The 118,238-nt window shown below is 34.5% G+C and overlaps 8 protein-coding genes across 20 annotated transcripts; 4 read left to right on the top strand and 4 right to left on the bottom strand.

Annotated features, from left to right (window-relative positions):
• Positions 1 to 9,370: 9,370 nt before the first annotated feature.
• On the bottom strand, positions 9,371 to 28,253 carry Coq6 (ubiquinone biosynthesis protein COQ6, mitochondrial). Its single transcript, XM_076126578.1, has 9 exons — positions 27,866 to 28,253; positions 27,345 to 27,535; positions 26,748 to 27,002; positions 15,237 to 15,344; positions 14,620 to 14,790; positions 13,982 to 14,184; positions 12,830 to 12,945; positions 11,946 to 12,112; positions 9,371 to 9,571 (listed from the first exon to the last, which is right to left on the bottom strand). Exons 1-9 carry the CDS (start codon positions 28,065 to 28,067, stop codon positions 9,542 to 9,544), a joined length of 1,443 nt encoding a protein of 480 aa, XP_075982693.1. The 5' UTR covers positions 28,068 to 28,253; the 3' UTR covers positions 9,371 to 9,541.
• pyx (transient receptor potential channel pyrexia) lies at positions 15,975 to 26,363 on the top strand. Of its 3 annotated transcripts, none has more exons than XM_076126576.1 (14): positions 15,975 to 15,995; positions 21,073 to 21,241; positions 21,490 to 21,706; positions 21,781 to 21,937; positions 22,009 to 22,143; positions 22,242 to 22,470; positions 22,614 to 22,859; positions 23,486 to 23,715; positions 23,791 to 23,929; positions 24,009 to 24,202; positions 24,290 to 24,443; positions 24,725 to 25,020; positions 25,312 to 25,509; positions 25,758 to 26,250. In XM_076126576.1, exons 1-14 carry the CDS (start codon positions 15,990 to 15,992, stop codon positions 26,154 to 26,156), a joined length of 2,769 nt encoding a protein of 922 aa, XP_075982691.1. In that variant the 5' UTR covers positions 15,975 to 15,989; the 3' UTR covers positions 26,157 to 26,250. The 3 variants fall into 3 exon arrangements, with proteins under 3 accessions (XP_075982691.1, XP_075982692.1, XP_075982690.1); XM_076126577.1 differs by lacking the exon at positions 15,975 to 15,995 and adding an exon at positions 17,286 to 17,390 and having other exon boundaries at positions 25,758 to 26,363; XM_076126575.1 differs by lacking the exon at positions 15,975 to 15,995 and adding an exon at positions 20,817 to 20,899 and having other exon boundaries at positions 25,758 to 26,363.
• Positions 28,254 to 28,655: 402 nt separating the features above from the next.
• On the top strand, positions 28,656 to 32,467 carry LOC142981108 (uncharacterized). Its single transcript, XM_076126792.1, has 6 exons — positions 28,656 to 29,602; positions 29,832 to 29,996; positions 30,639 to 30,860; positions 30,959 to 31,241; positions 31,351 to 31,634; positions 31,857 to 32,467. The coding sequence occupies exons 1-6, from the start codon at positions 28,701 to 28,703 to the stop codon at positions 32,242 to 32,244; spliced, it is 2,244 nt and encodes a 747-aa protein (XP_075982907.1). The 5' UTR covers positions 28,656 to 28,700; the 3' UTR covers positions 32,245 to 32,467.
• A 65-nt stretch (positions 32,468 to 32,532) lies between these two features.
• LOC142981298 (phenoloxidase-activating factor 1-like) lies at positions 32,533 to 43,895 on the bottom strand. 5 transcript variants are annotated; one of them, XM_076127099.1, is made up of 7 exons: positions 43,318 to 43,895; positions 37,037 to 37,192; positions 34,838 to 34,940; positions 34,253 to 34,434; positions 33,558 to 33,697; positions 33,210 to 33,341; positions 32,533 to 32,829 (listed from the first exon to the last, which is right to left on the bottom strand). In XM_076127099.1, the coding sequence occupies exons 1-7, from the start codon at positions 43,574 to 43,576 to the stop codon at positions 32,689 to 32,691; spliced, it is 1,113 nt and encodes a 370-aa protein (XP_075983214.1). In that variant the 5' UTR covers positions 43,577 to 43,895; the 3' UTR covers positions 32,533 to 32,688. The 5 variants fall into 5 exon arrangements, with proteins under 5 accessions (XP_075983214.1, XP_075983219.1, XP_075983216.1 ...); XM_076127104.1 differs by lacking the exon at positions 43,318 to 43,895 and adding an exon at positions 38,315 to 38,505 and having other exon boundaries at positions 37,109 to 37,192; XM_076127101.1 differs by lacking the exon at positions 43,318 to 43,895 and adding an exon at positions 38,315 to 38,503.
• Positions 38,493 to 50,736, top strand: LOC142981295 (serine protease ea-like). Of its 3 annotated transcripts, none has more exons than XM_076127095.1 (8): positions 38,493 to 38,621; positions 44,265 to 44,434; positions 46,612 to 46,927; positions 47,169 to 47,359; positions 47,678 to 47,783; positions 48,096 to 48,273; positions 48,597 to 49,751; positions 50,452 to 50,736. In XM_076127095.1, the coding sequence occupies exons 2-7, from the start codon at positions 44,369 to 44,371 to the stop codon at positions 48,835 to 48,837; spliced, it is 1,098 nt and encodes a 365-aa protein (XP_075983210.1). In that variant the 5' UTR covers positions 38,493 to 38,621; positions 44,265 to 44,368; the 3' UTR covers positions 48,838 to 49,751; positions 50,452 to 50,736. The 3 variants fall into 3 exon arrangements, with proteins under 3 accessions (XP_075983210.1, XP_075983209.1, XP_075983211.1); XM_076127094.1 differs by lacking the exon at positions 38,493 to 38,621 and adding an exon at positions 41,783 to 42,699; XM_076127096.1 differs by lacking the exon at positions 38,493 to 38,621 and adding an exon at positions 43,971 to 44,191.
• A 3,767-nt stretch (positions 50,737 to 54,503) lies between these two features.
• Positions 54,504 to 61,811, top strand: LOC142981296 (CLIP domain-containing serine protease HP8-like). Of its 2 annotated transcripts, XM_076127097.1 has the most exons (8): positions 54,504 to 54,697; positions 57,272 to 57,414; positions 57,925 to 58,186; positions 58,413 to 58,518; positions 59,738 to 59,925; positions 60,358 to 60,459; positions 60,578 to 60,625; positions 61,395 to 61,811. In XM_076127097.1, the coding sequence occupies exons 1-8, from the start codon at positions 54,622 to 54,624 to the stop codon at positions 61,703 to 61,705; spliced, it is 1,236 nt and encodes a 411-aa protein (XP_075983212.1). In that variant the 5' UTR covers positions 54,504 to 54,621; the 3' UTR covers positions 61,706 to 61,811. The 2 variants fall into 2 exon arrangements, with proteins under 2 accessions (XP_075983212.1, XP_075983213.1); XM_076127098.1 differs by lacking the exon at positions 60,578 to 60,625 and having other exon boundaries at positions 54,508 to 54,697.
• Positions 61,812 to 62,040: 229 nt separating this feature from the next.
• On the bottom strand, positions 62,041 to 65,513 carry LOC142981299 (uncharacterized protein C14orf119). 4 transcript variants are annotated; one of them, XM_076127108.1, is made up of 3 exons: positions 65,376 to 65,513; positions 63,839 to 64,059; positions 62,041 to 63,484 (listed from the first exon to the last, which is right to left on the bottom strand). In XM_076127108.1, exons 2-3 carry the CDS (start codon positions 64,031 to 64,033, stop codon positions 63,140 to 63,142), a joined length of 540 nt encoding a protein of 179 aa, XP_075983223.1. In that variant the 5' UTR covers positions 64,034 to 64,059; positions 65,376 to 65,513; the 3' UTR covers positions 62,041 to 63,139. The 4 variants fall into 4 exon arrangements, with proteins under 4 accessions (XP_075983223.1, XP_075983222.1, XP_075983221.1 ...); XM_076127107.1 differs by having other exon boundaries at positions 65,243 to 65,382; XM_076127106.1 differs by lacking the exon at positions 65,376 to 65,513 and adding an exon at positions 64,555 to 64,733.
• Positions 65,514 to 66,170: 657 nt separating this feature from the next.
• Positions 66,171 to 105,979, bottom strand: LOC142981330 (zinc transporter ZIP1-like). Its single transcript, XM_076127172.1, has 5 exons — positions 105,515 to 105,979; positions 68,726 to 68,967; positions 68,385 to 68,563; positions 67,809 to 68,143; positions 66,171 to 67,573 (listed from the first exon to the last, which is right to left on the bottom strand). Exons 1-5 carry the CDS (start codon positions 105,804 to 105,806, stop codon positions 67,515 to 67,517), a joined length of 1,107 nt encoding a protein of 368 aa, XP_075983287.1. The 5' UTR covers positions 105,807 to 105,979; the 3' UTR covers positions 66,171 to 67,514.
• Positions 105,980 to 118,238: the final 12,259 nt, after the last annotated feature.

The raw sequence follows: 118,238 nt of genomic DNA, 5'->3' as shown, positions 1-118,238 counted from the left end.
ACTTTATATTGCTAGTTTTTCCAGACGAGGGCAGGTATTAAGCCGAATAATTACATGATGAGGAGCGAAGTTTACTTAATTATGAAGAAATTAGTTTGAAACATGTACAAGCCATTTCACTTACTGTGTTGGTTGTAGATGTAATTATTATTGCTTCTATGCCATGTTTTCAATTCGTAGACATGTTGGCCATATTTGAAATCAATTTTGCACATTACAAATGCATAATATATTGAGGTTCATATGGGTCGGTCCCATGTAGCATTTGAAATGCAAGTTGGCCGCTGTATTTTATCTATTAAGGCCATTTCAAGATTTAATTTTATTTATATCTGTGATCAGTAGCGAAGTTTTCAGGATTTTCTAAATATCCATTTTGATACGATGGCCTATTTATACGTATATATATTATATTAGGGTTATATTGCTTTATCCATGATCAGCATTGCGAAACCTGCTTTTAAAACAAATAAGAAACATGCATGATTATGGCTGTACAAACAGCCAAAGCTACCAAATTACTTAGACATCGATATCAAATGACATCAATTAATCAGGCATAAAAATTATCTACTATAAAAAAGACTACTGATTCATACTTACACCAAAGTTTATAGCCATTTGAGAAAATGCAGAAAGGAAAGTATGCTTCAAACTAGAATCTTACTTGTAAATTTTATTCCATTCTATATAATCCAACAAGATATTTTGATCAAGATTTTATATATTTAACTTTGCAGCCTCCTTTGTATAGGTATTAGAAATTTGAGTCGTATTAATTGGTTGTTCCAAAGTGTTAAGTACATAGATACTTTCCGATATATTCCGATACATGTGCTTTATTCATCATCATTTCGATCTCAAAATTGCTTTTCGAAGACTTGATTAAGATCATTAAATGAAATATTATGATTATGATCAATTTAACATACCTTTATGTGAGAATTCAGAATATGTAAACTTTGAAGAAGTATAGAAGTATTCATTTCGTCCTTGCAGCTTTTGTAACATTTATTATATTCCATCAGGCTAACTTCATTTTGGGAAATGTTCTCATCAACGGTGTTTTAATTCCTGGGACCCTGGTTGAAAAGCAATACCAACAGAGCCACATACCTTGTTGGAAGTGAATGGACATCATAAATGGATATCGTTTTAAATAATGCCGATAATTTCAGTTTCCGCTCCGTATTACTGAAGTTGGTTAATCTTAGCCACTATGTATATAATGGACTTTACTATTACAAACATGTTCTGGAGTAACGCGAACCATCTCGTCGAGTCTCGTGATTGTTAGATAGTTTGTTGTTATGTAGGTATGTAGGAATTTTCGTTCCAACAGAAGTGTATGTCGTATAGACCCGAACAACAACCTGTCAATCAGATGATCAAGACACATCGTTTCCGTGAAGGGAGAATGATGTAATAATTACGAAAATATATGTCCCAGAAAATATTATGTAGTCTTCATGAATGACCTGCTGTAGCAGTTGAGTAGAGCGTTCTAAAGATATACATCGTTAACATAGATTGTGTGTTTGTTCACTAATAATAAATTTGTTGTATGTAGGTACGTATTCCTTCGAGTAATAAATTCAACGTTTCGGCATGTCACCCGCCGGGTGGTTATTTATACGTTTTTTTATTACTCGGCCTTGATCTGAAATCATAAGTCATCAAGTGTGTTATAGGGCCCTACCAGTCTTGCTTTCAGAACCAATTTAACCACTACTTTTATTTGAATAAGGATTTGGATCAGTACTTAATAATTTACTCTTGACTTACCTAACTTTAACTCAAGTCGACTCCTCTGCTTTACAGTTATGATTCACTATACTTAATTTATCGTATGATATTCCTAGACGGCTATAGTATTTGCACTACATGACAGTAGGTATGACTGGTATGACTTATCTGTGGATAGGATGTGTCGGTCCACTCGCTAATATCAACTGGAGCCGGGTTAGCCTTCTTGACGAAGAAGGACTTCACCTTGCTTGTTGTATGAATGTCATAGAATGAGTGTGACTCGCTCACGTCAGCCTTTCCCCAGTCCAGTTGTTAGCTGTGAAGTTTGCATATTATAAGTAAACACATTCAGAACACCTACAAGACATTAGAATAACCAAGATTTCAGATAGATGAAGTCAGCAGTGCTCTGACAACTCACCAGTAAATCTATCCATCCACGTCTCTTGCCTTTCCATAATTCAGATTATACGTAAATAATTTCGATTTAAGATTCTGTTAAAAACTTCTTGTCCCTGATAGTCATCAGCCCACGATTTCATTCGTGACATCAATATTTCACAATACTTTAATTCTATTATAACAATATATATTATTATGCCGATACGAACTTAAAATAGAGGTCCTGGAAATTCTCTGTAGTAGATTTCGATTGAGATATTAAAAGCATGCGTTTTTCACTCATAGCTAAAATAACAATTAGTCATTACCTACTTAGAGTCGCAGCGGCGCAGCGGTAGCTGGAGCCGACATTTGTTGAAGTCATTACGTAGGTATTTTAGATGATACGGAGTTGCTTCAAAGCCTTGCCCACCGTGCTAAGACCCGAAGCAGTCATTGATTGACGGATGATCTTGTAGAGGTCATCAACTCATCAGACAGCAGCCGTTAGCCACGACTAGCTTGGATAATAATATCTTCCTCCAGAAGATCTTGTACGAGTTCCAACCTAAACGCTTATATCACTCCTGTTCATAGGTTAATGTACACGTAACCTACTTTATTATTTGATGGTTATAGAAAATCAATCATGACTGTACCAACGGACAATGACCATCATTGTTTTTGAAAACAAACGACTCACCAATGTTTTCAACTTCCACGCAAGCAATGTATAGTCCTTAGTAGAAATGCTGAGGCTTAGCACGTTATCGTGCTTCCTCTACAGCACACGGTAGTAAGTTCGAAGCCGAGTCGAAGCATTTTGCTCATCGCTCGTGGCAGCTGCTCGCCACGATGGACAGGGCTCTGAGATCTAAAGACAACGTTATACGCAAGCCCGCGTACGGGCAAATAACAACAAATAGGTACTGTCTAAATGTTGAAACCTTTACGCCATCAACCTAACCGTTACCTAGTGGGCTGATAACCGGGACCGATTCGTGTGTGCGTCGTATAGTAGACTGGTAGCACGTTGTGCATAGTGAGCACGATACGCAGCAAACTGAGCAGCGCAGCAGACTGGTGACTCAATATCTCGAACACGCCAACGCGAACTCGCCAACGCTCACGCAACATTGCCTTGTTCTCCTCGCAGAGACGATGATGACTCATGGAATAATACATTGTTTGTGTGGTGAAATTGTAGTTAAAGCAAAATGAGAATCATTAATACAACACTTTCTTTTAAAAAATATTTATTTCCATACTTAAACATATGTACAATTATATTTTAGTATTCAATATGAATAAACTCAAAATTCCAATTTAATTATTACGAAATAGAATAAATTGAAACATTTACAGTTAAACTAAATAAAATTAAATGCATGATACCGTTACAAACCCATTTGTAGTTCAGCGACCACGCCCCAGCGGCAACCAAGATGGCGGCCGACGGATGCAGGCCCACGCGAAACGCAATGGGACTGTAATTTAGAAAAATATCCTACTTATATCACAGATACAAATACATTTTACGTTACCTATATTGTTCTAGTTTATGGATGGCTTGACATTGTCTAATTCTTTAAAAAAACTATCTAAGCCGCTGAGATCATTCTTCCACAAATTATCAATTTTCTCCTGCTGTAGCTTGGCGACCTCTTCTTCTTTATTGCACAATCCGAGATCAACTTGCATCTGGGCCCACCTCCTTGCACGTTCTCTTTGTTTCGTAACGAGTTCACTCTCCGCTCGTGATAGAGAGTTACTCAAAATGGCGATTATCCTCAAATCACGCTTTCTCTTTGTTTTGGCATTAAGAGATTTGCTTTTAACTTGGCGAACCCAATTTGATAGGGATTCATTTTTACTTTCACAAAAATCAACAACAGATTTTTCATTGGTACTGTAGCCCATTATAAGTTTAGGCTTATAAGTACTGCGTTGAGACAATACTACACACCTGTATCCAACCAGGCACAGATATCACTTCTAGATTCTTCCAGCACTACACACCACGAGGTCACGTCCGCACAACACCACGACGAAATGAGAATGTGGGCGCATGACGTCATGGCCGCCTTTTATACCTGACGTTAAGCGGGGGCCCGCGGGGGGAACCTCACTGCGCAGTTGGCCACAAAATGGCGTCACTGAATACCAAAGTCAGTCAGCTATTCGGAAATTTTGTACCGTTATCTAAGTAGGTTTATTTAGTAAATATGAATAGATATTATTTTGTAAATAGGAATAGATATTTAAATTATTTCGCAATATAATAAGTAAGTATTAAGTGTGATTACCAATGAATGATTTTGTAAGCGTACCTACAGAACTTTTGTTTTCTTGATCACGTGGTATATTTTGCTTCTGGGTATCATACATCTGTGCTAAAAAATCCAGATTAATGGTGACAAACTTTGATTAATAAACATCGCTAGTAAGTTACTGATACAGAACAGACTGAAGATCAATTTCATTCATGCGTAACGTAGCTAGATGAGTACAAAAAATATAAATAGGTTATACCTATACATTAAAAAAATTATTTAAATGTCTAGCCCCACGGCTTCTGCAGACACAGAGAAAAAAGGGAGTGCGTGAATGGTAGAACATCGCTTCTTCTTCCCACTGATCCTAAATTTTGACCACTGCCAATGGCAGTAAATTATTTGACGTTCTTGACATTCCATTCACTCAGCTATTCTGAACTACATAATAGTATGTAATATGTAAGAATATTATTAATTTCATATCAAGAAATAAAAACAATGGCAGCTGTTATATATAATAATATTAAATCTTAAGCATTTCTTTAATTATCCAAAATTATTATACCAACTAGAAAGAAATCAACAACATTCTCTAATCATTGCCTGTCATATTTTGGAATATACGCGCATGCGCTGTGAAAGAGACGCAATGCGTCAGTCAGACAAGGATATTGATCCGAGAATGTCCGAGGGGCTCAATTAGGGGCAAGCCCCAGATATTTCCTATTACGTAGAAAATGTATAAAAATATTCTGATTTAGCACAGGCAGGCAAGGCATCAAAATCTCTAAACATTATGTAGGTAGGTACCTAGGTACCTACCTACATTAATACGGTTAGTCTATCTGCCTGCCTATCTAGAGATTTTTACCTACCTACCTACCATGAAATATTTTTACCTACAGTTTCCTGTTATTACTTCGGTATCTTTATAGTTAAACATAGTCTACCTACTTAATTATGTAGGTACCTACCTACCTACCAAGGAAGTTGCATTAGTAGGCAATAATGAAGCAAAACTAAGTTGTCCAAATTCTTATAAAATAGGTAGGAAGGTAGGTATAGGTACCTACCTACCAGACTACCTATCTAGTATCTACCTGCTAAATCCTCTCAATGAGAAATTTAACATGACAAAGGTTTGTATCTACCTGAGGCAGAATAAGTGGCATACGGGTCCCTTACTGTAAAAAAATCTAAAACCACTGTGATTCAAAGCTTTTTTCTTGTATAGGTAGGTACAAGTCGGTACAACTGCAAAAGTGACTAAGTACCTACTTATGTACCAAGTAGGTACCAAGATAGTTAAGTTACCTACAGCTACATGGTAGAGTAGGTAGGTATCTGGTGAGAATTAGGAATCTCGGTTTTGTTCAGATACTTGACATCCATTTACTCTCTTTATTATTGTTTCAGTAATCCGGAATCCAATTAGATAAGTGAGTAGGTAGGTAGGTACCTACCAGCTTTAATTGTATTTTCAATCTATTATTTTTATAGTATTCATTCAGCTATTGTTCCGAGTACTAGTGAATCATATTATTTATCACGTAGTCATGTGAGTCATGAGATATTTGATTTTGCTGAATTTACTCTTTTGTCTGAATGAATAAGGTCGATTTTTCTTTACATAACCTTCAATTTCATGTAGAAACAGGCCCTGGATGTCGGCCATCTTGTAACGTCACCCCTCCGGTCTCACGCAAACTCCGCGGTCGATAAAGCGGACTGTCTGGCAGCTGTTTGTAACGAACTTTGCTATCGACCTTGTTTGCAACCGACTCCTTATTATTTCTTTAAAACGACAAAGAAATTAACATTCATGTAACTGTCGTTTCTTAATGATACAGCAGAATCAATTTTAACTGATCTAGAATCGAAAGCACGAGTTTAGAAGTAGGTAGGTAGGTATAATAAACTATCTACCTACCTACCTACGTACTTAATTATTATCATTTTAACTAGTAAGATAATTATCCTAAAATCCAAACTTTTAATACGTGCTGAATACTTACTGACTTCTATGATAACGTTCATTACAGTATCCGACACCAATATCACCCAATATCTCCATGGCCTGCATGTTTTTATGCGGCTGCATCTTGAATATTGGCACATTTTCGGGGTTTTATACAAATAGTATTTTTCCAAACAAATATTAAGTGAGGTATTTTCTTTGCTAAGCACCTACCTACCTAAGTAGGTACATCTAATTAAGATTCTACTCGTGTTACCTTTTTGAGAGCAATTAGTGAATTATTGTAACAACTGAATCATACAGAATATTTAAGTGAACGTGCCTTTGTGTTATACACTTAAATTATCTGACTACCTACTTACTAAATAGCTACCTCTTATTTTGTCAGTAGTTAGGTAACGACCTTAAAGTTAATGTTTGCAGAGCTATATGGTCACGGTCGTCAAAAATAACGACGGCGGGCGCTTGCTAGCTATTGACCCATTCATTGTTAATCATTTCCAAATATCCATTAGTTATTTCTTACTTACGTTTGAAAAAAACATAGGTACGGTTTACAAAATAATCTGGGGCTTATTATTTATTACCACGTGACTATAAGAGCAAAAATACGTTAGCTGTAGGAATAGCGCGGACCTTTTTAATGTTTGAGACCCTTTTTACTTCATTCTTACAATGTCAGTTAAGACACCAGCTGTTACCGATGTGTAGTTACTGTTGAATACCTACTCGTGCCCCTAAAATATGGTAGATTCTCATTTCATTTAATGTTTCTCACCGCTAATTGTACCTCAGAATCCGGGGGTAAGTTGTTAATTATGAAATAATTTGTAGAATAAATAGGTACATCTGTAAATAACTCTGCCAAAGTGTAGTAATGTCTGCAATACACCAACATACAGTCCGTTACATGTGTTCCTGTACAAACTACAGTCTTCGTTGTACACTTCCTGAATAAAAGTTTTTCCTCATGCTTGTTACAATAGGTAGTTAAAAGCCGTCGTCTAGTCGAGCAGGTCGGTATAAATAAAGTTATCTGAAACGTTCGTTAGTTTATGTCATTCATTAGCTATAACAAATAGGTACCTACCAACCTACTATTCATTTATTTGTTTATGTAAAGAATCATTGAATTCATAATAATTAGGTACTAACGTCATCTATTTATGAAGTACCACTCTCCCACAGAGTGCGTCATGTTTCAATTCAAAGAAAAGACAATGGACTTACGTATGCCATTTTACTCGTATGACTTTTATTATTGAGATTAAAGGGCCATTTTTATAGTAGGTTGGTATATAAATAAGTTTAGGATAACATCTGCTAGATAAAATGACAGCAAATGTGTGAAAACAACTGTTAAATTCCACTTGGTAAATTATCTGACAATTATTTACGAGTGGTATAACCACGGGACTAAATAATTTTTATTTTGATTGTCGAAGCCACGTGCTTTAAGCGAAATAAAATACTGCTCATTGAACCGGGGCACAGATTTAACATTAATATAAAAATTCACTTCGTATCTTAGGTAGAGTTATCAGTAGGTAGGTATATCACAAACACGCAGTGAGTAGGTACGCCAATACGCTACGTACGTATTGCGTGTTGGATATTGTTGACAGATAACAAATTGTTTATGTATTTGTTTTATTACGCATTTCACAACGTTTGCGTATGTTTGCTTACTTATTTGCATCGCAGTAATTTCACGATGTGACTCAAAGATAATTAAACAAGCCATATAAACGCGAACGCAACTATCGCTTATCTAACTGTATCGCGATTCTTTGCTAGGGTCAAGTTCTGTCAACATCAAGGAAGCTGCTTTAACTTCCTTGTACCTTTATCTAGGTGTATTTTATATAGGTACAAGGATAATGTAGCATTGTGCATTTAAATAAATAAGTATTTGTTGTCTTTAAGTAGATAGGTACATTGGAAGAGAAAGTGTCAACAATTTTAATATACCAACGTAGATTTTTGCACGGATCTTTCTTCACCGCGATTTATTTATTTCATTGCCTACAGATTCAATGTCATAAGTCGCTAACAAACTCGACCTTAAGTTTTCAAGAGTTATCGATTGTGATTAGACGTAGGTAGCCTTGCTGCCTTGCTGGGGTGGTCTACGCAGACTCAGTAATCAGATCACCCTAATGTCGAGGGTATCGACCCGTCGACGCTATTTTAGTGCAATGTCAACTAAATGACAAACATGTTGAAGCGACTCTGTACCGTTAAATATCGTTATACAGCGAACTCGACAATAACTTCTCAATATTAACATTTCTACGTACCTACCTATTATTATTTTTAGTTACTTACGTACCTATATTTCAAGAAAGCCTTCGCTCAATTTGATGTCTATGATAGCCTTAAAGATAATATAAAAAATATGACCTTTGCCTCCTACACTAAACTATACCTAAGTACTCACGCAGTTATAGTTAAGTTTAGTCACACATAAAATGCCTACTTATGTGTTCAATTAAAGTCAAGTTCCAATCGAAGATATTTGCGTGTTGTTACATTAATGATAAATATTTTGAGGAAACCTGCATTCCTGCATTGTCACGTAAACGTGCAGTCTATATCGACTATATCATAACAACTGTGCTATTTGTCGTGATCGAATTGACAATTCACAATCGTTTAGGTACTGTTTTATGGGTTTTCCTTCCAACCATTTAACCTTAGGTCAAAGTCGTTCAAGTCAGCTGAAGGTCATTAACACAGCGATGGGTTCAACGACGGGGATTCACTTATTACATATACCTAATTGGAAGCACTATTAGTCAGTTCAAATAAATAGCTTTCCATCTCTACGATTTCGGCCAGACTCCATACATCGGCCTGTAATTCTTTGGTTTTCTCAAGTGCCATTGAGGGATGATGAGTTGCTTTTCGACTCTTAGTGCCTACAGAAATTAAAGGGATTTGAGTAATCTAAGTAGCACAAAGGTTAGAAATAATACAAAATGAATTATAATATAAATTAACATTTATTGCACTAATTTATCAATACACCAAACTGCTTCACCCATGGGTCGGCAGATAACTTGAGATAACCTCAACCAATAATTTAATCTTCGATCATTTTGACGAAGTTCAACGTTTGTACATAGTGACTAGTTGTAAAACGTGGTTTCTTAAATTACGTGGTCGCCTGCGACATGATCAGTTTCTGAAACAAAATGAAACGTATAAAGCAGCTTAATGAATAAAAAGAAAACTTAGTTTGTAACAGTACCTACTCAGATAGATTTACAGATTAATTTACTTTTAATAGTAAAGCCTACCTATTAAAAGAATACCCTTTAATGCGTTTACCTAAGTATCTATTTATACCTACTTCACGACCTTTATGGCTAATTATTTTTAGTTCTCATAAAGGTCGTGGTCTTTAAAATTCATTGGACGTTAGAAACTTCAGGCATGAGTATTTTAAGAACATAAGATATGAATCATTAAACAAATAAGTTTAACTTATTTTTATTAAATTAGGAATAGACAATTCGTATTGTTATATAATCTATCTCGATTTTGTATCACATATAGGTACCTAAACAAGTTATTACATTACAGGAATATAGTGCGTAAGCCGTGTTATGAAACTGTACCGACTGGTGAAGCAAGATTTATTTCATAAGGAAACCGTATTATTTCATCGATTACTTTCTACACACATGCAATCTACATAACTCGGCACACAATGTTTTTGCTTATCCAGTACAAACACGTTATTCCCAAGAATAATACGTATAGTGTGGAATTTCGTTACGAATATGAATATAATGATAACAAAATAAATACCATTACCTAATAATTTTCCTTATAATTCATCATCGTTTCTAAGGAACTCTTCGGGGCAAAATATATTTGCTGACGCAATTTTTCATAAGGAATAGGTACTTATTAACATTAGAGTTGGCCTAAACCTTTAGACACGAATCTATTAAATTATACCAACTACATTTTGCGTCTTAATTCTGTTCCCCTACGTTAAGCCAGGAAATTTTACCCGTCCCCTTTCCGTTAAAACTCGTTCAGACAAGAATGGAATGGGACTTAATAATAGCGAGCGCTTTGAGCGGCGCACAGTTGTTCGGCAACCCCTCCGTTTTTTGTTGTCGTTGAACAGGGCCCCTTTTTATGCATGCATGGGAATCGAGACGGCTTCACCGTCGCACGTCCCTGGTGTAAACGGACGAACAAAAATTTTGCATGTATTAACCAAAGATAATAATAAAAAACCTGACTTTCTTGCACTTAAAAAGGGTACAAAAAAAGTTACAGACGAATCTTTTAGTTTTATTTTGGTATGAAGGCAACCAAAATGAAATTCGACAATGGTCTTAAAAAGTTACACGTGATAGTTTCATGGAAATATAATGAATGACCGACATAAGTGCATCAGGCAAGTTGTGAATCACAATCGCAAATATTTTGGTTCATGTGGGAATCTATCGATATAATGTACAATTCACATCCTTTACAATGGCAGTGACTAACGTATGTGGCATAAACACTGCGAACTATAACTTATATTAATATCCATTCATGAAGTAAGTTACTGATGTGACATATTTTATACATGGTCATGCTTCCTATGTATTTCTGTGATTTTGTCGTAGGTACAGATTAACCAAATCTAGACCTTCTTAGTTCTAGAGATAAAACTAGTGCAAAATTTTCTTGTACAGTCTGAAATATTTACGTACACGTACGTTGCACGTGTATGTAATTTACACATATGAGCCTTGCAATCCCTACAAATACTTTTTTTTGAGTTGTTCACAAAACGTATATAACAAGGCAACAATTTCGTGAAATCTTACACATAATAAATTAAATATGTGAAACATACAACTATCTAATTTCTGATTTACATTTCTATATAGTAGCCCAGAGTATAGTAACATGCCCGTTAGATGGCAATACCATACTTGCAACGCAATAATGTCTACCATAATTGATGGCGAAACGTGGGTATATTTCATACACCTGCACCTTCGAGTATAACCATGTATGGTAATAGGTGAGGTATTCTGTATGAATAAACATTTTCCCGTGTAGAATCCATTATACACATACGGAATAGCGATCATCTTATCTTGCCTGGTCTATTTTTTTTTAAAAGATATCTCCTGCACTAAGATTTGCTCTTGTGTCGCGGGGACTTTTACAAACATACAAACAACGGACACAAAGTAGAACCAGAGAGCCGAAACATTTATTTGTGGATCGCACAAATAATTATCCCGTGTGGGAATCGAACCCACGATCTCCCAACGCAATGGTAGCGGCGTAGTGACCTTAACCACTGCACCACGGAGGCAGTCAAAGTATCTGAGTCAACTGTAACTCAATTCTCTATTACTATGGACTACCGACAACCGAACTGTCATCGAGAAATTTTGTATGAAAATCGGATCAGCGCGTCTGACGGGCGTCGTAGAAACTTTTTTGGCAGTACATCCTAATGTCAAAATTTCGATAGCTAGCCGGTTGTCGGTAGTCGATAGTGGTAGAGAATCGAGGTACTGGTGATAGTTTACCTTTAAAGGTTGTAGCGCGTTAGTGAGCTGTAGCCCGAGACTGCGCGCGAGCACGACGGGCATCATGTCCGTGGTGTACAGTCGGTGCAGCACCTCCGTCATCAGCTGCGTCGGCACGTTGTGGCGCTGCCGTCCGCTCTCGTACTTCTCCATCCATTCACGGTTCGCTATACAGCAAATATAAATAATGGATTATGCACATCAGTAGCTTGATTCTCTAGGGCTATCGACTTCGAACAACCGGCTATCTATCGAGGAATTTTACACGAAAATCTGTTTAGCGCCTCTACCGGGCTCCTTAAGAAGTATTTTGGCAGTACATTTTTAATGTCAAACTCTCGATACTCGACAGTACATACCACACAGAATTGCGTTATAGCTTGGTAGTCTTAGTACTTGTAGGTATGAGAAAAAAGTAAAAGTAAAGTAAAGCATAGTTCCACAGATTACAGATTAGTAGATCGACCGTTATTTTAAAAAAATCTATATACTAGATATTCTCCATAAGTTATTTGAATTTATGTGTTTGTGATTCTTATAGAAAAAACTACTGAATGAATTGATGAGCATGATACACAGTAAGTTTTATCTCTTGGATAAACATAGGATACCTTAATACCCCGACAAATCTTTTTACGTCGACGAAACTGTATTGAAGCTAGCCTGTACCATTGGACTTGTACATAAGTATTCCATTAGATATTTCTAAGTATTGCTATACTTATTTCGATAGTGAAATAATGTTCTGTTCTATTGAAGGAAATCAATATTTACAACCGACAGATAAAGCGGGAAAACGCTAACGCGAAAATTACGCGAAAATTTATGTCGCTGCTTAATTCAGTAGCTTTCGTTTCAAAATGAATAGTTTCTTCTTTACTCACTTATTTCAAAGCCAGAATACAAAGTTTCGGCGAGAAGTTCTGTGAGATCTTTAACATCACCAAACCCTAGATTGACTCCTTGACCAGCCAGAGGGTGAACACGATGGGCTGCGTCACTACGACAAAAAACAATTATAAAGAAATATGTAAACAAATGACTAATATAGTAAAACAAAAAAGCGTTGTTATCGAGTGGTCCCTATTGTTCTATGAAGCATGAAGTCCAAGATTTTATAAAAAGGCAAGACTAACAATGAATTTGTATAACGGGAGTCAGACATCTTTAGAATATAACCAAATATTAGGTAAGTCGTATTAAGCAATTCATCGGAAAAATAATTATATTCTAATCAGTAATATTATAATCCTAAAAAACAATAGAACAGACCTTAAAGACCCACTAATACCAAGACCCATTTAGAACAATGAACTAATGAAACCTTTTGTTTTGTGTTTATTCTTAGAAGGCCAAAAGGGTACAATTCGGTGTAAAAGAAAGCGTAGATCTAGAATGTACTATTTTGAGTAATGTGTTTTTTGCGATGTTGTAAACAATCAACTACTTTTTATTATTGTTTTAGCACTTGGATAATGCAGGTACCCAGTATGCCTATTAACGTAAGTATTACGTAAAGCTAAGTACATTGTTATTTATCTGCAAAACTACAAATGGTTACTTTTTTTTTAGGTTATCGATAGGTTTAACAATAATAATTAATTAGTAGTTTGACAGATGTCTTCCTAAATGACCTGCCAAGAACTTTGATTTGATTTGTAAAAAAATTAAACAAATAAAATTCGAGAGAGATGATAGAAAAAGTGGCATTGTTTTTTTATACATTATTTTCTTCCGGAAGATCAGGCGTAAGAGAGTAAAATTTGTTGGTTGTTTTAAATAAGAAGAAAATAAGTTTGTTATAATTTCGATTCAAACGATTCTTCATATGTTTAACTGCTACTTACGTCCGTATAAAATAACTGTATTTAAATAAACTTTTGTTTTCAATAGTTAACTTCCTGACAACTAAATACCGGCCTAAAGTTATATAGAGCCTGCATCATGTTCTGTAACGTACGCACTTCCAGTCGTTTTGGCCGTTGCTTTGACCCATATAACCCATATCATACCATATATTAAAATAGATAGCTTACCCGACTAGCACAACCCCGGGAGCGATATATCGTGTGCTATGTCCGAAGCCGAGCGGGAAGGCGGCGCGGGAGCCGGCCACGATGCTGCTCACAGAGGGCGGCAGTTGCCTGGCCGTGCCGTCGGGCAGCCCCGCGCGCTGCAGCGCCGCCGACACCCACGACGTGGCCGCCGACACGCTGCTGCTGCGAGGGTACTGCTTCCACTGCAATATTGACGGCAAGTTGATTAGTAAGTTTCAAGGCTTTTGTAATATAAAATGCCTGGTTTCAACACTACTAGATAAGAATCCCTTGGCAATAAAATATTTTTCATATATTTACTATCAACTAATGTATAGGATAGTTATTCGACATTTATCCATTAGTTTTAAAACTGGCCTTAAGTGAATTGATCGAGTGATAGGTAAGAGTTAGAACCTTTATATATTGCGTCAATAAACAATTCTAATTCGATTAAGTATCATCAATCCGACTTAAGCTCTGGTGGTAGACATAAGTCTTTATGATGATTTAAAGACATCTGTACAAAGTGTCTCTGCGCACTTTTGCCGTCAGTTTTCGATATCTTCTATTCCCTATCAAGATTTCGGTCAACTCTTCCACAAAAATATTAAAATCCGCAAATTATTTTTTCTTACCAGTGCATCGTTCAGGGTATCAACGAACTGGTCTTCAGGCAGCTGGAGCAGTTCCTTGGCGTGGTCCTGCCACGTGGACCACACCAGCGAGCTTCTGTTACTGCTCAACGGTAACAGCGCTACAGGGCCGGTCGGCAGCCAGCGTTGCCACGCCGTCGTGTTGTTGCACTCCTGGAATTAAACAGTAAAGCTTGTTAGTGAATAATATAGTACTATTTCAATTAAACTTAGCTGAAAGAAATACATCTTTAACAATAGAGCCTGGTTCAAATGGCATCGTTATTAACATACGGTTATGTATGATTTTCTTGGTTTATGCGCATAAATCATTTTCTTGACGCACGTTTTGCAAATAGGTTTAATCAACTTTAATCTTTATTTAGAACCAGTACCAATATTTTTTTACGTTTTCTAACAGACACTCATTTAACATTGGTAGAAGTGATATGCTGAAACGTCGTATGGCAATTGAAGAGTTCGATGACAACTTTACAAACATAATAATAAGTCTTTTGGAATATTTTTTAGCAAAGAATTCCAAAACAATGATGATGGTTGCAAAATTAAGTTCTCTATTCGTGTTTATGTCCTCTTAATTGTTGTAACCGTATATGTACCTCTGATAACTCTAATGTCGCCACGACTCCCATTTGATTGTAACTCCATGATAAGTACTGCACACCCATCGCCTTGCGGACCGCTGAGTTAGCGCCATCGGCACCAATCTGAAAAATAAAGATACAAGAAAATTAGCCATTACGAATATTAGTGATACTCTCTACATTTGTACAGCAACCCCTAACAGTCTAAAATAGTGATATTTGTGCTAATTCCACTTTTATTAGCGTGATTAGTTAAACAAAACGAAAAGCTTATTGCCATTTTAATGACCATGAAGATGTATTACTCCAACAATTTCACAACACTACAAAGTATGTGTGTATTAAGAATAGCAAAGTTTTCTATTAAAATTTCAAAGTAAACATATGTTAGCGATGTAATCATTAGTTGTTCGTTGGTTTATTTGTGTACAGTTTGCCAGGCCGGCGGTGCAAGCCCACTTGCCCAGTGGTGTAACGGTGCTCAAAGAAATACGTGCCATACGTGCTCGTTACGTTCTATTATCGCCCCATATATCACGTGCACGGGAAACGGGAAAAACTTTTCGAATATACAAAAGTGTGAAGGTTTACTGAGGTGGAAAAGAATGCCTCAATTTTAAAAGAAAATTGATTCTACCTAACCTAACTAGTTTTTGGTAGTCTATGTTGATTGTAGTGATCATCGTTATACGATATATGAGGAACAACGTGTTTAACACCAGGAGTCCGAGCGGATGCTGGTTCCACGGCAGTTGAAATTAACTGGACATGGAGGTATGTAGTAATGCCTAAACGAACTCTTACTGCACGATACCTAAGTTTGATTACTACGACAAATAATCGACGGAAAAGATAGCCTGAAGAAAACAGTCAAATTTGTCCATTTTTGTGATTTGCCTTTGAGAAGCTGGACCAGTCTTTGACAGAGATAATTATTGAGGAATTGAAGCTTGCGATTAGTTAAGGTAATGTTAGGTACCATTATAGCAGCTGAGGCTGGCAGACTACACCCAACTTCTGTGTATTACGAAGTAAAGTCTAGATAATCGTTGTTCCTCCTAAATATAGGTAACAACTTTACAAAGCTAAATAGTAACCAAAATCTCGAAGAGTCTCCATTAAATTTTATTCACTCAAGGAAAAACCCAGCTACTGGAAAATATTCTTCATTTGCATAAGGTTATTTTGTACTTGTATGCAAGATAGAACATTACAGTCTACAGATACTAATCGTCCGAAGGTATTTGACATGGCTCAATGGCTATTATCATAATTAACTATAACCTTGAACCGATTTCAATCGGGGAAGAGCAGGTTTAAGGCAAAAAGACTACTTGTTGCATTAAACCATTATACTTAAATTGATTAATCAATACTGGCATGCAATATTTGCATTAAAAATCTCATAAAACATCGAGAGTTAAATTCATCAGGTTTCGCTACAAAATTGTTCAGATTGCATGTAGATAATTTCATAATGATGCATATCTAAAGCAATCATGTAGGGATGGAGAAGTTAAGGTAGCTTGGCCCACTGACCATTTATCGACAGGCAAATGCGACAGATTATGGTCTTGCAGACCCTTGGAATGGAACTGGTCCCACAAAACAGTGGGACTGTTATTGGCCCACCACCCACGTAAAAGTACTAATCAGTGTTTCCTTCCGCGGTTTACCACAATTCGACCACCGTATTATCATGAACACGAAAGGATGCACGTGAGATAGTAGCATACAGTGTTTGACGACATTCGCTACTTGACAACATATAAAACACACACAAAATTTCGTATAGTAAATAAAAAGAATCGTACACTGTATTGTTCAATCTATAGTTAGAAATATGGAGTGATGCGCGACTGTTAAAGTTTCAAAAATATATAGCAATTAATGTAAAGCTCAACTATATTAACGTGACTCAGCTGTTATTTTGAAGAAGGACCCGAGGACCCACAGGTTTGTACCTCTGCTGGGTACATGGTGTTACTTTATGTACCAGTGGCCCTGCACCACGCACCGGTTCATGGGGTCCATGTGGGAATTCCCCTTGGTTTCGTAAAACTTTCAAATTTGACAAAACATCATAATATATTTAAATCAAAACACGTTCTCTATAAAAGAGCGAGATATTCGATACAGCTGTAAAGTATTGCCCGAGCAAGGAAACAGGTATGTCGATACATCTTAATAATAATATTATACTTAAATATTACTACTATCATAATTCATATGCACCTAACAGGAACTAACTTGTATCTAGAGTAACGTGACATTTTTTGTCTTATTTTTTTGTATTCATTAGTAGTTTTCTTTTGAATTAGTGATAACTAATTTCAATGGATTACCTTTCTATCCTAAACTGTGTTACATAAAAAAACAGGTTTTCTTGAATACAAGTTGATAGAGTCGCGAAATCTCATAATCATAAATAGCAAACTATCCAAATTATGATTTATTAATTTTTTACTACGTTTCCGATAATTTTGTTAAACCCTATGGAGTTTGCTTTGCGGCACTTAAGGTTTTCTGTCAGAATAAGTACATCCGAGCTTAGAGCCTACAGCACTATATGCCACTAATTAACTGTACCTTCAAATCAAAAAGCATTGTTTACTAATAAGGAATGTGCCTAACTATCATTATCTGCCACATACATAGTAAATAAAATACTTATATTAGTACCTACCTGAGATCAAGATTCTGCAGTATCTAGCCAATTAAAGGTGCTATATTTTTCCTTCCTCGTATCTTATATTACATAGATATTGCTTCATACTTATTATTATAAATGGAGTAGACAACCTATATATTTTACTATTTAGTTAAGATATTGCAAGGCTCTATTTAATGCTACAGGGGAATTATGAGAGGGTTAATCTATTGTATTTTCGAATCGTAAATATAGATTTTACCATAGAATAAAATGTACCTTTTACAATGTTCTTGCGGAAATACGTTTAAGGAATCGGTATTTTGAAATAACAATGTCTCATGTCAAAAAGATTATTTAAGAAATATATATTGTGATAATATTCAGCAGTATTCATTAAATACAAATAGTTGATCGATGGTATTTTATTAGTGCTGGCAATTTTCGACTTTATGTGTTTACTGAAATAAGGTTTTTTAACGCTATTCATTAAAATGTGCTATTAACTATCGTTTTAGACTTCTTACCACTTTCTGGAAATTGTTTGTTTTGTACGACATAGTGACTTACATTGCATTATATTAGTTGATATTCAATTGTTTTGATTTCGTAATTAGTAGAGAAAGTTAACTTGTGTTAACTTTCCGTTGGCATCACTCCACTAGACCAAATCCAGTATCAAAACAATCGCGAAAATGCGCGCGTCCAAAAGCAGTAGCAACGTAGCAACGTCGTGTCGCTACTTATTTCGGCCGTTTAATCATCTATGTTAAAACTGCCACAAAAGCCCTGTGGTAGCTAAATGACTGATCGTCGGTGCTAGAAGTAGCATGTCTGCACTGTCCCTAACACACTTGGTATTAGTAATGGTTGAGCGGTGCAGGTGCAGCAAGAGGATAACGCTAAAGATACAACTAAAAAGTTTCAAGTTAATACCAAATTTTAATATGTAACGGAACAAAATAACCGGTATCGTACTAGATCTAAAAGTTACGTAAAAACATTGTTTTACTAGAATAATGATATTCATATCGTTAATCATTCATAACGATACATATTTAATACCAAGTTTAGTAACAAATTTTAGAACGTTATGAGTTAACATTTCGTATAACGGAACTAAATACATTTCGTTTGCAAGTCCCTCGTTACATCAAACAGATGTTTATTACTGACGAGTTTAAATTGAACTCAATTTCAAGGAAAAAATACCAACTTCTTAAACACCAATAATATCCGGCGTTTTTCACCGAAAATAGGACGCGGTGAGATACTAATTGGGCCAGTTGAATCAATATAGAATTAAAAAAACTTTCTATATGGGATACTCATGTGGGAAAATAATTATGAAAACGGGGACGAGCAAAATTTGTTTAGTTGCAAGAGAGCTCGATCCTGAGAAAAGCGATTTATGACGACCACGATTCAAAAATATTCTGAAAAATGTTCAAGATATTTTCATTTAATGGATCATTAAGTTTTCAACCGTTAAAAGTTTTGGAGAGGAAAGTGAAAATAAATAAAGGTGCGTGATAAATGAAGCTGTCAATAAACATTGTCATTAATTCTTGAGACGATACACAAGTCATAAACAAAAAATTACAGAGCTATACAATTCAATAAACAAATGTTTGTCTGTATTTATAAAATAAAAGTTAGAGAACATTATGATTATGCTGAAGACGAATTACGCGATACCCATCATTCGGACGTGTGTCTAAACAAAAGCTAAAATAGACTGAAAACTTCTTGTGAACCGAATAAAAGCTTGCCGTGGTTTTTGCTAATCTCATAACCACTTCGGCGACTTTCAATTTTAATTATTGCAAACGTTCATTACATCTAAAAACATTCCTAGAATTCCGTCATTCAACGCAAGAGAAAAAATCAAATAACACGAAATTAATTTTCAAACCTTGAAAATGGGTACGGTTATTAATTGTCGGTTTTATTTGAACTGCCACAATAGAATTTTCTTATGAATGTTAACTGTCGTGTTTCAGTTTGTTAAAAAAAAGTATTTTCCTTATTTCTTAACACAACTTCATGGATTGAATGGGGAGATAAAAGGGGATTTCACTGAGTGAACAAGCACTGCAAGGCTAAAGCAGCCCGGGTACCGCAACTATGTGTGCGTGGTTATGAAACGCTAATATTGGACGTTTGATTTCATTGTTTGCGTGCTTTACTCACATACCGGCTGGTTTCAGTCACTTTATGACAAGGTGAATTTAGCAATAGCTTCTGAGTCTGACTAAAGTTCGAGATGTGAAGGATTTGTACGATGTAACTTCTTGTATATAAACAAATATTAGCGGAACAAAACTTTTCTTACAGTAACTGCTACGACCGGCCCAATCCGTCTTATGATATTTTAACCGTAATTTTGAAGCCTAGGGCTCGATTTTGAACCACTTGCGTGGAAAATGCATTAGTTTTCAAAATAAATATCCAGCATTACATAAAGAATTTGTGATCCTCGACTATTTAAAAAAAAAACAGAATAATTGATCATCTTAAAACTTATGCGTATGTTTTGGGTTAATAATAATTAGTACGACAAACATGTCCATGAAACTCTTGTAATGTAATGTAAAAATAATGCAATGAATAACATCAAAAGGATTGCGACTACAGTTTTGTTCTTAAAATAATTGTGTGGGTTGAATTTGTCGCGACACGCGGAGACGATTGGCGCCGCTATCAAACTGGGCATACCTAAAAATTCTTCAGTAAAAATTGTGCATGAAAACAAACGCTGAAAATGAAAATAAATTTTAGCAAAATTGATAACTTTAATCCATTAAATTACGAAACAATATGCATGGGATCAACGGAATCTTAATAGCAATAAATATTTGATATATTTTGATTCTCTACGTTTTTATCCATCGGTGGGGATGACAAGAGTGGGCGTGAGAAGCTTTCAGTTTTCAGTAAAGCGCGGGCGCGCGAAATGGTGCGCACTCACGCGCAACGTTTTCACAACGCGAACATACCCGATACTAAGAGTAATGGCAAAAAGAAGGTTAACATATTTCATAACTGTGTTCATGTGTTGTTATATTGTTCGTGATATATTCATGTCTGTTCTATGCTATTCGGATAGATAATTATATCGTATAGTTACAATAAATGAAAACAAGATAATCGGTGATATGGTACGAGTAAGTTAACGAGATGTTTATTGTTGTGATGTAGGTGTATCGTGAAGGCAGCGCGCGATGGTACGGCGGCGGGATGAGCCAAGTGCCTGAAGACACCGATGATGACCTGGAGGCAGGATACATATCAAGCGATGAGTCGGCGCACGGCGTCGACCTCGCCGAACGGTTGAGAGTCAAACCATCGCCAGATATTTGGGAACTAGGTAACTATTTGTGAATGTGCCTATTACTGCCTATACTTGATTATAAACAAAAAGCATGTCATAAAATCTATGGAGAGATACGTAAATCAACCAATTCTTTTAAGACAAATACATGATATCAATCGAGAAGCTTTAGTGTAATCTCGCAGCCTTGTGTTTATGAACATTAACATTGACATTGTTCTTTTTATACGCTTTCGTTCGCCTTTAATAAATGAAACTAAAATTTGCTTTTTATGCGTTTTCAGATGAGATAGATTATAACTTGCGAAACCTTCCGTTAGCTGAAGAGATATCAACAAACGTTGAGACTGGACATTACGACGAAGCTATAGCAACAGCCACACAAACTGAAAATGGTATATTGACTGCAGCACTATGGGCGTGCTGGCTCGGAAGGTCTTCACTACTGGCTCGCTTGTTAAAATTAGGACTAGAACCTAATAAAACCGATGATGCAGGCAGGTAATTAGACTGAAGAATAGAAGAGCCACAATATCTCATCGTTATTTGCTTACAAAACATATCGTAACTTGCAGGACGTGTCTTCATTTGAGCTGTTTAGTGGGCAGTGCAGAATGTGCCAGATTGTTACTGGAACACGGAGCCGACCCGAATATGTGGGATTCATCAAATGACAGAAAAGCCACACCACTTCATTGTGCTGCCAGCGCTAAGAGTTTGGCGTGCGTAAAGGTAAACAATATATTCCCGCAAATGAAAACTGGTCTGCAACGAGATTTTGAAGTATTTATTTATTTTGACAGGTGTTAATTTATTTCGGAGCCGACGTAAACGCTGGTCTCTCTGATCGTTCTCCATTGCACTACGCTGTACTCAGTCATGCGCCGGACGTCGTTAAGGAATTATTGGAATCAGGCGCAAGCCCTGACACTCCGCAGGTGGGTATTATTTATGATCATACATTGAGTACAAAGCAGACGATAACTCATATAAACAAAGGAAGGGAAACATTGTTATTTAGGAATAATCTGTGTAGGTATTCACCGAGACTCCTCTGCACGTGGCGGCATCGCTAGGTTCGGCATCATGTACCAAGTTATTATTAGACGCGGGTGCAGACGTTCGGGCCGCTATGGGCCCTGGCCGAGCTACGGCACTGCACCTGGCAGCAGAAGACGGACACGCCGAGTGCGCCCGACTACTTCTTGATAATGGAGCACACATTGATTGGCCCAATTTCAGAGGGCAGACACCTTTACATCTAGGTAATGATTGTTTATTTTTTTAACGAGATTCTTCATGAAATGAATCATAAGAAAACTTACAATTTAGACCTCACCTTATATCCAGACAACATTAAATTTTAAGTTACACCAATTAAGGTAACATAAGTCCGGTATAATTACAGCGGCGCTAGCACAATCTTTGGAAGTGGTTGAGCTTCTGGTAAATAGAAAGGCTGATGTGAGAGCTCGTGACGCGGACGGTCGAACACCTCTTCATGGAGCCATCGTGAGGGGAGCCCGAGCATGTGATATAGCCAGGCAACTGCTTTTGAACGGCGCCGATCCTAACGCTCGAGACAATTTTGGTTATACATGCTTGCATATAGCCGCACTGAACGAATTATCCGCCTGTGTATTATTATTATTAGGTGAGAAAAAGTTTATTTGTTTAAGGTTGTTTGTATGCCAGAATCTGTAACTTATATTACTGCTTCAAAATTGGGTGATTAGATGATTAATCAATTGGATACACATTAATGTTGACCTACCCTACAGCACGACCATTGAAATATTCCTTCTGAATGAGCTGTTTTTTGTTTATGTATTTCTTTTCTTTTGTTCCATGTTTTGTTTTCATCATTTTATTGCTCATATTTTGTTAACTTAATATTTCAATATATACTGTTTGTTTTTGTAGCATGATGTGTTCTCCTTTAATTGAAGAAACACAAGGTCTCAATCTGTTATATAAGTGGATCTGTAGCATGTAATGTGTATTCTTTGTTGGAGTTCCATACTTAAATAAAAAAAAAAAAAAAAAAAAAAAAAAAAAAAGATGCACTTAAACGCTTCCACGTATACTCTGACATTTGTTGACCACAGTTATTCATCGCAAATATTAATATTGAGAAAAGTATATCAGATCCATCATCAACCGAATTAGATTGTTTGATTTTGGGTAAAATATATTTCCTGTATTTGACATTCGATGTTTGCTTAGCCTAATTCATAGAATATGAAACGAAAATTGTTTAGGAATGATTTATTGTTTTAGATTACGGGGGCGACGTAACGTTACGTACGAATGGTGGTGTATCGGCACTGTCTTTCATCGTGCGTCGAGTTCCCGACGTGGTTCCTCGATACCTGTGTAAATTTGATGACGCGGTGCACGCCAGCGAACATGAACTAGGAGACGTTGATTGCGAACTAATGATAGATTTTAGACCTCTAGTGCCTTGTCGGTCAAGAGGCGAAGCTGAATTATTGTTAGCTTTTATTGAGGTAAAGATGAACTTCATAAGAAACAAGGGGAATTAAGTCTTTGTACTGAAGATAAAACAAATTAACCTATTCCAGGTGGGGCGAAAAGACGTGTTAAAACATCCAGTCGCAGAGACATTTCTTTTCTTAAAATGGCGAAGAATAAGAAAGTTTTTCGTCGTGAGCTTCATCTATCATGCTCTATTCATTACTCTTTATAGCCTTTATATTTTACGTAAGTACATTTGTCATTTGGCAATATAAAGATTTTATGTACGTTTGCTTAAATATTAAGATTTTATTAACATTTCCAGAGATATTTCTATGTGAGGACGTAACATGTGATGTTCCTACAAAGCTTCGACCAGTCCAGTATCTCATAGTTCTTCTGAATCTCTGCTTCTTATCCAAGGAGATATTCCAATCGTGTCTAGATTGGTCCGCTTACATAAGACAGTGGGAGAATTGGTTGCAATGGTTTATAATTATTGGTGTGTTTCTATGTACGGTGAGTTGGCCATTCTCATAAGACTTCAGTTTTAGACGTAATGTTTAAAGATTGTGATTTTAATGTAATTTTCATTGTTTTTTTCAGATACCCAGTTGGAATAACGGAGAGATCAGAACGAACACATCGAATTGGCAGCACGATATAGCAGCTATCACAATATTTTTTTGTTGGTTAGAACTTATGATGATTATAGGACGATTCCCGACATTTGGCCTTTATGTACAAATGTTCACTACGGGTAATACTTTCACTCAATATTATAGTCGTACTAGCTGACCCGGCAAACATTGTTTTGCCACATAAAATTAAATTTAAAAAAAAAATTGTAACGTTAGGGGTATGAAAAATAGATGTTGGCCGATTCTCAGACCTCCTCAATATGCTCACAAAATTTCATGAGAATCGGTCAAGCCGTTTCGGAGGAGTAAGTATGGCAACGAAAACTGTGACGCGAGAATTTTATATATTAGATTACCTATTTTAATTAATGAAAGTAATATTTTTTCTTTATATTTTCAGTGACGGTGAATTTCGCAACGTTTCTCCTAGCGTACAGTTGCCTCCTAATAGCTTTTGGTCTAGCGTTCAGTGTCTTATTCAGTAACTACCCTGCGTTTAAACTGCCAGCGAGTTTGGTGAAGACGGTGATGATGATGTCTGGAGAGTTAGAATACGAGGACATATTCTACAATAACTGCACCAATAACGATATACATTACCCGGTGACGGCACATGCAATGTTTCTCGTGTTTGTGTTACTCGTCACTGTAATACTAACTAACCTATTGGTTGGTTTGGCTGTCAGCGACATTCAGGTAAATTTTATCAATGGCTTTTGATCATACAGGATATTTTTTGGGCTGGAGATGTGTTTTACAAGTGTAGTCAACACCAACATCTGATTGTACCTTGGGCACTGTTAAATATCTAATAAGTAATACATATGTGCGATTATATTGACGACGACGTGTGAAAATTTCTATTTTTTCTATTGAAAGTGTAAAGGAAGAAACATTAATCTTAACTTTTAAAAATCTATGTACATTGTACTATTAGAAAATCATGGTTTAATAAGTACTTATATCTTCAATCTTTTATTCTTCCAGGCACTACAAGAGAGCGCGGGTCTGGACCGATTGGTTCGTCAAACGCAGTTGGTGGCACATTTAGAGAGCATGCTGTTCAGTTCTTTGCTAACGTGCGCGCCGAAGCAACTGCTCACTGTGTTGAGGTGTGGCGCGCTACTCACCGTCTCACACATGCGGACCCTGACTATAAGACCTAACGACCCACGAGAAAATAGGGTACGTGTACATTTAAACAACCATTTAAAGCTGTAATAAAATTTCAATAAAACCTATAGTCAATTCAAATATATTTGCAAAAGTCTGCTTAAATAAGATTGCTTGCCAAATACGAATTATTTATTTTACGTCATAATTTCTACTACTAAATGATAGGAATGCGAGATTGTAGTCTCTTTGTTAAGTTTTGTGCTACGACAGTAAGCAAGTTAGAACTATTACTAAAGAATTTTTCTTTTCCATTCCAGATACCGAAAGAGTTAATATCATCGATATACAAAATGAAAATATCCTGTCGTAAGGACACGCATAAAAGCATACGAAAGAATAACAATTACGAATTTAAAATTAAGAAGTACAACGAAGAAGAAGAGAGAGTGAAACAGGATCTTGTCAAACGGCGAAGTAATTTGTTCGACAGGTATTCTGTTGAAAGCCAACAGGTAGAGAGAAGAAAACGAACAACTTCGGCGTCAAATGCTGACAAGACTAGGCCTTCATCACTCACTATAAATGCTATACAAGAAATATGCATGGTTGATATAAAGACGCAACTGTTAGAACTAACAAAGAGAATAAATAAGTTAATAGAAAACACAGAAACAAGATTAAATCAAATTGAAAATAAACTCAATCAGCCTCCATAGCTTTGTACAAAATAATCTTCATAATATAAAGTACTTTTTATACTTTATTATGAGCAACTGTTGTTTCATTATGTAAGAGCCTGTTTCATCTCACATCTCGCATAATTGCTGAATGGTAACACTTTTACTACTAGAGTTGGTGAAATGGTTTAAGTTCATAAGTGTTTATAATGATGTATTGTTATGATATTATTATAATAAAATAATGTTCCCAAATCATTCAGTTTCAATTCCTTCTAAAATGTTGTGTGTTATTCTTCTAAGCAAAAATTACTGTTTCGAAGGTACATAGAAATAATATTCTTGATCTGGATTTACAGATTTTAACTGTAGAAATCTTTATATGCAGTAGCATTTTGTTTCCAAAAGCTATAGTAGGTAATAGTTTTCGTAAAATATCAAAGATGTTCATTTATGACTTGCTCTATTCTATTTTGATTATTTTAACACATAGTAGGCAGACCATTTTATAACAGATAGATTTGTGACAAGAAACAAACAAGATTTAAATAAATATTTGTCTTAGTCGATTATATTAGGCCTTAGAGCCTAGAGGAGGAGGGTCTAGAAAAAATCTATCTTATTACTTACCAAAAGATCACAAGTATATGCATCGCCATTGCTCATTTTCACTGTACTCTTAGGCTTTCTGTCTTCAGCTGAAGGTAGTTCATATCCGTCTATCTTGGCATTGTACACTATATTGACATTCTTATTGTCTGTGGACTCTAACTCTTTAATGACGGAATGAAGGAGGATGTCATTCTCAACAATGTAGGCAACGTCATCATCTTGGAGGTCCGTACTGCTGAACGTTATCAACGCATCGGAACTCGCATCCCATACCTGAAGTGATAATTGAAATGTGAATTAGAACAAGTGGTACTTTATTTTACAGATGCAGTACTATATGGGTACTCGCAAGTTTTTTTACTAATAATAATATAATGGCTATAGTATGTTAAAGATTAATATAAAAGTCTTCAAGGGCTCAAAGGCATAATGTATTGTGTAAACAAGAGTGTTCTATTTTGCATGCATTTGCATGTGCATTATAAAAATACCATTTAAACCATTATTTTAGGTAGGTGTTTTGGCCTTCTCACACTTGTGTTGAACCTAGTGTTCCAGTACCTACTGCAAGTAACATAGTAAATGAAGAGCAGTAACATCTCTTATATAACTTACTTGCATATATCTAACAGGTTGCAGTCTTATGTCTTCTACATGTCGCCATATTTTAAGAGAGTTCATCAAAGCCTTGGTGTTCTGATTAAGTGCTACTACTCTGTTGCTGTATTCGGAACTTATATTAACTTTCTTGTTAGGACTCCCTTCTAGCAGTAATACTTTCAAATTGGACAGTAGTGAGTTCTTAGCTGAAATTACAAAATACCATCAATAAAATTGGAGAATAATGAAATGGGACACGTCTATGATTAAATAAATACTATAATAATAATATTAAGTAATTCATGAAAGTGCAATGCTAACTGGCTGGTACAAAAATAAATAGAAAGTAGGTAATTAAGTCTTATATATTCCATACTTTGTTTAAAAGAACCAGTTAGCAACTACTAAACTATCAGCTACTTAAACTCTATCAATTTATTGTCATCACTATCAACTCAAACTGTAAATTACGCTGATAATTAAGTAGGTCTCTACCAAAATACGGGAATTAATGTAAAAAAAAAAACATTGCGTACCCAAGGCACAGGCCAGAGTGCATCCAACCATTCCTCCGCCGGCAATAATAACATCGTAGTTTCCTTTAAAGTTTAAGCTACTTTCTGTATGCTCGTGTTTCTTCTCTCCCGTCGTACTCATTGTACGAGCCCTCGTTACTAAGATCGAATTGCATTTCATTTGAGAGGCTAGAAGCCGTTTTATATTGCTTTTCAATAACATTTTCAAATCACTGTTACGGCAGATTATTTCTTACTTATCCTGCAATTTATATGCTTATATTGACAAGTAAGAAAATCTACTGTTTTGTCGCACTATTTCTATATTTTGTTTAAATACCGACAAAGATTATACAAGAGAACAATAAAAATCAGCCGCTCGTAATTTTAAGGTTATGTTTTTATTTGTCAAAACAGTCACTTGTCATTACTGTCAAATTTATTTTTTCATAACAAAATATGACTCCACTTTACGCGTTGAGTGCTAATGTGAAATGTTTAATAAATATCCATTTAAAAATGACTTTCATTAAAGAAAAGCTGAAGAATGTAATTACCAAGTGCTTTAAATTAATTACGTTACTGGGATTTTAATACGAGTTAAATGGTTTGTCAACTGTAATACTCAACGACAAAAATGCCTTCAATTTTGAAAGAGGGTTTCAGTTTCTAAAATATAATAATGCTAATAATCACAAATAATTTTATTTTCATAGTTAAAATGCATTATTTAATAGAGCTTGTACGAGTTCCTTTAAATAAAACAACTATGATTCTATGGCAACCAAGATGACAACAAGTATTGCGTAGGTGTTCATAATTAAAATGCACGTAAAATGTGCTTATTTCGACCGTGATGTCACATCTCACAAGTGCTTTTAAAAATTTATGTCTCAGAGTTCCAGTGGATCCAGTTAGCAAAATGCCAAAATCTGCATATGAACGCAATGATAAGTGCTTAAAACAGTTGAATCCACAATGTTCTGTCGATTCCTCTTCGACTTGCTCCATGGCTGGGGCAGACGTTGATGCAGTTAAACTAAAGGAGTTTTACCGCAGCATTCCAGATTACAATGATATAAATCATTTGCCACCGGATGAATTTTATTCTACTTTACAGTCCTTGAGAGAACGAAAGAAAGTCATGCTAGGTCTTGCCATTGAATTCATGGATGATTGTAATGGTCACTCTGATAAAACACCAGATCATTTCCTGGAGAAAACGGAGGGTATCAGAAGATTGCCTTCTGTGCTAAGTAAAAGTAATAAGCCTAGAAGAAAATTATCGGCAGAAAAAAAAGATACTGGTCTTGTTAAGAGGAGCAACGACTCAACTTCGTCCAGTAATTCTAAACCTGCCGGTAAACCTTTTTTAGAAACTTGTTTAAAACGGTCAGTAAGCAAATCAGAAGTAAGAAAAGAAAGAGCTGACAAGAAAATTAAAGATTGTGACTTAAAAATAGCTCCAATGAAGAGTAATTTAGAGAAAACTAGAAATGAACGGCCAAAACGTAATCATTCAGCATGTTCTATATCGTGGAATGATGCTAAACTTGAAGATAAAAGTGAGGTAGACCAGAAGTTTGACGAATTCTTTGATGGGAAGAAATACGACCCTTTAAGTAAAGGTGATATTGATGATAATGAGTTTAAAACGCAAAGTATGCCCTCAAGCCCTTTGAGAATGAGACGTTCTGGATCGCCAGTTCGACGTCGTAAAAGCATTACAATACCTAAACCATTTAAAATGACAGAAAGGTTAGTCAAAATCTTGACAGTGCTTTATTAATAGATAGTTAACTAGTTAATTGTTATAATTTTAATAAAATCATCACATAGATCACCGACTTGGTACAGACGACGGTTTTGTATGCATAATTACAATATTATCAGCAGAGTTTGCGATTCTTGAGGCGAGGAACTCATTTACTTCATTAGTCAAAACAATCGTCACTACAGTTATATCGATACAACGTTTCTTTACCAGGGACGAAGAAGAACGTGTGGTTAGCGAGCTGAGGTGTCTTCAGAAATCATTTTCGGAAGATATGCTCCACCAGAAATGCGAGAGGAAGAAGTTTAGAGCCAAGCCGGTCCCCATCGAGTCCCGCATTCCTTTATATGACAAGATCCTTCAGGACCAAGCTATGAGGTTTACACTGCACCAGAAAACGCACCCTGTATGCTTCTTACTAGATTATGATTTAAGATTTGTTTGTTTTTTTTTGTCTAATGTAAAGCAAAATAGGGAAAACGACAAACTGGTTATGAGAAGATTCAGACACATATCATACCTGCTTTGTAGGTTTATACGTGGCCATAAATCTGATTCATCGTCATTTAAATTTATATTTTGAAATAAAAATTATACCCCTAATATTAACTTATGCTTTAGACACAAAGATAAAATATTATCGTCTTATGTCGAGAATAAAACTTGTAATCGTATTCCTAACTTCTATCACGGTCGTATGCTAGAGCTATTAGTCAAAATATGTCGAATGCCGCTGCCCAGTGACTTAACGAAAATATCTACACAAATGCACGATTTTATAGAACCATCAATTAATTTATTTTTGCTGAAATATTATTTACCTTCACAATACTATTTACAACCGTAATCACCTATTTATCTGCCGAAACTGAAAGCTTTTGTCTGTATGTGTAGACCTGCGTAGTCTAAGCATTCTTTTCTTTCGTTGTCCTTCATTCAACGTCGCTACTTTTTAGATTTCCCAAAGTTATCATGTCTTTCAATCCAAATTTGCTCATTGGATTAATTTATATTTTACAGACGTGCCATAACAAAGATTAATAGTGAGGCAGAGCTTAGGGCCCAAATGAAACCTTTTAGTTTCACAAAAAGAGAAGAAAAAGGCCTGGGCGGAATGTGTGAGCGGGCGATACACGCTCTACCTAAGAGTAAAAAGAAGAAGCGGTTTAAAGCCAGACCGGTGCCGAAGAATTTATTTTCCAATTACTTTTATGATAAAATGAAAGAGGATGAATTCTTTAGGTGAATATCAGGTTATTGAAGTGTGCATTTTTGAATATTAGCGTCGCGTACTTAAATGTATGATAATATGATCATTAATTTTATATTTTTACGCCTAGATCAATGAATAAACGCATTCGGGCTGAAGAAATGTTGCGCCATGCAAGTTATCCAGGTTCTATGGCAGCTCGTGACCGCAGTCATCTGTCGACTCCTGCTGCTCACAGTGACTTACCCATCGACCCTTCTCCAGGAATACCATCCATATCCTCATCTGATAGACAGAGATGCTCAAGTCCTACAAAAGGTCGAAAGAAACGAGACAATTATTCTAAGGAAGATTTCATTACGACCAGTCCTCAACCTTTTCGCTTTAATACCGCCGATCGTGCTGCTAAAAAAGTAAGGGAACTTATCAAGTAATAAATTTAAAGCCTGTTACTTATTTTGTTGCCTTTTCGGGATGTGGTCGGTTTAATCAAGTAAATTCTCATTTTAAATGCTGTTACAGATGCACGATGTCGCTATGAAGATTTATCAAGAAAACAAAAGTACAGAAAGTGGTGGTAGTGCTATCGGTAACGGTCCTGGGGCTCGGGCTTACTCAGCATTAGATCTACGAGCGTCTGCCTCGGGCAGGTCCAATCTAGCAGCCCTACTCAGAGCAGAGGCAGTTAGGAGAAGGTTCGAACTAGAAGCTGCTAAGCATTTAGCAGAACAACGTAGAAGAAACGAAATGCGTCAGAGGGATCGTCTGCTTCGCTCCAAACCTGCTTGGCACCTTGTCAAAAACAAGTTAGTGCATTTTTTTTTAATAAGATGCAGTTTACCACACTCTATTAAACGCGACTAAGACCGCATTTTTTCAAATTCGTAACCTAGGATGTTGTTTTTACATTACCTAATATTACTAACAGAATAAATAATTCACAAGCCGGGTCGTTGCAGTTCACTGTTTCTTATTTTGCAATCGGGTATTTTGTATTTACCATTAACAAGTTTTATGTAATTTTACAGTCACGAAGAAGACATTGCAATGAGACTACAAACACGACGCGACGAGGAAAGGATGCGGCGAGAGGAATTTCTTCACGAAATGGAGCTGATGTACGGAAGAGTTCAACAGCAGCCGATGCTCTTCGAAAGATACTATGCACCGCGATCACTATCCGTGCCCCTTGAAACTTTACAACTATCTCCAAGGAAATCGTCGAAGAAACGAAGTAGCTCTAAGAACAAATCGTATCACTACAATAGCCCGAATCGTTCTCGTAAAGTGTCAATAAATGATACGACGGAGACGTACAATTGTGACGTTGCCGAGTTCCTTAATAGAATAGACATTGATGACAAATATTCAGATTCAGAATTCGTGTCTGATAGTTTAGATAGAGGCAAATTGTAATTTAAGTTTAATTGATTAGCACGGATGTAGGGAATCTCAAAAAGTCGTGATAATTAAACGTCTCATTAAAAACTTAACAAAATAGGTACCTACTTACCTATTGATATTTTTTTAAATCATGTCATTATGTTTTGACTTCAATTAAAATGTTGATTGAGGGTATAGATAAGATTTGTTGAAATTATGTTGATTGTTACCATTTACTCATTTTGCGTTAATGAAAACGAACTATAGACCAGGTTAATGTTACAGTGTTAGATGAATAAAAGTCAATTTTAATCACTGAGAGAGAGTGTTATTTTCCAATGACAAGGTATTGAAGTAGAGTACATTTAAGTATCACAGATTTTACATACAAAAATCATGATTTACATGGTGTAAAACATGGTAGGTATTAATAACTATAATTATATTTATAAAAGACAATAAAAAATAACAAATATATTATTCTAGGTTGTCAAGAATCCACTTTAGGAAGAAAGGCGTAGAAGTGTATACGCCTGGCTTCTTTATTCCACAGATCGTTGGTCCAAAAGATACTACTCCAACAAGATAGTTTTTGGGTCCTTCGGGAGTATCGTATATCTGCAAAACGAGAAATTACTTTGACGTATTATATTATTAAAATCAACACGTTAGAGTACTTAAAGGTTTTATAGCTGGAAAACATTAATTTTACAAATAAATGGCAAGAACCATATTCTTTTAAAAAAATAAACAGTTAATGGCAATATGTTAAAACTATCGATGATAAAAGGCCATTATCATGTAATTATAATTTTCGACCTCTTTCGACCTTAGGTCAGGCCGATACACCTATAAAAATATGGCAAAGCCATTTGTTTTATTAAGAGTAATAAAAAAAAAACAAAACCTAATGGCGATATGTCAAAAGTTTCGACGTAAAACGGCCAATATCATTCTAGTTAACGTTGAACCGAAGAGGTTTGTGTTTTAAAGGGTACCTTCATGAGTGGACCTCCAGAGTCGCCACCACAAGCATCTTTATTGTTTTCAGCGCCGGCACAAATCTCAGATTCACCTACTCTGAATCCGTGGCCGAATGAATCACATTTAGCTGAAGATACTACTGGTATCTGTAAAGATAAAGATAATAGTGGTAACGGTAAATGGGTGGGAAACTATGTATTTATATGTGACAAAAGTTATAATCTTTTGGTTCGACAACAAGTTAACAAACTTTCAAATTCAATAATATTACAAACTAATACATTGAAGAAAGGCAGCCTTGGAGATTAATGTGCAGAATTTTCACATGCTGAAAATTAATGTAACGTTACATTATAACTTACAGCAACCACTTGGAGGATACTGGCGCGTTCTTCCGTGGTCATGTTCATTTTGCCCCAGCCAGCCACGATGAGCTTCTCACCTATTCTGACCGTCTGCAGTTGCTCCTTTGTTCGAGGCAAGCAAATCGGAGCTACGAAATCTGTAAGAAATTAATATTTAACGAAACTGTCAAACCATCTTAACATTTAAGACAGAGTGGACTTTAAAGACATTTTTTGCGTTGCACAGGCACAGATGCAAAGTTTCGATGTCTATTATTACTTTATTTTAATTCAAATGTCAAATTGCATGATTTTTTGTTATTTAGAAATATTTGTATAACCAGTTTTGATATTACATAATATATGAATGCATAAGATTTTCAATACAAAAATTATAAACAAAGAAGAAGCTTCATAGTAAAGATAATGGCTACTAAAATAAACTGGAAAACCGACCAACCATTTGAACCAACCACATTTAACCTTTGGATAGGAAAATTTTAGAAGGTATTGGATTATAAGTATATTAGCCGGATTACAAATTGGACTTTGTAGTAAGAATAATCGACGACTGTTGGACTTTAATTTCAAATTTAAATTAGTGTGTAATTGTTTACTTTCATCAATAAATTAGTACACCAAGCCAATAAATACAGCAGTTATTCGTTTACGGACATGTTCGCTAATCAATCATGAGCCGTAATAAAACTTACTATTTAAAATAACCGGCGCATCCAACTCAATGATGGCCAAATCATTGTGGAACGCTGGTTTGTTGAAGTCAGGATGACTGAGGATCTTCTTTATGCCTCGGTCCTGGACTGGAGGAGCACATACTGACAGTTCACAATCAGGATTGGTTTTCGAGTTGTGTTCGCCAATACGTATTTTCGACCTAAAATAATGCAGTCACATTTATTCAGAATACTCAATCATAAATATTTATATCGTTGCTTAATTTTTCCTTATATATAGGTGCATTAACATACTGCCAGATAACTTACTTTAAGTGGATTTTCATGACATACATTAAGTACATAATTTCCTGAAAAAAACCCACAACACATTTCCCATACTCAGAATCAAAAGAGAGACCTTTTTTATTAAGTAATTGTACCCTAAGTTGCAGCATTTTGGATTTATTTTCATTTGACGTGAACATAAGTAGCAATATGATTAATTAAGTTTGTGTACATAACATACCAGGTATTTTGCAATTGACCTTGAGAACCTAACCTTTAATTTTGAGATCATGATGTTCTTGTTTTTTGGAAATGAAACTTGATTCTTAAACTTACAATACAGGTCCGTAGTCAGACTTTTGCACGCAGTGCGCGGCTGTAACCACGTGACGGTCCGTCACCAGCGCACCTCCGCACATCCAGTCAATATCGTCTTCATCTAAAACATTATTAATTTATTTAACATTCGAAATAAAAAAGGTCACTGGAAGTGGTATTTCCTTAACATATACTGCATCACGTGATACTACAGTATAAAACAGTTTGCAGAATAAATAAGTAAATGTGCCGACGAACATCTTTAACAAGATCGCTACACTATAACGAACGATTTTTAGGTCCGCATGTAAATAATTGCAGGACTCAATGGCGAGGGCTTCGGTACTTGAATAATCAACAGAGATTCGTCTGCACTGAGTTTGTTTGGCGACACCTATTAATCGATCAGAGATATAACCTAATAAACCTAAAGTAAGAACATCGCAAGTAAACCGCCAGTCCCGTGATCATTAGCGATATCAGTGACTGGTAAAAATATGGGAATAAGAACCCACTAATATTCTGCATGAATAAGTAGAGCTCATTCTAAAAATTTTGCCGCATGTCCAACTTTTTATATGTCGACCCTATGATTCCTAGACAGAGTCTTCAGTCTATACTCTATAAAAACTAGTTTCTCTACAGCTGTCATCAAAGATATTACAAAACATATCTGATTATTTTCATTGTCATGTTTCATTGTAACCTGTCAAACATGAATCTCTTGTTATGATTGTCGGTTATTTATGTACTAGAGCCAAGTATCCATTAGTGCTTGTCGGTTTTCCCTTTGACTAACAACAATAAATATTGCATAATCTAGTATAGATGCTTCTGTCCTCGTAGCTATTGTATATTATGTAAATTGTATGTTATTGCGTTCAACACAAAGAATGAGAATAATTCTGATATGAGTACATTTTGTGTTGGTTATAAAAGAGCCACTAAATAAACAAAAGGTCATTCACACTGAATAAGTAGGTGATCTTACAATTAGCCTACTTAAAACTAGATCTAATTCAATTGATATATTATTTTACATACCTACACAATTAGTAAAAGATAAAATGCCAATTTATAAGGAAAACCACTCGAAATATGATTTTGGTACGGTAAACTGGCGCTGCACAAAACGTTACAGCTATCGGACAGATAATTATTGTAATTTATTACCTCCATTTAGAAACAAGCAAAATATTCATAGAAAGTGTACTTACTACAGATCGTATAAATACAATCTTACGTATTTTTTATTTGGACTAGAAATGCACGAATTAATGCAGGTTTTAAACCTACATATATCGTTAAAGATAGCAATTCTTTAATAAGTGATTGTATTGAATGGTTCTCATAATTAATATTGAGCCATATTATTATTAATAATAGCAGTAAATGTAATTGATTCTAGGTACTAGTAGCGCTAGTAGGGAGTTTAACCTCTGACCGTAGAAAGATAAAGTAAGCGAAACGTCACGACATGAGATAATATGGATATTAGTGACGTAATATTGATTAAATGATGAAAAGTACAGGATAAGTGATAGGATACGATAATACTTAAAAACTATAAAGCAGCCTCAAAATATTTAACATCATAAAAGTACTACTGAAAAAGGCAAAACTGTACTTTATATTATAGCGATTACTCTAAGGTATACCAATCCAAAATGTATAATTTGATACAACATTAATTTTCTTAAATACAGCAGGGACCGTATTTTTCCTCATGCATGTAAGTAAAACTAAACATTTCGAGCTAAAAAACCCGTAACACAAATTTTCCCATCATCTTTGCGGCAATCTTCTCTTGATTTATTATTTTTGTTTTAGAACAGAGGCACATTCAACTTGTTCATTAATTCTGATGTTGAATCATTACTAGCCCTGCTTTTCAAACTTGCGACGTTGTGTGGTCTCTGCCTATTGTATTCATTATCTTTTTATTTATTTTTTTTCAAAAGACAACTCCCGCACTAAGATTCACTCTTGTCTCGCTGGACTTTTACAAACATACAAACAACGGACACAAAGTACAACCAGACCCGAAACAATTATCTGTGGATCGCACAAATAATTGTTCGGTGTGGGAATCAAACCCACTAGCTCCCGACGCAATGGTTGCGGCGTGGTGACCTAAACCACTGCGCCACGGAAGCAGTCAGTATGACTACTTAGTGACTGTGTAGGATCTATAGGTTCAGTATTATGTTCTCATACCAATATATCCAAGTCTAACGATCCAAGGGAACTGTCCGAGCGCAGCGTTGTAACCTCCAATGATACGTTCACCTGCGTATTCCCCGCAGTCCAATGTATCCAGCTTGCGCCAAGCAGGGTGGTTCGCTATGCCATCGCCTGCTCCCACCAAGTTATCTATAATTATACGAGGATGATTGTACTTAAGTAACGAAAATTAAGTTCTTTAAATCCTCACTCAAACACAAATTATAAAGTTGACTAGCTGACTCGGCCAACGTTGTTTTGCCATATAAATAAAAAAAATGTCACTTAGGGGTATGAAAAACAGATGTTGGCCGATTCTCAGACCTACTCAATATGCTCACAAAATTTCGTGAGAATCGATCAAGCCGTTTCGGAGGAGTACGGTAAGTAACATTGTGACATGGAAATTTTATTATATACTTAAGATTAATTTAAAACTTAAGTCGCAAAATCATTTCTGAGACAAGTTGAGTATTTCACAGATATACAACAATTTGTGTATCATCTTGAAACATGGCCTGCGATCTACCTTTCCACATTTTGAAGAGGAATCTGCTACAACTTTTTGTTCTATCAAATGTCGCAACTACTTTAAATATCAATCAAGCTATGGTTCTATGTCACATAGATTTCGATAATATAAACACAATAAACCAGCAAACAATTAATACACATGTCATTATGTTCTCAGTGTAACAGGTGACTGTTTATTCACTTAACTAGTAATTTTAAGTAACACGTTTTCCCATTAGGCGTCATACCTATAAGCAATTAAGTTGTTGCTCATGTTCTCATAATTGTTTCTACACTTGTGATATCGTAATAAGAAAATATTGTACAATTCTTTGAATCGTTCAGTCATTACGAACACAACCTCTTGCTATTGCAGGTTCGTATGAATCGTTAACGATCAGCGATTCTGTGACATACTGTATTAATATAATATCGGGGACTTACCTGGTTGCAACGACATCAAAATATTGTAAAATATTCTAAGGGTGTGATAGTCCGGATACTTATAACTCATTTTTATATTTTACAAAATAAAAAACTGTCGCACAAGTAACTTTTATCAAACTTTCTTTATTAATAATACTTTAATTAATGATTTTAATTAAAATAATACTTAATTAACGAGCTCTACGCATTCTACGGTAATTATTTAACAGCATTAAAAATGTCACCGTGCTGTGTGCATGATAATAAAGCGAATATATTAAATTGAAATACGTTATGTGCTTTAAACGGGTGAAAATAAATCGATTAGCTTACCCGTAACGTAGCAGTGGAAAAAGGTTATAAACGACATGATTTGGCGCCATTTTAATGTAGTCATTATGTTACCTATTTTACAGATGAAAATGTATTAGGGAAATCTGTAGGAGTTTGTTGTGTGAGTTGATGTTCATAACTGTTAGTTTTTAGTCGAGAGTCAATAGTTGTGATGTGTAAGAAGTGCAGTGCAGCGTACAAACGATATTAGTTCCGCGCGTGTTATACAATGCATTCAGTAAGGTAATAGGGTGGCAACTGAATTTCAGTGTAACATTTACATTGAATATAATTTGTTAACATAACAGTAAGTTTTATTAAGTTAATAATCGTTACCACTCTCTCTTATTTTCCTTCCACTGCATTATTGTGTCACTTTTTCAGTTCTCCTAAAAACAAAAGCAGTATTTTTTTGAGGACACCTCCGTTAAACAGGGCCAAATCTCAATTCGTAACAAAGATATTCTAATAAAATAATTGTTGGTGACAAATATTGTTTCCTACGCGTAATCTTCGAAGACACAATACCTATCTAACGAAAGAGTATTGCAAAAAAACTACAAGCGCTCGACTCCTTCACTAGATGATGTATTAGGCACTTAGACAACAGTTTCTGGAAATACAAAAAACCTGCAAATTAAAAGATAAACGATCGACAGTCATCTAAACTTGAACTCCATGAATCCATGACTAACAGAGCTTTGGGGAAAACCTCAATATTTCTACCTAAATGATTTCGATCAAAGATCACTTACTATAAATAACGTTTTAGAATTGTTGGAATCGATTAAATTGCTTAAGAACGTTCACAGCTTTGTAGAATAACTACAATTAACTTTGTTGCGCTATGAACCGCGGAAGTTACTTTAAACTGTAGTAAAAAGAATTCCCCCGTTTGCGGTGGCATTTGATTATGTACCTTAAGACCGTGGTTGAAATTTTCCGACTATCTAAATGCCATATGATTTTATTTTCTGTTAAGAAATACTAAGTAATTCTCTGCTTCTAGGTACCGACAACCGGCTAGCTATTGAAAAAAAAATTATAAAAATCTGACCAACGTCTCTATTGGGCGCCGTTAGGAACAATTTTTTCAGTACATTTAAAATGTCAAACTCTTGATAACCGGAGGTACCCACTGTAGAGAATCGCGCTACAGGTCCGATGATTTTTATAACCTGAAACCAAAAATATTGCCGTTCGTTCAAAAAACGCCTACTTTATTCCAAAATTCTTTAATGTGAAGATAGTATGTTGTGCCTATAGTCCCCGAAGCAAAGCCCATGTGCAACGCCTGTCAATCTCCGCTTTGATTTACAAACACTTACAAATTTGTGTATTCGATACGCGTTAATGAGTTAAAATGGCAAGCGTATTATAATTGGATGCATATTCCATCAGACAGGGCAGGCAAACATACGGATTCGAAAGCCTTTTAGAAATCTTTGAGCTTATATTTAATTTTCAAACTTCTCTTAATAGTTCATTGATTCATCGATGTTATAATTTTTAGGCCCTAGGTTGCGTTTTCCAGAGAATGCAATTAATTGTTGACGCAAATGTGGTGTCAAAAGAAGCCTAAGTTTAAGTTTTTGGGTCGGGGCTTCTACTGACTACACAATAAAATCTCTCTCAACCCTAAACGTAACTTTTCAAGGGACTATACCTAAAGGTCGATTTTGTGAAATGATCGAAAATGATTAATGTTTTTTTCGTTTTATAGGGCAAAATATAAATTTCCGAAAGAATCGGAAGCTTTAATGAAATAGACAGAAGAAGATACATCCTAGCCCAGATGAAATTCCAATATTATCTTCTGCCCTTACAAATTAATTTTATTAATTTTATTTCCTCTTTATTTATAACTAGCTGACCCGCGCAACTTCGCTTGCGCCACATAAGAGAGAATGATTCAAAATTTTCCCCGTTTTTGTAACATTTTTCACTGGTACTCTGCTCCTATAGGTAGTAGCGTGATGATATATAGCCTATAACCTTCCTCGATAAATGGACTATCTAATACGGAAAGAATTTTTCAAATCGGTCTAGTAGTTCCTAAGATTAGCGCGTTCAAACAAACAAACAAACAAACAAACTCTTCAGCTTTATAATATTAGTATAGATATAGATTATTCTTAACTTTTGCATTTTTAAACATATTTTCAATATAAAAAGAAAAATGTAAAAAACATATTTAAAAATATAAAAATTAGGTAAATTATATTTTATTATTAATTTCTTTGATGTAGGTAACGAAGGGAAGTGTGCACTCTTATTTTCCCTATTACTAAGTATATCTTTCAGACAGCTGACTGATTGATTAAATGTATTCCTTTGCCTATTGCTGTGAGGGAAACATATATAATGAGCAAGTGTTTATTTTTTGTGTATTCGTTCTTCATTCTTCTAATTGGGTTTTGCATATAGTCATGGGGTTATTTGAATACAAATATGTAGATGTGAAGGCATTACAATCGTTAGTTTCCTTCCATTCATCCCATTATTGAGACCAGTTTTTTTAAAGCACGTGTTATAAAGAACGGAATGTCAACAGTAATGATCGCAAATATTGCGAAACCAGTAGGTAAGCCTAAATCTTTTCGATTTATAAGGAAAAAAGCCCTGTCAAATTCAACATGAATCGGTTTAGCGGTTTAACCGTTATAGCATAAAAGTGAGTCGCGCTAACAGACAAATAGACATAATTACTTTCGCATTTACAATATTAGTCATATATCTTAGTTATATTTGTTTTATAGTTAGTTAAATATATGGCAATTAGTATTTAGATTTCTTGAAGGTCGTGGCTGCAGGATATGGTTATATACAAAAGAACAACATACTAGTATTGAAAAATATATTTTTTTTCTGTTCACATAAATCGGCTGTCAAGTTCAAGGAACAAACAATCTATTGTTATTTTTCTAAAGACCAAACCAACTTAGCTAGCTACAGAATGGCAAGATGCCAGAACATAGAAAACAAGCATTGAAATAAATGCAAATGTGATGGTTTTACACTAAAACTACATTGACAATAAACCTCGCAGAAACCAAATAAAGGCTTAAAGAAATTCGGAAAATCTTAAACAAATTAGTTCGTCTAATACTTTTCATTCCGTGTCCTAATAACCGAATCAAATCGAATTAGTTAAAGTCCTATTCACCTTGAAAATTGATTACAAATTCACTATACTTACACGAATTTAACCAATTGTATTGTACCTTTTAGGAATGCTCTGCGATTGTTAGTAACGCTTGTAAGACTACATGAATGTATATTTCATGGTAATTGAAATATAATATTTGAAATATTTTTTTCTATATCTCACAGTAAATTAGCCTCAAAAGACGTTTAAAATAATACGTAAAAATATGAAATTCTATGGATCTCAACCTCCTACCAGGTACTCAGATCTGACGATTTTTATACACTGGTTATAATAAACCGACAACGGTATACTATACAGATTTCAAAGACCATACAAGACCAGACCCACTTTGTCATTGATGACTTGCAAAATTACCTATATCGTAAATTCGTGCAATTAAGTACTTATTCCAAATAACATACGTAACGTTAAATTGTCTTTAACCCAACCTGATCATCAACAAATATAAGAACATACGTCATTGTCTAATTAATTGGACTTGATTTATAACGCCTTGAGTTACTCATACTGATAGTGGTCAATACTGGCATGCGAATTTGGCAAAATGCAGTATGCACGCGAGCGGGTAAGTAACCTGGCGATGAGCGCAGAAAGAAAATATATAAATACAGGTTTCGAACCACTCACATAACACAAGCGAACATAAAAGCTATGTCAAAACAAGTATTATGTGAGTAAAACGATGGCTCTCGTGGAGATGCTCGGTGTGTTTTCCCGCGGAACTAGTATGTTAATGACCGACTCCATTATCTATTAGCCGATGACCCACTACGTCATTTTGTCCATCTCCTCATTCGAGCGGTATCGCTTATTCCTCCTTAAGTAAATTATAAGTTTGAAAAGAGATAAAAACAACACAAGGAAAACAGCAAACAGCACATGTGTGATCGGCATTTGTAAACTCGTTGTATAAAACGTTCCGACGCATTTTCTGTTCTGACTTTATCAACGGATAACCCATCCTTGTACACCATTATTTTTATAAATCACTTTTAATTTATAAGAAAAACAGTCACCGGTCAGTGCTTCCCAATGATGTCAATAATTAGTTTATTAATCAGTGTTTCGTGTACGCTCTGATAGTTTTTAAGTTGCTGTGTCTGAACGTGGTGTGTGTCGTTTTGTTGTTTCTGAGAGTGATGAAAACAAATAATGTTTAAGTTTATATTAACCGTGACCCTGCTGTTACAATCGTCGCTGCTAGCGGAATGCCGTAAGTGATTTATGTTTTTACAACTGACAATTAAACTGACATTTTGACGTTACTACAACAGAAATAACAAATTGAAATTGTTTTACATCCATTTTCAAATGCATCAAATTAGGCGTTTATATTTTTGAGTCATTAAGTTTTGGATGTGATTGAAATAGTGTGTCGTTTATTATTTACTTGCAAACTTACTACTTACTTACCTTTTAAGAGTGCATTGTGTTGGCAGTTACACAAAATTGTTTAAAAGTAACTATATCATTAGTGCAATTAGTTGTATCGCATTCCCATCTCTCATAATATTTACATAATGTTATCTCATAATAAGCTTGCATTATGCATTTGCACAAGAAGAACAATAAAACAAGTACCTACATATTCATTTTATAAAATTTCAGAAGTACCTACCTAGCGTTGGTTATAGGATTCATTTAAATGCAAAGTCATAACCTTGCTGGTTCTTTGTTTCGATCGAATTACGGTTAGGTATAATAAAAGACTCAATAATAAATGAAATACAGGTGAACAGTATAATTTAAATATCATTAGATACAAACGTTTTAGTTACCACATTTCTGATAAATGTATACCCAATTAAGTTTAAGATGGTGGTTTATTTACCTTGATGGCGATCCCGACTTTCTGATAAATTCAGCCAAATGCTAAAAAAGCCACATTTTAAATAAAATAATTTCAAAATCATTTTAAAGACGATTTTTTTTCGATTGCTAAGTAACCATGTTAAACTCTTGAAGGTCGTATTTCGAGCTGTTTGCTCCAACATTATTTTGGTGACATTAGTTGTACAAATTATGTCATTGTGACTCACTGTAGGATGCGACAACAGATATGTACTGTTTTTAAAATATCTATATGACATCAATTCTGTTATTATAATATCAATATTAGTCAGTATGTAAACAAAATTTGCATCCGTAATGCGAGATTACCGTATATAGTGGATCTCCTACGCATTTCAAATATATTTGAGGCATTGACAAATTAGATATGATTATGTTTTACTGTTGTTCATAAACATGACTGTAATACAGATTTTAGCAAATAAACAACGCTTAGTACCTATATTGTTTTATCACTACAGAGCTTATTAATATAGGGATATGTAATTAAATAGCAATAAAAAGGATAACAAATTGCTATCAGTTAATTAAATGATGTTTGTCTGATGACCATTCGTCATCTGTACCTCAGGTAGGGCATTGACCTCGGTATTAATTTTATTACATGCGTTTTTTAAATAAAATGTAGAAGTTGTATAAAACTTGATTACTTTATAATCTACCTAATTAATTGTAAAAAATAGAACCTGTGGTCGTATGTGTTCTTACTAAACCGTTCAACGTTTTTTAAGGGGCTTTCCAATCTTTCAGCGATCTGACAAATATTTAAAAATATTACCTACGATGAAACAACATTATGTTTCAGTTATAAACAGTTAAGCGTTAAGTTAACATAACATACTTAACAAATCTACGTAAGTTGTAATATGAAGGGATTAAAAGTATATTCTAAACCAAACTAAACATTCTTTAATTTTCTTTTCGCAGTATTTTCCGGCGACAGTTGCTTCGTTGATGACGTTCCTGGGAGCTGCGTCCCCTTGACAGAATGCCAGCCTCTCGTCAACGAGATCACGCGGGCGGGCAACCCCATGCCCTCACGCATGAGGCAGAAACTACAGAGTCTTACCTGTGGATTCGATTCGCATGACCCTATGGTAAATAGACTTAGATATCTTTATTCACTTAACACATTTTGGTAGAAATTTGGGACTCTTTCTTAGCCATTGCGAGCAAGTGTGCCAGTGCTTTGTAGCTAAGATGCCAGATTTTTCCTATACGTTTTTTGAGAGCTATTATGGACCATATTTTTTTAACTTAAATGTCTTCTAATTGCCAATCTTTTGCCCTGGCCGTGTATAGTAATTGCTCACCCAACCTACTAAGAACTGTCTTGATTATCTTCAATTAAGTGACTCAGAGTCATAAACTAAATGAAAGTAGAAACATAAAGTAGGTAAGTAAACTGTTGCACTTAGTACCTACAGGCTACAGATCCTCTCCGATCGCTTTCTATCGGAGCTTTAACGGTATATCTCTGAGATACACTTTATTTAGAAGTTTACTTGTTACGTGTGGTGGATAAATAAACATTCTCGTATTTAATAAATAGTTATCCTAGTAATATTGTAAATGCGAAAGTTTTTGAGCATGTATGTTTGTATGGATGTTTGTTACTCTTTCACGCAAATACTTCTGATCCGATTACGATGAAATTTGATATGTAGATGAAGCTGAAGACCCAGAATAACACATAGGCTACTTTTTATCCCGGAGTTTCCGAGGGATCGGAATTAACACGGGAAGGGTTTCCACGCGGACGAAGTCGCGGGCGGCCTCTTTATTTAATACTAGCTGACCCGCGCAACTTCGCTTGCGTCACGTAAGAGGGTAAAATTTTTCCCCGTTTTTGTAACATTTTTTACTGGTACTCTGCTCCTACTGGTCGTAGCGTGATGATATATAGCCTATAACCTTCCTCAATAAATGGGCTATCTAACACTGAAAGATTTTTTCAAATCGGACCAGTAGTTTCTGAGATTAGCGCGTTCAAACAAACAAACAATCAAACAAACAAACTCTTCAGCTTTATAATATTAGTATAGATAAGTTCCACACGAAGCAGCAATTCAATTATCAAGTCAAAAAATTAAAAGTCAATTATAACAACCGCCCTCTGTCCTTACTTAGGACCTCCGCACAGCCTTATTTGAATAGGCCACACTTCCTTCAATCTGCCTTGAGCCTCAAAATTGGGTTTTTAAATTTTTACCATGACGTTGTCACTAGTTTTTCAAACTACTTCTCTTAGTCATACAAGTAACAAAGGCATGTGAAACTGTAGGAATGAATCACGGTTCTTGTATTATTTTTGCGCTGAAGACAGGTTATTCACTCTGGTTTAGAAGGGACTTTCCAAATGTGCATTCGCAGAACGTTAAATTTAATTTGAGTAATAATAATTAATTTCCGAGGAATTGGTTGTATTATTATTTATTAAAAACAGTAAACAATTTCTTAAGGAAATATTTCTATATCGCTTATTGCCCTATTAAATAGAAAAACTTAGCTGTTTTCTTCTAGACATAATAATTTATACCTAATTCATTTGGGGAGAATTTGAATTTCAATTAATACTTTTCAACTAGAAGTCATAATTTCTCAAGTCCACTTTTTTCCTCTAATCAAAATGAATTATTGTACCAAGAAATTTGCAACATCATTTTTAAAGTTTAAAATGATTTATAAAATACACCTCTTGTTTTTGCTAAGCGTCATGATTCAAGAAATCATGAATCATTAAGATCCATGGTGTTTTTTATACTAACTTCTATAAATATTTAAGACATTTATTGACCATTGATTGTTCCGAGTTGATACTTTGTAATGTGGATAATAGAAAAATAATTTTAACGCCACGTGTCGGTATTTACCACGCGAAACCTTCAAAGAACAAGTAATATTTGTGTGATTCACCAATAACTATGTTAATTTGAGCTTTCTACTTTTATAGGTGGAAAGGTTTATAAAGTTCCCAGTAGCGCAAATTTTATCAAAATACTAGCTGACCCTCGCTACTTCGCTTGCGTCATATAAGAGAGAATGGGTCATAATTTTCCCCGTTTTTGTAACATTTTTTACTGATACTCTACTCCTATTGGTCGTAGCGTAATGATATATAGCCTATAGCCTTCCTCAATAAATGGGCTATCTAACACTGAAAGAATTTTTCAAATCGAACCAGTAGTTCCTGAGATTAGCTCGTTCAAACAAACAAACAAACTCTTCAGCTTTATAATATTAGTATAGATGAAAATTAATAATTTTGTTACAGGTATGTTGCTCGGCATCCGGTTTCAACCAGCCAGATCTGGGCCCTCATCTCCACGGTGTACCAAGCAACCAAGGAGGTGGCGATGCCATCAACTTCGTCAATTCAGGAGAACAGAGCGGCCACAATATCGATGATGTAGAGTCCTTTACAAGAGGAACTTTAGAAAATAAGAACGGCCCACGAGACATTGAAAGTCATCCGAACCTTAGACTTTTGCCGCAGAAATGTGGTACTATAGAGCGAGACAGAATATGGGGAGGGAATAGGACGGAGCTATATGAAATGCCTTGGATGGTGCTGTTGTCGTATTCTTCACGTAAGGAGCTTTTAATCTTACACTTCTCTTATTACCAGAGCTTAGAATTTAGCGTTTAGGCATAATATCTGTAATTATAATGATATGCCCCACGTTTTCATCTCCAGTTCCATTGGGTCTTAATTGTTTTATATTCTTCAGTTGTAGAACAGATAATATCCCTAAATCGTGATTTCCTTTCATTCAGCCATTAAACTTTCTTCGGGATGTCAAGTTTTAATGTCCATATTTTTAATTTCAGCTCGAGGTCCAAAATTAAGTTGTGGTGGTACAATCATTAACGAACGGTACATCCTAACTGCAGCGCATTGTGTGTCGTTCTTGGGTCCCAACTTGGTACTGGACGGCGTGATTCTTGGAGAGTACGATATAAGACAAGACCCTGACTGCCAGATGTCTGATGGACTGGAATTCTGTGCACCTAGAGTTATAGTAAGTTTTTGTTACATAACCGATTAATAAATAAGGTTCCAGATTTCTTCTTCGGCTCATACTAGAAATTCTTCTTCTTTCAACTCGGCGATACCTGTAGTAGCGTTGCGAGTATAGACAATTAAGTTGCTATAGATGGGCAGGATTTATTTCTTTAAGTATAACTTTAAATATCAAACCTTGGCAAGTTCAGGGTGTAGTAAATCGCACTATTGGTCTACCCTTTTAGAAAAATCCTTAGTGGAGCCATAAAGGATTTTAAGGATAGTTATAATTGGTATCGTATTGTAACAAGATTTGTTTTTTTTTTTTTTACAGAATGCTACAGTAGAGCGAGTGACTGCTCATCCCGGGTATGCTCCAGCCACGTTAGTCGATGATATCGCTTTGGTCAGATTGTCTCAACCCATAGATTTTACAAAAGGTATGTACTTTTATACTGATATACTTGGCTTCATAAAGCAATTGTAAAATCACTAGAGTCATTTTTAACCACGGTATGCCTTTAATTAATAGTAGTCACTGTCATGGAAAAGGTTAAAAAGAAACAAATACTTTTCAAATACGAAGTTTGGGACGAGTTGATAAATATTTAGTGACGTTGTGAATAAGTTAGTCAAACATTTTCCAAAAAAAAAAAAATATAAGATTTTTCACCGCGCTAAAGCCATGAGCTCCGAAAGCGGTACCGAGATGTTAAGTATTATACATTGAGATAATATTTTTTTAATTACAGATAACCTGAAGCCGCTTTGCCTGCCAGTGAATCGTAAGCTGCAAAACGAGGCACTGCCAGGACACAACGGTGTGGTGGCAGGATGGGGAGTCACCGAGGACGGCCTGCAGTCACCCGTGCTACTGAGTGTCAGCCTGCCTATCATTGGAACCAAAGAATGTCAGGATGCTTACAACGGGTTAGTATTTTCTTTACTAGTTCTATCTCTAGTTGAACAAGGCGTTGCTCAAAACTCTTATACTTGTCTCTTTCAAATTCTTCTCAAGCTTTATAATTAGTTGGTTTTTACTCGGTCTACCTTGGTGATATTCATTAAAGTATTTATCTTAGAAAAGAAATTGTACTGATACCTAATGACCCTGAGGAATGGGACTAATAGGCAGTTGTGTATTTCTCACGACGCCGACGTACTCATCCTGTTCATAGGAATCTAATTTTGTTATGTATTAATTATTATTTTTCTGGACTGTAATGATTAAAATTTTCTTCTACATCTTTCAGATCACTTCAAATCAAGGAAACTCAAATATGTGCTGGTGGCGTTAAAGACAAAGATTCCTGTGGAGGAGACTCGGGCGGACCCCTCATGTACCCTGGCACTTTCGCCAACTACGGGGTCCGGTACATCCAGCGAGGAATCGTCTCCTTCGGCTCCAAACGCTGCGGTATCGCCGGCTTCCCTGGAGTGTACACCAATATCGCCTATTATATGGACTGGATATTAGACAACATGAGAAGTTGAGCTTCTCTTTGCAATACAACTTGAAAATCGTCGTCAAAAATGCGTCATCGAACAAAATTAGGTTAAGTAAAAACCTGACTTATGTATGTCCAATTTCACCAATGGCACCTAAGGTTTCAAATATCGAATTTATAAAATAGTTACGTGATAATTCTTGTGTCATCTAAGTAATATTGTGGAGTAATAGTAGAGTAGTAGTTTTATCTTCAAAGATAATTATTTCGGAGTCAGTTAGTTTAAAACTCCCACATTTTTTTTTAGATTTAGATGCTTATGTTGTGTTGATGAAATTAGACATAAATATTTTCACTTATTCTTGTTGCTAGTCTCAATAACGTGATGCCTCGAGATTATACAATGTGGACAAATTGTGGTATTTTACTTAGATTCTAGTTTTATTGTCTTCACTAACTAGTCTATTGTAACTTTTATATTAACAAATAATGAAGGAATCTTTAATTGTATTATGACTTGCATTTAGACCGAAAGAAACGACTTTGCCTCTGCTAATGACGCCTGACAATAATTATTATGTTAGTAGTAAATATGCGACAGTTAAAATATGAAAAGAGGTATTGCATGTGTATTTTGTATCTTGCAGTCAAATAATATTTATTGTTATGCATAATTATTATTTAATACAGAAATACAGATCTTTAAGAGACAAAATATTAATGTTTTTAATTTCCTTAATCAATTTAAAATGTGTTTATTGAAATATAATCGCGATGGTTGTTCAGTACAACGACATGTTAATATTATTTATTTGATAAACGTATATTTTTATATGACCTACGATTAATTGTGTTTCTTATTTCTCACATTATATTGTTTGTGCATTAAAGTTATCGTGAAAATATACTAAGAAATTGATACACTTGTAACAAAACATACCAATGACTGTGTACATAGAAGTAAGTAACATTTTATAAAAAAATATATCTCCGGCTTTGGCACTGCCAATTAGATTTACTACCTACTTGAAGCAGTCAATTTATTTTTAACTTAATTTTGTCATTAACCTCTATCCATAAACTGTCACCAAAACAATTAAAAATTCATTATTTTTGGTTCCTCACAAGAAATGTCAACCTTCGGTCTCCAATACAAAATAATAAAAAATTAAATCAAACAAATTACCATGGATTTCAAAAGTTAATAGGAAATAATCGCATGTATTGCGATGTGCGCGTGTCGAGTCGTATCTTGTCATAGGAAGAAGGAAAGACCTGGAGAAGACGGCAAAGATGGTGTACCTTCAGACGGCAGATACCACTCAGGAGACGTTTTCACACCACCGCGCCATGTTAATATCATTTCTTTGTAATTTTTCCTTTAGTTAGTTGAAAAACGCACTTCGCCAATTTTTTTTTTAAAGTTTCCCAGACCTGAAACATTTTTGCTAATCCTTTGCTTTGTCCCTTGTGAGTTACTTTGAAAAATTAACCAATAATTGCTAAAATAGCGATCTTACGGAATTGTGACGAATCTGAATAATTTACGATTAAATATAGCCGTGTATTAGTATTATTATATAGCAATTTCAAACAAAATTCTTATGCCATTAAGATTCAAGAATAAGTAAGTAGCTCACTTACTTATTTCATTTTACAGGAGAGCTTCGCAGATACTGCAAGAAGGTACAGCGGTTTGTTAATCGGCTCGGCAAAAAGCGCCTACGTTTACTGGATGAAGGTGTACGAGGACCCCTACAGATGGCAGCTGTTCAAGAGCATCGTGTTCTTCACAATGGGCCTCAAACTCTTCAGTGATCTATTCAGATACATGAATCAGCCACCAGCCCGGAGATGCTAGTCTTCTACAACTATTATGTAACTGTAATCATTATTTTTTCATATTAATTTACTGTGCCTGTCGGAATAAAGTTTGTATTCAATTTTTACGTGGTATTGATTTTATTCTTGTAGGAGCTGAGCTTGGTTTTTTGTTGCAATTATGATTATTCTAGCTCTGGAGTAAATTAAGTTTACTTTTTAATTAGATTAATCTAAATCTACCCTTATCTACAACTTAGCTGTTTTTTTGTCACTCAATGATCTAAGTTCCTCACAGAGTTATTTATATCAAGCCTTTCTTTTAGACATGCCCTAGTTATTTTAGTTGTTGTCTTAAAGGTACTCGGTAATGCCTGCAGCTTGGATTGACATCGAGCCATTTTACACCAATGGCCCGTGGCAATCACGAACGGGCGTTTTCCCTATTTCTGCTATTTGAATCTGCGAAGACTGCTATCTAAAAGGCTTTTTTATTTGAGCTCTAAATTATTGGTATTATTAACGAGGTGCAGCATGATCTCATTAGTGCCGATGATTTTATCGACTTGATTGATATTTGTGACCTGTGAGTTGTGACTCTATACTTTGTCTATACTGAGAACTGAAGGCTTATCTGTCGTCACTAATGTACTTTTAATTTCCCCGTTATAACTTGTTTTAACACTGCAAGATTGATACGTTAATTATTACTAACAAATATTACCTTAACAGTCAGCAACGTAAATGTAGATATGTGTTTGCTATTCAGTGCTTTTGTATTTGTGCTACATAATGTTCCTATTTTTTTTAATGTAATTAGGTATAACTCCAGCTCACAAACAATAGAATCCCACTTATAATATTATCTAAATTAGTTAATCGCTAAAATTAACATCACAGCAATAAAACTAAAAAAATAAATTAATATCTCAGGTATGTTTCACCAGAAAAGCAGGCACAATACAAGCAAGGGTTGCCATTTTTATAAGTGGTTTGGTTTCACCCCATAACTTAGTAATATTTCCAGTAAACAATATTAAACCCATGAACTATAACATAAGTCTGATTAAACTGCTTGTTCTTGGTAAAATAGAAAAACATGTGACAACCATAGTTGTGACGCCTTAAATCACTAAAAATTCTTCCGTGGATATTAATGTTTGAAAAGAAACTACAGCATTTGCATTTTGCACCATGAAGGACAAAGGGAAATGCACTTAAGTGACCTTCAAAAGTTACATTCTTCAACTTTTGTTGGTCTCACGGATAGGTCTAAAAATATACTAGCTAACAAAGACAGATGATTTTCACACCAATGCTTGTGAATAAGGAAAATAGTAACACTAAGCACATATACATGAATGAGCACTTGCATAACTTGACCTTCATGAACTTGGGTTTGAGAAATACAAACCTTGGCTGCAGAGCTTTAAGGCCTTTGAAAGTACTACCATACCATCACCAGATCGTTTTTATTAAATGGAGATATTACACAAATGCTAGATTTAGGCACAGAAATGTTGCTTGATATGAGACTATAGGTCTAGTGGCTAAACGATTGTAGGCACTTCCATTACCTCTGGCCGCGAAGAATGGACTTAGATTTGAAAATAAATCTACCTTTATGTTATTCATTTTAATTTAGTGCCACTAGCCGATTTTGTATAGGTACCTACTGAATTAGACGGGTCGTAACTTTTCCTGTTATTGGCGAAAATTTTCCGAACACCTGCCCAAAAAAACTGGAAATTAGATCAGACTTAGGACGTCATAAATTGTTTTGATTTCGAAAAATACAAAACCGATTAGGTATTTAGATTGCGAGAAACCACATCATTCTACTTAGATACGTATACACTTACATATTTTAATTTTTTTTGAGTCCTCTGTCTGTTTGTCTTAGCTGACGCAAATTAATATAAAATTTTATTTAAGGGTTTTTAACAATAGTCATAGTATCATTCATGAAAACGATTTATGTGCACATAATTGCAATAGAAATAAAATACGAAAAAATGATTGAAGAATGTCATCCATATATCGGAAGAACAATAGCAAAGGTCCGCTAGTTTTAAGCAGGACCAATCGGTTTGAAATTAGTAGATAACAAACATGTACTTATTTGTCAATATAAAGTATCTGAACAATTGGTGCGGTTCAGGAGTTATTTTCAAAACTAAGACTATGATTGCCTAGTCACAGTTTATTTTTCATCACGAAAGCTTTAGGAAGATCGCAGAAATTCTTTCCTTGCAGATAAAACTACGGGCAAAAACTAGTGTTAATTATAAAACTGGTTTTTGATACGTCAATGACTTCGGGGAGTCCCTTCCGACTAGCTAAAGGTTAATGGTTTATTTATTTGTGTTTCTGTACTTTAATACCAACGTTTATTGTAGGGAGCTTTCTTAAAACTGTGAGTCAACTACTTTATATCCAGTTTCTCGTATGTATGACCAGTTTAAGTTAAAAATAAGTATCTGCCTCGCCTGTCTGCCTCTGTGGTCTACGCGGTAAAGGTATGCCAGGCTCTTAATTAGTGTTGAATAGTGGTACTAGGTTTACTTATCTGAAACTATAGAAAAACGTTTAGTGTCAGTCTTGTATCTAATTCAATGTTAAAATGCTTGAGAGCTGGCTTGTTTTATAAAAAAAAACACACACTTATAAATTACCCTTTTTTTGATATATTAAAGTTACAGTTACAAAAGTTATGAATATTGGTTCTCTGGTAGTAAATATTTTTTTAGTTGTTATATTAATAAAAATGTCAATATCGGTGTATCCCGTCAATCCCCATATTATATTCAGTAACAATAAAATCACTAATCCCGGTTTCTGAGATACATTTAGCGGTAGTTTATCTTTCAAATAGCGTTTAAGTTTAACAGTTTGAATAGATGAACTAGCGCTAAATGTACTTCAGAAACCGGACATTAATAATTCATAGCTCAAGTTTCAGCTTTGCCCGAGACTTATAAAATGTTACTGTTTTAAAAACAAGAGCAGGTTAACTTGGATACGAAGAATTAATGATTACCAATAAATACCAAAGGTACCTACTTACTGTATAGAGGAAAAACTGCATTGTGTTTCCTTGAATTTAAGGGATTTGTATGAAAACTATTTCTGAGAGCTCTACTCATAAGGACGTAAGTACAAACAAATTTAGCAGAATGAATAAATAAAAACTTACTATAAAAGTATGGCAAGAAATAAAAGGGGGAAAGGCAAGCTGATTTTATAAAATAGCACATTTCAAAAGGTTTTTATTATTCAGAGAAGATGTAGAAGAAGACTTGTATTTGTATGAGTTAGGGCCCTAATTAATCAAGCCTTATTTAAATGTATAAGACTAACTTACGCTAGGGCAGGTACCTACCTACTAGTACTAGTTTTACAGAAATACGTATGGCTGATGATTATGGCTTCATCACTATCTTATTAATTTGATTCAGCGTATACAAGAGTAATGAGACTAACACGTTTATATAAATATTCCCACATAAATAATAATAATTATGTGGTGATCAGTAGGTAAGTATATGTAGACACCTAGAGCCGACCTATACTTAGAAATCTTAACCAAGTTGTTTACTTATTATAATCACGTGGGGATGTCGCTAGGCCACTTTAACTATAGTTTTTTCTTTCATTTTTAACAAATGAACCAAGCATTAGCATCTAAATTTAGAAAAATATATTATATTTTACGATACCATTAGTATTATGGTCATAAATACTCAAATAGATTCGGCATTTCTTATAAGGAAAATCCAAACGAGAGACGGGTCTATTATAATTAAAACGCGCGTCATCATCTCCGACACACGATCATAACTATTCGCATTTTCAAAAAATATTTATTGTTGATAACCTTAATGTTGTGTGGCGGGCAGTCAGGGCCGGTTAAATGAACTATCAGTCTCGCACCGACCGTCCTCTCGACCACAATATTGTTGACAGACTTGTTTTATTCCGATGTTTCATGTATAAATATTAGTGCCATATGATGAAGAGCCTCTGTGAAAAAGCGGTTGTCATCGCCTGTGTCTTAGTGGTCACGTTATCTAACGCTGGGGGACGTAAGTATTGTTTGTAATAACTTTTAAAAACAATCAAGTGAAGAAAAAAATATGTTTTTAAGTCTAGTGACCTTAGTGCATAAGTTAACCTCCGTAATCTGTGATGTAGGAAACGTTTACTCATCTGTGCGGGCTATGGAGTACATTTGTATGTATATTAAGATATTAACACCGTCTCAAAGTTATTTTAATTATTTATTAATTGTCACGAGCGCGTATTCACATACCTACTAAGGCGGCAGTGACAAAGTTTTTTTGTGTTCACTTTTTAGTATTGTTTAAATACAAGCAAAAAAACACGAACGTGTAGTGTCCTTAAGATATACTTGTAAATTATAAGATTCCTTATCGAACTATGGATACGGCTTATGATTCCAGTTGCCAAAGGTCGCATTGAAAATCATAAACGACTTATTTGTTTGTTTTATTCAACAAAAAATACAAATAAATATCTATTCGGCTTCTCAATAACAAGCTTTGAATTTAAAACATTTAGATATCGTATTCATAATAGAGTTTTAACCGTATTCTTGTGTTCTAACTGTATTTTAATTACCATCTATGATAAAATATGTGTATAAACAGATTTTCTAATGATGTCACTATTAGAAGAAGCACTGTATACATACAGACTTCTAGTCTTGTACTAGTGTGTTGTACATAATAAAATATAATTACATAGCTGCGATGAAAGAAACCCACCGACACTATGATTAGGCACAGTCAAATCTTTCATTAACGATCATTGATTCTGTCCAGACGTGGACAAATTGCTTAACGGTATCATCACATCATGCCAATATACAGTTTGATACTGTACATTATTATAAAACAATTTGATGAAGATGAACACACCGAGCACTTGTTTTGGATATGACTAATATCTCAAAGAACCACAATCCGGTTTTTTGTAATGCAATTTGGTGAGCATCGTTACCACAGATTGTATTAATTGACGATTAAACGAAATCAATCAAAAACTTGTTTTGAAGATGATAGATTCTAGAAAAAAAATATTTTGGATATCGGCACGTGGAAACAACATCAATAGAATTCACGCATATCAAAGATCATACAAACAAATTGGTGTTTTCAAAAATTTAGTGAAGCTTTAAAGCGACGTAGATCAATATGATTGTATACATTTTAGTGTCAGTAAGTTTTGTATCAGGAAAAGTGAAAAATATAGAGGCAAATTCATGCTGACAGAATGAAAGGCAAATGTCCTAATTCCCTTAAGTCGCAAAGGTCAATTATTCAGAAACAAAACTATTTATCATAGTTTTCCTCTGCATATAACAGATGCATTACATCATCATCAATTTTAGATAATTTAGAAACAACACGTGCTATGTCCAATTAAATAGTAGAATCGAGATTACACTTATTGGGATTTACAACATTTTGGCTGAACATCAGAAGCGTATGTATATATTATGTAGTAGGTACTATGAAACTTAAACTAGATAATTTACAATCAAACGAAATTCTGTGCGCAGTATTAAATTAATCCAAGAATTCATGATTTAATAAAAATATATGTAATTATGAAGTATTTTGCTATGGTCTTTCTATCGGTTGTCTGTAAAATTACGTACCTACATATGAACCTAATAGCAAGAATGATCACAAGGATAAGGTTATCATGATATACCATTAATTAGGATGCAGTTCCGTTTCGTCATTTATATGTTATATTGTGATCGTTGGGGAAAACCGTGATAATTTCGTCGGAATATACGTAGGTTATATGTTGGTGTGATATCGTTGACTTTAGAGCGGTGCAAGATTTTTTGAAAAAATAAAAAGGTACCTACTTATTGCAATCCAAATTAAGGGTTGCTTGTCTATAAGATCGTAACATAGCTATAGTTACCTACAGCGTAGAAAAAGATTAATAAATCATATTTCTTTGTATGCGGAGTTTCTTAGACAGCTAGAAAGCTTAGTACCTACGTAACGTAGGAGTTAACTTTCTTAAAGGATTGCTTAAGTTCTTCGTTCAGTGAGTTTTCCCTGGACGGAGCAAATACAAATCTTTAAATATCTAAACCTTAGTCCCTTAGAACCCTAGTCTTACGTCTGGATTGCATGACGTCTCAAGATGTGCTTAAGTTTTTTGTTTTACTTACCAGAGATCATATTTTTTCATGCATCGTTGATAGAATTCAACAAAGTCCCCTACCCGCACTTGACAAGCGTGGTCGACTCAAGACCTAACCCCACCCTCGTTAAGGAGGAGACTGATGCCCAGCAGTGGGACAATCACGGGTAAAAAAAAAGAATTAGCAGCTAGACTGACGTAAGAAAAATCTGCGCTTAGTAAAATATCCCATGTATCTAAGTTGTTGGCTTGCCAGTAAGAGTCCATTATAGGCAACAGTTAAACAGTTGCCAACGAAAAAATAGTCAATGACTATTATTTTTATGCAAGGAAGTCAGTAATTATCGACACCACTCAATCATTTTTGAGGCAGACAGGAACATATAAAACTATAACCAAATCAGTCAAAACTATTTATATGTACCGATATGTCAGGGGTTAAATTCAGCATGTTATGTATTGTATTTCAGAGCGGTGTAATGGAGGGGCTAACTGCATAGCGCTGAACGAGTGCGCGGGACTGTACGCGCAACTTGAACGAGGGAACACGCCACAACTCACTCTACTCCTGCGTAGCCTGCACTGTGGCTTTCAAGGCGTCGACGTGCCTATGGTACTATTATAATTCTACTAAATTACTTAATACAGGGTCCCAAACTTTGTAGATACTTATACCTACTCAGTTCATATTTAGATATTCAGTAGTTAATTCGTCAGAGCAGTTCCTGAAACTGCACAGCACCGAAGCTCACACCAAGTCAAAAGTGTTTAATTGAAAGGCGAATTATTCTATGTATTGATCCCAAAAATCTATCTTAGGATCATGAAAAAATATGGATGAAATAGTAGGTTCAAAAAGAGCACTTGTTGTAATATGTTAGTAGTAAAACTAGAGCAAAATAACACTATGTCAAATTTTCTACATCCATAGGCGAAATTCACGCCACCAGCATTCTGCAAATTTATGTTTGGTAAATGCGGGTCTAATAACGGAATGCAATTATGGGAATTATATATGAGTTCTGCGTACCAGAATGTAGGTATACTTTCCAATACTAATGCACATAGTTGAAATATATGTACTCGTTATTTTAATTAAGTATGTGTTGAATTGCTTTTTCAGATATGCTGTCCTCCGGAGTTCTTAGTAAACCAATATAATCCGTCGAATGTGGAGTCGAGGTCTCCTAGAGACCCTCCTACCAGGGCGCCATCGCCGAGGGAGCCTGCAGTAGGAGGAGCATCATCAGCCAGAGAGCCTTCGGCGATGAGTCTTCTCCCAAACGAACGAATTTGCGGTATCCAGAACAATGACAGAATAGTAGGCGGGCAGCAGGCTGATATTGATGAACATCCCTGGATGGCACTGCTCAGATACGACAAACGTGAGTATAAGATGAGAGATATGAGAGGTTTACCATAAAAGGTCCTTGTTGCCCGGATTATTGACGAAAGTATTTATTATCTTGAAACCGTCAAAAACGTGTTTCAGACTATGGAGTTGTAATTTTAGTTTCATCAGATATCTTATCAAGAAAGTTGCACATGGATTACAAAAAATAGAAACTTTTATTTTGTTATTTAAGTACACACGTGGTATTTTTTTTCCAGCTGTTGGCTGGGGATTCTATTGCGGAGGGGTGCTGATATCGTCTCGTTATGTCCTGACCGCTGCTCACTGTGTCAAGGGATCAGACTTGCCGCGCGACTGGAGATTGTAAGTGATACAATTCACTTCAGACTTGTCTAAAATTTACGACTGTAAAATTATCTCGATAGCATGACGTGCTAAATATTTTCAGGTAAAATGCTTTTGCATTTTCCGAAATCCTTATATTACTGATCCCACACAGCGTTATACTCAGTCGTTATCTGATTTCTAGCATTTACTCTTATATTAATTGTAGAATTGATCGATATTTTTGTGGTCACGGGTCCGTTAATTCACGTAGTAGGTGTCTACTAATTGACTATTTACTTAATGCTTTCTATGTACTACATAGTTTGCCTACATGACGATTTTTCTTCGTAACTATAAACCGCAACCTCGTTCTATTGCTGACTAAACCTGACTGAAGGCATGTTTCCTTACATACACGACAATTACACATAAATTGGCGATCACTCATTGTTTAAAGCTGTGAAGGGATTGCATAATGTTTATTTATTTCATTGACTAACTCTATATTACTACCTAAGTACCTAATAATCTGTGGCGTCTCTGCAAAATTTCCTGCAACAATCTAGACACACAGTTCAATGTTTACGTAAACATAGATAGTGAAACATATACATATTATATTACAGCTAGTGACGTAAAGAACTCGAGCGCCATGTCGAATAACTAGTCATTACTTATGTACTAGTAACTGACCCATTCATTTAACTAATAGGGGAATACCTACATGCATGCGTTAGGCGATGATTCAATAGCGAAGTTCAGGAAACTTCGTAACGATTGTTATGTTGTTCATGTTATTCCTCGATCCCTTTATCTGTAGGTACTTACTACATTCTTGGCTAGTACTTCTCGTAGTACCTAGTTATTTTTATCAGTAGGTACCTAAGTAAATGCACTTACGTCGTGATGGGATCAGCAACCTGAAATTCCTGCCCTAAAAGGCTGGTTAATTGACAAATAATTTTAATTACTTATGTGACTTTCATCAATCATCATAATAGAAAAGAAATATTACGTATCCTGATTGTCTTACCCGCAAACCAATTATTACTGTTCACGTACCTTTTATATACCTACTTACCTACCTATTACTGGGCTCGGGAAAAATGTAATCCATACCATCCAGTACTAAAGAAGATAAACATCATCAGACAGTAGAATCTGCACGTTTCAGTTCTTGCAAATCTTGAATTCTGTCTTCGCGTCGACATAGCGTGCCTAAAATCCTAGCACATAATAATGCCTTTGATTCCAGGACACAAGTCCGTCTCGGCGAATATAACACGTCGAGCGAGGTGGACTGCTCCGGCGAGGACTGCAGCAGGCCCGTGCAGGACATCCCGGTGGAACAGATCATAGCCCACGAACGCTACGACCCCTATGAAACCAACCAACACAATGATATCGCCCTGCTGAGGCTCTCTCATAGTGCTGAATTCCATGGTAAACTATTGTACATTATTACAAAGCGTTAGAAATGAATAGTGATTATGCCCAGTAGTCTGTATGAGTATGGGCTTCTCACGCTAATAGTCACGGAATCAAACCTACAGTGCATTGCTTCTTTGCGAGACTTTTATGATTTGACCTACCTCTACCACTGGTCGCGGGCGGAGTCAACGATGAACTGGACTGGATTAAAATTTGTCCATATACTGATAGAGAACACGCATGATGAAAATGGTAATATTGGCCCAGATTTGAACAACGTTGCACAGACAAAAAAGACCAATTGAGTGCTTGGGAGTTACTGGATTCTTCTCCATATTCGAAGCTGTAGCTACCTCCTACCTCTATACGTATGATGATACCTAAAAGTACGATTTGTGAACGAATAAAGAACAATGTATAATAAGCTATTACGTAACATTGCAGATTTCGCTAAACCCATCTGCCTACCTCTGACCAGCGAATTGCGACGAAGTTCATATGAAGGTATGACCATGGAAGTAGCAGGGTGGGGCAAGACTGAGACGCGTAAGTACCTTCGGACTCAATAGTTACACATCAGAAAAGGCACTAACTAACAATAAACAGAGCACAGTAGACCATGAGCACCTCATCTAGTAGTTTGGCTAACAACCGTTGCTTTCAGAGGAGTCCGGTACCAGCACAATGCAGAATAATCGGCCCGGTTTCGCAGGTGCGCCATCATTATTAGTTGCATTCTTGCATACTTGCATTGATAGCTTTCATCCCACCCTGCTTTTAAGGCATAGTAAAAAGTATTTAACCATTTATTTTATCGCAGGTGTAGGTGTACCTAATTCAACACGATTGGTTTATGGGTGCACTATTTTTTTTATATAACTGGGACTTGAAGCGATTTATCTTGTGTTTGTGGTTTCGTGGGCTGCTTCTACCACTAAAACCTTGTCCAAAAGCGGCAAACTTGCTCCTTCTGAATAAAGTCTAATAAGTGTAACTGGTTCTAATGAACCAATTAGGACAGCTGAAATAAATAAGCCTACTGTGATAGCGTTTACATTAGAATCACACACACGACAATCTTTCATTTTCAAAATTCATTTCAGTAATCAACATGTTTGGAAAATTCATATAATTTTGGTATATTTGTACTTATGTAAAGATATTTCATGTTAAGAAGGTTTGGTAAATCTTATTGAAAACTTTGAGTACCATGAGGAAATTAGAATTCAGCTTCAGTTAATCGAGCGTTAGAAATTGTGGTTACTTCAGGGATAACCTTTTTAAACAGTTATGTGTTATCTATTCAAGGCATTACTGCCGCGGAGATTAACGTTATAGGTAACGCAAAATGTATCTTCGTTTTACCTATTAATTAAATGTGCAAATGTTAATCCTTTGCTTGCAGCTGCTTAAATATAGCCTGAATGACTAAATCATACATTTCCTTTAAGAAACATTTCTAACAAACTTACTTACCACAGGAACGGAATCCGACGTCAAAATGAAAGTGCGAGTGCCGGTTGTAGATAACGAGAAATGCGCAAGCGTTTACGAGCGAGTGAGTAGGGAGATAGTCAGCACTCAGCTGTGCGCAGGAGGCGTTTCAGGACAGGACTCCTGTCGCGGGGACTCCGGCGGCGCACTCATGTGGCAAGCGCCCGCTGCCAACAACTGGATGGTCGTCGGCGTCGTCTCCTACGGCCCTTCGCCCTGCGGCACACAAGGCTGGCCCGGAGTCTACACGCGCGTAGGATCCTATATCGACTGGATACTATCTAAAATGCACCCCTAAGTGCAACTACTTACCTTGTTTTTGACTGAAGACTCATAAGATTATTTTCTTTTATTACGACTTTTAAATAGGCATCATGTTGTTAAAATAAACATTTTATAGTTGACATATCTTTAAATGCCTGTGTATTTGTAACTTCATGTTATATTTACGTGATGTATAAAATGGTGGATACTTTTTTATAGTAAGTTGTAGTCACTTGTAAGTGCCATGGTTCGTGACAGTATATAAATAGATACCTACGTTCTTGCCCTATGTTGTGTAGGTAGCTGTAAGTTGTATATTGCTTAATAATATTTGTTGACGCCCAACATGAATGAGTAAATAAAACAATGTTACAATTATAATAAAAATTGTATTATGTAAATAATTTATAATTAGATCTATAATGGCCTCCGTCTAGTCACACAACGAACCCTCCGCCAGCACCTTACTATCACTCACAGACCATAAAAGAATACAAACTACAGAAATATATTACTTTTTGTGAACATAGGAATAATATGTATTTCATAAAAAATGAAATATACCTACTCATTAAATCTTGGCACATATTATTATGTTTGTACTTCATCCTTTCTCCCAAGATACAGACCTAAGATTACTCCAAGATCTTTCTTTAATATTTGGCGTTTGAAAAATTTTGCTAGAATGTTAAAATTGGGTGGTACAAAAAGTTCCATTATAATTCACACTACCGCGTCTCACGACCGCCCGTTAATACTAGTTATGTAATAAATATCAAGTCGAATGAATATGCAAATAGCAGCACTTACTAGCTAACATGTAAAAACCCGATGTAGACAGATGCAGGACAGGTCAGACTGGATCTAAGAACAGTCAAAGATGTTTACACTATACCCTGCCATCTCATCTACAGTGATTTTTTTTTAAATACAAAAAAACTTCCATAAATCTTTATGTAAATGATAAATAACTAAAATGTGTATATTAATACTAAGTTCCAGTTTTCATTATGACACCCAGTAACAAATATCTTACTTGTTAAACTTGTATATGTTGCTTAATTATAAAAATATGAAAATCAAGATAGAAAAATATAAAGCATTAAATATGCATATAGTAGCTTTAAATAATTTGAGATTCAGAGGAGATATTTGTGACAATTTTCAGTACAAGCATAGGTTTACATATATAATAAGCAGCAGTTACATTTCCCTTACATTTAATATAAAAAAATTTAGATACACAATTTCATAAACATGGAATGACATCAATGGAATGTTTACAACACTATATATTTGAAATATGTAAAAATTGGTTCCCACAACACCTAATATAGTTTGAGATAAATAGATTAGTTCACAAGAAAATGAAGGCAAGACAGATTCTTGATGTAAATAATAAATTAAAATACATAAAGTAAAAAAAGAAATATAGTAATACTTTAACTTAGTAGAAAAATCTTACCGATTAAGACACAGCTGCAATTTCAACGGGAATGTTTTCTGAAACAACAGGGGTTTCTTCAGCATCTTCTTGGGCTGCAGGTTCACTGTTTTCTCCATTAGTAAAAGGTTCGACTTCTTCAGGCTTTTGTTCTTCTTCAGTGGGAGAATGGGGTTCGTTGGTGCCGTTCTGTTCGCTAGCAGGCTTGGGTTCCACAATACCAAACTGGTCACCATTCACCTGAGGCCCGTTGATCATAAAGTCCTGGAGCTTAGTGCCAAATTCGGAGTCTGCTTCTGAGACTCCTTTGATTAGCCTTTCCTGTTCATCCTCAGCCCAGGTAGGAAACCACTCATTGAATAGTTTTATCTGGAAATATTAGAATAACTAGTTATTATTAAGGTAAAAACAAGATTTTTCCTCACAGGAAAACTACATAATGTATTCTACACATTAAACAAACATGGTCAGGTATATAACAATACAGGTAGATTAATATGAAGTCCATAGTTTAGGACACACCTTAAGACATCCAAAACCACATGAAAATTAACTATTTAAAAACAAATCAAAAATACTGACATGGATGTTAACATCATTATGACACTTTTAGCCTACAAATGTACAAGCATTTCAAGAGCAATAAACCAATTACCAATTTACCTTGTAACCTACTTGTGCACTAATAAATAAACCTAGAAATATATACAAAAGATTACTTACCCTGCACTGGAATAAGCTAACTGGTTTGTCATGACAGGAGATGCTTGCCAGCGAAGCGGCCAGCTGGTCAGGCTTATCTCCTCGGGCTGCAGCCAGCACAGGCAGGAAGTCTTCTCTCTGCAGTTCACTGAACTCTTCAAACCACTGCAGCATGTACCGCAACTGTGCTTCAGAGGTCAATCCGGGGGCTGACATCCTGCGGGCTAGTGGCCGATGCTCACCTGAGACACAGTTATCACTTTTAAAACAATAATGGAACACAGGTTTGGTAATAAAACCTGCAGTATTAACACTATCACATCAAAACTTAGACAAATATGCCAAAAAACTTAAGTTGGGACATTCTAACCAAAAGAAATCTTTTCTAGACTTACTTTCTGGCATCACAGATAAACAAACGGTAGAACTGAGCAACAAAGCCATCGCAACTGCACTATAATATTAGAAAATTGTAACAACAATAGATTTCGACAAAAACTGTAAACAGTATCGCAGAATGCTTGCTAAGCTGTACACTTTCTATTAGCGCCTACACGAATGCAACTGACTCGTACCCCACAAGGCCACATAACATATTTTCACCTTTCAACCTGTTATATCATACGCGACATTTCACTTTCTATCAATTAATTTACATTTATGAGAACGATGATTTACGTAAGGAAATTAATATGCAGACGTGTTTTGTTTCTACTTACTTAAGCTTGGCTATTTACCTGTTTTGGAGAAACCACAACACAGATTTAACACAGAGTCGCTTTTATTTTGATTAATAGCTTTCAGTTAACTTTTTCGATAAGTTTGTATTGTTTTTCACAAACTAATAATTTGACAGAGACTAGCGAAACAGACAACCACAGTAATGTGTCAAAAAATGTTGTTTCACTTGACCTTGACGATTCCGAGACAGAAAATCATCTTAAGGGGATTTGTCGCGAGTGTAAGAGAGACAGCAGTGATGGCTTCGAAGAACTGGTATGACAATAGCTAAAAATGGAGGACGAACAAAACTGATAACGTTTGAATTTGTTAGTAATTACTGATTAGAGTAAATTAAATAGAAGTGATGACTAATACTTTGGCATGTTAGCTCGTGGTATAGATAAAATCATATTTAGGTATAGGCATTATGATTAAAAATCTCTATGAAAAACTAAAAACTATACAGATAAGGCGTTAAGGCGCGCGAGATTTTTTTTTTTGAAAATTGTCAGCCACTATAAATATGTGCATTCTGTCTATGCGTTTTCGCAACTAAAATAATTATGTTCAAGCGCGTATTCAGAGTGGCTAGACTTATCTTTTTAAAAGTTATGTAAGTGCCAACGTAGGAATTATACAGAAAAAAGAGATTTTTTTTTGTTTTTTTCTTAATATAAATTATGTACCTACCTACTTACTTACCTTCCTGCTTACTTATCGCCCGGACTCACACCACTTAATGCATTGAAATGTATCCCTCACCAAATTAAATCGACAGGATATACCTACTAATTCACATAAACTAAAGTAGATATTGAATAAGTGTTAAACGTACTTTACGGACCGCACGCAAAGCCGACCTAGTTCCGCATTCACCCTAGAATACTGACACAAATGTACTTATATCATCTTACTGTGCCTCTGGCCATTCCCGTAAAAATAACCATACAATGATGGTTGCATGGTCACTCGACCGCACCTTTTACACAAAGGGAATGCGTCATATACTCGTATTGATGTTATGTACCTGCATAAATGCGTACCAATCTAGATTAATTCAAGGTTGCTGCTATTAGAGTCAATATCTCATTAGCATAGCTTTGTTTATTGTTTCCCAAAATCATGAAAGTTTAACAGTCTCTATCAGCTGAGTGCTGAGTGTAGACCTAAGAAGGTAATTGTAATGTGAGTTATTAATTCAAGCCATCCTGATCTACCGAACAAGCTCAGTAGCTCTACCATGAGTTGGCAACTATAGTCTCTCGCAGACACTGTAGACAAAAAAATGTATGAAAACTCGAACAGCACCTCTAGCGGATAGTTAACCATCCAATTTCGTTAATAAAACCAATTTTGATAGACCAAATTGTATTTTATTTTTTATGTTAGTGAATAAGTAATCCTTTCGACTAGTTATAGACTTATTTGTTTGAAATAGGTAACAGGTGTGAATCTAAGCAAATTGTAGAACATTCATGTTTTATGGTATTACTGTGTAATCACGAACTTCAAGTACCTAGGTAGGTACCTACTTACTTACTACAGGCTGAAGGCTTTGCAGACTTTTGGTACCTACTTGAAAAGAAGCAAGGCGAGAACATTTAGTAGACAGGGATAAAAAAAATATGTATAAATTGCATAAGTAGGTTTTATTTTAAAAACAGTATAAAAAAGTGGTCGTAATGTACGAAAATACATGCATTAAAAAGCTTATACCTACACATTTCAATTCATGTATCTTCGTTATAGCTTAAATTATGTGCATTTACAGTAGGTATATTTAAGTTGGTGGGCTTATTAAAGGCAAGCCTTTTAGCTAAGCTCACGTGGTATCAACTGGATATACAAGTGAATCATAATTTACATAAATAATAAAACTTAAAAATAAAATCCCCATTTTATGATAAAGATTTGCAGGAGTGTGTCGTGAGGATAACTGCCTCTGCATAACAAGGAAGTTTGTACTTCAATAACATTAATCACTTAATTATAATTTATCTATTACTTAAATATATACAATTAATTGTATGGCTATCCATTGCATCTGATTTCTTCTGCTTCTCGATATCACAGACAGACAAGAGTCCCAAAATTACATTAAGAACAAATTACATTAAGCGGGGCATAAATACATTCTAATTTTTGTCATGTACCCAAGAAGGTAATTAAGTACATTCTGTTATTGTTCTTGTACTTCTTCAAGTTACCGTGAAACGCTCCTTCATTACTCAATTTTGTAATTAAATTATAGATCAGTGACGTAGAAAACTGCACAATAAACTTTCTGAAAACTCGAAATGAGTGTCATCAATCTATTGGATTTATCGATAAAAAAAGTTTTGTAAGGTAACCTAGTAGTATTTCAAGCAATAAGGGACTTATTACTTTTACGTCGCTAGTAACCTTTGATCAAACCCAGCAGTAGTAGTATCTAGTAGCTATTGCTTAATCTAGCCGAAATGCAGGCTAGATGTGACTTTGAATTAGGAAAAAATGTCTACATTTTAATTACAAAAAAAGTAGAAAATCTAAGAAATAAACACCATGACATTTATTTTATCGGTAGTAGGTATTGAAGCAAAACGTATTATAAGTTGATGACTAGATTGTATTTTATTTTAGATGCTCGCTTTCTTTTAAATAATAGCCGGTAACATTATAATATTTTTAAAGTAAGTAGGTACACGGAAACCGTAATGCTAACTAATGGCAACATTTTAGGAAGCGCGAGTATCCAAAATCAATAACACCCCTCTAACCTGCATCTCTTTCTTACGAAAATGTCTTTTATTTACTTAATATAAATATAATACATACGTAATTTAAGTATTTAAATCTTAACTATTTTTTATCACAAAACTTAGAACGTCATTAGGTCAACACACGTATGTTGTAGGCGTCATGCACATCGTAAATTCTTGACTCTTGAGGATGTGGTAGAATAAAATTGTTTTAGTCTGATTCATCAGTCTATTTACTTGTTATGTGAATGGCCGTGGTCGTGGTCGTGAGAGTGGCTGTGTGAATGGCCAGCTGTAAATAGAAATAACGAAAATTAGATTACTATTTATAGGGGGGTTATTAAATATAGTAAATTACCTATCATAGCATTATTAGTGTATCTATTTCTTATTGGCAGCAGGGCATATTATTATGCGCAGTCTTATCATTTTAATTAATTAGATACTTTCAGATTTTTTGCTGAATTACTAGTCCATCAAAGATTCTAATTTTTAGGTTATTTAACTTTAAAACTTAATATACTTACTCAACAACTGTAGACCGAACATGATGAAGAATCCGACTACAGATGCAATGTACTGAAGGATGCCTGTTCTGTCACCCTTCCAAATCTCGAAGAAGATGACGTACAGCAGAGTACCGGAGGCAAGACCTTGAAGCACCACAGACGGCAGACCAGCAGCTGCAGCACCTTGACCACCGACCAGAAGGAGACCAATACCAATACCCAAAGGTGACACAATGGCGAAGGTGGTGATGTAAATGATTGTAAGCTTAGTCTTCGTGCGGGTAGCGATCAGCTCCACTCCGATACAGAAGGCAATTACAAGCTTGTGAGCAGAAATAGCTCCCAACATGTACCTAGAAAATAAAAAAATAAGAATCAGTAAGTAAAGAAAAGTTTGAATATTCCGCGCGTCAAACTATTATGTAAATATTTAGAAACTAGATGGCGCTTTACTCTTTAATCTAAATGCTAGCGCCATCTAGTTATTCTAAGAGTACTACTAAGACTGCTATGCTCTCATCTGTAGCACTATAGCTACTCAACAACAGATGGCGCTAGCAGTATAAAATAGCATTTTTGTAAAATTAAACTTACCAGACATGAGAAGTGCTAGATTCCAAACCGACAGCTAATCCTTCGAACAGCTCGTGGATGGAAAGAGCAAGTACGATGAGCAGTCCTCTGAGAGCAGAAGTGACGTCATCACCTACGTTCATGGGCATGTGGCTGTGGTGGTGCGAGTGTCCATTGTGGGTGTGGTTGTTTTCAGGGTCCTAGAAAAACAAACAAATTACCTGAAGTAAATTCGAAAAAAGACAACAAATTTGACTTATTAATTTATCATCTTTTATCTAGACAAAACTAGTCCAATCATACGTTAGGACTGCAAGACAGGCAGACTGACCATTATAACTTATTTGAAAATATAACATTACCTTTTTTGGCTCTACTAAATCAGCAGTAGAGTTAGTAACACTCTTCTCTCCGTTGGCGACGACCCCGCCGCGGCTCTGCCTCACACTGAGGTTCCTCACTAGCGGCGCGGCCTGGCCGTTCTTGCGCTCCCTGTGGTGAATGTACATGTGCACCAACTCCTCAACCAGGTACATGATGAAGAAACCGCAGCATGTCAGCAGAGGAGTTATGGAGAACTCGAACTCCCTCATAGTTCCAATACCTGGAAAAGGTGATTATATAGTTTTAGTATTTGTGAAACTTTAGGTCCCAGGTTTTAAAATTTTAGGGGAGGAACTTAATATTTAAAATGTCTGGTGCTGCATGGATATCATGCGGAAATCGTGATACCAGGTAATTTTCATAGTCGGGACCCATACACCCTCAATTCAGAGAAAGCTCTTTTCTTTACAATATTCCAGTTGCCTAGCCTAACCAAATTAAGATGAAAAAACGGAAAATGCTATGAATGATCTAAATAAACGCACAGAAAATTAAAGCTGACTAAGCTGCTAAAGTAGTAGAATAAAACTAAATAATTCGATTACGATTCAATTTATTTTCAGTAGTTAATTAAATGGAACTAACGCTACAATAAATTTTACACACATCATTAAATATTACGAAAAACGATTTAAACTTAGTCCGGGGTTTTACTTTACATAGTTAATTGGTGTTTCTCGAACATCTAACGTACTAATCACAGTAAATTATGCTACATTATTATCAAATATCTAAGTTATATAACAACAGCACGAAGATAGTCTGCCTAATTCTATATCTTTAGTATGTGGCTTAATTTTATTGCGGAGACGCTTTTCCCATAATCTCATAATGAGTGTGGGAATAATATCTCATAGATAGCTTTCCAAATGTTGGATCTTAATGAAAATATTGATTCAGAACTCGGTGTGCAGTTTAGTCCAAAAGTTGAACTTTGAAGTGCCTGCCTTCCACATTGCATAATATTTGCAATCGTTATCTTTTAAACGCAATTATCGTTGCAAAATATTAGTACGATGATAGATAGGCATAGAGAGTTAATTCTAGATACATAGCGCTTAACAGAAACTGTATTCTCTTTACAGTAGTAAAATGTTCTCATTAACTAGTTACGTGCAAGAACCTGAATAAATAATTCGGTTGATGTCCTTTTCGTGACTCCGTCTTCGTGTTACAAAATTTATTTAGTCTTTGTATTCAAGTAAACAAAGGTTGTGTTATAAAATTATCCATTTAAACACGTAATTAGATTAAATGTACTGTTGTTTCAGACCATTGTTTTGAATCCTCGATTTGCTTGTACTCGTATTCGTCTCGCACGAACTGTAAACCTGAATGTACTTGTTTCCCAGTACTGAAATTAAGCTCAGTACTTAAGTATACAATGTAGTCTGTACTTGTTACAGCTACAAGGACATGAAGTGAACCAATATATTCTGCTGTAGTTATATTTTTACATACATACACAAAACTACGAATTTTCCCACAAGGGTAGGTCAATGATTCCTGCCAACTTCGTCTGCTTAATTAGAATCAATAAATTGTATCTCGTCATATTTAAAAAAAAAGTAGGTGGTATTTAAAAAAAAAAGGGTATAAATCCCTTTGTATACAAAAAATTATCAATGCTCTTTTTCCTTTTTCTTAAGTTATCACACAAGGTTATTTTTGTTGCAAGAAAATATTGTTTTATATAAATTATTTACACATAAAATATAGTAAATATTATATAGTCACGTGAAATTGTGGTAAGTAATACAAATTGCGTTTTCTTCATTCGTTCCAGTCAAATATAGAGCAAATGAAATGCAGCACATTTAATTTAATAGCGATAAATGATACAAGTATATTGAAGACTTCATTAGAATATTTATTCAGTTAATAAGTTAGTTATCAGTTTTATCTACTTGTTTTATCTATCCAACGGTGACTGAAAAAATCTTGGTGAAACTTTGAATGCAAAATACTGAATGCTTCTTGAGGGCAAAGTCCCCAACCCGCACTTGGCCGGGTGGGACTCAATATCTGATTCCTCCATCGTTCGAGAGACCTTTGCTCAGCAGTGGGAAGGTAACGGGTTAAAAAAACCGTTTATAGTAAAATACTAGCACCTAACTAATATTATTAAGTTGCAGTAGTATGTTGCATAGGCCACGAGGCTTTAAAAGTTACGTTGCTTATTAGATTAAGTGTTGAAATTATTGATGATAAGTCATGCAAAATTGCAAGCACCTGGCCGCAGTACGTGATTAAATGTAATTACAACAAATGACTACATTAACCCGGCTCGTAATGAGTAAATTTGACATGCTGCATAACAGTTTAATTTTAACTAACGCGGTTAATTTGTTGCGCGGCCTCCGTTACCGATCGATCAGACTCTTCGAATTAAAATTTTGCTGAGCGATTTAACTTACATAAAATAGGACAGATTGTGAGCTTATGTTTTTGTAAAATACATTAATTTAGTTGAGGAGATTATATTTAAGGGAATAACCTTTTAATCCTGGTAATATTTTATGCTTTGTGTAGAATTGATTTCTCGTCGTACTTAAGTTTAATGGCACATCACTAAATTGATATTTATGGAAGGCTTTAAATTGACGCATTTTTACGTAATTTATACCTTCTATTCTACAAAGAAGAGCGAAAATATATAGATAATAGTCAGTTTTCTCGTATCTTTGTTAAAACAATAAACTTTCATGTAAAATATTTCGACAGCAGCAAATGTCCGAAATGTGTGCGTTATAAATTATAGCGTTGCAGAATCTTTGTACATATTCTGCGGTGTGGAGACGATAACTGCATTTTGCAAGAACATTGTATAACGCATGTATCATATGAAATGTGTCTATAGTTTACATAAACTCGCTAGGCTTGCTACACACTTATTCGGTTCGGCATAAATCGACTTAGAAGAGCGACAAAACCGAATATGTGTAGACGAACCCGATGGGCATTAGACAAACAAATGAGTTGAGTCGGTTTTGTTGTTCGATAAATATTAGGTCGGGGAAAAAGTCTTTTCGCATTCATTATAGTATGTATGAACTTGTAATAAAATCTCTTTGGCTTCAAGAATCACAAATGAGTCCACGGTTCACGGTTTTTTTTGTGCAGAGAAAAGATTTTTTTGAAAAGACTTTTTCTCCGACCTAATATACAGGGTGTCCCAAAACTCAACGATAATCCGAGACATGATGAAAGGCCAAGTCATACTGGTTCTAGGAAAAATAAAAAAAAAATTCTGTATCACTAGGTTTAGCAATAATAGACACTTTTCAAAAAAGTCGAAATTCCACACCCTTGGTCGCATTTTCAAGTCCTGTGATCACCAATGTCACAATTTCGCTGTGTTTTTTTCAATTTCGTGATCTTCATTAAATATGCTATTAATCGTAAAATAAATTAATGCACAAAACATTGTTAATTTAATAAAAAAAGTTAAGTTTTAGTGAGTCATGGTTCACAAAAATATCGTTAGTTAACTTTGACGCTTCATATTGAAAAAAAAATGTACTACACTACCCTTGGCAAGTTATTTCAAAAGTTGGCGCATTTAATCAAGATTTCAAAATGGTGCAACACTTGCCACTTTTCTTGCCATTAAAAATGTTATTTTTATTTGAACGACGAGTGTCCCCGAAAATGGATCGGACGGAGTGGTACAATTGTATGGCCTCCTCGTTCCCCCGATCTAAATCCAGTAGATATTTTTTACTGGGAATGCATAAAAGAAAAAGTCTATTCGAAATCAATACAAAATCTATCAAAACTTCGCCAGAAAATTGACACAGCGTCAGAAGAAATAAATGCAAGGAATTTTGCTTGACTGGTGCAAAGGTCTTTTGTAAGGCGTTGCAGAGCCTGTATTCGTGCCAGAGGAAAGCAATTATTTTTAGTAAAGAGGTAATTGAGTCAGTGCAAAACCAATATTTAATGTAATAAACATAATAGGTACAAATAATTTAAAAAAAAAGAATGAACGAACCATCGTTCTTATTTAATTATTTTCCTTAAACTAATGTATTTCCGAATTGTTTTCCTCTGGCACGAATACAGGCTCTGCAACGCCTTACAAAAGACCTTTGCACCAGTCAAGCAAAATTCCTTGCATTTATTTCCTCTGACGCTGTGTCAATTTTCTGGCGAAGTTTTGATAGATTTTGTATTGATTTCGAATAGACTTTTTCTTTTATGCATTCCCAGTAAAAAATATCTACTGGATTTAGATCGGGGGAACGAGGAGGCCATACAATTGTACCACTCCGTCCGATCCATTTTCGGGGACACTCGTCGTTCAAATAAAAATAACATTTTTAATGGCAAGAAAAGTGGCAAGTGTTGCACCATTTTAAAATCTTGGTTAAATGCGCCAACTTTTGAAATAACTTGCCAAGGGTAGTGTAGTACTTTTTTTTTTCAATATGAAGCGTCAAAGTTAACTAACGATATTTTTGTGAACCATGAGTCACTAAAACTTAACTTTTTTTATTAAATTAACAATGTTTTGTGCATTAATTTGTTTTACGATTAATAGCATATTTAATGAAGATCATGAAATTGAAAAAAACACAGCGAAATTGTGACATTGGTGATCACAGGACTTGAAAATGCGACCAAGGGTGTGGAATTTCGACTTTTTTGAAAAGTGTCTATTATTGCTGAACCTAGTGATACAGAATTTTTTTTTATTTTTCCTAGAACCGGTATGACTTGGCCTTTCATCCTGTCTCGGATTATCGTTGAGTTTTGGGACACCCTGTATATTGCCGAAACGATCGTGCCAAACCGAATATGTGTGCAGCAAACCTGATAGGTGTTGCTTGCACTGAACCAACGTTGTTATGGCCATTATAACCTATAACTTTGCCTCAGCACGTATTCGTATTAAATATTACATTACATTCTAAGGCGCGCTTTCCATTTTACTAAATTCGTGTAGCGTTTTCATAAAAGAAAATCTGTTTTCAAGATAAAGTTTTATGTTAAGTTTGGGCATAAAGATCTGATTTTGATTTGAGCTTTTATAGTATGTTTTTAAACTAATTTAAACGAATAAATTTATCAGTCGATCGTTTAGAGATGAGCTGGTAAACTATTTTAGGGTTTCGATATATCCAAGGAGCGATTAAGGATATTTTTACCATAATATTATGTAGTCCTCGATAAGAATTTCCTTGCATTTTTCTAAGTACTTTCTTCATAACATTGATTGAACAATTTGATACGGTAAACAGTAGTTCTGGTATGTGACCGGGACAAATGTCATCTATGTAGTAGATATCATCTATTATCTATATAAAAATGAAACCCGTTTTCCTCGATCACGGCATCACGCGTGAATGGCTGGACCGATTTTACTAATTCTTTTTGTGTTGTATTTGTTATTATTAGGAGAAGGTTCTTACGGAAAAAAAAATAAGAAAATCTCTAAGAATATTGAAATATAGACACTTTACTTTGCATATTTAAGGCGGTACGAAGTTCGCCAGGTCAGCTAGTTATCAATAAATGTTGCAACGATAACTATTAAAATTAAAACCTTGCCCAAATCGAAGGCCGGTCGTAAACAGACGCTGCAAATTCATACCACGATATGTAAGGAGCTTCTGTCGAAACATCACGACTGTTATAATGACAGTTGTATGCAAACTATCATCTGTAGTTCTTCATTGTAGGCTGCAAGTGCCGTTATATTGCAACACTTCACAATGACGATTAAAAAATAACTATAGTTTTGATAGAGTAGTGATTGCCGAGTGCTTTAAACTTTAAACGTACTGAGTAATTTAGTAGTAGTACCTGATCACACGCACAAATGACTTTTCGAAGCTATGTGTGTATTAGAAATAATTACCACTTGTATGGGCGGTGAAAAAAAACATTGTATGGCTGAAAGTTCGTGTAGTCCCCAACCCACACTTGGCTAGTTAGGTGGCCTCTAGCCCTTCCTCATTCCGGGAGAGGCCCTTGCCCAGCATTGAGACATTAATGGGTATTTTTTTCTATTATTAAACTGTTTTACGTCTTGCGTTTTAGTAATTATTTTCGTAACTGAATGAATTACGTATTCCCGATACGATTCATAACACACGAAATGTCGAGTCACGTAATAATTGAAGTAATAAATCATTGATTACAGCTGTTTGAATACAACGAACTTATTAATAGTCTTACAAAAATATTGTACGTATTTACATCTTAATTTATTTACACAGATAATGTTGTAATTTGAAAGCTAAGTCAATGACTAAAATGATGTAATGACTGTAAAAAACTCAGTGTCACGGTCAATATTTCGTTAGTTTGAGTTAATTACGAAATTTCGTTGTGAGGTGAACGTTTGAACTTCCGAATTAGTCAGCGTGAAATTAATGTTTTACTTCTGAACATAATACATAACTTAATAATTGTATTTAGTCTAGACATGTTGTTTTTTTACTTGTTTAATATCTAATCATAAACACGACTTGAAAACCTTTTTTTTTATGTAACATTTTGTTATTATAGACGTAAAAAAGAGGCCAATAATGTTCTACTTTCAAAGAGATTTTTTTAAATTTTTTACGATTATTTGGCGGGTAAATCTAGTCGAACCATTGACAATTTAGCTTATAGACTATTATCTTAGTTGGCAATAATCGGAAGCTAATATCAACGTACGGGCACACGAGAACATCCATCTATTAAATGACCGCTATTAAAGTTGCTTATTCCACACCAATTTCGTATACCTACAAGGGATTTAATAAAACCAAAGGCACGAACATTATCTTAAACGGATGTAATTTTACATAAACAATGGAGAAATAAAAAATCTAGCGGACACCAAACCTATTATGTTTTTAATGACAGTCGTTAGAGGTGATAATACGTTAATATTACACATAGTTGAATGTCATTTACGAAACGAACTTTACGTCTATAGGTACCTACGTTCCTTTTTGTGTAAATAATATTCTAACACTTATTCATGACTAGGTGCTTGGGTCATAAGTCCTAGTAGAGTAATCATTCGATAATTAGCGAGATGTTTTCAGGGATAATATGACACATACATAAAATCAGACTTAGTTCTTATAGAAATAGGTAGAGACTAAAGAACGCCATGTGAATAGATCTTTACATACTCTATATACTTTGAAAAAGGTAATTACAGAAATTGTAAAATTTGCCCCTCTCAGGAAAGAAGTTCTTGTTTTAAATATTAAAAATAACTAAACAGTATCTGATCTACGATAATTTTGTCCTGGTTACTGTTTATATTGAAACTTTGCAACAGAACACAAAGTCAGAGCAATAATAAGTCCTGGTTAGTCACTACCCTGCCACAACCAGTGACCTATAAAGAATGCAGTATACTCCACATTTCGCTTGCAGTACAAATATTGGTCCAAAAAGAGCATTGTGTTTAAAACCTGGCGTTGTTATAAGAAAGAGTCAAAAGTGGTTGACCTCGGTGCGTTTCTCAGCTCTAAGCAATACTTTCCAACAATCCGTCTAGCTTCGATTTATTTAAAATTATTTAAAACTAAGTGTACTACGTAGTATTTGCAACATCGCCTTTGCGCTTGTGACAAAAAATGACTATCGAATTAAAGACTGAACGTACACATGAGGAAAATTTTAGCTTAGACGTATCCGTAATACATTATAGCTCTAGCAACTTCTAGTTCTAGTGCAAAGTGCATATTGACGCCAGAGACAGATATGGAGTAAATAGTACAATTACCAAACTCTTTCAGTCTCTCTTTATAAATGCATGATTTGAAAGCTGCTTATATTTATATGTAAGTATAAAACGCTCGGTATTAGATAAACTCGCAAATCGTGGATTTTCCCGTTTCGATTCATGAAAATGTTGTTACTTAGGTACTCTCCCGTAGTCTTTTTACATGCCTATTTGTAAATAAACACGCACCTGGCGATTTCCTCTACTGAACCTCAGAATTTGGGACATATCTTTCTACTCTTTGAAGAACAATGTGTAATAAAAACAAAATATAAACATAATATTGATTTTCTTTAGCAATAGCATAGGCACACTGGATACGGCAACATGATCTCAGTTGTCGTGTTCACGAATTGCGCCACCTCCGGCACCCGTGACCTTGCAGTACATGAATGTATACTCGACTATGCCGTGAGGCTTGAGCCAACCTTGAAGCATTATTGAGGTGTTAATACTGAACTTAAACGGTACTTAAGTGATATAACTTGGAGATTTTAGTGCAAGGAATTGTATAATGTAGGTTAACAATGAAGTATCCTGCATGAATAAAGCTTTGAAATATAAAAGTCTAGGAGAAATTAGATTTCTTGAGGGTTTCCTATTTATTAGAGATTGATGGTAAAATAAATCTGTCGAACTATATGCCATAACTAACATTAGATATGAAAGACAAGTTCTAGTAGTTCAATCAATATATGATATTGATTGTAAGATGTCGAAATAAAAATATGAATTGTAAGATGTTAAAAATAATATGATTAGGTTCTGAATGCGAACGGAACAATGTTAGCCAAGTCTTGCAGACATCTAGTATTTTTAGTTAGTTAACTAAAAAAACGAATCATTAAAAAAAAAGAATTAATTATTCACAAAGTCCACGTGACTTGCACTTGTCTAAGAAAATGTTATTCAAGTGTGACATAAAGTTGTTGGTAGTTTTTTATCTATGTTATGTAGTCACGTAAGTTTAACTTGTTTACGTCTACGAGAGACAGACTGCAATAAAATCTTAAAATAACACCCAATAACTCGTAATTATGTAAGGAAGCTACAGTCTCAAGATTATAATGAAGATTTAAAGCAATATTGTTATTGAAAGTGCCGTGTATGTGACGACAAGCGCACATTGACTTCTTTAAAGCGTGCCCATTTGAAAGGCTGGGAGTAAAAACCGTATCAAAATTAGTCAAGCTTCTCCAATGTTTGACTAGACAAGCATATAGTAACATTATGTATAACCTTTCAATTGAAGAAAAGCGTAAGTTGTCGCACGCTGTTTGGAACTTAAGTCTGTTTGGCAGTAAGTGACATGTCTTGACAGCTCTTACAAAATAGTTTAATTTGTATCTTTGCTAAAGGAATTTAGACCACCCGTGTTACTATGTCCTAACTATTAGTCCTAGTTTACTTCAATGATATCTTTCTTATATTGAGCCTCTTCCTTACTAACTACCATTTTCGGGCTTAACATGTCCATTAAAATTTAATATAGTATCGTTTTCGATCAAAATAAATTAACAACATACGTAATAACATTCTGATTTACAAATAGATTTAAAATCCTTAATGATTAATTAATTACAATAAAATAACATCAGAGCTTAGCTACCTGTCTTTTATCAGTCAGTTAATTACAATGTTACAAAGGTGGTTCACCTTTTACAACATCATGTTCATCCCCGCAATCGGCATGGTGATCACGTATCTAATTTGCTTAACTGACACATCAACAAATTGTGTAAGAGCCTTTCTTCTATTCCACTACTAACATAGTTCTTATGCCCGGTTTCTGAATACATATTTTAGCGGTAGTTTATCTAATAGCGTTTTTTATATGAGTTTTATATGAGAAAATTATTGTTGAAATACATCGTGAGTTCCGTATCACCTGTTGTTGATTTTGATTCTGCTGTGTCATCTTGCAAGTTTAAAAAGGACTCTCGTTTTTTCAAGAATTTTCTGTCCTTATCGCTATGTTCTTTCGTATTGTATCTAACATTTTATCGTGTAGTTATTTATTGGCTGTATGTTTATTAATCTTAAATTTCAATTAGCAAGTTACGGTTTAGGTAAAGTTCTTTCTTCAATGAGTAAGCTAAGGAGTTAAATGGTTTAGCATATAATTAGTTACATGACAAGAATTTATAGTTTTATAGTAATGCGAAGGTTTTTGGGCTTGCCCGTATTCGTCTGGAAAACAAACAAAGATTATCTTCGGTGAACTACTCTAACCTACATACGGAACTCGAAAACCATTGATTAGTTGGCACTTGGCAGTAGCGTGAGAGGCATTCGGCTCGGAACTAGAACAGTTATATAATCGGAAATAACTAATATTGGTTTGTGAACCGTAACTGAATTAATTATTTTATACCATAGACAACCTTGCGACCTCCTTGCTGGAACTTTCCATGAGTCATCAGACAGAAATCGATGTAATATATTCTGTAAGCTTTCTTCTTTGAATGTAAATTTTATTTTAATGCACATATTTTATTTGAGTACGTACGAATTGTCGGTATTGTGTCTATTGTTGTATTTTCTATGAAAATGTGACTGTTTTAGTGATCGAATTGGGTTTTTGTCAGTTTAATATCTAATAACTATTTCTATTAACTCAGATGGCGTAGCAAATATTATACATACATACATAGGTACGTATATTAAGGTAATTTGACAAAACCACGACTTGCCCTCATGTCGACAGGAGAGCGAAGAAATTTTAAAAAGGTTAAAAGAGTAGTAGTTAATGTTTAATTAAAAAAATGTGATTTTGAAGCACCCAGGTAGGTACATCTTTTAGTTTGATAAGTGGATTTTATTACAAACCTATACTAAAACAATTTCGCTGTAACGAATGCTATAAATGCGTACTACACGGTGGTCAACTATGTTGCCCTAATACAATTAGTTACAAGCACATTATATCAGATTTGTTTATGATTGTTATACAGAAACATTGCACGTTATTCATTTCGTAATCGTTTTATGTGATAATAAAAGTAGGTATTAGGTAATTTTATTGCAATAACGCATTTAGTTGTGACTATATTATTGATCTTTATACTATTGCAAATATTTTGTTTTGAATTAGCTAATTTGTATGACATTTTTGCGTGTCATTGCGAGATACTAGGGAAGAAAGCCACGTTATAATATAAGCAGTAGCTATAAATATAAACGAACACGTGAGGAAAGTAAGACCAAAAAAGATAAATCGATTGTGGGAAAAACAACATGGACATGAAATGAATTAAGAAAGTGTTGACCACATGTTAAAAACGTCACAGCTCGCAAATTAAATAAGCATTATAAGTAAATGTGAGATATTATTATAAGAACACAAAAAAGCAACATATTACTAGCCTTTGATATGTCAAGGTCTATCGTATCATGCAAAAGTGCGTTGCGAAGTTTTCTTAGAATAAACTCCGCCTATTTCGAGCGCAAAAAGTTCTCGATAAGTTTATGCAGAGCGCGTCATAGACATTTATTTTTATCTTTAGTCTGAGAGGCATTATACATTAAATATATGTAAGTTTTTAGGTCACAGGCGTCTCTCGTGTATCATTTTACTGAAGGACGTGGAAAAGCACTCTGTCTTTAGTCTATACAAGTTTTATACAGGATCGGATGTTTACCAGTTATTGTGTGTTCGCAAAAGTTTCGATTTAAACCTATACAATGTATTTCTCTCTTTTTGCATTCGTGATTTGAAAAAACTGCAGGAGGTACAGATTTTTTAAGATTTAAATTATCTCCAAAATAAAATATCGCACAGGGCTAACAATATGCTTTAAGCGGTTATAGCACAACAGTTATCCTTTAACTCGGGAACGAGAAGAGGTTCATTTGCTTGAAGTCAGTACACCACCCATCTGCCGACATGGAACTACTCATATGAGTCACCACGTCACAACAAATGCCTTCGGGAATCACGTATTCAAAAAATACTTGTCCAGTGAAGTATGGAAGTTAAACTGTGACCAATATAAATTGACAGATAGAATGGAAAGCCCAGTAGCGCGATTCTCAGTCTGTCCTGTCGAGTATCGAAAGTTTGACATTTAAATTGTATTGTCAAAATAGTTCCTACAACGACCGTTAGAGGCGCTGATTAGTTTTCATAAGACATTTTTCGATAGGTAGACGGTTGTCGATAGTGGTAGAGAATGGAGCTACAGAAGCCTTCATTACCAATTTTAAGCGAATTTTTTTCGTAAACTAGCTAACCCGTGCAACTTCGCTTGCGTCACATAAGAGAGAATGGGTCATATTATTCCCCGTTTTTGTAAAAAAAAAATATTGTTACTCTGCTCCTTTTGGTCCTAGCGTGATGTTGTATAGCCTTCCTCATTTATAGTGTTTATCACATACTTTGTATGAGAGCACGTGTTGTAGTCACTGTCAATGTTATATCTTATCTATCATTGTCATCTAACTGTTATTTATACCCGCTTTGTTTTAAGTACATAATACCACTACTCCGCGATATTTTAATTAAGACTCTTACTTTGATACTAGAACGAATTATTTTACTTTTTTACATTGTTAATATTAATTTTTTGAACGTTGAAAATATAATTTATGAACAATGAGGCCACTATTCATCCAAGTACATAACATGCATTTTTTAACCATGTCACAAACAGGTAGATGTGTCAGTAAACATCATCATCTAAATTGTTAAAAGTAAGCACATGATATATTATATCAATACTATTGGAAATATAAAAGTCACGTTCCGTACGATACCTATACGATAAAGAATACATAAAAAATTCATAGAAAATTCCAAAATGCAAAATAAATATCAAATACGGCGCCATTATTATGAATGCATACAAATAAACGGACACAGTGACGTCAGCAACTTTTCCTCTATCGGTTTTCTGATCACATTGTTCCAACTCATAAGTCGCTACTCGCTAGCGTTCTCATTGACGTAAGCAAAAGGACTCGAAGCGGAATGATTGAAAAACCACAGAATACATTAAAGAAACGGATGCCTTTGCATTTATGACTTTTAAACTCTTGCGTTGCATGTTTAATATATAATAGGATACGGGAATTAACGCGAACACGCATTTTACCTAAAAATTGCCTGTCGTTTCGGCGCAGGTTGTACTCGCCGTGGTCGTAGGCTGACTCTTTTGCATTTAATCGACAGTTTTATAACTATGCGGGCATAACCGCGGCATTAACTTATGGCATTTAATAATAAACAACGCAATCTAAGAAGTGTTTTATCTTTAGAACTGTAGTTATGTAACTCGAGATGTAAATATGTGTACAGAGTTATTTATATACCTACGTTAAACGGAAAATCCAATTACTCTATCCTGACTGATTGATATGCAATTGAAAAAGTTATTAAATGAGTATAAATATATGTGTTTATTATTATTCATGCATGCATAAAATCACTTTTTTATGAGACCTATAAATTTTAGAACAATGATTATATTTCTTTAACTAGCTGACCCGTGCGGCTCCGCTCGCGTGAATTTCGTACTGTTGCTTATTCGTTTGAGCACGCGAATTGCGAAGCACTCGATACACCTAAAAATGCTAACAACTCTTTTGTCATCTAATGGTTATTTACGAAAGGGACCCGAAGGGCACACAATGTGATACAGGCTCAGGCAGGCCTGATTTCCTGTGGTTACCTTCTTTTCCGCTCTCGTCTGTATCCGTACCAGTTTACAGTGTAAAATATAATACCTTATACTGACCATTGCTTACCCGTCTGGATTCAGAATATTATAATAGGTACAGACAGACCTATCTGCGCCGGAGCTCTTCACACGCGTAATAATGTTTACTTGCGATGATACGTCCGAAACCGCGTAACCCGTAATTATTTTTTATATATCATCCGTTGTTTATTTTTTAAAACTTACCTACCACGTAGTCTGTTTCATAGCTATCCAATTTATTTCCTTAATGCAACCAATTAATTTGGTTATGTGTTTCGAACAACAACGCCATCTGTTAGTTGCGGCGAACAACGACAACAAACGAAATTACTCGATTGCCATCTAGGATATCCCGACCGCACCGGACCCACGTAAACCAACATTTTTGTGTAATATATCATACAACATTTATGTTTAAAAATCTTATAAATGTATAGCATGTTTCAAAGGTATTTTTTTTACAATAAAGCCATCAAAACAAATTAATTAGAAAAAACATGCTTTGTTGCGAGCTATAACGCCATCTATTGGTTGGTGCTAACAACAGGTATCGATACGGCAGGCGCCGCGTTAACTTTATGCGAATGTTGTGAAATGGATTGTAACGCCATCTATGGTCTCTATAGGGAAACGCAGGTTCAAACGATTTCTACGTATATTATTAAATTTTCTAATTTTTTTTGAAATTTTATGCTATAAAAAGTATCCTAGAACATGCTCCACTACTTAATCTATGCATATACCAAATTTCAGTGCATTCTATCCGGTAGTTTTTACGTGATAGCATCACATACAGACGGAGGACAGACAGACAGACAGACAGAAAAGAAAATTATAAATTGCAGATTCGGTATCAGTATCCGTTACTAAACATCCCCCATTGGTTTTTTTTAAATATATTCAATGTACAGAATTGACCTCTCTACAGATTTATTATAAGTATAGATATAGATTAAGAAAAAGGGTCTTTTTCGTTTTCGATTTTTGATAGGGGGTCTAACCATCAGACTCCACATTTTGTATTTTTTATTGTATTCATTTAAACAGATATAGACGTTTTGATAAAATTTGTGTATAATATAATATAAAGAATTGCATAAACTTGATAATGTTCCAATAAAAGTTTTACAAAACTGGTCCCGTTTCACGATATTTTTATTAACACTCCTATAAAACGCCGACATATAAAAAGTAAAGCAGTCATTCGTTTTCCCTTTCGATAGCGCGCAAGCACTTGGCTTGACTCATTACAAACAGAAAAACTGGGTTATTGACAGTTGACACCTACATAGATTTATTACACGAACGCTCCACTATCTGACTGCTATCGAGATGACATAATCACATTCTATCTCTCTCGTTTAAAAGCAAATAGAAAAAGACAACCAACACCTTGAAAAAAGAATAAAGAGTATGTATTTCGGGCCTTGATCTTCCATACTGTAAATCAATCAAATATATTGTAAATCAATCTTCAATTTATTTTACTCATAGAGTATTTACAATATTATTATATTGTAAACTAGAGGCCGCCCGCGACGTCTTCCGCGTGGAAACCCTTCCCGTGTTAATCCCGATCCCTCGAGAACTCCTGAATAAAAAGTAGCCTATCTGTTATTCTGGGTCTTCAGCTACCTATATACCAAATTTCATCGTAATCGGTCCAGTAGTATTTGCGTGAAAGAGTAACAAACATCCATACATTCTCACGAACTTTCGCATTTATAATTTTAGTAGGATTACTAATCTTTTAGTATGTACGTTTTCTTATTAAAATCTGGAACTATCCACACTATTAAATCATTTAACGTACAAAAAAGCATATTGTTTACAGCCGCTACACAGTAATTTAATCTCTTGTTACCGAATACGGCTGTGACGGTGTAAGATTCGAAGCCAAAAATAGATAGAAATACAGTAAGCCTGTTTATATTACACATTGCAAAAACAAACTAATTTAAGAAACACATGGCATTCGAATAAGAAAACTTTGCAGTATTTTTGTGCAGCCTGCAGTTATATACTTTTGTTTTTGTTAATTTCAACTACCAGGCATGATTTCGGTTCGATTTCTGAGTCGGGTAAAGTAGTGGTATTTTCTAAGTTAAATTAGAATATTTCTCAATAGTTGTCCGGAGTTTGATAACCCGGTAAATGGCAATAGGCTCCCTCTTAAACACGGGACTAACATTCTTAAGGGCGAAACGTGAGTGCATTACATGCACTTCTGCCTACACCATTGTGTCTAACGGCGTGATGTTGTATGTATGTTTTATTAACTGTCAATGATCTTTACTAGCGTAACAAAACATTGGACAATAGAAAATATTTATTATGTATTTAAATATAACAAAAATAAAACATGTGTATAAACAGGCCGAGAACACAATGGGCGGTCTTTGTGTATACAAAATCTATTGCAGCCGTGTACACTTGTACAGGTAGGGTTGCCAGGTCGTCTTACCTAATGGTCGGCAAGACCTGCGAGATTTTCCTTACTTTTGGGTAAAAAGGCTGGACAATCTGCATTGTTCAAATTTGATGTCTAACGACCAGTTTCTTCATACATTTTATCTAAAGTAACTGCTAAAGCTATTGACTTTTGTTTGATATTCTGTAATAATCAATCAATAAAATAAATCTGTGTCTTCATCAGTATTTGACTGCGATTTTTACTTTACCTCTAAACTTTAGCTGTTATTTCTGCTTTTTGATCATTTAAAATATAAAAAGCCTTACAAAGCCGGACACAGTTTATTTTAATGCCTATGTCCGCCTTTGTCTGGACGTCTGGCAACCCTAAATACAGGTACACCTAATTACATTGTAGACACACGTATCAGTTCACATGTATATTTATGTTAGCAGATATTTAAAGTTCCTGCATAATTACGTCAGTTTTCGGTAGATTGACACAAAGAGCACGCCATATTGCCTCCGTAATTAGATTCCGCATTGCTTGTTTTATATTAGGTGTACGTTTTCTGTAATGGCGTTGTTACATATATAAAATCACGCCTTTATTCCTTAGGTAGAGACCAAAGAACGCCATTTGCTAATCGTAGCAAGAGAAGTGTGTAGGGATCGCCCTATAAACTTTTCTTGCTTCTTTTACATCCATACGTCTTACCCCGGTTTCTGAGTACATTTAGTGGGACTTTATCTATTAAATAGCGTTTAAACTCATATAATCGCTATTGAATAGATAAACTACCATTAAATGTACCCCCGAAACCGGGAGTTAGTCATCTAGTCATACAATGCCGCCGGATAAAAGAACGCACCTGATCTTTATGAAGGACTTCACCGATATTGTTTTGATTAAAACCTTTATTCGTCTTTCTACATTAATTCCTTCTCCCTACATAACCAAAACATCTGAACATACCTTCCTAAATCCTTGTCACGACATGTTCTTACAAACTACAACGAATAATGTTCTCTGTGTTATATCATTGCGCTTTTCCTTGTGCTAATGTCAAGGACTAAATAAACATCGTTGTTTGGTTAAAGCCGGTTTGGTGTAGAAGGTTAGGTCTTAACATAACAGCTGCTGTGGGTTGAATATCATTTCCAAAAACGTATTTAAATTTTACTAAACGGTTAACCAGAAGCACAAATAACTACGATCATCTTTGTTGAATCATTGAGTTATTTGTTTTGGTTATTAAAAAATGTGTATCTTTTTGTGTTTACTTAGAAATTGACTAATTAATACCAGATTTTAAAAACCAGACCTGGAAAATTTGTAAGGATTGTACCAAGTGGCGTTCACTGGTCTCTGAATATTCCAGACATAGTATGTACTGAATGAAAAAAAAAAACGATTTTTTTAGGGCGTACCCAAAGGGTAAAAACGGAAGACTACTACTAAGCCTCCGAAATCTGTCTGTCCGTCTGTCCGTCTATCACCAGGCTGTATCTCATAAAACCCTGTAACCGTGCCGTAATTGCTAGGAAGCTGATTTTTTTACTAATTATGTATTTCCATTGCCGTTATAATTTATAATTCTGTTCTCATTCCTAATGTATCTTTTCTTCTAATCATGCCAATATGTCATTTGTTTTAAAAGATAATATGAACCAGGTAACACAATATTTCCTACTTGAGATAGTGATTCCCCCTCACTGATAAGACGTAGACTGTGCGATGTACATTGCATGAATCAGAGCAATACAGAGATATAATGACAGCAATACAACTCAATCATTATTGACAATGATTTATTTCGATCATTAATCTGTTTTATGGTTACAAAGTCATTATCAGACGGTATAATCTGTAATTACAGGTATCTATTTATAGCATACTAAGGACCGCCCGCGACTTCATTCACATGGAAGTAAAGTAACATTTCCCATTTTCACAACTTTTGATTGCTGCTCCACTCCTATTAGTTATAGCATGTTATATGGCATCTAGCCTTCCTTGATATATGGATTATTCAAGAGAATATTATTTTAATTCGAACTTGTAGTGTCTCAGATTAGCGCCTTCAAACGAAACAAACAAAATCTTCGTAAAAACGTAAAAACAAATAAAATCGTAATGACAGTAACCTTTCTATAACTATAAGATATGTAAAAGTTATTGTTTAATTCTTTGCCATAGTAAGTCGTAAAATACCTGCATAGAGGTGACGTATACGAATTTGCAGCGCAGTAATAAAATACCTTAATGGATACGTATTTTGTGCACTAATGAAACAAATGAACCGATTCGTGAATTTTCCGACATTTCCCTGGTTTAACGACTGTTGCTACTACCAGGATATATTAGTATTCAATACTAGATGATACATAAATTACATAAAAATTTCCCTTACATAATACAATTTGCATTTAACATGATTTATTCACGATGCAGTCAAAACATTGGAATTTACTATTGTTAGGCACACAATAGACATAATAATATTAGGAAACGAAAGTATAGCTACAATACTGTTGTGTAATTTAAGATTTAATATTAAATTGTAGTACATTAATAAGACAAAACTGTAATCAGGTGCGTAGTACTCGTAACCTGCGGTCTTGTATGACAAGATGTATGGATGTGAATGAAGCAAGAGAAGTTTTGAAGGATCCTAGCGAGCGCCTTTTTGATCTCTGCCTACCCGTATGGAAAAAAGGGCGTGTTTTTATGTATTAGGTCGGGGAAAAAGTCTTTTCGCATTATAGTGTGTATGAACTTGTGATAAAATCTTTTCTATACACAAAAAAACTCGATATTTGGGTACTTCACGAGCTCACTGAAATAAACCTAATGAACCGTGTACTCATTTGTGATTCTTGAAGCCAAAGAGATTACAAGTTCATACATACTATAAGGCGAAAAGACTTTATCCCCGACCTAATATGTATGTATAATATCTACATTAATAATACACTAATAGGTATATATATATACACAACAAAATCATTATACTTTATGTTCTATTCTTTTTCATCTAGTCGGGAGATAGTTCATAAGATATCTTTCGTGTGAAACCGATCTTGGTGAAGATAGTTTATCGTTCTTGAATATTAATGAAGTCGGCACTTAACTTCACTCTCGGTAAAATGGTCTATAACTTCAACGCTCTACATTAAAGAGCGTTTCAAGGATTATTAAAATTTATTTCTGCGCTTCATGTTTTATGACACCTTATACGTTTATTAAATCTTTATTAATTCTATCCCTCTTATTTATAAACACACTATAAACCTATTTTAGTTAAAAAGAACTATTATAATATGTTTTATCTTTTTCATTTCGCTAAAAAGTGAAAGAAACAAAACTCTATAAACCTTTCATAACTTCATATATATATTTTTATGAATAAGAGGGAATGTCTTTAAACTGCTTACTTCGCAATACCTTATACACCCACGACAGTAGGTTTAAAAAAGACCAATAGCCCTTTTCCCGATCCAGGAATCCAACCTAAGACCACAATATGATCAGCAACCAGATACCTACTAAACCAAAGAGGCAGCATAGTTAGTTAGTTTTAAAGATCCATTTTCCACATAAACAAGTACAGTAATAGTTAAATCATAATCACAAATACTTTCGCTTAATATTTGCTTCTCTAATTCAATTTCCATTTCTAATCTCCCTGAGTCATGACCGTTTACGACAGTTAGAGTACCTGTGTCTATAGCTTTTTGTCTATTTGCTAGGTCTACTCTAGCTAGGTAGGTATAATTAAATGTGTCGTCACGATTCCAGCCTTGGCTGCGCTGTTCTTTAAGTTTCACCGCAATTCAACCTCTTGATTTCTCTCGGGACCATTCATGAGTTTATCGAGTGCTATAATGACGTACTAATTCTTTAGCTTGAATATTGTGCTTTACAAACGTAGGGACAGACACAAAGAAACTTCTGCCTTAAAACTACTAGCAATTCGATTTCATCTTGATATTATCCTACTTATATTATGAACGCGAGAGTTTGCGAAGATGAACGTAAGCGTGTGTGTGTGTGTAAGTTACTCTTTTACTGAAAAAAATACTGATTTGTTTTGGATATAATTTATTAAACTAATTGTTTATGGCCTAGATGATATTTATGATACTTTTTACATGGGGTAATCTATTCATGTTGAAGAAGTTACGGGTAAAAGCTAGTAAGTTTATTTATATTTCATATGAGAATCAAATCCACTACACCCGATATACGAGTAGTTCAGAGTCCTAATTAGTTTTAATGTTACAGCAATAAATCACATCAAATTGGATATAATAATGAAGCAAAACCAATAATTATTTTCCGGTCACAGTTTCACTTTCCTAAACATAATGACTAAATCGTGTTTTTATAAATTTCCTTAAATTATTTCGTACTTCAGTAGTATTTTTATGAAACACATGTCTGTGAAATGAACAGGTAATACCTAATTCAAATTCAAAATATCCTTTATTTCGTAAACTTCGTACAAAGTATTTGAAATAGTCACATGTTGTATTTCTTTTGTCCGTTTCGGAAAAGCTGGTTGCTCGTGAGAAGAAACGGCAAGAAACTCACCTAATGCCTCAAGGAATTTCAAATCCCTACCCGATTCCAGGAAGTAATAACATTTCATATGATGTCTATGAATAACTCGTGATCTCATGTAATTTGGCAGATCCCAACCCGTGAAGATTTCCTGATAATGTAACTACGCAATATGTCTGTGCCAGAATAATTACTGAGTGAGGATTCGCAAAAACTTATAATTGCTGGTAGATTTTGCATATAAAACGTAGGTAGGATAATAAAGAAAATATCCCAACACTTTTTATTGTGTGCTTTTCGAACAAAGCTTTACAATGAAACTTTACTTTTTGGAATAGCCTATATATACAATGTGCAATTATCTGTATGACAATATGTATGTATGTATGTGAATTAGGTAAGGGAAGTTTGTAAGAACCGTACCAAATCTTTGGCCGGCCTAGCCCTATTGAAAAAAGGCGTGATATTTTCTATGCATGTTCATTGTACACATTTCAAAATTTTAAAGTACCTACAATAAAAATACCATTTCTTCATTTTCTCATCCTGAATACAAAACATATTTTTTTATATTTTTTGGCTCAATATTTCGGGAGAAATAAAATAAAAACCAAAAATTACGCTGTGACGTCACATATACGGAAGAATATCGTCTTACCTTTGCCTTTGCAATTTGAATAAAAGTTATGGAGATTGACATTTGAAATGTCATTAATGTTTTAAAGTAAACAAACACGAAAATACCACAATAAATAAGGTTACTGAAGTATTTAGCATCATTTATGAACTTTAAACATTATAGAGTTCTCGAAATAAATCCTAGTTAACAGTATAGGGTTATGAAGGATCTCAAATATTGTTTTGTGCCATCTTACGAAAACAGTTCTGGAGACGATCGAAAATATTTTTTTGCTGCGCCTAACTCAAACAAGCAAGAATAGTGTAATGCTGTGGGTGTTGTGTGTCCGTGTTTAAGATACTCAAGCCACACTGTTATAATATATAATAAACTAATTCAGATGAAAAAGTCACAGTAGCATGTGGGTCAATAAATCTCCATAGTCCTATAATAAAAAATGAATAAAAAGACGTAAACTAATTTCAATTTGTTTTATTTAACACTTTCTAAAATAGTCTTAACAATATATTGCTTCCAGAATGGTTCAGCGTCTTCTAAAATCTTTGTAGTGTAATTTGCATCATACTCAATTTGTGTATTAATTTTGTCTGTTCAAAAGTTGGATCAGCAATACAAAACAGATCTTTCAGCATGCATCTGAACCATTATTTGGGCCTTACATTATCCTTGGAGTTTGCCATTTTTAACATAATTCTTGATTGTTTTTCCACTTACACTTTCTCCAGAACAAATTTCGCAGAAAACCCATCTGGTGGAACACCAATAACAGGGGAAATTAGAATTAGGCCTGAACTTAGAATAACTCCAAAATCATTTTCTAATATTTTGATTAATTGTTTTTATATTTTCCTGTTTGACAATGTACTGCTTCATAGATCCTAGAACCAGTGACTCTTCCCTGACACATGGAATGCCACAGCTTTGAATCTGCTTGATCTTTTGTTGCTTCAGCCACACTGTCAATCACCTTTTCACTTTGAGCATCTTGACAGAACTGATTAAACTCCCTATAGCTATGGTCTTGCTGCTGGTGTATATACTGGAGCATTAAATTAAATATGCTGTAGTCATTTAAAGTAGGCTGATTTTTACCACAATAATTCAGGATTAGTCCTGAGTCTATTTTACGCTTCTCACATTCTTCAGAAAATATGGACAAAGTAATGCATAAGTAAGTATGTTTTCGTGCATATATTCCAAAAGCATTAAGTAATTTACTATGGGCAGGTTCCCACTATCAGCAACTTGGAGTCCTTCAGATACCTTCATAACTTATAAATAACGGAGAACGGAAAAAATAACTTAAAAAACAATTAATGTATTTGTAAGCAAACAATAATACGATAGACGTGCCAGGTTGACAAGACACTGACATTTATATATATTTTTTTCTAAATGATGTGACTTGTGAGGCAAAGACATTATGCTATTCCGCCGTATATGTGACGTCATTTGGCACTTACGACTTTTTAGAATGAAACAATTTTCAAAGTGAAAATCATGAATGAAAATAACTAAATATCACAAAAATAAAAAATATGGGTCCCTTTATTTCACATCTAGTTTAGAATAAAATGATAATATATGTTACTTAAAAAAATGAAATGTTGTCAATTGGCAAAAATAGTGATTTTCAAAACCTCACTCTAATTTTTAATTTCTCTATAATCTGAAGAACTTCGTTACTACTGATTGTTTAAGTGGTAGTCTGAGCTTTGTCTACAAATGTTCCGATTTGAAACATACCTCAAAACAAAGGGGGAATTACTTCATTCAACATTGAACAGTCGTGATGATATAAGCTCGTTGATTCATCAGACATTTTTTCTTCCGTTTTTTACTTTGAAGCAACTTGCGAACCGGTTTTTGACTTTGATACCTAACAATAACAACGAATACTGTTGCGGTTTGTTTATAGCCTTCCTAAATAAATATTTTCGAGGAATTATTTCGAGGTATTATATACCAATTGCTAAGAAGATGTTTTTAATTTAAAGAATAAAACTGGAGCAGAGAGTAAAGCAAAAAAGATCCTGTCTGAGACAGATTTTATGTTTGTAATACTTATTTTGCAAGCATATTTGAGTATTGTTACCATAATGCTTGTAGTACAAAAATATCAGACAAATGAAATCACTGATTTATTAATAGGATAGCAACGGCATCGAATAATTTCGTAATGCCGTTTTTGGCGACATCTTCAGTCGTGAATGAGTAATACATAAACTTCCCGAATTAGAATTACGACAAACACTCTGAAGTGTTAATAATTAAAGTTTCTTCCGGACTGAATACGATTATTTATGTAAAACGTGAAACTGTACGCATTACGAGGCGCTAATCATGTAGCGCCAATAAAAAACGATACTAGATCACTTTAACTGTTATGGCCGGCTTTTCTAACAATTTTCCGACAGCTGCGTTACTTAATAATAAGTATATAAGTAGGATACCACTGCAACGGGAGGTCGTGGGTTCGATTCCCACACGGGACAATTACTTGTGCGATCCACAAATAATTGTTTCGGGTCTGGTTGTGCTTTGTGTCCGTTGTTTGTATGTTTGTAAAAGTCCCCGCGACACAAGAGCAATTCTTAGTGCGGGAGTTGTCGTTTTTAAAAAAAAAAAAAAAAAAAATGGTTGTATCAGCTCTCTACAAAGTTAGTCAAAGTGCATCCGACTTTTCAATTAAAACTTTAAGCTTATTTCGTAACAATAGCATTATACCAGATAAATCGTTGAAAGGAAAATTGTGTTTTGAGAGTTAACTATTAATAAAATTAGGTTGAGTATTCGTTCGAGTTTCGAGAGGTTTATATACACTTCTATATCAGACAAGACTCATGTAAGGCTCTGAATAAATGATGAAGAACTTCACTGAACCGAAAATACTTTCTCTTATTTTATTCATTGAGTTGTGCATAATGAAACAATAGGAAAGCTTTAGCCTCGGTAATACATAATTTACATTTTCTTTGCAATCAAAATAGTTAAATAAAGGCAGGTACGGACTTCCTATTTCTAAGGTATGTATGGGAACTCAAGATTGTCGCTTCGCGTCTCTCACAGGCACGATACATAATTAATGAAAGTTATGTTTTGTCACATACGACCTTTGTTTAGAAGCAGTGACGCGTAAAGTCATGTAAAGTACATAAAGCTTGTCGACTTTACTGTTTTGTGACATTCGAATAATTAGTGACGAAGTTAGTTGTTTTAGAACGAGATTTTAATTATACGCATTATATTTGTTATCGTAGACCAAATTGTTTTCTAATTATGTAAGAGGAAGCGTTATTGATTGGTTTCAAATATCATGGGTAATTCCAAGTCTAGATTAAATACAAGTTTGTGAGATTAACTTATAGAGACTGTAGTGTTTCGACAATGAAGTATTACTGGGTGTATGCATACGTAAAATAAATGACAATTTTAATAAAAATCTAGACCAACTCGTTCTATTACGTTTATCGTAAGTACTCGTAACTACATCCGCGTAAAAAAAATGCAGTGGGTTATTTCTTATTTTTTTTCCGTGATATAAGGTATCCAGTTTTATATGTTGTTGATGAAGTTCTTTATATCTAGTAATTCTGTAGATTAACCTTCCAGAAACTAAAAATATACATGTTTCCAAGGAAACATTAATGATGATATAGATGCGACCGATTTCGGTCACGGCGACCACAACAACTCCTAATCAGATTGGCACTGACGCGTAAACATTACGGAATATTGTGTCAAATATAATTATTAGGAAATGTTCATTACCTTGATGAGCGCGTTGATTAATGCAACGGTAAATAACCTCTGTGATTACTATCAGTTTAATTTTACGATTATGGCCGTTTCACGACAAGAAAGTGCAGTGCCGTTAAGCGTCCTAATAATGCTGTAACGTGCGACACATATCGGCTAAAATAAATGCACGTGACATTCATTACAAATACTATGGTGATTCAGTGGCTTGACCTGTCTGTTGGCACCTCCACACCGCCAATGTAGGCGACATTCTGCCACCGAATACTTTGTATAGTAGTCACGGACATACAATCTACGTCGAACACGTTCCAATGATATGGCTAAGGAACGCACAAACTAATTGGCAGTTTTGGAAACCTGCGTAGTGCAAATTACGCAATCGCCGGGCAATTTGACCAAAATTTATCCAGAACCGGTCACGATGCCCATTCGAAGCTCGCAAAAATCTTAAACTTGCTCTAAGTGGGCGGCTCACTGCGATCTTTTTTGTTGACAGCGGGAAATAACGCCGGCTACGTTGGTATCGCTCGTGTAGTATTCCAAATCGGGTTCGTCCGGAAATGGACCGCATTAAATAATTGAAATATTTCCCATAATATATGGCAAGACATTTGCTGCAGGTTTGCAAGTGTTCATTTATTATACAGTCATCGTGTCTGTAATACTGGACTGTATTTTTTTAGACCACGCTGCAGACAGTTATATTTTTTAAATCTAATCAAGTTAAATCGGTAAGGTAATATTTTCGCGGTTTTTTCTTTTACTGAGCACTTTTATTCACATAAGGAGAGATGCTATCTGAACTAAACTCTTCATTATAATATGCTATGAGAGTAGATATGTATTAACATTTGATCGTGGTCCAGAACAGTGACATTTAATTTGCATCTTTCGCTCGTAATCGCAGCATAGCCTTAACTATATTATGGTCTGGCATCGGCCATTGAACTGATAAAGTAAGTTAGTGTTAGTTGTAATAAAAGTGAATGTCAGTACTTAGTGGTCAGACCAGCGTGCAAGTCTAGATCATCAAAAGGGGATATATTATATTATTGAACGTGTTTGTAAATTGGAAGTAGGTACAAATTGCTAAATTATATTGATATTTAGTCGAAGAACAGGATACGTCAGTATACTCTGTGTAAATTAATGAGTAATACATAAAAAAATTAAGAGTATTTTTTTATTTTGATTGGTTTTGACGAGTCAGTGATCTAAGATGTTTATTAGTAAATTCGGAGGAAGATACTTATCGAACTAATCGATTAATACTAGGAAAATAAACCACAAACATATCTTACAAACCACATAATGAGTGATAATTAAATCATTATGATTTTTACACAAATACCTGTATGAGGAAAAACACAAGATCATAAGTACTTTATGCACGGTTCAGCACAGTTTCCTTAAGGGCCGAGAGTACGTGTTTCGACATAAACTACCGTTAACAACTTGCTAACGACTATTAACTGGTTGTTTGAAACTTTGAACATATGCATACGATCTTGATAGATCATATACTAAGCTGTAGTATTTGTAAATTCTCAGGTGAAATATGACTCATTTTACGCCGATCAATCCGTATGCGTAAACGAGAGTCTACCTTATGGTCTAAATTTAGGAATTAGGTTATAGACTATTAGAGAGAGTTTGATATTGTTTGTACGTAATTTGCATTTTATACGGAAAATTAATTGACTATTAATATAGCCAATCAAACAAAAGTAAATAATGCATTATCGATTCAATTTCTATGTAAAATACGTACCTACTTAAATAAAATATCATAATTAGTGTTCACGCAAATATAATACTATACGTCACAGTACCTATAATATAAATAATTAAAAATAAGATTTGTACTGTAGGTAAGATTTACATTCAGTTTTGATTCTATTCTTAATATCTGCATAAAACATGAAGGACCATAAACAGATCAGAGGTCAGACATTTGCATATAACTCAAAAGTGCTAAGGATGGAGTCGAGCGTGACTGGTGATGACGTAATCGCTTATGTAATACATACTTGACCGTGACACCCTATGAACTTATTGTACTGAGTAGGGGAGAGGTGCCATGAAAGGGACATTTATGTTGTGGAGCCTCTAATAAGTATATAAAATATTATTTTTATTAGGTTGGAGTTGAATGGGAAGCCTTCATTAATTAACTATTGAAATAAAATACAGTTATTATTAATTCTAGCTGTTGAGTCATTTATTTTTGCATTTTTCAAAAATGTGTGTTTTGTCCCTTTCATAAATGGCCTGTTTTGAAAGGGACATGATCATTTATGAAAGGGACAGTACAAAATATCTTAAATAATCAGGTCAAATTAAGTAAAAAACTAACATAATAAAGGAACCACCACTACAATAGATAATTTTAAGAAAGTTTACGATCAGATTTTAAACTAAAGGAATTGTTATGTCTAGTCTTACTATTTTTATTACTAGCTGACCCGCGCAACTTCGTTTGCGTGTATCCCGCTACTTCGACAAATACAGTCAACGCACCAACACATATTGGATACTAATTTTCAATTCACAATAACTTCTCTTTCCCTTAACCGCGTTTAAAATATTAAAATGTTTTTTGGTTTCTGTGACTCTTCTTTGATCGCCCCCCCTATCAGTTTTTGGAAAAAATATTTAAATAATGTACAGATTTTTTTTTGTCTTATATGTATAGATCAAAGTCGTAGTACCTACCTTTTAGTATTATTTATTTTTTATGTACCGTTTTTTTATATTTTTTGTTTTTTTTTTATGTACTTACCTACTTTTGTTATATACATCTAACTATTATTTTCTTGTTTACTTTTTAAATTATTTACATTCTACATTTTATTACTTTTACTTATTTTTTATTTACATTTATTTTTAGAAGATTAACTTTGTCTCCATTTTTTGAAATATAATATAAGGTATACATACATTTTCATTTTAACGATGAGAAAGGTTTCCCATATATAGGGACGCTGCCCCCGCCGCCGCGGCCGGCCCGTACCGTGCCGCAATACTAATATCGTGATATCTCCTAAACTATATGTCTAAATAACACACTGTAAACTGCAAAAATAATCTAAATTAAATGCTCGTGATGATGAACTTACTTATTTTGATAAGGATATATGTATTATTGGTTATATCACCAGTTAAACATCACCCAACGAATTAAATGTTTTTTTAATACAGAAAAGTAGTTTTTGTGACTTAAATAAAAAAGCTGGATATATGTCATCGCAGACTTTTTTGTAGAACTAATAAAGACCAATGTTTTTGCTATACATTGTTCTTACTTGTATCCAACGGTATAAGCGGCGCACGCACAAATGCAATCTTCAATTAGATTTTTTTTCTGACTTCTTGGACATAAATCGCTATAACTCAGCTAATATAGTTTCAATGTATTTCAATTATATATAAAAACCTGTCGGAGAAAATACTCTTTCTATTAGTGAAAACCGCATCAAAATCCGTTGCGTAGTTTTAAAGTTTTATGCATACGAAGGGACTACAGACAAATTGGGCGACTTTGTTTTATACTATGTAGTGATTAGAACATAACAAGTTATTATATAACATGTAATTGAAATAGAGATCAATACCTAGGTACATTACATAGTTTCATAAACATTTTAAACACTAATTAACTGTCTTCTTTAACTTTGGTTAGGTATTATATGAAAAATATTTTTAGTTACAAATTGAAAATGCCTTTAATGCCACAGGTTTCGTGTGCCCATGTGGTGCATATCATTCACTGCCTCTTCAATTTATTTGGCATCAACACCCGGGTTCTCTTTTTTGGTGACATTTTATCTGCAATGATAAATAATAATTGATCACAGTTATATAAGCAGTCATGAAAGGGACGTCCCGTTCATAACCGTTTGTTGTGTCCCTTTCATAAATATCATACTCAAAATGAAAACATAACCACAAAATCTACAATTGTAAATAAAAGTGTACTTACCTTTTGTTTTTATATTTGTGTACGACAAGGAGACTAATCTTACGAAAAATAATAAATAATCAATTCACATCACTTGAAAAAACGTTTTACAAAAATAGCTAAAAAAATACTTTTCTACCGTAATACGAACACTCACACGCGGTGGCCACCTTTGAAGTGACAGAAGGATGAAGTTAGGTGCGATCGAATGTCCGTTGGTGCTGCCATACAACAACAATAATGTTGATCTGAATCGGTTTTTATTTTAGCTGTGATTTGAAATGTCCCTTTCAATACGTGTCCCTTTCATGGCACTTCTCCCCTACTGCATAAAGCTTAGTATTTTATACAGAAGCGCATTTATTTACAGTCGGTACTGTTGAGTATCGAGAGTTTGACATCTAAAATGTACTGCCAAAATAGTTCTTACGGAGCCCGGTAGAGGCGCTAAACAGATTTTCGTGCAAAATTTCTTGATAGCTTGCCGGGTGTCGGTGGTCGATAGTAGTAGAGAATCAAGTTTAGTATTATTCGATTTGACAAACATAATATGTGTCTGTATTTGACCTAAATACATTGCTGATTTGGTTCTGATTTTGGATTCATGATTGCTATTTATGTATTTATTGTGAGTAATCGATTCGTCAATCGTGACTGGGAAAATTTATTTTCTTATGTAAAGAAGAGAAGGGCTGTGAAAAAAGGTAATAAACAAAATGACTAAGTAAATTAGATTCAGACTATTTACATCTTTTCTAGTGTTAAAGTTAAACAGATAGTAATTTCATTTGCCTATCGTTAAAAAAATATGTCATTAAAAATTAAGTAAACCAGCTCTACAAATACGTGGAACTATTCGTCCGCACCGATGCCGCGATATACAAACATTATAAAAAATGAAACGACTTCTTTATATGCAAATGAAGAACTTAGTTCAACCGGCATGTTTCCTAATGAGCTTGTACAGAAGCGTTATTTGCATATCCACACGTTTTTCACCTATTACGGAAACTAACATAAGTAGGCATGCACTTACAAAACTATTATAATCGAGTTAATCATTACGAGAGCTACAATTTCCTCCTTCATTACATTTTGCGGAACATACTCGTATAAAAATACTTTATACGTAATACGAAAGCTGAACATTTAAAATGATTCCTTGTTTTCTGTTTATGTCGTGTTTATGGCCATGTGGATACTTTTTAACGGTGTGGTCTCATATCGCAATAACAGTGTCAATTTGTGTTTTAATATTACTCGTATACTTTCTCTGCTCGTGACATAATAATATGCGTAATGTGTTGCCTTGATTCACTGTTACGATGTAAGCCTGATGTAAACAATGTACGAAGTTCATTTATTTGGAAAATCATAACGCAAACATTTTCTCTTCGTCTACAATTTAATTGTTCGACATTTAATAAAAATGTGTTAAGTGTGAATAAGAAATACTTATTTCTCTCTCTAACGGTGAAGGAAAACATCGCGGTAAAACCTCACATGCCTAAAATTTGTTTAAAACATTTATTAAGGGCATACAAAATCCCCAACCCGCACTCAGCCAGCGTGGTCGACTCAAGGCCTAACTCCTCCCTTGTTTAGGAGGAGACTTTTGCCTAGCAGTGGGACAGTAATAGGTAGAAAAGAAAAAAATATGTATACAATTTCTTACTAAACACATTCCGCGCGACTAAACCGGCAGTTTATAAACGAATCTTCTCACGTATGGACAAATTCTCAACCATGATGTGATTTTGTCGTTAATTACGCTAGTCAGCCGAGTGTCTAACATTCCTGTTTCAGTGCATACACTTTCCCCGCTCGCACACAATCGAATAATACAGCTTTCCGAGAAGTAATGTTTTATCTCAAGTTAATGATATTTCCCACGGCCTTTACGCATTTCCTCATAGCAAAATTTCATGGGCAATATTAGCTAAGCATACAAACATACACGTACCTTAAATGTGTTTTTATTTTATTCAGATCGGTCGCAATACAACTTAGTAACCAGCATTATTTAGTTACTCATGTTGCAACAATATGTTTGTATAAAGCAGATATTTATTAATGCCTCATAAATATAACATGAGTGATAATTTGTCATACATATGGAAAAGTATTGCATTGTAAATAAATACTGTTCAAAGTATCTGTTGCGATGCAGATTGTTGACAATCATGATTGTTAATCCAACAATTATGTTTTATACAATTGTATAGACTAAATTCCTATTCCGTGAGTACAATATAGAGCATTAAATTGTACGAAGAAACAATGCACCAAAACAATTGTAAATATTGTATGTATATTGATGTCTGGTATTGCATGTTTAGCGAGACGTCAATCGAATTCATCAATAAATATATCGAGTGACAATGCATCATTTGCATTATGTTCGGTAATTTATTGCCTATCATGTTTTTTTATTCTATAATCATAGGTTTTTTTTTACTACATAGAACAGAGACAAAATGTGTCGATGTGAATGAAACAAGGGTAGTTGTAACTTTGTAAGGCGTTCTTTGGTGCTTACCCCTACGAAATGGCGTTATTTTATGTATTTTTCATTTTCAATCACCTCTACCTAACCTACGGGTGTAAGCGTAACAGCTGTTATGTATTGTTTAGAATCAGAATATGATCATTATGATCTATTAAGTTGAGTAATGAGAATTACCAGGTATTTCCAAATACGACAATGTTTTGTGGCTATATTACCCAAGTGGTAGACTCATAATATAATAGGTAGGTATTATGTACCTTTACATGCCAGTATATTGTATACTATGTATAGGTAGATAATTCGTAGGTGAAAAAAAAAGTATTCGGTGAGAATCATTCATCAGAAAAATGACTACGAGGTTCGTCTATCATTTGGTGATGTACTGAATGTTGAGTCGTATCAAAGTATTAATGAGTTATCAATTAAGCAATAAGCAAAAATATTTAATTCTCACTTGCTAGAAAAACAAAAGGTGGGAAAGACTGCATATGTGTTCAGTTTCTTATATCCGTACTTAGCGTGGTGGACTATGATCTAATTGCATCTTTGCGGACTAAGTAAAGACCCGTACCCATTGAAGAGTAATGAAATAACGAGGTGCATGCAGTGTTGGGCAAAATTTAGTTTGATTGATGATTGATGATTAAGATTAAATTATTTATTCATGACTAATGAATAATGACTAAAAAAATTCAATCATGAGTCGTGATTGATGATTAATTAGTGTTAGTGTTAGTTATTCAATCATGACTAAAATTTTAATGACTAAAAATAATAGTTAAATAAAACTAAGCTTTTCAAGTCTACGTTCCATGACTGTTGATTTGTTAATCACAGGTTTTTAATTAAAGCTAGTTTTACAACAGAATCAGTTTTTTTTTTTTTTAATTTACACAGGTACACATTTGCAAAAATAAGTTCGGGCTAATTTAGTTTAAAATAATTTAAATTGCTTTTTAAAACTACGCGTTTTGAAAATCAAATTTTATAAATAATGGAATTATCTTCTTTCAGTCAACTTAAGGTGGTGATCAGTTATAGTTTTATAGATGTGTTCAATTAAACTAAAATTATGTCACCTGAATTATTTTTTTTAGTTTAATCATCATACAAAAATACAATAAATTAGTCATCAGTCATTTAATCATTAAATGATTGATGACTAATTTATTTAATCATGATTATGATTATTATTTTTACTCATGATTAATTCAATCATGACTAAATTATTCATGACTAAATTAGTCATGACTAATCAATTGATTGAAAAAATTAGTTGATTGACCCAACACTGGGTGCATGTAACAAGCCTATACATTACTTGTCGGGGGAATACGTAGTGTTATGTTATGATGCGATGCGCGTGCGCCGCTCTGGTTCTGTGTTTCCCTTCATTGAATTGGTAATAGGTTAATTGTTGAGCTGACGTCCGGTGCGCGGCGTGCGACTGAACCGCCCGCACGAAACTAATGCAGTCTGATGCATGTCTGCTAGCACATACTTATAAACAAGATGATACTATTGCACATAATAGATAATATACCTACCTATTTTGCATGTGGACTTAAGTATTTTATTTTTCCACTTTGCAAAAATGGTTAGGTATATATCAGATCTTCTCGACAAGCTATAGGTAGGTATAGTTTGTTGCTTTATAATGTGCACTCTACTAATATAATGGCTCTAAACCGGGTGGAAACTATATAGGGAAACTGAAAAATAAAAAAGAGATATCCTAATTGTAACACTCTGTTTATGCTATGATTTTATAATATTTTTTATCAGGCATAGCACACTCTTTATATTAATTTTGGACTAAGTAGGTGGCTATTCTACGGTCTTGTTTTTAGTCACTAGTAAGTCAATAGTGAATAGATCGGAATGACATGACAGGCTACAACAGGTACATTGGTCAGCTGTGGTCAGCAATGACGCTAGATTATTCCCTGCTATTGTTTTTCATAACTATTATCCTCTGATGATATTACGATTTCTCTAATAATTACAATTTAATAATATCTAACTTAACACAGGCAGTAAAATTTTCTTTTACCAATAAATTAAGTAAAGGTTTTTTTCAGGGGTGAGTATTTCGTGATAATAGTCATTGAAATAACAAGGAAAATTCTCGCTTTCAGTATTAAAACGAGAGAATTTAGATTACTTCGAACGAGAGTCGTGAGTTGCGGTTGAGAACCATTCTACCGTAATTTTTCAATAATAACGGATTTTTGCAACCGTTTTTTTTAACTCTGGTGTAACTGTAAAGAAAATACGATTCGTTTTTGCCGTGTTTTATAAAAATAGCTTTATTTTTATGAGTTTTAACAAGAAGTTATGTAAAATCCTAACGAGCACGATATTTCCTTTTCCCGTACTTAACCTCCAAAAATAATGTCATTTAAAAGCCTCAACCAAGTTACGTTCAAGCAAATGTATTAAAGGATAATTACAACATTGTCCACCAATAATTTCATTAAGGTAAATTAACCTCATTTATTACCAAGCGTAAATTTCAAATAATCTAAAGTCCGTAGGTTCACTGACCATTCAGAGAACTGAATAGTAAACAAACAAGGTTACATAAATGAGTAGAATTACTGAATAAGAAAAAAAGAAGTACCGAGAACGGAGGCGACTTGAGGCGAGTGTCGATGCACACTGACATACATATTGACAACTATTGCACAAGCATTAGATAATGTCCTCTCGACCGCTCATACATTCTAATAGGAGAGTAAGCGTAACTACCAATGAACCTTGAAAACAATGTAAATATATCTCTATACTTAATTTTAAACATATTGTTCGTTTGTAGAGAGAAAATCTTCGAAACTAACTACTTCTTAACTGTTTTTCCATAGTTCCGTTACTTTTATAACTCATTATTACAGGCCTCCTTCTGGGTAAGGTCTTCCTCCCGAATAAGGGAGGGTCAGGCCTTAAGTGCACAATGCTGGCCAAGTGCGGGTTGGGGATATTGCAGGTCATACAAGTTATATATTTTTATCTATTTTTTAAAAGGTTTTGGAACAAAACACACGGCAATAACGTTATACCTTGTTGATGTAGGTTCTATTAACGTCTCAGAAAATAGTCTGAAGATTTTACGAAATATATTAGGTACGGGCCGATGTGACGCAGAAGTTAGTCAGCAATAATAATTTAATATGAAAACGACAAACATGTTGTCGTGATATTTGAATTTAAAGTATGTAGTTCATGGACAACGCAGCCATTTGATTCATTTATAATTATTTTTACCTGTATTCGAGGTTTTTATAATAATATGTAGGTATCCGTAAAACAATAGCGGTGATGAACAAAGTCGGATCCGTTAAGGACCTGTGTTTATTCAGTGCCATAAAATTGCTGGACTGAATCTAATGCACAGTTAAAAAAAAACGATTAGTAGATAATTAGTTTGTATTTGGGACACGTGGTGATTTTAACTTTTACAGTAAATATATTTTTATTTACATTTTATTTGTTGTTATAACATTATGAGTATTAATAGGTACCTAAGTAAAAAAAATCTTTCATACACTTAAATTTTTGACACAGTAATGGTTTTTTTAGGTAACGAGAAAATACGCCTAATTAGCTGGTTAAAAACGTACATACGATATAATTAATATTAATTTCCTTTAAACAAATAATCAAATATTTCAAGAGTATTTAACAATGTTTTTCCTAAATATTGGTACAATTTTATTTACTTAAAAAACATGCTGCACAAATACTCTGCTCATTTTTATCAAAATCCATATCAATTTAAAACGCACCGCTACATTATTCATGCAAGGTTTATGCAACATTTTGTCATACACCTAACTTTCGTATTCATTCATAACGAAAGCACGACATGCATAGAAAAAGCTGCTATTGAAATCTTTTGTATGACAGCTTTCATTGTCAAACGTATGTTTATCTGCTGTTTTCACTGACAGATGTTGTTCTAAGCATCTGTGACTATACATCTGTCCGAGCCCTTACCGGTACTGGTTTAGTTATAATTTTATAAAGATAACATACCTATCATATCCGTCCTATGCAAATATTCCATCTCCCTGTGTAAACTTAACTAAATAACACTTTCCTCTATTAAATTCCAGCTGTGGAATATTTTATACGTTTAAATATACTCGGCGCAGCGTTGTTCTAAATACGTCAATTATATGCCATCAAAAACATTCTGTAAAAACCTCAAGTCTCGCCGTAAAAAGTTGTGAGATCTATATAATACCAAGTCGATTAATCTATTTAGTCTCTACTTAAAGGACCTTCTGTCTTAAGTTATTACGTATGTTATTATCATGCCAATTTAAAAAAAAATACCTCTAAAACAAATAGACCGACCTGGCCATCGCATGATTTGATTATTAGTTTCTATCACACTACACAGCACGACGAGAAGTTAATGCTCCTGAAATGTTAATGGCGAATTTGTGTTTTCTTGCGATGACCAAGTCGATCTATTTGTTTTAAAAGTATTTTTCTTTAAATTGGCATGATAATAACATACGTAATAACTTAAGACAGAAGGTCCTTTAAGTAGAGACTAAATAGATTAATCGACTTGGTATTATATAGATCTCACAACTTTTTACGGCGAGACTTGAGGTTTTTACAGAATGTTTTTGATGGCATCTCACTTCTTTTTGTAGAGCGAACATAAGTCCAGTTTGTATGGAAAGACGTTTTTTTTTCATAATACAACATATTTTCCTATGGGAATGTTGTTCAGTTTCATGGGCTAAACACCCTTACCCACCCTATACCCCCTCCCGTTATGCCTCATATAGTAGGTACCTATTTATTTTATTTTCTACAGTAATAATAATTCATTAATTGCAAATGTAACCTTGTAATCTTATACATTTATATGGGATTACAAAGTTATTGTTGCAGTTGGTGTATTTAGAAAACTGGACCGAAATTAGAAAATATAAAATTTTTCCCATGATTAAGACACTAAACCCTATTTGTATTCTAAATTTGAAGCTTCTAAGTCTGCTAGAAGTACCTTAGACTTTTGATGATCGGTGAGTCAGTGAGTCAGTGAATCAGTGAGTGACAAAATTCAAAATTTTAACAAGTTGTCATTTTTAAACTACTGGTTCAAATTGACTGAAATTTTAAATATACCGTGTTTATACAATTACCAATTAGTTGCTGAAAATCCAGGCTTCTTGTTTTATCCACAACGAAATTATAGGGGTGTCAAAAATAGCCCGAATTGCTTCGAGAAAAGGATGTTACGGCCGTGCCGCTTTTTTTTTGCTCGACTTGCGGGGGCACTTCCGTGCCCCCAGATCTGTAATTAATATTTGCTGATCATCCAGTAATGACAAAGTTAAGGAAGAATTTATGTTTGTTTACATGCCGCAATGCGTTTAACCGTTTAACCGTTTTACTACATGGAGTTTGTTTATCTTGAATTTAACAAAAGTATGCAAAATAGTAAAATTAAACTCACCTTGCAGGTATTCGACATTTTCTTGAATTTCCGGCATTAGATGCATGAAGGTTGTGGACAACAGGACACCGCCACCGAAAGAGAGTAGTGTCATCACCACCCTATTGGTAGTCTTCAGGTTCCCCGCATCTTCAGCCGACATCCAGTTGAGCTTCTTGGCCAAGAACAGTGGTGCGAGACCACAGATCATGGAGGCACAGAAGAGGACGGCCATGGAGACCCCCTTGGCGAGGACAACACCTTCGGTATCATTTTCGTCGTGACGGAGGAGCACATCCACAGTTTCGGACATGTTGGCACTAATTTTTGCCCAAGTTTTGACTAACAAGGAAGACCCTTCAGGTGGAAGGTGAGCGTGTAAGTGGGTTGCACCTGCGGCGCGTACCCTTATATACGAGGTGCGATATCAGCAAATGCGCGTGCGTCGTCGGAGAGCGACGCGCTAGTACTATGCGCACGCGACTCGTAGCCGCTGAGCCGCTGGCCGGCGTCGCTCGCTCCACTCCCGCGCAGGCTCTCGCCTCCTATGCACAACCTTAAAACTCGTTCGCTAAATTAATGTGTCATATTACAATATTCACGGTGGTTTTTCCGCTATTATTTTTTGGGAAAATTCATCAAAGTACTCAATTGGTGTTTTTTTATTAGCATTCGTATTATTAACCTTTTTTTTGTAACTGGTGATATGATTTTAATAAATGTTAATGTAAATATTTATCATAACAGTTCTAACGCCAGTTCTATAGTGATAATAAAGTTTGTAACGAATATGTGACTGTGGGTGATAAGTACTTCAGATTTATATCTTAATCGTTTGATACAGTAAAGTAGTAATATTTAGCTTAACCTTCGAGTTACGGAAATAACAACGTTATGATAAAATAACGTACCTAATCCGTTTTCTCTAAAACTACTAATTTGAGTTTTATCGTTAATAGCATAGCCGTTCTTAAATGAGCTATATTGACTAATTTATTATCAAAATTTATTTCAAATCTATCTTTTTATAAATATTGATTTATTGGGACAGTGGTCCAAGTAAGTATACATCATTATTGTATTAAGTTAGTTATGCACAATACTAAAACACAGACAGTAGGCTCAATGAACATAATGCCTTACAAATCAATTATTAATTATTCACATAGTATACTGTAATTTCGAGCTTATCAAACACCGGCAGTACCTAAAAAAAAGTGGAAAAACCCCGAACAGGGAAACTTAGATAATTATAAATATCCAAGGCCATCAATCCATTTATATGTATACAGGCTTTGGGGATGCGGCCTTCACAAAAAATTTAGAGGCATAGAATTCTTGGGAAAATAGTAAATTAGTCTTATATGGGAACGAAACTGAGCCTTTAGAGAATAGAAGAGAATATTTTTTTTAAATCTTTCATACACTTTTGTTCAATTTTAGTACCAATAGCTAGCTTTTATTAGTAGCAGTAGTAGAACAAACAACGAAAGAATTATTGTAAAAAATAACTTTAAAAATTAGTTTGATTGGCTCTGTCAAAATGACATAACCTAGGGAGACAAAACGTCACAAGATGATTGATACAGAGAGTGCACAAACATAATGCACATGAATCCACGTGTCGTAATGCAAGTAAATAAACTAAATAATAATAACTAAACGTATACTTGACACAGTTCTGCCAACTCCCAAGCAATAACACGTAACAATGTAGCATTTGTCTTATTGCTCGTGACATTACGATCGTAATCGGTTTAGAAATGTACAGATGATATCTCTTTTAATGCACAATGTAGGTGTAGAGAATGTTACTTCCTGAACTGTTATAAAAGTTTTTTATTATAAAGTAAGTCCCGTACAGAGACAAAAAATAAAAAATGCTATATCTGTATGTAAAATGTATTGGTTAAACAGTATTAAACATTATCAGTAGGCCGTTCGATTTATCTATTAGAACGGTTTTTTCATACATTTTCCGTGGTTATATCAAAATTCTTCTCAAAAGCTTTCCCCGTAACTAATAAAAACAATCAGATTTCAAGTTTATTGTTATAGTGAAATCTGAAAAGAGCTTATTTAAAATCCACTGACTTTTCATAAATCCCGCATTTCAAGCACTGATCTTTATACTAAGGAAAGCACTCTATAATTTAATATTAATAGCATAAATTCGATAATCAATTGTAGACCATAAATGTATTGTCAGCGCGCTACATTAGTCTACAGTTTTGCAACTCTTTGCGTAAACTTAACAAGAACTATCGTAGATAAGGCAAGGAAAATGACGACATTTAATAAAGTGCAGGTAAATAACACATCATAAAAACACTTGACATTATGAACGAACTATTAACAAAGCGACGTATTGAAAAAGTCAATGATTAATGTTAATATTTTACACATTACTGTGGCTCTACGTAGCATATATATCTTAACTACACACATGAACCGAAAGAGGAGAATCCTGACGAACTATTTTGTATAGCTGACCTGCGCAACTTCGCTTGCGTCACGTAAGAGAGAATGGTTCAAAATTTTTCCCGTTTTTGTAACATTTCTTACTGGTACTCTGCTACCAATAGGAGCAGAGTACCAGTAAGAAATGTTACAAACGTAGCGTAATGATATATAGCCTTCCTCGATAAATGGGCTACCGAACACTGAAAGAATTTTTCAAATCGGACCAGTAGTTCCTGAGATTAGCGCGTTCAAACAAACAAACAAACAAACTCTTCAGCTTTATAATATTAGTAAGTATAGATTGTTCAAAACCATCTAATTAGCCAGCTAAGATCACAATCTGAATCAGGTATCATCAGGTAAATAGGCTTCCTTCCATAAATTCCCATAAGGTTCGCTCTTATTCATCGGACTCAGGGGACGCATATAGGTCTAATTGGGATGGATATTACTTATATCATAAGAGAAATTAAATCCTTAGATCACAATAGGTAGCTATTTACTGAGGACGTCTTGATGCCACTCGGAAATGCCAAAAGACCGAAGCTTTCTGACTAATATTTCTCTTCCTCTTGTTGACAGATTCCTATCGGATATTGCACAGACATCTCAATTACAACTGTCACGGGAGTCTGATACTCGACAGGAACAATCAATAACAAATGTTTAGGGAAAATTAAGAGTGTTCCTAGTCATTAAACAAAAAGCTCTGCTTTACTTTCATAATATAATAGTTAAGAAACAAAGTAATGCCGTTTCTGTTCTTGAATAGTTACCAATACATATTTTTTTCGGGTCACTCGAAACGGAATAAGTCATTTTTTTACTCCGACGGAGAACAATTATTTTGTACACATTTCAAATAGTTTTATTTCTTTTCTTTTTGAGACGTTACATTTGAAATTGAAATTTTGTGCCTAAGAAAAGTTGCTTTTATAAACAGTCATAATCGCTAATCTGCAATTGATTCGTTGGTATTTATTTATAACAAGCTGACCCGCGCAACTTCGCTTGCGTCAAATAAGAGAGCATGGGTCATAATTTTCCCCGTTTTTGTAACATTTTTCGTTGCTACTCCGCTCTCAATTGCTTTAGCGTAATGTTATATAGCCTTCTTCGATATATGGACTATCTAAATCGTAACAGTAGTTCTTGAGATTAGCTCGATCATACAAACAAACTCTTCAGCTTTATAATATTAGTAAGTATAGATCAACCTTATATTTAATCATTATGCAAACAATCAAATTTTTTGCTTAAGGTATCGTCTACAGTCGTCTACCGTCTACGGCTCTACCTTAAAAGATGAAGTAATGTATATTAATGTATGCGCAAATAGATGAACAAAAGTCTAGCTTGCGGTGCTCTTCTTTTGTTTTCGCGAAAACATAGTTTGTTTTAGAATTAGTTGATTAGCTCCGAATCCGACAGATATATCTGTTTCGCGAATAACATTTTCAAATCCATTCTGCAAAAAACGAATTGTAAAACAGCAATTTTATGAATTATTCTTATACACAAAATTATTTTCATGATTTTAATTACGGAAGAAAAATTTAAAGCTTCATTCTTGATTTGATGACGAAAAGCCAAAATAACTCCCAATAAACAAAAAGCAAAATACTCTATTACGTGGAATAAAATTAAGTTACAAGTCATTATCACCAAAATAAACTTAAGGAAAAGTAAATACCCAGGTGGAAACATATGGGAGATATGTGAGTCACACAAAACTTGAATCATTAATGATACGTCGTGATCCGTAGATGCACATGTTATGCACACCGTGTTATAGGGCTGTGTGATACAAGTTATTAGCGAATGACGAGGAAAAGAGATATATATAGATCGTTGTTTTGAAAAGCAAGGATAGAAGATAAATTTATGCAAAAAACTTACCCTCTTATTCATAAAAATATATGAAGTTATGAAAGACTTATAAAGTGTTTTGTTTCTTTTACTCCTTAGCGAAATGAAAATGAGAAAACATATTATAGTAGTGTTTTAACTAAAATAGGTTTATAGTGTGTTTATGAATAAGAGGGTTTTATTATATTGTTAATTCGATACTAAGGTAACAACAAGGTATATTTACTTAACAACAATCTAGCTTATAAGCTACGTGTGCTTCATTTTTTTAGTTTATTAGAGAACATGCCTTTTTATTGTAAACTGTGTCAAATATCAGAATCCATAGATTCTACTTTTAGAATTACAAAGGAATAATGTAAAAAGATTTCTTAACCAATACATGGAAAAACTTGAAAATTTTTAAAACCTTTGTGAAAAGCGATTGTCTGGGAAATAGCTGGAAGTCAATTGAGGCTTCAAGCAATATGACGATTACAGGTAATCATTTCAAACGATTCTACGAAGCGGCTCAAAGAAAGTTATGCACCATGACCTGATACAAAGAGAATGTTTTACGGACTTATTGAGTGGTAGGTAAATTACTAGCTGTGACATATAAAAACGAGGTAAATTATTTATATGTATATAGAAGAGAATGTAGAGTCCTTAAGGATAATTTCATAAGTGTGATTAGGAATCGAAGCGGTCGCCATGGCCGATATCGCTTGAATAGCAAACGAAAATAAGGCCGGATTAAAGATGTTACTTTAAAAATCCTATTTTTCTTTATTTAAGTTAGAATAAAATGCACAAGAGATTAAATATCTTGAACAAACTGTGTAACTGAGCTAAATAGCAAACAGAAGTATCTAAGTTGTTGCGTCTTAATATTTAGGACTTACTTATTCGTCCGCGAATTCGTCCTTGTAAAAAGATTTCCGGGGTAAAAAGCATCCTACGTGCTAATCCATGTTATAAGCTACCAGTGACCCAAATTACATTGAAATCAGTCCCGTAGTTTCTTCTTGCAAAAGTAACAAACATACATACATTCTAACAAACTTTCGTATTAATAATATTAGGATTAAGGTGGTAGCCCTACAACAAACAAGAATATACCTCGATACAATTGTGTAATTCACAGACTGGTTTAGGATCCGCATACAAGCGTGCGAAGTCGCAGTGGTTTCCAAGAACATATTTCTTATGGACATCATTAATGTATTGCTATTTTAATACTGATGTTTTGACGCCATCTTACATATGTAGTAAATATAAAGTTATAAATTAATTGTTCGTGAATGTTTGCATCTATTTTTATCCTTTACTCTTGGACGACTTCGTCCGATTATAGTATAATTTCATCCCATTGATTTAATTTCCGTGGGAATTTGGATCCCATTAGTCCCATGCAAATATTTAAAAAGAATCGTCCAATTAGTTTAGTTGTTCAAAAATTATGCGCGTACATATACATTTCGGTATTTTTTTTTATTTGTATCGAATAAAGTAAAATCGACCATAATACCTTATAAACCACTTTAAATAATAAATAAAAAACTCTTTATGTTTTAAATACGATATTTAATCTTTATTACTCGAATACATTAATTCCGTTAATAGATAGATTTTCCAAGAATTTAGTGTAATCTAAACTTATTTTTGAAAGTTAAACTAGTAGCTACTTAACTACAAGCCTCTTCCGTTTTCCGACAGTAGTTAAGTGATTAAGCTTTTCCGTCAGACATAATCAATCTCTATTGCAATGCTAGTCATAATCTTACTTATATCTTATATGTTATTATAAATGCAAAAGTTTGATAGTTCAAACGTTTCGATGGATGTTTGGTTACAACCATGTTTACATTACTGAACGAATTTCGAAGAAATTTTATACAGAGATAGTTTTTAGTCTAGATTGACGCAATGAATTTTTTACCCCAGATTTTTTTTTCTCGCGGTCAAAAGCATCTATTGGAGATAATACTGAAACAAAATATGATAAAGTTTTGGACAGCTATAACGTAAATACTCTGTAAATGTTACTTATAGTATTAAACTGACAGGCAGGCATGTTGAACACGCCATACTTACATAAAGAATACGTTTTCTTGATTTAAAAATTAAGAGACGTTATTACATTTTTTGACCGCAAGCAAGATGACAAATGATTATGATGCAAATATGACTCATCTCAGGGGAAGCTTGAATCTACCACACCTCATTTGATTGCTGAACTTTTTTCTTCTTTTCATGTGACTAATGGCTTAATTATTGTCCAGTATTATGATTGTGTTTCTTTGTGGTTTTTAAACATTTGAGTTGTTTATCTACCTATATGATTTAAATTACACCTTCATGTTTCTTTCCAATTGCCCAATACCAATTCCCTATCTAAATTACTTTTGAAACCACGCGTACACAATAACACTTAAATATAAATAATAAAATTTAATTCATACATATTGAATGAATGCCAACATTTATTACTGTGCCCCGAGGGAAATTTCCACTGCAAGGTTGATAGAGCCAATGAAACAAAAGAAAAAATTGATCCGTTTCTACCACTTCGCTTGTAAAAAGTATACACCTCGGCAATTTATTAGCTGCAGACGCATTACCCAAGGCACGGTCTCGTTGAAGGTCGAGCCGGATTTGAGAGTGTAGCAGATTGACCACGAAAATTTATGTCACAACCATACACACCGATCAATAAGTTATAGTGCAACTTTAAAGATACAATATGGCCTTTTTCATAACTTATTACCGGTAAGGAATAAGCCTGCTTTTATAGATCGGTATTGCGAGGATCGAAAGTTTGACATTTAAAATGTGCTCAAAAACTAGTTCCTAATGCACTCACTAGGGGCGGTGATTAAGTTTTCATACATTTTTTCGTAAATAGCTAGCCGGTTGGCAATAGGGTAGTATTAGAGACTAATTGATTTGTGTTAATAGATGTCTGATTATTATATTGAAATAGCAGTTGTTGGCTAGTAACTAATTCATTGTTAGGATCAAATGAAAACGCCTGAAAATGAATATGTATAATAGGTACATTGAAGAAAAGTAGTTATCAACTAAGAATTTTATTATTTCTAATTTACTGGGGAAATAGTAAAGTGGTTAGGGGTTATTGTAGTATTGTTTCGTATCTAATGTCGCGGTTTTAGATTCAATGAACAGTAAATACATACTTATGTGTACTGAAACCACAAATTGGTTGAGTACGGGTATTCTACACCTGCAATTGAATTTCATTCTAGTATTAACCCCTGTGAAAATTAACCATTGTGTAAAAATTGTCTTTTGAACAATAAACCATCGTTTTAAACAACATCAGGAATAACGTAGAGTTAAAGGTACGTCAGTTGTACGTTTTTTTCTTGCGATGAAAAGATCGACCATTAAAAACATATGAATTCAATAAATTTTTTAATGCTACCAGCTTCTACCTGTGACTTTGTGTCTTCGTGCAAAGATTTCCCGGGATCATAATCATATGTGAACTTATTCAGATTATAACATCTACAGTGTGTATATCCGTTCAACTGTTTTGACATGTGTTTTGCTGAACAAACAAACATCTTATCCAAACTTTCGCCTTTATAATATTAACATAATATTACCGATATCAATGGCTGCTGACGAGTCGTAACACAACATTATTAAGTCAGGAAATTTTGAAGTAAAGATAAATATTCAAATATTTTAAATGCTCTTGTATATCCGCGTTACAGACATTGCCCTTCCTTGTCTTCATAATCGATTAGATTCTATTCTGATCCTTTGTTTACGTTAGTTTAATGACTTGCTCTGATATCTAATGATTATTACCGATATTGTCTAGTGAAGACACCAATGTAATTACACGCAGATACGATCGGACGTTTTATTTATTGATATTTTTATGATATACGTGATTAGATTCACGAAGAAACTATAGCAAGTCATCAAATAAATTTACATAAGTTATAATATCAGTTTGTCTAACAGTAATTGTATTTTAAACTTGCACCATGTAACTATATACTTTGGGAAACATTTAATGAAGTACACATGTTGAAAATCTATGTGAGTTTTGAAGCGATTTCCTGACTGCGTTTGACTCAATATTTTTCCTTGCGACTTAACTTAAAAGATAGCGCCAGAAATATGTATATGTATAAAGGTTGCATATTCAGTCGTATTTTTTGTATAAAAATATTATTTCAATTATTGCCATTGGTCAACAAACAATACGCAGTAATTGTAAAATATATTTCAAGTTAATATACTGTTGTAATCTTACTATTTTCAATGAATAAAACGCTTTTCTATACATACATATTACAGTGTTTCTGTACCTACGTATTAGATTCAGGATCAGGTGTTCAACGTAGAACTAGACGTGGAAGTAAAAACCTTTAAATTTAGTGACTTAATTTACAGAACTTGGCAACTCTCTCTACAAGTTTCTAACATACGACATTCCACACGAGAGAAGTCACAGTCGGAAGTTAGTTCTGGATGTAATTGCGATTACGTAATAATTAAAGACTAGTAGCCCGATTCTCCACCACTATCGACTTCCGACAACCAGCTAGCTATCGAGAAATTTTGCAGGAAAATCTGATCAGCGCCTCTAGCGGGCTCCGTTAGAACTATTTTGGCAGTACATTTTAAATGTCAAACTCTCGATACTTGACAGTGGCGACTGTAGAGAATTGCGCTACAGATTTCACCTTTATCTCTCAGATACTTTATCACGAGGATCTTCGGAAGTTACTTTCATACATTTGCCGTCACTTTATTAGCCAGATAGGTTATCTAACACTTAAATATAAACTAAGAAACTGGGACTAAGTCTATTAATAAGTATATATCTTCTAGTTCATGCATCTTAACCCGATGTTCGTTTCAGCGTAAACAACAAGTTTAAATAAACGTAAGTTCAATTACATAACCCTATGTAAACGATGTAGTTAACATTTATTCCCCATTTACAAACATGTAGCCTTAAAGGTTAAATTAATGACTCACGTTTACAAAAATATAAACAAAGGCGTAAAAAACATTGTTTTCAAACAGTTCCTTGACAATGAAAACCTTTTAGCAAAGAATTACGTAATTTAAAAACGAAATATACTTGAAATAATGGCGGAAACTTTCCATAGTTTTCCTCGATTGTTTGTATGTTGTATGCAACAATTTTTGTGAAACTTTTACCGTCGGCTCGGCACACTTGGCAGGCTTCCAAAGAGGTCGAGGTGTTCAGGTTTTTAAAAATATTTATTAGGCAGACTGACAGTGTGATTGAGCCTGTGGCAAATTAATTTTAAATTTTGATCGTACTTTTTACTAGCTTGTAATTTTATTAGAACTGGCTGGAACAGTTTTGATAATAAAAACTCAAAAGAAGTTTTATAGCGTGATCCTCTACCACTTTCGACTATCGACAACCATATCGAGAAATGTTGTATAAAAAAATATTCAGCACCTCTAGCGGGCACCATAGGAACTATTTTTGAGTACGTTTCAAATATCAAACTCTCGATACTTGATATATACAGAATTGCGCTACTGCAAACATATCTAGGCTGTATTGGAATTTGCTTTTATTATCCGCCCTGTTATATAGGAAATAGGACTGAAAAACATATTTTCTGAAAACATTCCAGAAAAATAGTTATAGGTAACCATTGTAACTTTGATAAGCGAGGAATAAAATCCGGTTTACCCTATTTCAGTAACGGTAGGCTGCTTGTCAAACCAAAAAGGTAACAATGGTTTAATTAAGGCTGTATATCAAATTCTAGGAAATCAGGCTCAATATAAACTTATCAATGAATTATTTGTTTCACGTGATAGGCCCATGTTATCGAAGCATGTTACCTTACTGATATAAAAATGTTTTTAATACTGTTTGTCTGCGCATATCTATGGCCTTGTGTTATACTTATTGAAATTTTAGAATTATGTTAGTGTTAACTCAAACCTGTGGCTTCGCCTGTGTTTATTTTTACGTTTTTTTTTTGTTACTGCAATTGTAAATTTTTTAGGTTTCGAATTATTTTAATTGAAATTTTGGTTTGTTATAGGTATATAACTTTGTAACTTACACAGACACTACAAACACCAGAACTGCCACTTACGAAAAACCAAAGAAAAAAACTTTACCTGCGTAATTTTTGTATTAAAAACACGATTAAAGATCATTTTTATCCTTGTATTTACTCAAAAACAAGTTGAAACGCGGAAAATGCCATTAAAATATACTAAAACAAACATAAATACCTATTCCACATACATTTTCATATCTTCTCGTTAGACTTTGTTCGTTACATTGTGTCGTTATCGTAACGCCGTCGCCGTTACGGATACAAGTACTTATGATAACGAACTCAAGTACGTACAAGTGCGCTGATATGACGATCTCTTTAGTGTTTTATTGTTCTAATATTATAATTATATTGTTTTAAAGCAAATGTTTAGCTATTTCGGGCCTTAGTATTTTTTACACCCTCATAGTCCCACTGCTGGACAAGGGTCTCCTTCCAAACGGTGTTAGGCCTTGAGTTGCATTAAGCCGTGAGTTGATTATTTTAGAATTCGTAATTAAAACACGTGGCTATTTAGCATGCCCGCCCTTTGGCGCAAAAGTCCCACATAACACAGCCATCTACCCAGGGTGCAGATGTATGCATAATGAATTCCCCACATGAAAAGAGAACCTCATAAGTTTTTCAGATTAAGGTTCCTTTAAGCATATTTGACCATTTTGCCAACGTATCATGTAGCTACTACGTCTTTGATTTTAGACTGCTATATTAATAGGCAAAGGCTAAAGGATAAACTAAGTTTGTTCGTTTCCATAGCCTATAGAAAAAATATAGTCCGTTTGATTCTTATTCTTATCAATAATCTTATGAGTTTTCATTTAGTCAAAACCTTAGGAGTATCATAGAACCTTAATACAGCACAGACCCATAATATCTTCCATTTATTTATATATTTTACAATAAACAAGCTCTTATTGCAATCCAATGTTCCATATACCTAATTCGCAGTAATTTTATGATCTGTCTTTGATAATATTAAGACATTTTTGCTAATGAAAAATATGCCTTATAATATACCTAACATTGTTTACCTATATAGTGCTATAAAGTATATAATCTAATTATCTATTCCAGTATTATATAGCGTATCGTAATTGGATTTTATGCAATTTTAGATAATATTTGTTTGTGCATTAGCATAATTATAAATAGAGTCACATGTTTAGGTCACGTTTTGAAAGGAGATTTATAAGAAGCTTTGTCAGGTGAGATCAAAGCTTTGTATATGGAAAGTAAATACCTATCCTATTACTATAGTCCAACAACTCAATAGAGAGCCTTATGTGCAAGGCTTGCTGGCTGAGGTATAAAAAATCTGAGTTTAGAATATTAGTGACTCGCTGGCTTGTGCAGCTGACCACGGCCTGTTCTATACAGCTACTTTGGAAACATACAGAATTTGCTCGATATTTTTTCTCGATAAATCGTACACGACAAGGTTCTCTACTCGATCAATACTGCCGACTGTAATACTATGAATGCAAAACCGTAGACAATACATACCTAGTATTCCTATATTTAAATTGATTATTACTTGAAAAAAATACCTTGATGATATAATACATCGCGGGCAAAAGGGTATACGCTGCTCTTCAAAAGAAAATAAAGTACGTAAGCCCACCCACCGGTTTTAATAGTACCAAAAAAATACAGAAAGCCAAATGCGACATGTTAGGTATATCTTCAAATAGATTTGCACACTAAGTACAAGATTACAACACAGATCCATTATCAAAGGTGTTACATAAAATAAAAGTAATTGTTATGACTTTTACCGTTATGACATAGCTTATAACTTGTTTTAATCATTTAGTTACACTGCATTACATTGTTGTATTGAGAAATATATGTGCTGTTTGTGAGAACTGACAAAGCGACCTCAAAATATTAGGGGAAAATACTTTTCCCTTTTTTATCTTTTTGGTTGCATAAATGTGTGGAAAAAGAGAAATTGGGGTTTTCCGAATAGCTTCCCGAGAAAACTTAGTTATGACTTTTGAATGTATGTAGGAAAAAAATGGTAAGTATTTTTTTATTAATTCTAATAATACACCTGCAGAGCTACGGCAGCTACTAACATTTTATTTCTTAAAGCTAATTTTATGCAAACTACCGTGTGATAGGACACCTCGAAGCTCTGACATTGTCTAGGGGCTTATAATGTTAAAAACGAAGCGACGGGGCTAAATCTACTGGGATTAACAACGTGCTACATTTTGTGATCCTAATTTCAGTAACAAGGGAAGAATAACCCGTGAATAGTCTTAACCGTCGTAGGATAATATACACTTACAAATTTATCATAACAACTATGTTTAAAAACCCAAATG

Source organism: Anticarsia gemmatalis, chromosome 19 (assembly GCF_050436995.1).
Source record: "Anticarsia gemmatalis isolate Benzon Research Colony breed Stoneville strain chromosome 19, ilAntGemm2 primary, whole genome shotgun sequence".
NCBI lineage: Eukaryota > Metazoa > Arthropoda > Insecta > Lepidoptera > Erebidae > Anticarsia > Anticarsia gemmatalis.
The sequence above is the reverse complement of the archived record's forward strand: the minus strand, read 5'-3'. Positions and strand labels throughout refer to the sequence as shown.

Excerpts from the sequence above, each read along its gene's own strand:
- LOC142981295 (XM_076127094.1), top strand. The coding sequence starts at position 42,639 with ATGTTTAAGTTTATATTAACCGTGACCCTGCTGTTACAATCGTCGCTG. Across the intron at positions 46,928-47,168 it reads GCTGTTGTCGTATTCTTCAC|CTCGAGGTCCAAAATTAAGT; the intron begins GTAAGGAGCTTT and ends TTTTAATTTCAG. Across the intron at positions 47,784-48,095 it reads ACCCATAGATTTTACAAAAG|ATAACCTGAAGCCGCTTTGC; the intron begins GTATGTACTTTT and ends TTTTAATTACAG.
- pyx (XM_076126575.1), top strand. The coding sequence starts at position 20,828 with ATGGTGCGCACTCACGCGCAACGTTTTCACAACGCGAACATACCCGAT. Across the intron at positions 24,444-24,724 it reads TGTACAAATGTTCACTACGG|TGACGGTGAATTTCGCAACG; the intron begins GTAATACTTTCA and ends TTATATTTTCAG. Across the intron at positions 25,021-25,311 it reads TGGCTGTCAGCGACATTCAG|GCACTACAAGAGAGCGCGGG; the intron begins GTAAATTTTATC and ends TTATTCTTCCAG.
- LOC142981299 (XM_076127105.1), bottom strand. The coding sequence starts at position 64,261 with ATGGCTTTGTTGCTCAGTTCTACCGTTTGTTTATCTGTGATGCCAGAA. Across the intron at positions 64,060-64,212 it reads TTTATCTGTGATGCCAGAAA|GTGAGCATCGGCCACTAGCC; the intron begins GTAAGTCTAGAA and ends ACTGTGTCTCAG. Across the intron at positions 63,485-63,838 it reads TTAGCTTATTCCAGTGCAGG|ATAAAACTATTCAATGAGTG; the intron begins GTAAGTAATCTT and ends TAATATTTCCAG.
- LOC142981108 (XM_076126792.1), top strand. The coding sequence starts at position 28,701 with ATGTCACATCTCACAAGTGCTTTTAAAAATTTATGTCTCAGAGTTCCA. Across the intron at positions 30,861-30,958 it reads AAAGAGGATGAATTCTTTAG|ATCAATGAATAAACGCATTC; the intron begins GTGAATATCAGG and ends TTTTACGCCTAG. Across the intron at positions 31,635-31,856 it reads TGGCACCTTGTCAAAAACAA|TCACGAAGAAGACATTGCAA; the intron begins GTTAGTGCATTT and ends GTAATTTTACAG.
- Coq6 (XM_076126578.1), bottom strand. The coding sequence starts at position 28,067 with ATGTTATTGAAAAGCAATATAAAACGGCTTCTAGCCTCTCAAATGAAA. Across the intron at positions 27,536-27,865 it reads CACTCTGGCCTGTGCCTTGG|CTAAGAACTCACTACTGTCC; the intron begins GTACGCAATGTT and ends TTGTAATTTCAG. Across the intron at positions 9,572-11,945 it reads ACGCGCTACAACCTTTAAAG|AAACTGATCATGTCGCAGGC; the intron begins GTAAACTATCAC and ends ATTTTGTTTCAG.
- LOC142981330 (XM_076127172.1), bottom strand. The coding sequence starts at position 105,806 with ATGTCCGAAACTGTGGATGTGCTCCTCCGTCACGACGAAAATGATACC. Across the intron at positions 68,968-105,514 it reads AAATGTCGAATACCTGCAAG|GTATTGGAACTATGAGGGAG; the intron begins GTGAGTTTAATT and ends CACCTTTTCCAG. Across the intron at positions 68,144-68,384 it reads TCTAGCACTTCTCATGTCTG|GTACATGTTGGGAGCTATTT; the intron begins GTAAGTTTAATT and ends TTTATTTTCTAG.
- LOC142981298 (XM_076127099.1), bottom strand. The coding sequence starts at position 43,576 with ATGTCATATAGATATTTTAAAAACAGTACATATCTGTTGTCGCATCCT. Across the intron at positions 34,941-37,036 it reads CGTTAGACTTGGATATATTG|ATGAAGACGATATTGACTGG; the intron begins GTATGAGAACAT and ends ATAATGTTTTAG. Across the intron at positions 33,698-34,252 it reads TGCGCCGGTTATTTTAAATA|ATTTCGTAGCTCCGATTTGC; the intron begins GTAAGTTTTATT and ends AATTTCTTACAG.
- LOC142981296 (XM_076127097.1), top strand. The coding sequence starts at position 54,622 with ATGATGAAGAGCCTCTGTGAAAAAGCGGTTGTCATCGCCTGTGTCTTA. Across the intron at positions 58,187-58,412 it reads ACTGCTCAGATACGACAAAC|CTGTTGGCTGGGGATTCTAT; the intron begins GTGAGTATAAGA and ends TTTTTTTTCCAG. Across the intron at positions 60,626-61,394 it reads TAATCGGCCCGGTTTCGCAG|GAACGGAATCCGACGTCAAA; the intron begins GTGCGCCATCAT and ends TACTTACCACAG.